Source organism: Neolamprologus brichardi, chromosome 1 (genome assembly GCF_056152115.1).
Source record: "Neolamprologus brichardi isolate AB-2024 chromosome 1, ASM5615211v1, whole genome shotgun sequence".
In the NCBI taxonomy this organism is placed as follows: Eukaryota; Metazoa; Chordata; class Actinopteri; order Cichliformes; family Cichlidae; genus Neolamprologus; species Neolamprologus brichardi.
In genome coordinates, this window is record NC_142104.1 from 45380938 (window position 1) to 45525116 (window position 144179).

Sequence of the window (144179 nt, forward strand, 5' to 3'; positions counted from 1 at the left end):
GAGTAAACATTTACTCACCAAGTCAGTGTATCAGGTAAAGATCCACAGCAATGACAACAATAATACACCAGAATAAACACCCCGAGGCTGCTTTTATTGTTGCTGGCGACTTCAACCACACCAACTTAAAGACAGTCCTCCCCAGATTCCACCAACATGTCTCCTGCCACACCAGAGGAGACAAGACTTTAGACCATGTGTATTCCAACCTGGCTGGAGCCTACAAAGCAACACGCCTCCCCCACATTGGACAATCGGACCACCTCTCCCTGTTCCTCACACCTAGGTATTCACCACTCATCCAATGTGTGAAACCTGCTGTGAGGACAATTAAAGTGTGGCCAGAGGGGACAGACGCAGTTCTCCAGGACAGATTTAAAAACACAGACTGGAATATGTTCACCCACACAGACCTGGACCAGTACACCTCATCTGTACTGGATTACATCTCCCAAACCACAGACAGTGTCACCACCCAGAAACAGATCACCATGTACCCCAACCAGAAGCTTTGGATGAACCGGGATGTTCGTCTCCTCCTGAAGGCCAGCAACATCGCCTTTAGGTCAGGAGATGCACACGCCTACAGTACAGCCAGGGCTAATCTAAAGAAGGGCATCAAAAAAGCCAAACACCATTACAAAAAGAAGGTAGAAGAACACTTCTCCAACTCCAACCCCCGACGCATGTGGCAAGGACTCCAGACCATTACAGACTACAGGACCACCAAACCCTCCCCCGCATCCTCTGATGTCTCCTTCCTCAACGAGCTCAACAACCTTTATGCTCGTTTTGAGCAAGGGAACCCCACAACCACAACCAAAACAGACATGACGCCAGACCACCAACCAAATGTCCACAAGGCTGCAGGTCCTGATGGCATCCCCGGGCGTGTTCTCAGAGCGTGTTCTGGGGAGCTTGCAGGAGTGCTCACAGACATATTCAATCTGTCCTTGGCCCACGCTGTGGTACCGGCCTGCTTCAAATCCACCTCCATCGTCCGGATCCGCCCAGTAGCCGCCCAGTAGCACTCCCACCCCCATCATCACTAAGTGCTTAGAGCAGCTGGTCCTAGCACACTTCAAATCCTGTCTCCCCCCCACCCTGGACCCCCACCAATTCGCATACCGCCAGAACAGGAGCACAGAGGATGCAGTCTCCATCGCACTGCACTCTGTCCTCTCACACCTGGACAACAACAACACATACGCCAGAATGCTGTTTATAGACTTCAGTTAAGCATTCAATACAATCCACCCCTCACAACTCATCAGGAAACTGACAGACCTGGGCATCAGTTCCCTCATCTGCAAATGGTTACTGGACTTCCTGACCAACCGCCCCCAACATGTCCGGCTGGATAACCGCTGCTCATCTACAATCACAATGAACACCGGTGTACCACAAGGCTGTGTGATGAGCCCTTTCCTCTACTCCCTCTTCACCCACGACTGCAGACCTGCTGATGGTTCCAACACCATCATTAAGTTTGCAGATGACACCACGGTGATTGGCCTCATCGGTGACAACGATGAGCCTACAGGGAGGAGGTGGATCATCTGGCTGAGTGGTGCAACACAAACAACCTGCTGCTCAACACCGAGAAGACCAAGGAGCTCATCGTGGACTACAGGAGGAATGCTGACCCACATCCACCCATCCACATTAAGGGGATGGCTGTGGAGCGTGTGAGCAGCTTCAAGTTCCTGGGAGTCCACATCTCCGAGGATCTCATCTGGACGACCAACTGCTCCAAGCTGGTCAAGAAGGCTCAGAAACCATTCAGATCTGGGACGATCAGCTGACTGATGATGTCACACAGACTGGGATGTGATTTTCAGGAACAGTGATTCTGATGTGAGCCTGCTAGCTGACAGCAGACCTGATGAAACCACGTTCACATCTCTGAGGACAGACTGGACTCTTTGACTACACCTTGGTTCTCCTCAGAGGTCTGTACAGGAGCATGTCCACCCCCCACTTAAGATCTCAGTCACTGTGAAACATAGAAACCTGCTTGTGTAGCCACATGTAGATACAGCTACAGGTTTCTCTGTCAGTCAGACTGAAACAGTGTCCTGATGCTGCATCATTCAGCTCTGTGCCCCAGTCAGCATCACTGTGAGCTACCAGTGTCAGTGTTTCTGCCCTTTTCCTGTAACACTACACTCTAGACAGGCTCAGCTGTTATCCAGTGTTGTACTTCAAGCAGGTACTGTGATAGATCATCTAACATAGATCAGGTCTGGTACATGTTGTTAGATAAGTGCAGCTGCTCTGTCTGTGTGAAGTCAGTCAGATGTTTAAGTTAGACTCTGTAATCTTCACTGTGTCCCTGTTACAGAGTTCAGTGAGTCCCGTTATTCACAGTATAAATCAGATCATTGGCCCAGAGAACAGCTGATCAGCAATCAGTGGTGACAACACCTGACCTCCTGTGGTGATAGTATGCAATAATGCAATGTAGGATTTTTAAACTGAATACTTCCAGTCATGGAAATTGTCTGTTGGATCTGTTTGACATTGCTTTCTTGTTTTGGTTTGCTTTCTTGGTTAGAGTTCCTCACAAATGTCCAAATTATTCTTCTCATGAGGCTATCAATCATTTTTTCAGTCAGTTCTTTTGGAAGAAAACATCGCCCTTTGCCATCATTACTTTTCTTTGAATTCTTCAAATGCACCTGAACTCCAGCTGGTATTTTTATTGGATTTTGCAGCTGTTTATGGTCATCAGTTCATTCCTGCAAACCTATGAACCTGTACAACAATGAGAGCTGCATTGCTGGCTAATTCCAAAAGTGTGATTCTGTTCATCTGGATGTTTTCAGTGGGAGAAACATTTGTTCACTGATCCAGGTGACTTCTTCAGTCTCAGCTGACTGCAGGTTTCCAACCTTATAAACAGCACATTTTCACAATGACTGAAACTAGCAGCAGTGGCACCTAATATATATTAAATGAATATAAATACATATACATATATAATACATACTAATGATGAAGGAACTGAGCTCACAGTCCATTGTTCATTCAGTGAACTACTACTTGATTTATTTTGGGCCTCAGAAATGCTCACTCTGTTTGTACATCACTTATTGTCGGCAATAGACTCACTCTGCTTTGTGGACGTAAACCCATGTGACATCACTTCCTCTTTGTTTTTGATGCAGCATTTTATCAAATTAGAGCTGCATGAAAAACAATGAAACAGCTTCTAAAAGTTTGACATCAGAGCTTTGTAATAGTTTTCATGTTTCATTCAAACTAAAGTGATACACAATATATGCAGTGCTATACACACATATTCACATGTTTCAAGCTGTTACCAACATCCTGCACCATGTTCTGGTTCAACATGGGAAAAACATGAGACGAGTTTCAAATGAGGATTGAAGCCTTTGCTGTTTATTAGATAAGCCACATGCATTATGATCCCTCAATACAATCATATTCTGCTAGGAACTGCATTCAAGACTATTGAGCCAATATTTTCAGCTTATATCGCTGAAACATTTTCAAATGATGAGCTTCCAAAAATGAGTGAAACAGTAAGAGGATGTGGAGAGTTTTGAAACATCCCATTAAGAAAGAGAAATCCAACATTTGGATTCATTTTAATGAGCTCAGACTTGTTGAAAATGCAGAGGAGCTGGTTGTGAACTGAGCTTCAGAGAAAAACAACATACTGATATTCACTGTGAAGCTTTGAGTGGAAAAAGACAGAAAAACAACATGTGGATCCTGGAATAATGGGAGCTTCCATCTTTAAAGGACTAAAGATGAAGATGTTTACAAGCAATCATTTAGAACAGTTTAAACATCAACTGATTGAATCCATGAATCTGAAAATGTGTTTCTGAGTGAAAGAGACAGACATGTACAGACTGAACTATCTGTTCAACAGTCAGAGTGTTTCTCTAACAGGAGGAAAGTCTTTACACTCAACTCAGCACAGGGACACTGAGGAACCAAAATCAACTCTAAATCCAGGATAAAGAGGTTCGGTGAATGTGGTTTTGAAGGTGTGGAGGTGGATCAGAGTGTCAGAGGAGACTCTGTAGAAGGACAGAGTGCCAGCAGGACAGTCCACATACACTGCTGCTCTGTTAGAGACACAGGAGGAGGAGGAGGAGATGGGTGTGTATTTGTTATTGTGAAGGATATAAAGAGGACCATGATCAGAGCAGCTCAGTCTCCATGACTGATCATTCCCTCCAAACAAACAGTTGTTACTGCCTCCTTTTCTTCCAATTCTTCCGTAACTCATTGATATAATAACATTTCCTCTCCACTTGACCTCCCAGTAACAGCGACTAGTCATACCATTTCTACACAGAAGCTGATTCCAGTAATCAAATCTGTCTGGATGATCAGGATATGACTGAACCTCCTCCACATGTGTCACCTTCCTGTTGTTGTCCGACAGTTGGAGCTTTGTGTTCACTGTGTTTGTGTCGATTGTGAGTTGACAGGAATCTGATGGAGAGAACAAACACAATCCAGCTGCAGTTATTGATCCATCATCTGTTCATTGATTGACACTTTGATGATGACTCCTGACATTAGAGATGTGAATGATGAAGATGGTTGAATGTGTGCTGCTTTGTTTGCATGAATCACATTAAAACACACTTACACTTCCTCAGACCTGGTCTCAACCATCGGACTCCAGCAGGCTCCACCCTGAAAGGAGGAGGGGGGTCAGAGCAGCACAGTCAGCATGCACACATGGACATTACATGGCTCTCATACACATACTGTTACACACTGATAAAGGAACAGTCCAACATTTTCACAAATACACTTCAATCCATACATGGATCAAACTACTGATGATTTGGACTGATCCTGGATCTGTTCTTTAAAGCAGTTGTTGGATTAATAGTAGCAATAAATAGCAATAAATTCATAAAATTAAAGCATGGCTCCACCAGTCTAATGAATAGGATATTGTTAATATGACAATAAATGTAGTCATCTGTGAATGCCTAAATAGTTTTCTAGCCTGCCCAGAGAAATTGGTCAATGGTAGTATGTCTGTAGATGTAATGAGATACATGCTCTTGCTAGCACAAGAATTGATATTAGGTCTAACAGTGGTGTGGGGAAAAAGGAAAGAAGAGCCTAAATTTAGATCAACATGCACTAGAGAGTGCATCTGTTCACATGAAGTCCATATCAATACAGAATAAAGAGCCCCCTTACTACTGAGTAGTAGTAAGGGGATAAATGAGACAGGGAGAAAGCAAAACTGAATACACTGACATAAGACACGGACCTTCAAAGTAAAACAGGAAATATGACATGCATGCACAGACACGGGCCTAATACTATGACATCACAGACATGGCAACAGAGGGAACACAGCTGGGCCTAATGGGACAGAAAGAGACAAGGGGGAGCAAAACTAGAAATACTGCATGCAGGACTGGAATTATCAGAATAACACATGAATATATTGCCACCAAAAAGGAAGAATACCTCAATACATTAACAAAACCAAGGATGCAATATGATAATTTATGCACCAGCTGAGCGGAAGCAGCCATGGCCAGAACTAGATATCACTACTACGAATTTGGAAACAAAACAAGTAAACTACTGGCCTGGCAAATTAAGAAAGAAATATCTGACAATTTATACGGATATTATTAACGGAAGATGGTAAACTTCTTGACGAATCAGCACCCATAAATGCCGAGTTTAAACGAGCAAGGGGTTGACAGTACTGCTGCAAAAAGATTTATAGATGAATAACCCTTTCCAAATTACATGATGAGGACAAAGAACTGCTTGATCCAGGTATATCTGAGATGGAGGTCCCCCGAGCCCTCAAGTGTTTACAAAATAATAAGACCCCTGGACCAGATGGATTCTCAGTTGATTAGTATAAGGCTTTCTCAAATAAATTACTGACACCACTCACAAATATGATTAAAGAAGAAAATAATAAATTACCAGATTTATTGGAAATCGCAACAATCACATTACTCCCAAAACCGGGCAAGGACAAACAGAGATGTAACTCTTACAGACCCCTCAACCTCTTAAATGCAGATTATAAAATATTATCCAAAATAATTGCACTCAGATTGGAAGACATTATGCCTAAGATAATACATGCTGACCAAACAGGCTTCATTAAAAACAGGCACGCAGCAGATAATGTGCGACGTTTGCTCCACATATTGAATACTCCTCAAAAAAATTAAGACCCCCTACTAATAATCTCTATGGATGCTAATAAAGCATTTGACAGGATTGAGCCAAACTTTCTATTTCGGGCGTTGGAAGCTATGGGCTTTGGAGAGAAGTTCACCTGCTATGTTAGGACACTTTTTATGCCCCCAGAGCCAATATCATAACCAGTGTTGGTCAAGTTACTTGAAAAAAGTAATCAGTAACTAATTACTGATTACTTCCCCCAAAAAGTAATCCCGTTACTTTACTGATTAATTAATTTCAAAAGTAAATAATTAATTACTTAGTTACTTAGTTACTTTTTAAAAACACGATTTACAACCTGAATAGGTGATAAAGTGATAGATCTTTCAGCCCAATTCTACTTTTTCTGCATAATCCATCATACAAAATGTAATCAAATGGAAAAGTCTCCTTTTTTAAAACTTGTTTTATCAGTTTTAATCTTTTAACTTTATGCATCAAGCAAAAATTAAATTATATGCAACATTCTCTGACTTGAAGAAATTAGTTTAACATTTAAACCTATTTTCTGCACATTCCAGCACATAAAATAAAATATTTTTTGTGTTTACACTCAGTCTTTCAAATAGATGCAAGTAAAACAATGCAGAAAATAAATAAAATCAAAGACTAGCGGTCCTATTGCTCTATTTTCACCTGTTAAGCAGGAGTGGGGTAGGCGGAGGTTTGCCCTGGTGCAGGTGTGCCGCAGCGGTCAGTGGAAGAATCCGTGAGTTTCTCTGTGAATTTCCCATTACGTCGTTGCGCACTCGGTGCTTGTTTAGGGTTTTTTTCCACTCTAAAAAGAAGTTTTCTTCCTAATGCTGTGGTTTCGGCAAAGACAAAACAGCCAGGACGCTGGACTCGCCGCTGCTGTGTCAGCTCCACCTCACCCCTCTTGTGTTTAGATGGTGTGCCGCCACGTGACATGGCTTAGACGCTTTGGGGTTGTTAAGTTGTTTACATATTATTTATATTTTCACCAGTTGTTGTTTTTGTTGTTGGGAATTTTAATTGTAATTTTTGTATTATTATTTCTCAACAGTCCTTGTTTGTTTTAATTTGTTTACTGGTTTGCGTTCACTTTTTAATTAACCTGTAAAGCAGGAGTGGGGCAGGCGGAGGTTTACCCTGGTGCAGGTGTGCCGCAGCGGTCAGTGGAAGAATCCGCGAGTTTCTCTGTGAGTTTCCCATTACGTCGTAGCTACTCGGTGCTTGCTTGGAAGTTTAGGGGTATTTTTTCGCTGTAAAGAGAAGTTTTCTTCCCACGCACAACGGACACTAATGTTTTTGTCACTTTTTATGGAATCAAACTCAAAGTAAGGTCAGTACTTCCACGCTTTAAACGCTGCACGCTCATACTCTCTCCTGCACTCGATATATGATCCATTGTTGATCTGCACACAGCTGTTTTCACGAACGTCGCACTCGCTTACGTCATTGTCATGAGACATTCTCGCAAAAAAAATCACGGTTTTAGTAACGCAGTAACGCAGCATTCCTACGGGAAAGTAACGGTAATCTAATTACCATTTTTGCAATAGTAATCCCTTACTTTACTTGTTACAGTAACGTGCCCATCTCTGATCATAACAAATGGTCAAATCAAATCAAATCAAAATTTATTTATATAGTACATTTTAAAGACCGAAGTACACCAAAATCCTTTCCAGTAAAATCATGATACAGATAAAAATCACAATATAAAATATAAATTACAGATATAAATAAAATATAAAACAATTCCATAATCTAAATGCAAAGCCAGATGTAAATTACCCTAATTAGCCTTGAATGCCAGGTTAAACAAATACATTTTTAGAGGTAGAGTCCCAGAGAGCAGCCATTTGGCTTTTCTACGTTTAAAACCCGCCTACCAGCCGTCATGTAGTGATGGAACACTAGTAAACCCCCACGAGATGACAATTGCATCCGCCTCAACACAAAAGGAAGTTCACAGCTTTTAGCAGCTCCCCACCCCCACACATAAACAAAGAGGCAGTTGGCAGTTAGAAATCAGCAATCATTCACACACCCCCACTCCCCCACTTCTCAAGTAACAACCTAATTTACATATGAATTGATGCTAAAAGACTAGCCAATTTAGCTTCCACTTGGCTGACTTGGGTTAGAAAAGCCTGGGACTTCCAGTGACTGAAGACTGAATGGAATCTGATGTGCGAATATGAAGAGGAAGAGTATTCCATATCCTGGGTGCGGCAACGGCAAAGGCTGTACAGAAAATAAGTTAAAACAATAGAATAACAGAAAACAGCAAAATAAATAAGTAAAACACATAAAACATAAAATTAAAACAGCCCTATATTGAAACAAAAACAATATAAAACAGCATTGAATCACCTAAAAACAACTAAAAAAAAAAAAAAAATAAAATAAAAAATAAAAAACCAACATCTCACGTGGTGTCAAAGGCCAGGGTAAAAAGGTGGGTTTTCAAGAGGGACTTAAAAACAGATAAAGAACTGGCCTGTCTAATCTCTAAAGGAAGCTCGTTCCACAGTTTTGGAGCTGCTACAGCAAAAGCACGATCTCCTCTAAGTTTACGCCCAGTCCTGGGTACACGCAGGAGCAGCTGATCAGCTGACCTGAGAGAGCGGGTGGGTGTATAAGGCTGTAGCAGCTCAGAGAGATAAGATGGGGCTAGGCCATGGAGAGCTTTAAAAGTAAATAAAAGAATTTTAAAATGAATCCTAAAGGAAATGGGCAGCCAGTGAAGTGAAGCTAAAACAGGGGAAATGTGCTCAAACTTTCGAGTGCCAGTTAAAAGACGAGCTGCGGCATTTTGCACCCTCTGTAGATGACTAATATATAATGTGCTGACCCCAATATAAAGTGCATTACAGTAATCCAGCCGAGTGCTAACAAAGGCGTGGATCACTGTCTCAAAGTGCTGCCGTGAAAGAATTGGCTTTATTTTTGCCAGCTGCCTGAGGTGAAAGAAGCTTGATTTTACCACTGCTTTTATCTGATTATCAAACTTCAGATCACAGTCCACTTTGACCCCCAGGTTTGTGACAGTTGGCTTAACATACTGTGCCAGGGAATCTACATACACATTGGGGGTCTCAGTGGGGCTACCAAAAACCATCACCTCTGTCTTTTTATCATTGAATTTTAAAAAGTTAACAGACATCCAAGCCTTAATGTCATCGAGACACTGAAGTAATGGCTGTGTAAGGTATCTGCCTTTTTTCTTTAGAGGGACATAGATCTGACAGTCATCAGCATAAAAGTGGAAAGGAATGCCGTGCTTTCTCAGTACAGAACCAAGAGGAAGCAGATATAAAGAGAAGAGGAGGGGGCCTAGAACTGAGCCCTGTGGGACACCACACAAGAGGGGAGCGGAGGACGACACATAGTCACCAAGGCTGACACAAAAAGTTTGCCCCGCCAAGTAGGACCTGAGCCACTCCAGTGCTGTGCCCCTAATGCCCACCCAGTGCTCCAAACGAGAGAATAAAATGGCATAATCCACTGTATCAAACGCAGCTGTCAAATCTAAAAGCACAAGAACAACACAGTCCCCAGCATCAGTCGCTAGAAATATGTCATTAAAAACTTTTAAAAGGGCTGATTCAGTGCTAATGAAAGGGTTTAAAACCAGATTGGAAAACCTCTAAAACATTTTGCTTTTCCAGGAAGGCCATTATTTGGCTGTAAACTACCTTTTCCAGAATTTTGGAAAGAAAAGGTAGTTTGGAGATAGGCCTGTAGTTTGCAAGAACCGTAGGATCAAGAGCAGGTTTTTTAATCAGGGGTTTGACTACTGCATGTTTAAAATCTTTAGGGACAACACCTGACATCAGACTATGGTTTACCAGCTCAAGAACCAAAGGACCAACTGTAGGTAACACCTCTTTTAAAAGTCGAGGAGGGACAGCATCATTTGGAGACCCTGCAGGCTTAAGATGACCAACAGTCTCCTTTAAAAAGGACAGAGTCACAGGCTCAAACCTGTCAAAGACAGCAGAGCAGGAAACAGAGACTGAGAGGTCATAAGCACAAGGAGAGATTTGAGCCCTTGTGGAGGAGACCTTCTCAATAAAAAAGTGTAAAAAATTTTCACAGGCATCTGATGAGGGCTCGATACAGTCAGTATAAGGTGCACTAAGAACAGAGTCAATAGTTTTAAATAAAACACGCGGGTTGTGACAGTTTGACAAAATAATGTCAGATAAGTGTTTTCTTTTGGCATCTTTTACAGTTCTTTGATATTGGCGCCAACAGTCCTTCAGCATCTGGAACGACACTTCTAGTTTGTCCTTTTTCCACTTGCGCTCAGCTCGACGGCAGTCGCGCCTGACAGCTCGGGTCATGTCGTTCAGCCAGGGCTCAGATTTAGTTTTAGGCCGTCTGGTTTTTAATGGAGCCACAGTGTCCAAAGCAGTCCGACAGGTAGAATAAAACCATGAGCTCAGTTCCTCAGTCTGGCTGCATAAAAAATCCGGGATCTTACAGATCTGGTCAAAGACTATTGAAAAGTGTTCAGCAGTGGAGGAGTTAAAAACACGACGGCGTTGAGCAGCAGCGCGAGGTTTAACTGAGGCACAGGCAAGAGGAACTTCAAACATCACAGGACTGTGGTCAGAAAACACAGCATCACAAATATCTATGTTAAAAACAGAAAAACCATGAGATAAAACAAGATCAAGTGTGTGTCCACGTTCATGTGTGGGACCTGTCACACATTGCACCAGATTAAACGAATCAATAAGGTTTAAAAAGCCCTTCGCCATGGGCATATCAGGACAACACACGTGAATATTAAAATCCCCAACAATAAGAACACGATCATATTTTGGCATGAATTCAGCCAAGAAGTCAGCAAAGTCACTCACAAAGTCCTTATTGTATTTTGGAGGCCGATAAACCACCGCACACAACACTGTGTGAGAGCAGCCCAGCTCAAACACAGACAGTTCAAAGCTGGTGAACGACGGGGTTGATAGCTGCTTACATTTAAAATGACTTTTAAAGATCGTAGCTATTCCTCCTCCTTGGCCCAACATACGTGGGGAATTAAAATAGCAGCAATCGCCAGGTAGAAGATCTGAGAAGATGCTGCACTCACCGGCGCTCAGCCACGTCTCGCACAAACAGAGAAAATCCAGTCCTCGGGATGTGAAAAAATCCTTCAGGATAAAAGTTTTGTTCGCTAGGGACCTAGCATTTACCAGGCCAATCCTGGCGGTAAGCGGCGGATCCCCGTCGCTAGCCGTCCTAGAAGCCCGACACAGAGGCCGCAGGTTCCGCAGATTCACACCACGCCGACGGGGGCGAGGAGAGCAGGGTTTTCGGGACTGGAACATCCCATCCAGGCCGATGACAGGTACCAGCCAGGCACAGACAGGTTCCAACGATCGCCGAGAGAAACAGAAGTTTGGCACCGCTCCTTGTTTTCTGGATAAGGGCTTAAGAGAATACCTTAACGAAGCTTTCAGCTTCACCAGGAAGCCAGCCCTTCGACCCCGGCGACGGCACTTTTGCCGGAGTGGTGGATCTGGAACACGGCACAGGTGAGCCGGGATCTCCGAATTTAGCGGGGGCAAAGTTTTATATCCAGCTTGGTTCCACTTTGCCCAGCCTTTGGCAGAAGGTCGGAGATCCAGTAGGGTTTGGCGATTATACACCAAGAGAGAGTTGGCATTTATTACAATAGTCAATAAAATCAAAACAAACAAACATAACACTGGCAGTGACAGACGGCAAGCCACACACACCGGCGCCATCTTGGAATGTGACACACCTACAATAAACAATAAAATTTTAAAATCAATTCGATATTTAATAGGAAGCCAATGTAAGTTGGCCAGAACAGGGGGTGGTAGAATCATACTTTCTAGTGCCGGTCAAGAGACGTGCTGCGGCATTTTGGACCAGCTGCAATCACTGAAGAAGAGAAGATTGTAGGCCCAAGTAGAGAGAATAACAATAATCCAGTCTTGAAGTGATGAAAGCATGAATGAGTTTCTCCAGATCTTTGCGTGGTATATAAGGTTTAGCCTTAGAAATTAGGCGTAGTTGGTGAAAGCTGGTTTTTACCACAGTAGAAACCTGTTTATCTAGTTTGAAGGAACTATCCATGAAAACTCCAAGATTCCTAGCAGCATCAGTGAGGTGGTTAGCAACAGGCCCGAGTGTGCCAGTCAGTTGTCCCAGAGGCATATTTCTATCAAAAACGATAATTTCTGTCTTCTTTTCATTTAAAGTAATAAAGTTACGTGATAACCAGTCTTTGACATCCCTCAGACAATCAAACAGAGGATGTAGTGAAGATGAAACATCCCCAGTCAGGTGGAGGTAGATTTGAATATCATCAGCACAGCAGTGAAAAGAGACATTATGTTTTTCAAAAATGGATCCCAAGGGCAGCATGTACAGAGAAAACAACACAGGACTCAATACCGAGCCTTGGGGCACACCACAGCAAAAAAGGGCAGAAGAGGAATATTTTCCCATCATGACAGAGAACGACCTCTCAGAGAAATATGATTTAAACCATGATAGAACATTTCCTTTAAGGCCTACTACTTGTTCTAACCTTGCCAAAAGGATATCATGGTCAACCGTGTCAAAGGCTGAAGTCAAATCCAATAGAACTAAGACCGCAGAGCCCAGAGTCAGCGATTAGAAGAAGGTCATTGAAAACTCTTAGTAGGGCAGTTTCGGTGCTGTGACGCGGTCTAAATCCAGACTGGAATTTATCACTTATACCATTTCTCTCTAAGTGGGTCTGTAGTTGCTGAAGCACTATTTTCTCTAAAATGTTTGACATGAAAGGGAGTTTAGAAATCGGCCTGTAATTTGCTAGAGTGTTACGATCAAGGCTGCTTTTCTTGATAACAGGTTGCACGACTGCATGTTTAAAGACAGTCGGAACATAGCCATATAACAGTGATGAGTTCATTAAAAATAAGATACAGGACCCGATTGTATTCAATGCATCCTTAATGATACGAGAAGGAATAATGTCATGCAGAGAATTTGAGCTTCTCAGGTTATTAATTATTTCCTTTAAAGTCGAGAATGACACAGGTTAAAACTGTTGAAAAACCATTGAACATTCGGAAACTGGGGCTTGATTTACTACCGGAGAATGTGGGGCCCTTAACACTGAGATTTTATCTACAAAATAATTTAGAAATTTTTCGCAGAGGGCCGGGGAGGCACCCATCGAAACATCAGAGCAGGGATTAACCACTGAGTTAAAGATTTTGAACAGAACTCGAGGATTGTGACTATTAGTTGCAATAATGTTCGACAAAAAATATGTTTTTGCCATTTTGACAGCCTTCTGAAATTTAGACCGGCTCATATGCAGGATGTCAAGGGACACCTGAAGCCTGAAGTTGATCTTTCACTTAGCCAGAGTTGGCAGAGTTGGCGAGGGGTTTTATGGCGTTTAGTCTTTACTGGAGCCACAGTGTCCAAAATAGAAGAACATGTAGAAATACAAGAGTTTTGACTACGCCATCAACCGAGAGAGGTGCATCACTGATGTCATCGTAACAGACAGAGTTAGCAAAGGGCGCAGAGAAAAGGGCAACAGCCTCAGAATTAATCAGACGCAATAGGCTCAGTGGACCCTCAGAGTTCAGTTCCATATTGCATAACTGAACATCAAACATAACTGGGAAATGGTCCGAAATCCCAGCATCATTAATGTCCGTGATGCAAATATCCAGTCCATACGACAATACCAAGTCCAGCATATGCCCTTTAGTGTGGGTTGATTTCCTCACCCACTGAGTGATATTAAAAGAGTCAATAAGGGCAAGAAAGTCCTTAGCCAATAGGTCCGCCTCACAGCATATATGAATGTTAAAATCACCACAAATAAGAACACGATCATAATTTAAAAAGATAAATCCTAAAAGATCAGCAAATTCACGGATAAAATCCTTGTTGCGCTTCGGAGGTCGATACACCACCGCACAGAGGGTCCGGGGGGAACCGGACAGCTCCAGTAGTTGTACTTCGAAGCTGGAATACGAGGCAGGAGGCAGTTGCCGCACTCGGAATTTACTTCTAAAAACCGAGGCTAGCCCTCCACCCCTGCCCGGGGTCCTAGGACACTTAAAGAAAGCACAATCCAGTGGAAGAAGTTCCGAAAAGGAAGAGGACTCACCGGGGCAAATCCAGGTCTCCGTTAGAAACAGGACGTCCAGCCTTGATGCGAGAAAAAAGTCGTTTACAACGAAGGACTTGTTCACCAGTGACCTAGTGTTTAGCAGAGCCATTCGGAGCGTAGCCACATTGAGGCTACTAGGAGCACGTCCCAGCCGGCAAAGATTGCTGTGATCCACACCTCCTCCAGAGACCCGCTTCCAGCTCCATACAGGTGGGCACTCAACTGGTAGGACCGAGTGGGCTTGCTGGCCAGCATAGCGAATCCATCGATGGCGACACAGTCTGAAAGTATACTGGGAGGGCCGCAAGATGTCTATGATGGAGTGGTAATTAATCACTTCATGTGCTTTTAAATAGGCTTTAATATGAATGCAAAAACCACTCCGTTTACCTCGTTTCCTATGTCGTTTCTTGTGTGGTGGAAAAAAAGGCAGGTAGCATGTGCAGGCGGAAGTATCCGTTCGAGACTGGGAAAAATTCCCTAAGTTCCAATATAGATCCAGCTTTTGATGATTCAAGGGTCGAAGATTTAAAAGAGTTTATCGATCATAGGCAATTAGAGCAGTAACATCCGGAAAGCATATAGAAAATAATAAGGCAAAGAGTAAACAACACTCAGGAAGACGGATCCAGAGGCGGCTCGCCATACACACTGGCGCCATCTTGGTCAATCCATGATGTGCTCTCAGGCACTTTCTCTTTAACCAGAGGCTGCAGACAAGGTTGTCCAAGCTCTCCCTTGCTCTTCACGATTGTGATCGAACCACTAGCCGCTGCCATTTGTACTAGTGCCTCCATATCTGGAATCAAATTTGGTACAAGTGAATAATGGCTTCGCGTATTTGGGTATACAAATTGGTAAATCCGAGGATCAAATATTCAAGCTAAATTATATCAAACTGTTGGAGCAAACCAAACTTAATATTCAGAGATTGATGGATTTCCCATTATCCCTCATAGGCAGAATTAATGTTATTAAAATGAACACTTTGCCTAAGTTCATTTACTTATTTCAATGTCTCCCTACAAATGTTCCCAAAAGTTTCTTCAAAGAGCTTAATAAAATTATAACTTCTTTTATATGGCAAAAGAAAAATCCACGAGTCAAACTCACCTCTCTGCAGGCCCCATATTCAAGGGGAGGACTTAATTTACCAAACTTTAGGAACTATTATCTTGCCTCTCCGTACCGATCATTTTGGATCTGGCTACATGCAGAGAGGAGTGAGGTTAGATGGGTTCCAATAGAACAACATGAGGTGATCCCCATATCATTAAAAGATGTTCCATTTTTAGGTACAAAAAAATGTCTATCCAAGCTTACAAACAATTTGATAATATTAAACACCTTCAGCACCTGGCAGGAATCTCACTCACTTCTGAAAATAAATATCTCTTTTCTTAGAAGGACACCCCTATGGGGCAACCCTGACCTCTCTCATCATATTGCCGACCCAATATTGCGGGAATGGAAGGTGTTAGGGTTCAATATTGAGGAGGGGTAGAGGAGGTAATCTACTTCCATAATAACAACACTGGTACGGCCGGGTGGAGTCAAACGATGATTTTAATGCACACGCGTGGGAAGACCGCCCGCTGTACGCAGACAGCGCCGATCCCCAACTTACAGAGCCTAAGCAGGTGTTTTATACCTTTCAGGGCTTAAATTTACTACACCCCTTCCACGTCACTCAGATACAGTTCATACATAGGTTTCAAAACCACAATGACTTAAGACAGTTTAAAAATAACATTGTCTCCGTCTCCACAGCAGATGCTTCCTGTCATCTGACTTTCACTTCCCGTCTGGAAAACCAAACTGTTCCTCTTTTACAGAGACAGCTAGAAACTATTCCTCTTTTACAGAGACAATTTTAGAGTTACAGGCAAACATGATTAACCTCTCACCTAAAAATGAGATAAAGTCTACTGTGTGTTTGTGTCAGCATGAACTGCACTCAGTTTCAACTTGTAACCTTTTCCACCAGACAGAAGGCCAGCACGTACACATTTCAGATTATAACAAGCATTCAAAAGCATTTAAGATCATAGATTCAACTCAACAGTTTAGAGTGGTTATAACTGCACCTGTAGTAAAAGCTAATTGGGTACCAATATGTTTAAACATCTGAATACAATATCAATACTGTAGATTGTATTATTAATGCAATGGTAATGATGATAATTATTAACAATAACAGCAAAATATATTTCTAATCCCCCACATTCCCTCTCTTGGTGACCCTTTTTCCTTAAAAAATAGAGTCACCACACTTATTTGTGTCATTGCTCTGACCCTCTCTAGCAGTCTTCTGGCTCAGCAAATCAGACAACAGCCTCATGTCATCTAAGTGGTCCAGTAATAAACGTCAGCTCCCCCTTAAGAACGCTCCATGCGTGAGATTAGGTTTTTTCTGGGTCCCTCTCTTGTGGTCCTTCAGGTCTCGGGCCTCCAGGATCCTCACCCCCTGTGGTAGCCGAGATCTCCTGCAAAGGAACAAAACACCTTTTCCTATGCCTCCCTAACTTATCATGTTCATCAATTGTTCTCTTTATTCAAACTTGGTTCAACCTACTATGTCTGGGACTCTTTAATCAAAAGCATGATTCTAATTATCTTTTGACTTATTAACTATTATTTATACATATTCTTCAACATTACTCATCTCAGTAATCATCATTTTACCACTCTTAAAGCGTTGCTTTCACGTCGCTGCATATGTTTACTGTTGCTCGCTCTATTTTCCCTTATCTGATCATCAACATCCTATACACAAAACTGTCGCTGCTGCAAGTGCCTCCACTCTGCCCTAAAAGTCACCTTTCACAAAAAATCACAAGAAAATCATTATAAGCGCCTATTCTACTAAAAGATCAAAAAGAAAACAACCATTTTAATCAATTAAGTTTAAACATATAAGCAATTACTCATGCATAAAGTTCATCAGAGCTAAACGCTGCCTAAACACAACTCCTGTGTGTTAACACTAACTTCATTTTAAAACTCACATTTCCTATGTTATAACCTGTTGATATAGCATCTTTATTTCATTTTGCTCCTCTATAAACTAAAGTTAACTTCTACAGTGGCCCCCTTTTGTTAATGGCCCGAATTACAAGTTTCTCCTCTTTCAGCCAGATTCAGTTATAAGCTAAATGAATTTCAGGTTTATGGATTCTATGTGTTTGTAAGCATGTGCGCCCCTTTCTGCTCTAAGCCTCTTTTCACAATATATCAACCAAGACATCGCGCTCGGTGAAGCTTCTAACCTTCAATAGACTGAGCCACAACTCTTTAATTAGCACAATATGCAATGTGTAAAAAATCATTTCTACGTATATAATCTCTCCTCTATCCTAAAAATAAATCTATGTAATATGTGTAAGCCTACATTATAACCACTCCTTCTAGAAATCAAAAAGAAATCAAACATTTTCTACTCCTGCAATCTTCACTAGTTTCCCCAAATCTTCTAATCCCACAGTTTCCATTTAAAGTTAAAGTTTTGTACACAGCTTTTATAAAACACCGGCATTTTATCTTCTAAGCAGGATTCAGTTCACTTTAATCCTCTAACCTTAACATAAAAATAACAATTTCTGCTTCAGTTTTAGCATATCCAAATTATCAAAAAACCCAAAAGTCATAAAATGATCCTAAAGGCTATTTTATACCTTAAATTCACACACACATATAATGTGTCAAACTAAAATGCTTCACCCAAGCTTAGGAAATTAAAAAAGTTAGTCATCCCAACTTTGGTCCAGTCACACAAATTCACTCACACGCATTCACACCAGGTTTTTGCTGATAGTGGAGACTCCCGCGCAAGTAATCAGATTCTCCAATCTCAGCAAAATGAGCTCATTCATTTGTTTTCTTTTGTTTTAGGAAAATAGTTCCTTATGCTTTTGTAGTGGATTGAATCGCTACAATCCTTTTAGACAGGGACTTACGACCTGATTAGGTCCCCACAGGTAGCCTTCTCCTCAGCCAGTTGTAATCTGGAAAGCCCACCTTATATTTGTTCTCCCGAGAATTTGTCAGCGCTGTTATTCACTGTTGCAGGCCTGCTTAAAACGAAAATGAGAAAAAGAGAGCTGATTATTAGCTCATCAAAACACAAAACAAAAAAACAAAACACCTGACAGGTTTTCTCTAAGTGCACTGTTACAAAAATAATGGGCCCCTCTTAGACATGTCCATGTTTACTAAAACTCCCTCTATTAAAAATAAAAAACAAAAACAACCCAAACCTAACTGACCGAATCAAAAACCTTAAACACACCAAAGTTTTGCCACCAGAGTCCTGGCACTTCCAGGTCAACTGACATAATTTCACCTCCTCAATACGCCGAAAATCTTGTTAAAACCACACAATTTGCACACGATAATCACCCCCTTTATGCACTTTAAAATACTTAGATTCTGCATAAGATATAAACCCAATACAACCGTAACCTGTTACTTTACCATTATATTTCACCAAGTATAAAGAGCAGCAGTCACTGCTCTGTTTCCTCAATTTAAAGCCTCAGTTACACACAGACACACAGGAAGCTTCCTCGTCACCACTCACTCCAGCTAATTTGCATACTGAGTCATATCTCCAGAAGTTGCCGTAACAAGAGAAATACATGTTTAAACATTACCACATTATTGAATTACTTTCATTTTCTTTCAATACTAATCACTTGCTTTGATCAATCAGTACAAGAGTACTCCCAAGTCACTCTTATAAAAACTACTTTAATCACTTTTCTTTTCTTTTTTCCATACCTCACTCCCTCTGTCATATAACTTCTTTGAGTTATTCCTCATCTCCAAGCTCTAAGTGTATTTTATTAACCATTCACACCATTTTAACACTCATACAAGTAGCAAGCTGATCTTCATTGCGTATGTTTATGTTTTTAGCCAGGTTTAATCAATGATTATGCATTAATCTTCATGAGCTTGTCCTTGTAAGGTTAATGCATTTTCTGCTTGTGTATGTGATTTTGCATATGTTGCTTTTTGCAGTGTTTCCGACTCCTTCACAATTCTCCACTTAAGCAGTCAGTTTTCTCTTCCCCAAATTTGCTAACCCAAATTTTGATTTCCCACCTGAAATAACAGCATCCCTGGTCCTCCGCCATAGGTCAGAGCTTGCTTGTGAGGTTCATGGACTCAGGTGCTATGAACAATTCAACCAGAAACTTGCCTTAACATGTCCAGTGATGTTAACCTATAACTTTCTTCCGACCGCTGCATGTGGAAAATTGATCCAGGTCTGCTTTGCCCCTGAAAATAACACAACTGAGACATTTTCATTATTATCATGAGTGCTTAAACTACCCGTTTTTCTCTCTCTGGTCAGAAATACCAACTTATGTCATGTATGTAAGCATGTTCTTCATTGCATATGTATTCATGTTAATGTTCAGTGAGTGTAAGCTGTTTCTTCATTGCCTTTCATGTTATATGATCATGTTAATGAAGTGTAAGCTGCTTCTTCATTGCATATGTATGTTATAATCAGGTTTAATTCATGCATTTTCACTGATTTCTGCATTCGAACTATCTCACTTCTGATTCTTTCCAAAAATAATTTCACATGTAACAATTTATGTATGTGTGTGTTTTCTATTTTCTGTTTACCTCTTTGTTGTGATCTGGGGGACATCTCTAAACCATCATGAGTTCAGGCTTCAATTTCAACCCAATTATACCCTGTATCCTCGCAGTCAAACTCGTCTGGGCTTCACCTCTCACTGGTCTCTGTCCTCTTTTCACAGTGTCCTGTGTTGTCTTGAAATCTCCAGCAACTTTAGTCCCAAGTCAACTGCTTGCTTCTTCTCTGTTTCTTCTCCGTTGATCTTTTCAGTATTTTCCTTTTAGGTTAAGTCCCAGCCTGGCAAAATATCACATTTAGTGCCGTCAGACAGTGATGTCACCCTGCTCTTACCAGCCTGCAGTTCACCGTGCATGTTTTCATCACGTGGTTTCGGCTTCTCTGTTGACCCTTTCAGTCGTCTTTTTCAAGATTGCTCCAAGCATGGCAAATCTGAAAATCAGTGTCCAGTGCTTTCCCACAGTTCTTTAGCCCACTGTTCAACTGCCCAGCCTGTAATTCACAGTGCATGTTGCATCACGTGCTTTCTTACATGCTGCTGGTGTCGTCAGTGTGGTTTCAGTCGCACTGTCTTTTGCCTGCTGTTAATTCTTCAAGTCCACGATGTTCTGTCGGTCTTCATCAGGAGATTGACTGTCCTTTGAGCTTCTTCTCAGGATGGGGACAAAGTGAGAGGTCAAGCTATAAAATTTAAAGCCAAAACCTGGCCTGTTTTCCCAATTCTGTTAATCTATGGTTTTGCCGCCGTACTCAAGGTTCCAGGTTGAGAGAAGTCCACACTAAAGCATACAGTTAATATCCTTTTCATTTCTTTTCTTAAAACCTCCATTTGCTTCATCTGCCTAGAGTTTGACTCGTCTGTTTCTCTCTCTGAGTGCTCACTTGTCACAGTCAGTTCCTTTTATGGGCATGCAGTTCCTGTCACACACACCATTTCCTGTCACACACACGCAGCCATATTTTCTGTTCCTCTTTCCTAAGATTCTTTTAGACATGCTTTTCATAATCAGAAAGAGCAAGTCAAAAAAAACAAACAAACAAAAAAACAATTGAAACCTCTATTAATTCTCACAGCACACACAAGAAATTAAAAAAAATAAAACACACCAGCATTTATTGCTGAAGAAAGGTTACTACTGAAAGTAATATGTTAGTCTTAAGCACATACAATGCACTCAATATATATCAAAACTTAGTCACAGATCACACATTCACAGCAATCCATTCAAACTCTATTTATACTCTCGTAATGAGCAAAACCAGCATCTTAGTTACAGGCATTTCGCAATATTTGCAAAGTATAGTTATAAAGCTCAATAACACTCTAAACCAAAAGCAACAATCTCCATGCGCGTCACCGCTCCTCATTTGCATTCACACACACACCGTCTAAGAATAGAAGTCAGCAGGCAGTGCACTGTTGACCCAGAAACTCCTTTCACACTAAGATCCCTTATTTTATATTACACGACGTCTTATATTTACAACCACTGTCAGGCCTCACAGCTTTAGCGCCTCAACAATTTCGACAAATTTAAGTTAACGGTCCAACCGATAAAGTCCAACTTTTTTGTGATCAATTAACCAGTATCTGTCCAACAGTTTCTGGCCTCATCTCTAAAGTCCCTAACTCAATTTAAAAGTGTCCAACACCCAAGGTCCAACCTTTGCTGCCCAAAAAAGCGCAGATACCGTTCCAAACGGTAAAGTGGTCCAACCACTAGTTATTCTGGAGTGCCCCAAGCTCCACAGTGACCAACTGACTATCCCTCAAAGAGGACAAGGCCTAGGCGTCCCTGGCCTTGGCAAGCGTTACCTCTGAGCACTGCGCCTCCTAGTGGTCCAACCACCGTCCTTCAAGTAATTTATAATACTTTGGAACAACAGTAAAACACCCAAAAAAGTGTAAGACTGAAGCAGGTCCAACCTTATAACCAATAAGGGTTTTAACCCACAAATGACCAAATTCCCTACTAAACTAAATTCACTCAGCAGTCCAACTGCTTTAAATCCTTTAGCGGTCCAACCGCATTAAATCCTTTAGCGGTCCAACCGCATTAAATCCTTTTAACAGTCCAACTGCTTTAGCTTCTCATGAGATTTTGACCAAAATCAAAACAGACATTCACCAGTAATTTCAGTGAGTAGACTTAAATTTTTCCATGTCCAATTTGGCACGCTTTGGAAATCATTCAACAGGTAGTGCCTTACCTTTGGATAAGCCGGCTTATGCCCACTCGCTTTGACCACTGATATTCATGCCTGCCCGTCTGACCACCTCGGACCCCGGATTTCTCCATCTACACCTCCAACTCACTCTCCCTCCTCAATAACCGGACGAGATGATAATGATGATAATTATTAACAATAACAGCAAAATATATTTCTAATCCCCCACAAAGGACAGAAATATTTGAACTGCTGCTGATTTATACAATAATGATACATTTATTGACTTTCAACAACTAAAGGAAAAATTCAAACTTCCAGGACAAAGTTTCTTCAAATTTCTACAAATGGGAGAGTGGGTAAAAGAGAAATCCAAAGGGACATTCCCCGAGATACCAAAAGAAACTCCTCTTGAAACCCATCTTTGCACCAAACCATGGAAGTCAATAAAAGGAATAGCATCTTCTATATATGCCATTATCAATGAAAAGTTACCTGATCACAACAAAGCGTCCATAAAAAGAAAATGGGAGACAGACCTGGGCTATGTCTATGAAGAGGTAGAATGGCACCACTTATTAGAACAGGCCCATACCATGTTAATTTCTACAAAACACAGGCAAATGCAATTTAACATACTTCATAGAATATATTACACCCCTTACAGGCTACATAAAATTGATAGTAATTATTCCCCCAGATGCTTGAGATGTAATAATAATAATAATAATAATAATACATTTTATTTGAGGGGCGCCTTTCAGAAACCCAAGGTCACCTTACAAAAAACACAATTAATAAAAGGAACAGTAGTCATAAAATGCATAAAATAAGTTAAAATTACAAAACAGAGCGTGACAACAGATAAAATCAGCATTAAAGCGAATAAGCCAGTTTAAACAGGTGTGTTTTGAGCTGTGTCTTAAATACAGAGAGGGAGTCAATATTTCTTAGTGCAGGAGGAAGAGAGTTCCAGAGCCGGGGAGCAGAGCGACTGAAAGCTCTGTTCCCCATAGTGATAAGGTGTGAGGACGGGACGGTAAGATGAGTAGCAGATGATGATCTGAGAGGGCGGGAAACAGTGGTGATATGGAGCAGGTCACACAAATATGAAGGAGCAGATTTATGGATACATTTGAACGTGAGAAGTAAGATTTTAAAGTTTATCCTGGCTTCTATGGGCAACCAGTGAAGCTGCTGAAGAACTGGGGTAATATGAGCACTTAACGGAGTACAGGTTATGATCCAAGCTGCAGAATTTTGAAGAAGTTGGAGTTTATGAAGGGACCTTTTAGGGAGACCAAATAGGAGGGAATTACAGTAATCAATACGGGATGTAATAAGACTAGGTGTGTAGGTGATGTAAGGTGACAGATGGCGATCTCCTACGCATGCTGTGGAATTGCCCAGTGATAGAAGAATTTTGGAGACGGGCCATTGAAATAATCTCAAGGGTAATGGGGATCCAAATTGAACTGGACCCAAAACTATGGATTCTAGGTGACACAGGTTCTATCAATGTGAATTACCATAAGAAATATTTTATTTTACTTGCGGGTACAGCAGTGAAAAAATGTATTCTGCTACAATGGAAATCTGAAAATTCTCCAACATTGAGACACTGGATTAATGAGCTAGTGTCCTACTGCACACCTGAGAAGATATTGTATAGTGTAAAAGGGAAGTATGGAACCTTTGAAAAAATCTGGGGGCCCTTCCTGGCAGTACTACCATCTCTGGACCTAACAGATCATAGAGGTGATGCAACCCCCCTGGGTCTGCTTTGAGTTGATCCCCGGTTGGGCTTTCCTGACTCAACTTCCTGAATGCTGTGGTTTTGTCGTGGGGGGTGTTGATTCCTGTGCTTGGGAGTTTCTATAGATAGGTGTAAATATGGGCTATCTGGATATACGAATTTGATGAGGTTGAGAGTTGCTGTCAACATCACTAGTAAATAGCAAATTGAAAATAGACACTGAAACAGAAGGGGTGAGCTCCCTTATTATTTTCTGTACCGTTTTTTTCCTGTTTGTTCAGTAGGGAGTTAGTTGTAGCATTTTTCCTTTACTTGGTTTTGTTTCACCTAGGGTTTAGGTAGCACCCTCTTTTCTGAGTAAGCTTGTTTTGTTTGTTATTTTGGGCTTTGTTCACCCCGGAGCTTAGTTTTCAGTTTAGACAATAAACTATCTTTCACTTAACAACTTGGCATTTCTGTGTATGGTTTTGGGGACCAGAGCGGGGTCACTTCCTTTTTAACCCTTATGCTACGTTCCTGTACCCCTAGAGTGGCGTAACAACATGCACAAAAAAATCATTAAGAGAACGCAAAACCACGAATAACAGTATTCAAAGAATATAATAACAAAATCTGAAAAATAACTATTGGGTAGCAGAGCCAGTAACGTGACAGTTTGCGTGTTTGCTGATGTTTGTTGAGCTGATAGAAATTGTGCATTTTAAATTACTTGCCACTTTAAAAAACATTACGCCTTTTATCCTCACTCCTCTTTAGTAGCACCAGCCAGATGCTGAAGTACTGAGACCACAATTTGTGGACATTCACACTTGTGCCAGCTCACTTTAAACCCCAAGTATAAATGCAAAATATGATATTACTAAACTAAGATATTGATTTGAAAATGTAAATAGGAAGTAGACACAAAATATTGATGTACAGATACCTGAAAAGTCTCCTTAAGTACAAAGTATTTGTACTTTGTTACTTCCCACCTCTGCTAGCACTACCCAAAGCCGAAGTTATTATTAAACTAGACTAGTGTTTCTGTAGTGAGGAAATGAAAATATTCCCGCATGTGTGGTTGTTCATGCCACATGTGCATGAAGCAAACAGGAAGTGAGTGAAAGGCACAGGGAATTTTTCCAGCTCTTCCTCCTCTATCAGACATTCTCTCCATACCTGAGAGTGTCCAGTCCCCAGTGTGGATCCTTCAGTCCAGCCGACAACAGCTTTATTCCTGAATCGCCTGGGTGATTAAAGCTCAGGTCTGGCACTCTCAGATGGGAAGGGTTGGAGCTCAGAGCTGAGGCCAGAGAAGTACAGCCTTCTTCTGTGATCAGACAGCCTGACAGACTGCAGACACACAAAAGCAGCAACCTTACAGCTAAACTTGAGAAGATTCATAACATTGAACATATGTTGCCTGGTGCATTTGTTAACTGGAAGCCACAACATGTAAAGGTAGATAGTGCTCTTTTTTTCCTCTGCCACAGAGGTGCATTCTTTCTCCACTTTTATTTGTGATGCATAGAAATGAATGTCAATGTCAATATTCAATATGTCATATTTCTAAGTTTACATATTTGCAATGTTGTTTTATCTTTTGTGAGCAGTGATGATCCTGATCATGGGCCTGTGGTGGGGGATTTCACACAGTGCAAGTTGTCATTTTTGGACATGCGTCAAAACCTAAAGACATGATAACTGATTTTTAGAAGGAACCCTATGATTATCTCTGTCGCGTTAAAGGACCAGACTTATGTTTATGCAGCAGTTTAAATACCTTGGTGCTATAATTGATAAGTTGATCTCACAGTATATGCACTTCTAGCAAGCTCACTGGTTTCCATGCCAATTGTACTTTCAGAATGCTTTAAGCAATAGTTCTGTAGTCTTTCTGAAGTTCTTTCAGTTTCAAGTTCTTCTCTGGCCACTGGAAGGGTGGCTTTCAAGAAGTCATTCCCAAGTATAGGAAACAGGTAGAAAAGGCTGAGGAAACAGGAAACAGGTAGAAAGGCTGAGGTATGCTAAATTACAAATGAACTGGACTGAAAATTAATTGATGAAAATTCCAACACAGCTTGCCTTCTGAGTTGAAGAATGAAGGCGATCACATCAAATACTGACTTTCAAGCTTGCTGAAATTGTATAAACTATGTTTTTGCCTTATACACTTTATTTTATGTGTTCTATGTTTTCAATAAATCACGGAACCTTTTCCCAATTTTCAAATCAAAATATAAATAAATAAAAAGGGTGAGACTTTTCTATAAAGCAGCATAAAAATTAGCTATACACGCAGTGATAAAATTCAGATGTAAAATGATCAGTATGATAGACTAAATCCTGACCTGAGACCTTCCAGTTTACAGTGTAGACTCTCAAGCCCTGGAGAAAGAAGCTTCATTCCTAAATCTCGCAGGTTGTTGTTACTCAGGTCCAACTCTGTCAGAGTAGAGGACTGGGAACTGAGAACTTCAGAAAGAGCTTCACAGCTTCTCTCCGAGAGGTTACAGCTACTAAGGCTGTAAAAGAAAAAAAAGTGATCAAATTAACTTTAAAAAGAAATATTTCTATATGCACTGTATGAAAAGCTAATGTAAAATTGAAATCTAAATCTAAATCGTTTTTACAATTGCTTTGTAAAAAGACAACTAAATCTTTTCCAGTTTTTTATTGAAAATTATGCAGTTTAATGTCTCATTGCACTCTGAAATGAAAGCAGAGCACAAATAAGCAATTGGAAATAAAAGAAATAATGGAATCAATGTATAGACCAAAATGTATTCTAAACTTTTGACTCATCAAAGTAGCCACCTTTGGCAGATATAACAGGCTGAACACACCTGTGGCATTCTTTCTTTCTTTATAGAAATCAAATATTCTTCAGAAAGTTCTTCCCATATCTGTTGCAGAAGTTCCCATAAACATGTGGCACTTGTAGGTTGCTTTGCTTTCACTCTTCTCTCCAGTTCATCCCAAACCAGCTTGATGGGGTTTAAGTCTGGAGACTGTGCTTGCCACTCCATGTTTTCAAGCTTACCATCTTGTTCTTTTTTCCTGAGGTAGGTCTGGCATAGCTTGGACTTGTGTTTTGGGTCATTATCTTCCTGTAGAATGAACCCCTGACCAACTAGGCACATAACAGAGGGCATTACATGGTGCTACAAAATGCTGTGGTAGCTGTTTGGTCCAGGGTACTTCTTACACTGCACAAGTCACCAAGCCTGGATCCAGTAAAACAGCCCCAGACCATCACACTTCCTCCTCCACGTTTGACAGTTGATGCCACACACTGTGGAACCATCCTTTCGCCTACTCTACGATGTACAAAGATCCTGTGTGATGAACCGAAGATTTCAAATTTTGAACAATCAATCCATAATACCTTCTTCCAGTCTTCAGTAGTCCAGTGTTGGTGTTTAATGGCCCAGGCAAGCTTCTTTGTCTTATTCTGACGTCTTCGCAATGGCTTTCTTGCTGCAACTCATCCTGTCAAACCTGCAGCTCGAAGTCTTCTTTTCACAGTTGAAATTGAGACTGGCTTACTATGATCAGTCTACGACCAAGCTGTGCTTGAAGCTGTTGTCCTGTGAGCTGCCAATCATGCAAGCTGTTAACTCTCAGAGAAGCCACAGCTGAATCAGAAGACAACTTTCTGAGTTCCCAGTTTCTGAGTGCCTTTTCTTGGTGAAGGAAACTGCACTCACTGAAACCTTGACTTTGCAATTTGTCTGTAGGGACAACCTAAATTTTTAATTGTTATGATGGTCTGTCTCTCTTCCATTGTTAATTGCCTTTCTTGCCATTTTTGTAGCAACACACTACTTTCTGCAGTATAGTACTGTTAAACTGATGCTCACAAGGGTATGATACCACAGTTTGTTCTAACACTGCTTTATGTAGACAGAGGGGGTTGTAAGTAATCCAGACAATTTGGAACACCTGTAGGAATTAGTAGCACCAGTTTTCAACACTTGATCAACCTCCATTGCTGCAGAACGGCTTTAAATCATCAACCCATTTTGTGTTCCCTGAAAAAGGCCTGTTGGTATAGTTCTGAAATGTACTTTTTTCCAGTTTTCGGTAACCTTACCTTTTTTTTAACCTCTGGCAGTTCACCACTTACCTTTGTACCATTTCAAGCCATTCATTGGACTTCAATGAATTGAATCACAATAAATACCTGGAAAGACTGTGGTGTTCTAAAACTTTTGACCAGTAGTGTATGTTTAAATTGAAACCAGTGATGAGCTGATACATTTACTAATACTAGTTCAGTACCTGCTGGCACATGGATATAATACTGATGGTTAATTTCCTCATCTCAACATCTGTTGTTATTGTGCTTAGATACAGTTCAAAATAATCCTTATTTATCCAAAAAAACAAACAAAAAAACAAACAAAAGAACCTTAATGAAGCCCCTCAATTCATTCTCTGTCTGGAACATGCCATTTCAACTCCTTTTGCTTTAAGCCTCCTGACTATAAAAGGCCACATTCTTTGATTAGCTCAGCCTGGTCCACCCTGGTCCACCTGGTCCTTTTGGGGGCATTATTGAAGGCAGAGTTGGTGGACATTAGTGTGTCCATGGGGACATGCCAGTCATCAGCACCTGTACATCAGATGGGATAGACTCAGGCACTTTTCCCCATTAGAGCCAAGTGCTTATATTACTCCCTTCTTCCATGTCAAAGTTACTTGGCAAGTGACAAGAACAGTTTGTGGTCACGTGGCAAGTGTGGGAGGTTACACAGATATACCACCTCAAACTCCTCAAAGCATGGAGAGAGGCTGAAACTGCTTCTCAGGTGAGCCTGGTGAATGAAAGATGGAAGCCAAATTCCACCATTCCACTCCATTGTGATAACTCAATCTCACAGGTCTGGAGAAAGGATGTTGATGCATAGAAATAGCATTTTGCAGATGTGTTCTCCCCTCTCCCTGGTTGCACAAATCTCATGCAGCATAATTTGTAAATGCACTATCTGGTGTGACAACACATTCATGGCCCTACAGGTTACCTGACCATGAAGGAAAAATTGTTTAGATGAATTTGGCTGAAATGCTGAAAATGGGGGTAACAGAAGAGTAACAGTGCGTGCCGTGGGCCCCAATATTTCTTGTGGTGAAGAAGGATGGGCCTATACAGTCCTGTGTTGACTACCGCAAAGTGAATGAATTTCACAATTTGATGCTTATCCAATACCCTGGGTCAGCAAGCTTGTGGACTATTTAGGCACTGCTCATTTTTTCACAGCACTGGTTTTAACCAAGGCCTACTGGCAGATTCCCTTGTCTTCAGACTCCAGGGGGGGAAAAGGCCTTCTCCATTCCATATAGTTTGAACCAATTTGTCACACTTTTTCAGAGACCCAGCCAGTTTCCAATTCCTTATGGAGAGGGTGCTGCTTCCACATGCTGCATATGCTGCTACCTGCTTGGATGATGTTATCATCCGCAATGACACCCGAACAGAGCATGTGCAGCGAGTGGCCTTGGTCATGGAGTGCCTGAGGCATGCGGAACTCCATTGCATGAAGGATGCCAACCCCTGGATCGACTTGCCTTACAGCCTTTTAAGTTCAAAGTGACCCATAAACTGGAGGCACAGATGGTCAATTGCCACTCCTGCTCGTGCAAGGTTGGCTAGGCTGGATGGCTCCCAAACCTAAGTCGGGCAATAGGGTGTGTGGCGGGGTTTGGTTAATGGCTCAGCTGCAGAGGAGGGGTAGAGTAGTAGATTCAGGGGACACAGGCGATATCCATCACTAACCACACCTTCCCTATTTCAGTAGCTGCCAGGGACCTAGAGAGGAGAGAGAGTAGCAGGAGAGGAGGGTGAAGCTGTGGACGAGGGGCAGAAAAGTATGGGCTCAAATTGTGGTCATAAATATTTTGTACTTGTAAATCAGAATGCCTAGTTGTGAATTGAGCTTTGTAACCTTGTAAACCAAAAAATCTGAAAATGTTATGTTTGTACATCTATAAATGAGAATTTGTGTGTGCGTAAAAAAGATTTGTGTTTGTAAAAAATTTTTGTGTTAAGGTCTGGTTACAGAACTCTGCACTCAAGTTCCCTGGCTGTGTGTGACTTTCAACTTACAATTTTGACCCAATTTTCTTCCCTTCAGCTGATTGGTCAATGTCATGTGAATCATAAATTTAACTATCCAATCAGAGAACAGATGGGTTTGGCTGTTGGAGGGATGCTTTACTGAGCTTCAGCTCCTGGAAGGGTTATACAGTTTGAAGCTGGAGGATCTTCATATAAATATCCCATAAGGCTCATACAAGCTAGTTCCCTTAACTTTTGGTAGCTGTTGAAAGGATAAAGTTGTAGTATACCAATGGTCATAAATACCATTATTACTTTAGTATTACTTTAACAAAAAGTCAGGGCTGACCTGGGACCATTGCTGTGACTCACACTGCGCAGCATAATCGTCCTTTCACATCAGACGCGTCATGTGCTGCGCTCACTGCTAACTAAGAGCAAAGGATCCAAAATTCATGGTGATGAAGGAAAACGCTGGCACGTGAAAGGGCCTTTACCCGTCCAGAACCTGCAGCTCATTAAAGCGTCCTTCCAACAGCCAAACCCATCTGTTCTCTGATTGGATAGCTAAATTTTTAACCAAGCTCATATTCTCAGAGTTTCTAGATGTGAATAATCAGATGAATCAGATCACTGCATTTGGCAACAAATTTCTCACATCTCAAACCGTGCACCTGTACTGATCATACAATGGCATGGAAATAGTAGAAAGATATCATTTTAACCAAGACACACATTTGAAGACCTGTTCGGCCCACTCGGATCTCTGAAATGATTTCTCTGCATCCTTGTTAACTCTGCTAACAAGAATTCAAACTGTCTCACTGATATCCTGAAATATATGTGTAACAGCTTCTGTTAGGTTGAAATTGTTAAATGTTGTCATTGTTGTAATTAAATTTGTAAACCGTGCCTTAAACTGCATGGTTAGATATTCGTCTGTTCCTCCCCTACACATCTATGATGCTGTGGGAGGTAATTAGCTGTAGCTGTTTAACAGCAGGCACATTCCATGTGAGATTCTGGGTTCCTTATCTTCTGAGGGATGTCCACCCCCGACCATTTAGGGGCTTGCCTATGCTTGCATATGGTGAACCATTAAAGTTAAACCGTATACAGGTGTGGGGAGATGACCTTTGGATAACCAGGAAATGTGGTTAAACAGTTGTAAGCATATATTGTGTGGCAGGAAGTCACACACACACACACACACACACACACACACACACACACACACAGTGTTTTAACCTTTTGTGACTATAGAGGGGTTTTAAATTGGGTGGTGCTTGTATTCTCAGAATAAAAGGCTGCAAGGAAGGCTGTTTATTTTACATTTTTCCAGTTTGTTGTTCCCCTTTGTTGCCCGCTGTCTTACTGTTTATATTTTATTTCTGCAAAGCTGATGTTGAGCACGTACAATTTTGCTGTCCATGTACAGTACAATGACAAGAAAGGCCATTCTATTCTAAAAATACAGAAAAATACTGGACTTGGAGACTAGATATTTGAGTAAACATCCTGGGCCTATTTAAAGCTGCCCAAGGAGGCTGATGGATCGGGCATATTCTCTTATTTTGGTAAATTAAATAATTAATGTGGTGGGTTTTGACAACTGAATTGTTCTGGACAAAATGAACCAAGGCAGACCACAAAGACATAATAATTCTCCACCAGGAACACCAATTATGAAATTTCTGGAGCACAGAGACAAACTCTATAGTGAGTGGGAAGACAAAGACATTTTTTTCCAAGAATTAATGAGAGATTTTTCTGAGACCTATCATCAGAAATGCATAAGCAATATAAGAAAAATGCAGTAGCAGAAGAGCCTGGTTAAATGATATGAAGTGACTGTGTGACCAAGACTGATTGTGACATACACAAAGTGAATTCACATCTTGAACTAACTAGTGCACTGATGCAGAAATGTTGGTTAAAGATCTGACAGGGGATTTCTTTAAATCACCCCGTAGTTCTTCAGCTAAGACACCTGAGTTAGAAAACACAAACACTGCAGTTGTCTTTACTCGCGAGGGCAGTCATGGACGCACGACCTGCGTCTCATCACTGTCTGCGTTCTTTATTTATAATTGTCTGTATGTCTGTGTGTGTGTGTGTGTGTGTGTACAAATAGCTTCTTATTCTAAGAACTCTGAGCTGAGGTTCCCCTTTTTCTAAATCTGTATGTTCTTACAGAACGAGGAAGCTATTAGTTGTTTATCACACAAAAGTACATGTCAAAAGTCACGTAGACATTTGCTTAGTGATCAATAAAAGAATACATTTCATGAAGCTGATCACATTATATAAAAACAATATTCCTTTGACAAGATCGGAAGAGAAATGAGGGAGAGTGGAAGAGTGAATTAACAGTAAGACAAAACTGAATCATTCATTGTGCCTTTGATATGAACAAAATATGTTATAGATTTTTTTTTAAGATTTGTTTTTCATGTGTTAATGATTATCACCTATGGGATCACCAATAGGCTAGGTATTGATGGCACTCTGGTAAAGATTACATCCACAAACTCTTCACAAATGACACTTTTACTACTATGAAACAATAAAAATCTCTAAAAATCTTACAATTTTTAAAATTGTGCCACCCTCTGTTTTTTTTTTTTTTTTTGTTAAATACAATCAACAAAAAGAAAATACCTATTTACTCACAGAGCTTTGTTGGAGAGTTTGAGCACTGGCAGCAGCCTCAGAAGAGCCTCCTCTGAAGCAGAGTATTTCTTCAGGTCAAACACATCCAGATCTTTTTTTGATGACAGTAAGATGAAGACCAGAGCTGACCACTGAGCAGGAGACAGTTTATCTGTGGAGAGACGTCCTGAACTCAGGGACTGTTGGATCTCTTCCACTAGAGAACGATCATTCAGTTCATTCAGACAGTGGAATAGATTGATGCTTTTCTCTGCAGACAGATTCTCACTGAGCTTCACCTTGATGTACTGGACTGTTTCCTGATTGGTCTGTGAGCTACTTCCTGTCTGTGTCAGCAGGCCTCGTAGGAGAGTCTGACTGGTCTGCAGTGAAAGACCCAGGAGGAAGTGGAGGAACAAGTCCAGGTGTCCATTTGGACTCTGTAAGGCCTTGTTCACAGCACTCTGGTAGAAGTGTTTCTCTGCAGATTTTCTTGATTCAGACTTCTGGGAGGTTGTTTGTTGTTCTTGCAGCAGATTGAGTCCAGAGTTGATGAAGGTCAGATGGACATGAAGAGCAGCCAGAAACTCCTGAACACTCAGATGGATGAAGCAGAACACCTTGTCCTGGTACAGTCCTCTCTCCTCTTTAAAGATCTGTGTGAACACTCCTGAGTACACTGAGGCTGCTCTGATATCGATGCCACACTCTGTCAGGTCTGATTCATAGAAGATCAGGTTTCCTCTCTGCAGCTGATCAAAGGCCAGTTTTCCCAGAGACTCAATCATCTTCCTGCTCTCTGGACTCCAGTGTGGATCTGTCTCAACTCCCCCATCATACTTGACTTTCTTCACTTTGGCCTGAACCACCAGGAAGTGGATATACATCTCAGTCAGGGTACTGGGCAGCTGTCCTCCCTCTCTGGTTTCCAGCACATCCTCCAGAACTGTAGCAGTGATCCAGCAGAAGACTGGGATGTGGCACATGATGTGGAGGCTTCGTGATGTCTTGATGTGGTAGATTATCCTTCTGGCCTGCTCCTTATCTCTGAATCTCTTCCTAAAGTATTCCTTCTTCTGTGGGTTGGTGAACCCTCTGATCTCTGTTACCATGTCTACACAGTCAGGTGGGATCTGATTGGCTGCTGCAGGTCGTGTAGTTATCCAGAGGCGAGCAGAGGGAAGCAGTTTCCCCCTGATGAGGTTTATCAGCAGCATATCCACTGAGGTGGACTTTCTAGGGTCAGTTAGGATTGTAGTTTTGTTGAAGTCCAGAGGAAGTCGACACTCATCCAGACCATCAAAGATGAACACAACCTGGAAGTCTTCAAAGCTGCAGATTCCTGCTTCTTTGGTTTCAGTAAAGAAGTGATGAACAAGTTCCACCAAGCTGAACTTTTCCTCTTTCAGCACATTCAGCTGTCTGAAAGCGAATGGAAATATGAACTGGATGTCCTGGTTGGCTTTGTCTTCAGCCCAGTCGAGGGTGTATTTCTGTGTTAAGACTGTTTTCCCAATGCCAGCCACTCCCTTTGTCAGCACTGTTCTGATTGGTTCATCTCTTCCAGGTGAGGCTTTAAAGATGTCTTCTTGTCTGATTACTGTTTCTGGTCTGTCTGGTTTCCTGGATGCTGTTTCAATCTGTCTGACCTCATGTTCATCATTGACCTCTGCAGTCCCTCCCTCTGTTATGTAGAGCTCTGTGTAGATCTGACTCAGAAGGGTTGGGTTTCCTGCTTTAGCAATCCCCTCAAACACACAATTGAATTTGTTCTTCAGACCAGATTTTAGCTGACTTTGGCTCCACTGGAAGTTCCTAATGGAAGCTTCTAAAAACAAACAAACAAAATCAGACAATAAATATCAAGAATTTATCAAGTGTACATATTATGAATCCATGTTGGTCTCATTATTTATTAGGGTCTCATTCATTCAACATCTTAAATCTTTAAAGAAATTCTCATACTGCTCTGCAGCTGGTTGGCCAGCACATCCTGCTTCATTATCCTTAGAATGTGCACTGCAATCTTCAGAAATGCCTCTCTGCTGCTCCTTGTCTGTTCTTCATCCTCACCCTCTAATACCTTCTCATCCTCCTGCTGACTCTGTAGGGATTCAGGGTAATCTGGACTCATAGCTTTCTGGATCTTCTTAAGTTCATTCTTCACAAAAGTGATGACATTGTCTTCCAGCAGCTAGAACAGAATACTTGATCAAATATTCAGTCATGGTAAACCCTCAACCAATTTTATGGTGAAGTGGAGCATAGATATCCAACAAACCGAATAAAATAAAAACTATAGGACGGGGTAATAATGTACCATCTATTAATATATACACCTGTGTACCGGCATGGGGTCTGTGGCTCAGTTGCAGGGGAGGGGTGGAGCAGTGAGTTTAGGGAACAGTGACAGAGAAGGCTGGCTGGCACAGTTGATATCCATAATGCTAACCATGCCTTCCCTATTTCAGTAGCTGCAAGGGCCCATAGAAGAGAGAGTTGGAGAACAGGACAGAAGTGTGTGTGTGGGTACTGACTGAAGATATAGCAGCTGGAAAGCTGGTTGAAAGCAAAAACATATGTAAATAAACACTCAGTTATTTTGCAATGTAGGGTCCAATTGGGTCCTTCTATCACAGTGGTGCCAAGGCTGTGGTATGACAGACCAGCTATTGGCGCAGCCCGTCGAGGTGCTGGCACAAATGGTGGCACAGCTGGTCACCATGTACATGGAGCAGGCAGCGGTGAACCAGTAGTGACAGAGCTCCGCCAGATGCGGGAGGGAGTCTGTGTCGTCCCCCCCCCCCCCCCCCCCCCCAAAAAAAAAGAATGGACTCTTTCACTGCTATTCAAAGAGCTCTTAGCTTGCCCACTGCGGCAAAGGGGTCGTTTTGTGGGTGTATACCCTTGATTGCCTGGTCCTCACGATGGAGAAACATCGGGGTAGGCCGGATGGGACCACCCTTCACCAGGTGTCTGTTCGATGAAGCGGCTCGGTGGCTGTAGCCTGGGCCCACAGAAGGTAAGGATTGAGCGATGAAACTGGTCTTCCTGGTGCAGTTGGTGGAGGGTCTTCAGCAGGCACTGATGAGTGGGCCTGCTACCTCCAGCCCACCAGTTTGGATACAGCGGTAATCCTTGCAGAGGACCATCTAATGGCTCAGCCGAGGGATCCACCCTGTATGGTGGTGGGCAGTTTCTGGCGAGAGCAGCATAGACAGGGAAAGAGTGCTGGAGGTGCGGGCTATGCGACTGCCAATTGTGGTAGAAATGTCTTTATTTTATGTATTAATCACATATTTTAACCATATCACTTTAGTAGTAATAATATCACTTTGTCACTTAGTGTTGTATGCATGAATGTTATCACAAGTGGGCCTCATGTTTTATTGCACTCTCACAGAGGGCTTTTTGTAGTCTTGAAGATGTCCAGATACCCTGCTCAGGGAGGTAACACTGAGTGAAAAACAGAGTCATAATTCTTTCTGTAAGGCTGAAGGTATAGCCCCCCCTGTGAAATGGAGCCGGCATGTAAGAGCTGTGGAATGATCTTTGTTTGAGAAAATCTGTGTGTATATATAAAGTGGTCAGGGTGGTGGCTATTTTCAGAGACTGTTTAACCAGAGCATCCCTCCTCATTGCAATGTGTTCTTCTTTTTTTATTAAAACCCACTTTAAAACCATGCTCGCTGGGGGTGTTTGCAGGTTATTTAAAATTTCCACAACACAATCCATCAGGCTGAGGGTTGTCAGTCAATTATTCTACATCTCACCTATCTTGTTCGGACAAGCGTCTACCATCCTCAGACTGATGAGTTGGTGGAGCAGCTGAAGAAGACTTTAAAGTCCATGATTCAAACGTTGGTGGTGGTCCCCATCTTTAAGAAGGGGGACCGGAGGGTGTGTTCCAACTACAGGGGGATCACACTCCTCAGCCTCCCTGGGAAAGTCTATGCCAGGGTGCTGGAAAGGAGAGTTCGTCCGCTAGTCAAACCTCAGATACAGGAGGAACAATGCGGTTTTCGTCCTGGTCGCGGAACACTGGACCAGCTCTTTATCCTCTCGAGGATACTTGAGGGTGCATGGGAGTTTGCCCAACTAGTCTACATGTGTTTTGTGGACTTGGAGAAGGCATTCGACCGTGTCCCTCGGGGTGTCCAGTGGGAGGTGTTGCAGGAGTATGGGGTGTCTGGCCCATTGCTACGGGCCATTTGATCCCTATACAACCGTTGCAAGAGCTTGGTTCGCATTGCCGGCAATAAGTTGGACTCGTTCCCGGTGGGTGAAGGGCTCCGCCTGTCACGGTTCTGGGTCAGTTTCGACCCAGTATTTTGAGTTTTGGATTGTTAGTTTATTTTTGGATAATTGTCGTGGTTTTGGGCACTATGAGGTTTATTATTATTATTATTAGAATTCTGTTTCTGTTTATTCATGTTAAGGATTTGTTCTCGGTTGTATCTCACGTTTAGTTTAGTTCAGGTTCCATGTGTCATTCTCCGTCTGTCTCTCAGTGTCTGGTCTGCGTCTTCCTGTAGTGTTCTCATTTCCTGTTTTATTGTGAAGGTTTGAGTCTCATGTGAGTGTGTTCAGTTTTCCCTCTGTCTCGTCTTGTTGATTATTCCCAGCTGTGTCCACCACCTGTGTGTAATTCCCGTGTTTCTCTGTGTGTATTTAAGTCGTGTCCTCTGTCATTGTAGTTGCTGGTCCGTCTGCGTTCCCACCATGTTTCATCTGTGTGTTCCCTGCTGTCAATCCGTTTCTGCTCGCTCTCGTTCATGTTCAGGTTCGTGTTCTGTATTCAGTTTGTTCCCAGTATAGTTTAGTCTTTGTTCGGTTCGCCTTTTGTCCATTTTTAGTTTGTGTTTAATAAACCACCATCACACCTTTACAAGTGCCTGCATTTGGATCCTCCTTTATTTTCCACACGGCTCATCTCACTCGCCGTGACAGTACGGACCAGCCAGATATGGATCCAGCGGCATTCAGCCCACCCAGGGAGCTTCAGGAGGCCGTTATCGACTCTGTTTCTATATTAATCAACCAGTGGTTAGAGCATGAGGGAGAAACGTCTCTTTACACTGTGGAAGCCGACCTACAACACCTTATTTCCTGCTACCCCTGGTTATTAGACTCACTGCACCCGCTCGTACAGAATTTTGTTCTTCACGAGCTTGAGCTTCACCTTCACCCTCCCGCCGCTACCGCTCGCCCACTCGCTTCAATGGAGGACGTGCCGTCCGACCCGCCGGACGAGGAATTACCCGGTCCGTCGGAGCCGTCTCCAAGAGGAAAGCGACGTTCGCGCCGCCGGCGCGGCACCCCACAGCCGGATGTAAGGACATGTGAGCAGTCGGCTGTGGTGAGTGAAAGGGACACTTTTTCTGCTGCATCAGATTGTGTGACTGTTGTTTCTGGGGCAATTTTTTGTGTTTTTACTGAGGATAACAATGATTTCTCACCCATGGCCATAGCTTCTAAGACTGCCTGTTCTGAACCCTCGTTCCATGTTTATGACAGTGTCCGCTCAATTGCCCCATCCTCACTTCCATCCCAGTCAAACGCCAGGCCTGTAGCGCTGCCCTCAGTTCAGTCAGCAGCCCCGCTGCCCTCAGTTCAGTCAGCAGCCCCGCTGCCCTCAGTTCAGTCAGCAGCCCCGCTGCCCTCAGTTCAGTCAGCAGCCCCGCTGCCCTCAGTTCAGTCAGCAGCCCCGCTGCCCTCAGTTCAGTCAGCAGCCCCGCTGCCCTCAGTTCAGTTGCCACTAGCTCAGCAGCCTACCCACTCATTCACTCAGTCATCATCCTCACAGCCTCATTACAAGCAGGGAACACACTTCATACAAATGTTAGCTGGTTCACTTAAGCTGGCCGTCTCAGAGGCAGTTGCTCCCTCTAGGGCCTCCCCAGAGGCTGGGTGTCAGCCACCAGCCAACTCTGGACCCCTAGAGGTCAAGATGCCAGCACCAGCAGCTTCACTAGAGGACTTTACTGAGCAGTCTCAGCCGTCATCCCCTGCTGAGAGCTCCAGTGAGTTCACCCCTCTGCCCCTGTCCTCTGCTGGGGGACCAGAGGGATCCATTCAGCCGTCTATCTCAGCTGGAGGGCCGGAGGAGCCCGTCCAGCCTCAGGTTTCGTCTGCTGGGGGTTCGGGAGAACCCAGCCAGCCACAAGTGTCGTCAGCTGGGGGTTCGGGAGAACCCAGCCAGCCACAAGTGTCATCTGCTGGTGGGTCTGAGGAGCCCACCCAGCACCACACCTCATCTGCTGGGGGTCCTGGAGGACCCAGCAAGCACATCCTCACGTCTGCTGACGGTCCGGGGAAGTTTGTTCAGCCACCACCTGCTGAATCATCCCCTGTGTCTCCTACACCGTTGCCTGCATCCACATCACCTCCTGCGGCATCACCGCCGTCAGGTTCCGCAGCCGTGCCGCTGCCGTCAGGTTCCGCAGCCGTCCCGCTGCCGTCAGGTTCCGCAGCCGTCCCGCTGCAGTCTTCATCCACGCCTGGTCCAGCCTCTGTGCCTTCATCCTCGTCTGGTCCAGCCTCTGCGGCTTCGCCTTCGTCTGGTCCAGCCTCTGCGGCTTCGCCTTCGTCTGGTCCAGCCTCTGCGGCTTCGCCTTCGTCTGGTCCAGCCTCTGCGGCTTCGCCTTCGTCTGGTCCAGCCTCTGCGGCTTCGCCTTCATCAGAGCCCGCTCGGCCTGTTCTGCCTCGCCTCTGGCGGCCATTTTCCAGGCCTCTGGGTTGGCATCATGGCCATTGTGGACGGCCTCCGGAAAGGGTTCGTTGCCGCCGCTGGCCTCGCGGCCGACCTCCGGACCTGCTCTGTGGCCGCCGTTGCCGTGTGCACGGTCGGCCTCCAGACCTGCCCTGTGGCCGCCGTTGCCGTGTGCACGGTCGGCCCCCGGAACCGTTTGCCCGTCGTTGCCGTGTGCACGGTCGGCCCCCGGAACTGTTTGCCCGTCGCCGCCGTTGCCGTGTGCACGGTCGGCCCCCGGAACTGTTTGCCCGTCGCCGCCGTTGCCGTGTGCACGGTCGGCCCCCGGAACTGTTTGCCCGTCGCCGCCGTTGCCGTGTGCACGGTCGGCCCCCGGAACTGTTTGCTCGTCGCCGCCGTTGCCGTGTGCACGGTCGGCTCCCTGGACTGTTTTGGCTCTTGTGTTGTCGACCCCCGACTTTCCTGTGGACTCGTGAATAGTCTTGTTTTGTGTTGGCCTGGTTTTTTGGTTTGATCTGGACTGTTGTGCTCCTTGTTTTTTGTTTCGGGCCCTCCTTCCTGGACCCCCTCCGCCCGCCCTGGTCTGGTGCTCGGTTTTGTTGTCCTGTTTTCTGTTTAGGGCTGTCGGGAGCCAGCCCTTGGAGGGGGGGTACTGTCACGGTTCTGGGTCAGTTTCGACCCAGTATTTTGAGTTTTGGATTGTTAGTTTATTTTTGGATAATTGTCGTGGTTTTGGGCACTATGAGGTTTATTATTATTATTATTAGAATTCTGTTTCTGTTTATTCATGTTAAGGATTTGTTCTCGGTTGTATCTCACGTTTAGTTTAGTTCAGGTTCCATGTGTCATTCTCCGTCTGTCTCTCAGTGTCTGGTCTGCGTCTTCCTGTAGTGTTCTCATTTCCTGTTTTATTGTGAAGGTTTGAGTCTCATGTGAGTGTGTTCAGTTTTCCCTCTGTCTCGTCTTGTTGATTATTCCCAGCTGTGTCCACCACCTGTGTGTAATTCCCGTGTTTCTCTGTGTGTATTTAAGTCGTGTCCTCTGTCATTGTAGTTGCTGGTCCGTCTGCGTTCCCACCATGTTTCATCTGTGTGTTCCCTGCTGTCAATCCGTTTCTGCTCGCTCTCGTTCATGTTCAGGTTCGTGTTCTGTATTCAGTTTGTTCCCAGTATAGTTTAGTCTTTGTTCGGTTCGCCTTTTGTCCATTTTTAGTTTGTGTTTAATAAACCACCATCACACCTTTACAAGTGCCTGCATTTGGATCCTCCTTTATTTTCCACACGGCTCATCTCACTCGCCGTGACACCGCCAGGGCTGCCCTTTGTCACCGGTTCTGTTCATAATTTTTATGGACAGGATTTCTAGGCGCAGCCAAGTGGCGGAGGGCTTTCGCTTTGGTGGCCTCAGAATCTCATCTCTGATTTTTGCGGATGATGTGGTTCTGTTGGCTTCATCAGGTGAGGGCCTCCAGCTCGCACTGGAGCGGTTCGCAGCCGAGTGTGAAGCAGCGGGAATGAGGATCAGCACCTCCAAATCTGAGGCCATGGTTCTCAGCCGGAAAAGGGTGGAGTGCCCACTCCGGGTCGGGGATGAGTTCCTGCCCCAAGTGGAGGAGTTCAAGTATCTCGGGGTCTTGTTCGCGAGTGATGGGAGAAGGGAGCCAGAGATTGACAGACGGATTGGGGCTGCCGCTGCAGTAATGCAGACGCTGCACCGGTTCGTCGTGGTGAAGAGGCAGCTGAGTGTAAAAGCGAAGCTCTCAATTTACCGGTTGATCTACGTCCCTACCCTCACCTATGGCCACGAGCTGTGGGTAGTGACCGAAAGAACGAGATCGCGGATACAAGCGGCAGAAATGAGCTTCCTCCGAAGGGTGGCTGGCCTCTCCCTTAGAGATAGGGTGAGAAGTTCGGCCATCCGGGAGGGGCTCAGAGTAGAGCCGCTGCTGCTCCACATTGAAAGGAGCCAGCTGAGGTGGTTAGGGCATCTGACAAGGATGCCTCCTGGGCGCCTCCTATGGTGAGGTGTTCCAGGCATGTCCCACCGGGAGGAGGCCCCGCGGCAGACCCAGGACACACTGGAGAGATTATATCTCTCTGCTGGCCTGGGAACGCCTTGGTGTTCCCCCGGATAAGCTGTCTCCCTAGCTCTTTCTATCCCTCTTCTTCTCTATTTTTCTCTCCCTCTCCTGCTGTTAACTTTTTTCCCAACTCATCTTTCTTTCTTCGTTTTCTTTTACGTACCCTGTAATAACTGTAATAACCAATAAAAAATCGTAATAAAATTATAACAAAATATGACTATCAAGTGGACCATTATAGCAAATGCCATAATGTTCCACTTGGGAAAATAAATCTGTTGGGCATTTTTTGGCCATCAGACGATAATTCTGATTGCTACACTGCTTGGCAGGACAGGCAAAAAAAAAATAAAGAAGAAGAAAAAAAGACCTAATTACAGAAAACTGTGAGGAAGTTCCAAGCTCTGCTAAGAATGAAATTCAGTACATTCTTGATCTGGGAGCCAAGCTACACACATTGGGGAGAATTTTTTTCAGGTAGAGGATGTTGACTCGGAAGTGGTGCAGTCAGACAGCGGAGGAGCAAAAACCTCCTAATAGCATGGAGAGGCTGAAAAAACTTCTCTGTTGAGCCTGTTGAAGGAAAAAGTTAGGGTCCATTTGTCAAATTTCACCATTCATGCCTCCCTCCATTGTGATGACTGTGTTACACAGGCCCAGAGGGTGGATGTTGCTGCACTGCCTTGTCTCCAGATTTCAACAAAAATATGGCCTTCTCTACTGTGTATGGTTTGGTCCAATTTGTCACACTTTCTTTCAGCTGGTTTGGACCCCCAGCCAGTTGGACCGGGGATCAGAACAAGTGTTTCATGGACAGGATACTGCATCCACATGCCGCATATGCTGCCGCCTACTTGGATGATGCCATCATCCACAGTGACACCTGGTCAGAGCATGTACAGTGGATAGCTGTGGTTCTGGAGTCCGTAGTGCAAGAAGGGCTCGTGGCCAACCTGAAGAACTGTGCAGTTGGGTGCAGGGATGTACACTATCTGGGGTACCACTTGGGTGGTGGGCAGATGTGCCACCAGTTAAACAAGACAGAAGCCATCACATCCTGTCTGAGTCCCAAGACCAAAGGAAAGCTGAGATGGTTCCTGGTGACTACCACTGGACTACATGCCGAACTTTTTGACCTGGCCAGTCCCTTGCCCAGTCTCACCTGAAAAGATGCTTCAGATATAGTCCAGTGCACAGAGCAGTGCCAGGCAGTGAGGGCAAAGAAGGCTCTGTAAGAAAAGCCCTGCTCCAAACTTTTCCCTCCCTATCCTGCTGACAGAAGCCCCAAACAGGGGGCTGGTGGCCATTTTGTTCCAGCAGGTAATGGGTGTGTGTGTGTGTTTGTGTGTGTGAACTGCCCTATCGTGTACATCAGCCGGTTTCACACTAAGCAGTCCATTTTTATATCATCTTTTTTTGAGCAATTAATAATACACATTATCGAAAGTTCTTATTTTTTAAATCCTTCAATAATGTTCTTCCTTTGTAATAAATAATTTACACATGTTAATTATCGTGTTATTTGTTAGAAACTGTTTATTAGTTTATCCATCCATCCATCCATCCATCATCTTCCACGTATCTGGTGCCGGATCGCGGGGGAAGCAGCATAAGCAGAGAAGCCCAGACCTCCCTCTCCCCAGCCACCTCCTCTAGCTTATCCGGGGTAACACCAAAGCATTCCCAGGCCAACCGAGACATATAATCTCTCCAGCGTGTCCTGGGTCTGCCCTGGGGTCTCCACCTGGTGGGACATGCCCGGAAAACCTCGCCCAGGAGGCATCCTCTTCAGATGCCTGAACCACCTTAACTTGCTCCTTTCGATGTGGATGAGCAGTGGCTCTACTCTGAGCCCCTCCCGGATGGCTGAACTTCTCACCCTATCTCTAAGGGGGAGGCCAGCCACCCTTCAGAGGAAGCTCATTTCTGCCGCTTGTATCTGTGATCTCGTTCTTTCGGTCACTACCTACAGCTCGTGACCATAGATGAGGGTAGGGACATAGATCGACCGGTAAATTGAGAGCTTCACTTTTACACTGAGCTCTCTCTTCACCACAATGGACTGGTACAGCATCCACATCACTGCAGCTGCAGCACCAATCCGTCTTTCAATCTCCGGCTCCCTTTTCCTGTCACTCGTGAATAAGACCCCGAAATACTTAAACTCCTCCACTTGGGGCAGGACGGACTCTCCTTTCCAGTACCCTGGCATAGACTTTCCCAGGGAGGTTGAGGAGTGTGATTTCCCTGTAGTTGGAACACACCCTCCGATCACCTTTCTTAAAAATGGGGACCACCACCCCGGTCTGTCAGTCCAGAGGTACCGCCCCTGATCTCCACGCAACATTGCAGAGGCGTGTCAGCCAGGATAGCCCTACAACATCCAGAGCCTTCAGGAACTCGGGGCGGACCTCATCCACCCCAGGGGCTCTGCCACCAAGGAGTGGTTTAACTGCCTCAGTGACCTCACCCCCAGAGACTGGCGGGTCATCCCCCTCATCCCCAGACTCTGCTTCCCCCCGGAAGACGTGCCAGTGGGATTAAGGAGATCCTCCAAGTACGGTACAGGTAGAGCGCCACTTTCCCCTCTTCAGTCGCCTGAAGTTTGCCAGAATCTCTTCGAGGCAGTCCAAAAGTCTTTTTCTACTGCCTCTTCGAACTCCTTCCACACTTTTGCTTCAGCCACTGCCCAAGCTGCGTTCTGCTTGGCCTGTCGGGTACCTATCAGCTGCCTCCGAAGTCCCACAGGCTAACCAAGCCCGATAGGACTCCTTCTTCAGCCTGGTGGTTCCCTTCATCTCTGGTGTCCACCATTTGGTTCCGGAGTTACCACCACGACAAGCACCAACCACCTTGCAGCCGCAGCTCAGTGCAGCAGCTTCGGCAATGGAGGTGCGAAACATGGTCCATTTGGACTCAGTGTCCCTGGTCTCCCTCGGAATGCTGTTGAAGCTTTGCCCTAGGTGTGCGTTGAAGATCTCGCAAACTGGGGCCTCTGCCAGCGCACCCTCACTATACGTTTAAGGCGCGCCGGGTCTGTCCAGATTCCTCCCCCGCCACCTGATCCAACTCACCACCAGGTGGTGATCAGTTGACAGCTCAGCCCCTCTCTTTACCCGAGTGTCCAGAACATATGGCCGCAGGTTTGGTGATACAATTACAAAATAGATCATCGACCTGCTGCATAGAGCGTCCTGGTGCCACGTGCACTTATGGACACTCTTATGTTGGAACATGGTGTTTGTTATGGCCAAACTGTGGTTTGCACAGAAGTCCAATAACAAAACACCACTCGGGTTCAGATCAAGGAGGCCGTTCCTCCCAATCACACTCCTCCAGGTCTCACTGTCGTTGCCCACATGAGCATTGAATTCTCCCAGTAGGACAACAGAGTCTCCAGGTGGAGAACCCTCAAGCACCCCACCCAGGGACTATAAAAAGGCTGGGTACTCTGAGCTTCCACTCGGCGCATAAGCACAGATAACCGTCAGGACCCGTTCCCCGACCTGAAGGCGCAGGGAACAAACCCTCTCATCCACCAGGAAGAACCCCAATGTACAGGCAGCAAGCCGAGGGGATACTAGAATACCCAGCCCGCCACCTCTCACCAGGGGCAACTCCAGACTGAGACAGAGTCTAGCCCCTCTCCAGGAGACTGGTTCAGGAGCCCAAGACATGCATTGAGGTGAGCATGACTATATCTAGCCGGCACCTCTCAACCTTGCAACTAGCTCAGGCTCCTTCCACACCAGAGAGGTGAAATTCCATGGCCCAATTGCCAGTCTTGGTAGCCGGGGATCAGTCCCCGAAGGGCCTCCACTCCTGGCCCCGCCCGGCACAAAATGCGCCCAACCCCTACGGCGCCTCCTGCGGGTGGCGAGCCTGCAGGAGGATGGGCCCACTTCCCCTTTTCGGGCTGTGCCCGGCCGGGCCCCATGAACTAAGGCGCGGCCACCAGACGCTTGCCCTCGGGTATCCTCTCTGGGCCTGGCTCCAGGGCGGGACCCCGGTAACCCTATCCCAGGCAGGGTAACGTGTTCCCTCGATGGTTTTCTTATAAGGGTTTTCTGAATCGCTCTTTGTCTGGTCCCTCACCCAGGACCAATTTGCCATGGGAGAGCCTACCAGGGGGCAAAAGTCCCCGGACAACATAGCCCCTGGGATCCCTGGGACACACAAATCCCTCCACCATGACAAGGTAGCGATTCACGGAGGGGTATTAGTTTATTTTACTGTATTTTTGCCTACCATCTATTATGTACTTGTCAAATCTTGATTCAAATTTAAAAAAAGAAAAAAGAAAGATGAAAATTAACAGAGTAATTTCTCTCAGATATCACTTGTCATGACTGCTGGGGTTAAAATTACCCCTCTTAGCATTTCTAGTGTTAAAAAGTGCTCAGCTGTGTTTCCACTTCACTGAGGCTTATGTACAATGCTACAAAACTAGTATTTGTTTTATGTACCAATACACTAAAACATGCAAACTAGAGGAGGCAGAGATCTTACCACCATTTTTGTTTTGTTTTGTTTAGATTTTTTAATGGCAATCAACTTTCCATCCTAACTTAAACACCCAGTGTGTACATGTCTGAACAGAATAAATATAAAAGATATATACACACCTTAAATATGGACAGAAGGTGTGTTTGATGCTGCTGGTCAGACTGACCACCAGGAATTTCTGTGCTCTCCTGGTCCACTCTGTGGAGAAATAATGAACAGTAGTAAACATTTTATGCCACTGATCCTCCAAGTCAGACAAAAAGACAGCTTCCACTTTCTAATGCCTGGACCTCTATTTCAGACACCACAGGCATAGGCACAGACAATCCTGAAGATTACCAGCTCTTTGTAATCTTTCTAACTGTCTAGTTATGTTAATACTAATAAAAAGAAAATCTAAATCATAAGTTGTTGGGTTTTTATTTTTTTTTACTGGCCAGAGAAAAATTCTAATATTCTTATAGAAACCAGATGAGTTCGACATCCCTTTTAAAATCTTCTGTCTGCCAACTCCTTGCATGTGCCAATATTTAGTTTTGTTTCATCTCAACACCAATCATGTTCTCTCTTTCCTTGGTGTTTTGGCTCTGAGATGATAAAACATAGATATGATCCTTCATATCTTGAGAGTCGAGGTAAAGGCAAAAATTAAAATCTCTCTATATAAAATATGATTAGGTGGCTACTGGCCATGGCAGATTTCACAAGATGGTGTTTAGTCTATGAGAATGCATCAATTTGTTAGATGTAATTACACACTAATCAGCATATTTATTATTAGTGTGTTGGCGTCATAGTGGCTTATTAGCAGCGATTAGCGGCTTGGATATAAATAAGACAAAAAATATATCTCAAACTAAGCTAGAGACAAAAGACAGACAGAGACAAGACTGGAGGAACAGAAGGGAACACAAAAGGGGACTAAAATCTATCATCAATAGAACTGAAGCAAGGGACTAAAAGTCATGAAACAAACAAACACAAAAAAGTCCTAAAATCAGACTACTAACAGGATACTATGAGCCGCGAACATAAATCCCATCTCTAAAAACAAATCACAAACTCGCTAAACTCAGAATACTGGGTCAATGACTCAGGGACCCTGTCACCATCTGCATCTGTCAATGGTGGGTCCTGGCCAAAGCCAGCTCTTTCACCTGGATCTATTCTCAATTTGACCTAGCCTCCACTGTGAGGAAATTTGATTCTAACTTGAGTGTTTTGTCTTAGCTTGCTAACCCAAATCTTGAAATGAAACTTCCATTTTTTTGTGTGTTGGTCAATAATAAAACCATATGTGGTTCTGAGCCTTGAGCATTATAGGTCTGGGTTTTTGGTTCTCTGTTAATGAATGCTGACATTATGTTTTCCGAGACTACAATCTTTAATTCTGAGCATCTATTCCTATTGATGTTGAGGCTAGGTCATCTCTGAATGTCTACCATTGTTGTTACAACTCTTGGTTTCAAGAATCACTTGTATTTAAGTTTGGCTCTTTCTGTATATTAGCATGTTTGATTTTTTTTTTCTTCCCAGTGGCAGTGAACCCCAGGAGGTCCGCCGGTCCAGATGGGGTGAACGGGAGGGTCCAAAAAGAATGTGCAGATCAGCTGGCCGGGGTCTTCACTAAGATCTTCAATGCTTTACACTCCCAGTCCTGGTAACTGGTCCAATGCCACATCATGTCCTGCCTGCCACCCACACTTGATCCACTTCATACAGAGATAGCAGTTCAGCTGAGGACACCATTGTTACAACGCTTCACACCGCCATCTCCCACCTGGAACACCATGGGTGTTATGCCAGGCTTCTCTTTATTGACTTTTGGTCTGCTTTTAATACGATACTCGCAGATAGATTAATAGTAAAACTGCTGGATATTCAATTCAATTCAATTCAATTTTATTTATATAGCGCCAAATCACAACAAAAGTTGCCTCAAGGCGCTTCATAGATACAGAGAAAAACCCAACAATCATATGACCCCCTATGAGCAAGCAGTTTGGCGACAGTGGGAAGGAAAAACTCCCTTTTAACAGGAAGAAACCTCCGGCAGAACCAGGCTCAGGGAGGGGCGGCCATCTGCTGCGACCGGTTGGGGTGAGAGAAGGAAGACAGGATAAAAGACATGCTGTGGAAGAGAGACAGAGGTTAATAACAGATATGATACAATGCAGAGAGGTCTGTTAATACATAGTGAGCGAGAAAGGTGACTGGAAAGGAAAATCTCAATGCATCATGGGAATCCCCCGGCAGCCTACATCTATTGCAGCATAACTAAGGGAGGATTCAGGGTCACCTGGTACAGCCCTAACTATATGCTTTAGCAAAAAGGAAAGTTTTAAGCCTAATCTTAAAAGTAGAGATAGTGTCTGTCTCCCGAATCCAAACTGGAAGCTGGTTCCACAGAAGAGGGGCCTGAAAACTGAAGGCTCTCCCTCCCATTCTACTTTTAAATACTCTAGGAACAACAAGTAGGCCTGCAGAGCAGGAGCGAAGTGATCTAATAGGGTGATATGGTACCACAAGGTCATTAAGATAAGATGGGGCCTGATTATTTAAGACCTTGTATGTGAGGAGCAGGATTTTGAATTCAATTCTGGATTTAACAGGAAGCCAATGAAGGGAAGCCAAAACAGAAGAAATATGCTCTCTCTTTCTAGTCCCTGTCAGTACTCTTGCTGCAGAATTTTGGATTAGCTGAAGGCTTTTCAGTGAGGTTTTGGACATCCTGATAATAATGAATTGCAGTAGTCCAGCCTGGAAGTAATAAATGCATGAACTAGTCTTTCAGCGTCACTCTGAGACAGGATATTTCTAATTTTAGAGATGTTGCGCAAATGGAAGAATGCAGTCTTACATATTTGTTTAATATGTGCGTTGAAGGACATGTCCTGGTCAAAAATGACTCCAAGGTTCCTCACAGTGTTACTGGAGGCCAAGGTAATGCCATCCAGAGTAAGAATCTGGTTAGATACCATATTTCTAAGCTTTTCAGCGCCGAGTACAATGACCTCAGTTTTATCTGAATTAAGAAGCAGAAAGTTAGTGGCCATCCAGGTCTTTATGTCTTTAAGACATTCCTGCAGTTTAACTAATTGGTGTGTGTTATCTGGCTTCATGGACAGATAGAGCTGGGTGTCATCTGCATAGCAATGAAAATGTATGCTATGTCTTCTAATGATGCTGCCTAGGGGAAGCATGTATAATGTAAACAGAATTGGTCCTAGCACTGAACCCTGTGGAACTCCATAATTAACCTCAGTGTGTGAAGAGGACTCTCCATTTACATGCACAAATTGGAGTCTATTAGATAGATATGATACAAACCACTGCAGTGCAGTACCTGTAATACCTACAGCATGTTCTAATCGCTCTAATAGGATATTATGGTCAACAGTATCGAATGCTGCACTAAGGTCTAGAAGGACAAGCACAGAGATGAGTCCACTGTCAGAGGCCACAAGAAGATCATTTGTAACCTTCACTAAAGCTGTTTCTGTGCTGTGATGAACTCTGAAACCTGACTGAAACTCTTCAAATAAACCATTCCTCTGCAGATGATCTGTTAGCTGTTTGACAACTACTCTTTCAAGGATTTTTGATATGAAAGGAAGGTTGGAGATTGGCCTATAATTAGCTAAGACTGCTGGGTCTAGAGATGGCTATAGGACTTCCTTTTACCACCTGCCGCTGGATCAGAAACTTTCTCTTGGACCGTGTACAGAGAGTTAGAGTGGATCCCCATCTTTCCTCAGCCTTAACACCAAGTCCCCTACTGTAAACTCTGTACACACATGACTGTGTCAGTACCCACCCAGATAATGCAGTCATTAAGTTTGCAGTTGGCATTTAAGCCGCTGCTGTGTGGCTGGAGATATAGGTTGCTGAAGTCATGAGCAAACAGACTCAAGGGCAGCTTTTACAACAAGACAATAGCCTTAATAAATGCTAACACCTGACCTGATTAGCTACCTCCTTGGATTTTTTTTTTTATTTTTTATTTTTTATGGGTGGGGTGGGGGGGGGGGGGAGCAATATGAGTAATAAATATACTCATTAATTCTTTAATTCTTTTTTAATACTATTTACACCTTTTTTGCACTTTTGTGTTTAGTTGTGTTTAGTGCTGAAATGGGGCAGTTTTCCAATTTTTTTGTGCTATTCTACTAAGTATGACTCTGCAATGACAATAAAGTTATCATATCTTACTTATGTATCTTCTCCTCTATTTTGTGCCTTGTGTGTCTGCTTTGATTACTAGGCTTGTTAATCCCCCTCTATATTCCCATTTTTGCCTTCCAGTTTATCTCCATGTTTGTTTATCTTCTGTCTCTATGTCAAAGCGGCATGTCTTATTCGGGGTCTTGGGGTGTGTTAGTTCTTGTTTTATTTTGATGTTTTTGCGTCTCATCTCCTTCGTATTAAGTTTTACTCCCTGTCTCATTAATCCAGATTTGTTGCAGTTGTGTTCTCTGGTTTTTCCTATTTCCCTAAGTAACCAGTGTGTATATATGGTCTCAGTCTTCTCTATTCCTTTGTTGTGTCCTCCCTAGATGGTAGTCTGTCTCCTTGTATAGCATTCCCTGTGTTTTTCTGCCATGTCAATTGATAGTTCAGTCTATGTTTTGGGTTTGGTTTTACTTTGATCCACTAGCATTAAAGCTGTAATTATGAGTTAACTCCAGGTTTCCTGAGTCCCGCATTTGGGTCCTAATCTTGTCTTCAACACTACACACCTGTGACACGTGGAATTTCAAAGTTTGAGCTGGTAAACTTAAAGACTATCTTTTCTGTGACAAAGCTTATCATCTCTGTGTTTGCAAGCCTTTCAGTTCAAGTGATATATTTTTTTAAGGTTTCGGAGTCTCTTGCAGTCTTGGGCAACTGCTCTGTCTACCAGTAGCTGGTGTTTCGCTTCTCTGGTATTCCTGCCAATTCCTTTCTGTGCCCCGCTCATGTATTGAGCCATTTGCCTGTGTGACTGCAGAAGAAGGTGACTAAAGAAGAAACACTCAATACTAAATGCACCACCAGCCTAGACCTATTGCAGCATAACTACGGGAGGATTAGGTGTCACCTGATCCAGCCCTAACTATATGCTTTTTAGAAAAGGAAAGTTTTAAGGCTAATCTTAGAAGTAGAGAGAGTGTCTGTCTCCTTAATCCAAACTAGAAGCTGGTTCCATAGAAGAGAGGCTTGAAAACTGAAGGCTCTGCTTTCCATTCTACTTTTAAATACAACAAGGAAGCCTGCAGTCTGAGAGTGAAGTGTCCTATTGTGATACAAAACTATGAGGTGTTTAAGATAAGATGGGACCTGATTATTCAAGATGTTTAGTGGGTAAAATAAACATTGAATCTGTAACCAATTTTCTAAGTAAATATATTTCGAAAGGTGCTATTGACATGAAATTTCTTTGTTGGTAATAATTGCTTCAAGAAGCCTCTGGCATGGAGAAACAAGTTGAATGCATTGCTTTGGTGTGATTTTAGCCCATTCTTCCAAACAAACAGTCTTCAAATCCTGAAGATTCTGTGGGCCCCTTCTATAAATGGAGCGCCTGGTGGTGCCAGTGTCCGGCAGCCTCGCCTCTGTCAGTGCGCCCCAGGGTGGCTGTGGCTACAATGTAGCTTGCCATCACCAGTGTGTGAATGTGTCCATGAATGGGTGAATGACTGGATGTGTAAAGCACTTTGGGGTCCTTAGGGACTAAGTAAAGCGCTATACAAATACAGGCCATTTACCATTTAGTTCTCCACAGATTTTCAGCTGAATTCAACTGAGATTATTGGCTGGGTTATTTTATCAGCTTTATTTTCTTTCTCTGAAACCAGCTGAGAGTTTCCTTGAGAGCTGTGTGTTTGAGATCATTATCTTGCTAAAACGTCCACACTTATTTCATCATCATCTTGGTTTTTATCACAAATTCCTCAGTACATTTTTCCATTCATCTGTCCTTCAATTATATGAAGCTTGCTAGTGCCGTATGATAAAAAAAAAAAAAAACAGCCCCACACCATGATGTTCCCCCTCCAAACCTCACCTCACAACACTCTTCTGATTATTTTTTTATATTTGTAAACTATTAAAAGTCTAAGGCCTTAACCTGAGAAAAACCACTCAATGAGAATAGCCATAAGACTGGAAGAAGTGTATTTAAGGAGAACTGACCTTCTTCCTTTCATTGGTACTAAGCCTGTTGCATTTCCTTTTTCTAATGGGTGCTCCATGGACTGATCACTCTTCAAAGAGCCACAGCTGGGGTAATGTTCAGTAGTATCCATTTTCTTTATTTTACTGATAGAGACCAAAGACCAAAAAGAAGAAAATTCAGTTTCTTTATAATATAAATTTTAAGATAACTGAGTTTAAACATTAATCATCACAGTCCTATCTGCTTTTCTGCTGGGCTGAACTAAAATATTGTAGATGGACAATTGAAAGTTCTCAAATGACTTTGAAGATGATAAGAGAGAAAGGACAAAAAGTGAGAAATCACAAAAACCATCCATTATTTGTTTTACAGCAGCAAATCTAATTATAAAATAAACTGATGTTCACTCACTTTGTCTTTGAAATCCACTGTTTTTTAAAGTTCCGTGGTGGTTCCATGGACCCATCACTTTCGAAGGACACACAGCTTGGATCAAGTTCAGGAGATTCTGATCTTTCCCAGATTCTATGGATAAAGACCAAGATCAGCAGTTATATAAAATCAATTGTTAGCCTTCGGAAGATAATGGAAAGATCAGCAGCTGTGAAAAAAAAGAAGAGGCAAGTTTGGTTGATTTTTTTTAAAATGATGGTTGAACTTTGAACATGCAGTTTGCCTCAGAGATAGACTGAGCTGCAGAGGACTGTCTTTATATTATATTCATGCGCTGTAAAAGAAAAAGAAAATCTGTAAAAACACAGTACTGTCATGATTCGGCTGTGTGGCAGGCAGGAAGTGGACCCAAACACAAGCTCACAGAGGCAGGAATGAACTCAAAATACGGCTTTTATTGCTGGAGGGAAACGGCGAAACAAACTGATAGGAAACTACACTGGGAAGCAATACACTAGCACACAGAGAAACACACGGCCATGAATGAGGGAGAATCCGACACCGAACCGAGGGAGACGCGGACATAAATACACCGAGGTTTAACGAGGGAAGTGGGAGCACACGGGGAACACAGCTGACACAGATAATCGTAATGAGACAGGGCAGGAGTGAACGCAACATGACGCATACTGACGAGAGACTGTCAAAGTAAAACAGGAAGTACACAGAGGTTCAGACAAGAGGAGAGAGAGAGCACAGACATAACGGGCTGGGGAAAACATTCAATGAAACACAAGGAGTGGAGACGAGGGCTCACAGATACACAGAGGGGCACACAGGGGGTAAAAGTCACAAGGGGAAATCAAATAAGGAACAACTTAACAGAGCAACCCAGGAACCATGGCCTAAATGAAGAACAAAATACAAGAATAGGGTTAGGGGGTAGAGTAGGGTTAGTACCTGGGAATCCCACAGGCAAATGGGAACCATGAAGAAGCCGCTAGGAAAGCTGCAACCATTAAGTACCTGCAGAGGTTAGGGAAGTCCTGAGGAGTCAGCTAAATGGCAAGAACAAGATCCGGGCTATCAACACCTATGCCCTGCCCGTGATCAGGTACCCTGCTGGGATAATGAGCTGGCCAAAGGAGGAGATTGACGCCACTGACATCAAGACAAGGAAGTTCCTTACCATGCATGGAGGATTCCACCCCAAGTCCAGCACCCTGAGGCTGTATGCTAAGTGAAAAGAAGGATGCCAGGGACTGGTGAGTGTCAGTACCACAATCCAAGATAACACAACAAACATCCATGAATAAATCAGGAAGATGGCCCCAACCGACCACATGCTCAGTAATTACCTTAGGCAGCAGAAACCCAAGAAGGAGGAGCAAGTGGAGGAACCATCATGGAAGGATAGGCCCCTGCAAGGTATGTACCATTGGCAGATAGAGGAAGTGGCTGACATCCAGAAGTCTCACCAGTGGCTGGACAAAGCCGGACTGAAAACAGCACAGAGTCTCAATCATGGCAGCACAGGAACAAGCTCTGGACACAAGATCCATAGAGGCTGGGGTCTATCACCAGGCAAGACCCCAGGTGCAGGCTGTGTAAAGATGCCCCTGAGACAATCCAGCACATAACAGCAGGCTGCAAGATGCTAGCGGGCAGGGCATAACCAAGTGGCCGGCATAGTATACAGAAACATCTGTTGGGCCTGGAAGTCCCGTGGTCAAAATGGGAGATGCCCCTAGGGGGGTCGAGAATGACCCAGCTAAGATTCCGTGGGACTTCCAGATACAGACGGACAAAATGATGGTGGCTAACCAACCAGACAAAATGGAGGTAGACAAATAGAAAAAGACGGTGGTAGTGATAGACGTAGCGATACTGAATGACAGCAACATCAGGAAGAAGGAACACGAGAAGCCGGAGAAGTATCCAAGGCTCAGAGAAGAGCTCAAGAAGATGTGATTGATTGATTGATAGATCATACTTTATTCATCCCGAGGGAAATTGGATTAAGGGTGCCAGCACCATGGAGGATGAAGGTGACGGTGGTCCCAGTGGTAATCGGAGCACTGGGTGCAGTGACTCCCAAGCTAGGCGAGTGCCTCCAGCAGATCCCGGGAACGACATCGGAGATATCCACCCACAGTGGTGAGCGGGTAATTTTATTTTTTTTGTGTATATATATATATATATATATATATATATATATATATAAATAAAAATTCCCCACTCGCTCCTGCGGGCGGTCAATCCTTCAAGCTCGGGTCCTCTACCAGAGGCCTGGGAGCTTGAGGGTCCTGCACAGTATCTTAGCTGTTCCTAGGACTGCGCTCTTCTGGACAGAGATCTCCGATGTTTTAATTTGTCATTTATTAAAATTACAAATATATATTTTAACTAGAAAGTACAGTTTTTAAATTTAATGTTGCTGAAACAACAAAATAATAATAAAAAAAGTAAATCTATCTGATCGAGAAATCACTCATCTTTGGAAAAGAGAGTTTCAATTTTTTTCAATTCAATTTTATTTATATAGCGCCAAATCACAACAAAAGTCGCCTCAAGGCGCTTCATAGATACAGAGAAAAACCCAACAATCATATGACCCCCTATGAGCAAGCACTTTGGCGACAGTGGGAAGGAAAAACTCCCTTTTAACAGGAAGAAACCTCCGGCAGAACCAGGCTCAGGGAGGGGCGGCCATCTGCTGCGACCGGTTGGGGTGAGAGAAGGAAGACAGGATAAAAGACATGCTGTGGAAGAGAGACAGAGGTTAATAACAGATATGATACAATGCGGAGAGGTCTGTTAATACATAGTGAGCGAGAAAGGTGACTGGAAAGGAAAAACTCAATGCATCATGGGAATCCCCCGGCAGCCTACATCTATTGCAGCATAACTAAGGGAGGATTCAGGGTCACCTGGTCCAGCCCAAACTATATGCTTTAGCAAAAAGGAAAGTTTTAAGCCTAATCTTAAAAGTAGAGATAGTGTCTGTCTCCCGAATCCAAACTGGAAGCTGGTTCCACAGAAGAGGGGCCTGAAAACTGAAGGCTCTCCCTCCCATTCTACTTTTAAATACTCAACAACAAGTAGGCCTGCAGAGCGGGAGCGAAGTGCTCTAATAGGGTGATATGGTACCACAAGGTCATTAAGATAAGATGGGGCCTGATTATTTAAGACCTTGTATGTGAGGAGCAGGATTTTGAATTCAATTCTGGATTTAACAGGAAGCCAATGAAGGGAAGCCAAAACAGGAGAAATATGCTCTCTCTTTCTAGTCCCTGTCAGTACTCTTGCTGCAGCATTTTGGATTAGCTGAAGGCTTTTCAGTGAGTTTTTTGGACATCCTGATAATAATGAATTGCAGTAGTCCAGCCTGGAAGTAATAAATGCATGAACTAGTTTTTCAGCGTCACTCTGAGACAGGATATTTCTAATTTTAGAGATGTTGCGCAAATGGAAGAACGCAGTCTTACATATTTGTTTAATATGTGCGTTGAAGGACATGTCCTGGTCAAAAATGACTCCAAGGTTCCTCACAGTGTTACTGGAGGCCAAGGTAATGCCATCCAGAGTAAGAATCTGGTTAGATACCATATTTCTAAGCTTTTCAGCGCCGAGTACAATGACCTCAGTTTTATCTGAATTAAGAAGCAGAAAGTTAGTGGCCAGCCAGGTCTTTATGTCTTTAAGACATTCCTGCAGTTTAATTAATTGGTGTGTGTTATCTGGCTTCATGGACAGATAGAGCTGGGTGTCATCTGCATAGCAGTGAAAATGTATGCTATGTCTTCTAATGATGCTGCCTAGGGGAAGCATGTATAATGTAAACAGAATTGGTCCTAGCACTGAACCCTGTGGAACTCCATAATTAACCTCAGTGTGTGAAGAGGACTCTCCATTTACATGCACAAATTGGAGTCTGTTAGATAGATATGATACAAACCACTGCAGTGCAGTACCTGTAATACCTACAGCATGTTCTAATCGCTCTAATAGGATATTATGGTCAACAGTATCGAATGCTGCACTAAGGTCTAGAAGGACAAGCACAGAGATGAGTCCACTGTCAGAGGCCATAAGAAGATCATTTGTAACCTTCACTAAAGCTGTTTCTGTGCTGTGATGAACTCTGAAACCTGACTGAAACTCTTCAAATAAACCATTCCTCTGCAGATGATCTGTTAGCTGTTTGACAACTACTCTTTCAAGGATTTTTGATATGAAAGGAAGGTTGGAGATTGGCCTATAATTAGCTAAGACTGCTGGGTCTAGAGATGGCTTTTTGAGTAAAGGTTTAACTGCAGCCACCTTGAAGGCCTGTGGTACATAGCCGATTATTAGAGATAGGTTGATCATATTTAAGATCGAAGAATTAATTAATGGCAGGACTTCTTTGAGCAGTTTTGTAGGAATGGGGTCTAAAAGACACGTTGATGGTTTGGAGGAAGTAATTATTGAAGTTAACTCAGAAAGATCAATTGGAGAAAAAGAGTCTAACTTAACATCAATGGTACTAAGAGTAGCTGTAGATAGTATTACATCTGTGGGATGATTATTGGTAATTTTTTCTCTAATGATAAAAATTTTATTTGTGAAGAAGTTCATGAAGTCATTACTAGTTAACGTTAAAGGGATGGTTGGCTCAAAAGAGCTCTGACTTTTTGTCAGCCTGGCTACAGTGCTGAAGAGAAACCTGGGGTTGTTCTTATTTTCTTCAATCAGTGATGAGTAGTAAGCTGTTCTGGCTTTGCGGAGGGCTTTCTTATAAAGCAACAAACTATTTCTCCAGGCTAAATGATGATCCTCTAAATTTGTGACACGCCATTTCCTCTCCAGATTACGAGTCATCTGCTTTAGGGTACGTGTTTGAGAATTATACCACGGAGTCAGGTACTTCTGATTAGAGACCTTAGTTTTCACTGGAGCTACAGTATCCAGAGTCGTACGTAGTGAGGAGGTGAAATTATTAACAAGATAATCGACCTCTGTTGGGGTAGCGTTCAGATAGCTGCTCTGCTCTGTGTTGGTACAGGGCATTGACGATGATAACAGTGGCTGGATTATATTCTTAAACTTAGTTACAGCGCTTTCAGAAAGACATCTACTTTGATAAAGTCCACTCTCCACTGCTGTGTAATCAATTATTGTAAATGTAAATGTTATCAGGAAATGATCAGACAGGAGAGGGTTTTCAGGAGACACTGTTAAATGTTCAGTTTCTATGCCATATGTTAAAACAAGATCTAGAGTGTGATTAAAGTGGTGGGTGGGTTCTTTTACATTTTGAGAGAAACCAATTGAGTCTAATAACAGATTAAATGCCATGTTGAGGCTGTCATTTTTAGCATCTACATGGATGTTAAAATCACCCACAATAATTATTTTATCTGAGCTCAGAACTAAATTAGATATAAAGTCTGAGAAATCAGACAGAAACTCTGTGTAAGGCCCAGGTGGACGATAGATGATAACAAGTAAGACTGGTTTCTGAGTTTCACAGCTGGAGTGGACAATGTTAAGCATCAGGCTTTCAAATGAATTAAAAGTCTGTCTTGGTCTTTCATTAATTGATAGACTTGTGTGAAAAAATTGCTGCCACACCGCCCCCTCGACCTGTGCTTCGAGATTTCTGGTAGTTAGAATGACTCGGGGGTGTTGATTCATTTAAACTAACATAATCATCCTACTGCAACCAGGTTTCTGTAAGGCAGAGTAAATCAATTTGTTGATCAATTATTAAGTCATGTACTAACAGAGACTTGGACGAGAGAGACCTAATATTTAATAATCCACATTTTACTGTTTTACTCTTTGGTTCAGATGTGGATACTGTATTGTTCTTTCTTTGTAAGTGTTTATGTTTAAGTTGTTTGTTGCTGGTTTTTAGTTTGTTTTTTGTCTTTTTGGAAGCTGACACAGTCTCTATGGAGATGGGTTTTTGGGGGGGTAGCAGGAGGAGAGAAGCTGCAGAGAGGCGTGTAAGACTGCAACTCTGCTTCCTGGTCCCAACTCTGGATAGTCATATTTTGAGGGGTTTAATAAATTTGTCAATATTTCTAGAAATGAGAGCTGCTCCATCCAAAGTGGGATGGATGCCATCTCTCCTAACAAGACCAGGTTTCCTCCAGAAGGTTTGCCAATTATCTATGAAGCCCACATCGTTTCTGGGACACCACTCAGACAGCCAGCAATTTAAGGAGAACATGCGGCTAAACATGTCACTCCTGGTCTGATTGGGGAGGGGACCAGAGAAAACTACAGAGTCCGACATTGTTTTGGCAAAGTTGCACACCGATTCAATATTGATTTTAGTGACCTCCGATTGGCGTAACCGGGTGTCATTACTGCCGACGTGAATTATGATTTTACTGAATTTACTTTTACCCTTAGCCAGCAATTTTAAATTTCCTTCAATGTCGCCTGCTCTGGCCCCTGGAAGACAATTGACTATGGTTGCCGGTGTCTCTAGCTTCACATGTCTGAGAACAGAATCACCAATTACCAGAGTTTGACCCCCAGCGGGTGTGTCACCGAGTGGGGAAAAACGGTTAGACACATGAACGGGTTGGTGGTGTACCTGGGGCTTCTGTTTAGGACTATGCTTCCTCCTCACCGTTACCCAGCCGCCCTCTTTCCGCAGCTGCTTGGAATCTGCCGGGGAACAGCTAGCGGGGCCTACGCTATCTTCGGCTGCACCAGCTACAGGGGCCTGGCTAGCTAAGGGTGAGTGAAGGGTGCGAAGCCGAGTCTCCAATTCAGTAATCCTGGCCTCCAGAGCTGCAAATATGCTACATTTGTTACAGATATCATTACTGCTAAAGGAGGCCGAGGAGTAACTAAACATCTGACACAATGAGCAAGAAAGTGCAGGAGGGACAGGTGAAGTAGCCATGGTGCTAACGAGTCGGCTACGAGCTAAGCTAGCGAAACAGTACAGAGACAGTGAGTGAATACTTTGGCTATAAATTAGGTAGTGAGTACACAGAAAGTGTGCTTCGGATGAAGCACGTGAAGATTATAATCTGAAAAAAGAATGTATTTAAAAGTTGTTAATTAAACTGCTAAGCAAATAAGCTACTCAGAAACACCACTGTGTTTGAGCAGGAACAGGAAGTGATACTCTACCACAGAGCGAGCGAACACCAAGTGACAGCGAATATATATATATATATATATATATATTATAAATGGATACTGAAATAGGATGTGGAAGGTGTTAAATCCTTCCACTGAAGTTCAGTTAGAGGAAATTTATCTGTCCTCCACAACAGACCTGGTTCTGATGTGTCTTAAAGTTAAATTTGAGATCTTCCTTCCCTATCCACCAAGTGGTCATAGTGGATCATCTGAATTATTTTAGTTTGCATGTATTTACTAGAGTTTTGAGCGTGAACAAATGAGTCTCAGGGGAATTTTTCTGTATTGTTGGGTTAAGACATTTTGCAAACTTTATAGCATATCTTCATGTATGGCCTCTAGCTGCTTGCTTTCCAACAAAGATGCAGTTTAGAGACCAGAAAACAACGTCAAGCAGTTAAATCAGACACCAAACTGAAATCAAAAAGTTCATGTTACTAACAGCTCACCTCTCTACAGCAGGCGATTGCTGGCCTTTAAAATTAAAAGGGCGAACTTTAGACGCATCACTCTGTAAGGACACAGAGCTGGGTGGAGGTCCAGGTTGGTTCCTGTGAATAATGATGCAACAGTGATGTGAGTGCTGAGCTGTGAAATGGAGAAGAGTCATGGACAGTTAGAGATGGTCATCTCACCTCTGAGCTTTGGTCTGGGTCTCATGTTCCCCACACAGAGTGGTTTTAGAGGGAGGGACTCCCTCCTCTCTGTCCTCACACTGATCCATGCTGCTGAATTCACATCAGTTCACACACACTTTCTACCTTCACCTGCAGAGGAAACACAAATCATTCATGTGCGCATCAACTGAGATCTGCAGAGGTCATGTCTGATGTGTTGGACTAACATCCATCTGAGACACAGCTTTCATCAATTCACTAGAAAAAGTGTCACAGAGTCGAGTTCAGCCTCCAAATCCCTCCATTACTGTATTCCTACAAAGCAGCAGGTCAAACATGGCTGTAGAAATGGCAGAGAGCAGCTTTATTTCAGTAACAATGCCCAGGACCAAGATGACTGCTTACAGAGAGTTCATACTCTAACTGATAGCTGCTTTGCTAGCTAAGCTAACTCAGGAACAGTTAATCTAACAGCAGTTACTGTGGAACAGCGGCCGAGCTCAGGACACATTCAGTTTGTTTAGTCTGATTCCTGGACTCTGATTACACACTAACCAAAAATGGGACACATTCGGCCTTATTGATCCAGCTGTGAGTCGGATGCTGTGAAATACAGAGCTGCAGATTTTAACATGAAGAGGTGTGACTGTGTAACTTTGTGAGAAACCATCAGTAAATTCGTCTCATTTCACCATGTTTTTATTTCTGTCTCTTGCAACATTGAAATTCAGTAAAGTATAACATTAAGTATAAAACAAAAGAAGAAACAAAAGGAAGTTTAGAAGTTTGCAAGCACATAAAACATAAATAACAGAGAGACAAAAAGGAGAACAGAATCATTTCTACATGAAGCAGCAGTCGGGTACACCTTCATGTGCTGACTCTAAAAATGTTGAGTCTAAGTCAGAGTTCACATGCTGACATGTGAAGGCATGAAACCTTGTTGTACTGGTTAGTATAAGATTGATTGATCACAACTGATTGTTGTGACAGAGCTGAGTCACATTTACAGAATCCTGTTCTTAGAAGACCTCAGTGAACTTACTCATAACAGCAAGTATACAAGTTCAAATTTGCTGTAACTGGTAGTTAGAATAAAGGTAGGATAAACCTTGAATGACTCCACCTCTGATATAAAAAAGCAGAGAGAGGAGGATGTATTTTGACCCACAGAAAGATGAGATGGACTGATGTTACCTGACAAGTTTAAGTCTAACAGTATTTTGTGAAACAATGTTTTGTGTTTATGGACACAAAGTGACTGTTTTTTATGCCAGTGAACATGTATTTATAACTAATGATCTTTAAGAGGAGGGTGTTACCATGGCTACCAACAGTGTTGGGAAGGTTACTTTTAAAATGTATTCCATTACAGAATACAGAATACATGCCCCAAAATGTATTATGTAACGTATTCCGTTACGTTACTCAATGAGAGTAACGTATTCTGAATACTTTGGATTACTTAATATATTAACATGCTGTTTACAACTACATGAATGTACTATTGCTGTGATTTATTACTGTTACTGAAGGTCTGCGGCTCCGAACCGTAGTAAAGGGACCTCTGGCTAATACGGTGGGTTCCTGTCGAGCTCGTAGCCGAAAACTAGCTTTACTTTGTTGTCTGGGTCAACTTTGCTAGCGAGAGATTCGTGTTCGTGTTTTTGGAGGAAAACACGAACACTGTGTATAGTCGAGTCTTAATAGCTTACTTACAACTGGGCTCGTCAGGCACTCTTCTTGGCTGCAGTGGTTATTATTATATTTGCATGCTTCCAGCTCGTACTTTTCCTTTTTCTCCCTCCCTCGCTCACAGACACATAACGGGTATGGCAGTCCATTCTCCCTGCAGCACAGACTACACTGCCTATGATGCTACATTCTTTAGAGCTATGCCTGTAGCATTCTGCCTATTAGCCTAGCACAACAACAACAGGCGCTCTCTCACCCAGGAAACACGCAGAGAGAGAGAGCGTCACCCTGTAACCATGGCAACCGTAACGCTGCCACCTGGAACAACAGAACGTAGCTGTCAAACAAAACCCAAACAGTCCTGACCCACCACAATATGAAACAGGGAAGTACCGCAGTGTAATCCATTTATTTCAACAAAGTAGCTGTATTCTAAATACCACCTTTTTAAACGGTAACTGTAACGGAATACAGTTACTCGTATTTTGTATTTTAAATACGTAACGGCGGTACATGTATTCCGTTACTCCCCAACACTGGCTACCAACAAAACAAAGCTTACCTGCTGTAACCTTGAAAATACAGGTTACCGCTGTATTCTCTCTCTCTAAATCTAACCCAGTGGCTTCAATGTGGCTTATCTGATCAACATGTTTTAATTACAGATAATGTATCTGAGTTTCAGGAAACCACACCTCATACACCTCTTCTGTATCTGCCTTCCTCCTGTTTCCTTTAATATCCATGCAGTCTCAGGTAAATATTGCCCAATCTAATTAAGAATGTGTTCCCTACAGTAAAAATAATCATGGACCTCAAATTTGTATAATGGTATATGAATCAATAGATTATAGGTTGTAACTAATTCACGGGTTATGACAAAGTCTCTCGATCTGCAGCACCCTTGAAGAAAACAAGCAGATGGAACAAAATACAGCTCATTATTATTTTAAAAGGCAGACAGGATTTATTTCAGCTCCAAATTTAAATTCAGTGATCTCCACGAAACTAAGTATCTTCATCTGTTAAAAGCTGCATTAAAGTCAGCTTCACTTTCTGTTGATGGAAAAATAAAATAATTCTTTATTACAGCTACAACTTTATTTTCTATTAGTACGGAAAAACTCTAAAACAAAGATTTGTGAACTATAGCTTCAGAAGACAAATTTTGCCCTGAGGAATCCTGCAAATAACGGCGGCATGCATGTGAGTGCCAGGAAACACGCCCATAACAATAGTATCAGAGAGTCGATGGTTATTATGAACTGTGGGAATCAGCATCCAGTGGGCCTGCTGTCTCAGCTGAAAAAAGATGAAGCACGTATACTTATTTTGTACAAAATAATGGAACAATGTTTTGTTGTATTGACTAGCAGCTGTCTGTGTTAAACTGTGACCATTCTGCAAGTTCTTTAACTTGTCAATCGTGTGATTTAATCACAGAAAGTGACGAATCTGCGGATGCAACATCTGGAAAATGGAGAGTGGAATACTTGAACAAATCTATCTAGTTAACATTGAAAAAATAGTTTACCTGGAACACCTGGACTGGACTCCGATCACACATACCTGAAGGCTATTTCTGGATTGTGTTCATATACAATCATATACAGTATCTATTTACCTATTCCAGCTGTGAGTCCGTTAACTCGAACTGTGAACACATAGCTAATGTTAGCCAGGAAAACATTACACAATGACTTTAATGGAGAAAACACACACAGTTTGTTGTGTGAAGAAATCAAACATGAGCTGAACAAACAGTAAATTTCCTAAAGACAAACTGTTAAAGGAGGAAACAAAGCAAACTTACAGTTTCTTTAAACACAACAACAAGCTCCACTTCACACCTGGACACTAAACACAGACACACAGGTGAGCTGCTTCCTGGAAGTTGGTGGGACTCAACCTGAAGCAGGACAGGTGGGAGGGGCTCAACAGGAGCAGCCAGTTTCATTTAACAAGTCCCTGAACAACAGACTTTAATGTGGGTTTTTGATTAATTGAATAGCTGCAGCAGGAGTGATTATTTAAGTTTTCCTTTCCTTTTCTTGTTATTTTTCTTTGGTTTCAGTTAAATACATGGTAACTGCAAAAGCATTTTGTGTTGTGTGTATTTATTAATTACTGCCCATCAGCTCCAGTAGCATTCCTAAATCTTCTGATTAATAATAACCTAATATTTCACTCAATACCTAGCCTGTATTAATTCATTAGCGCTTCATCAGTGTTACATAAAGCGTCCCTCTTGTCTCCTTTACCCATTTCTTCTGTAAATTCCACTCTCACAGTCACACTGGAACACAGAAACATTAAACACACAGGAAAGAGAAATGTTCCAGTGTGACTGACTTCTGTATGATAAATTTTGGCTCTCTTGTTGAATTTTCATGTCTACTACTGACTACAGTTTACCATCCATATGTCATCTTCACCTATTTAAATTTTAGACAACTATGTTAAAATAGTAATTCTTTAAGCTATAATTCGTAACTAGAAGTCCTTCAAGCACAACAAGTAATTTCTCCAAGGATTGTAGAAAGAAGAAAAATGTTCCTTTAATGAAGACAAATAAAATTAGTTCCACATTTTCAGAGATGCTGATTATTGTATAGACTATGTAATAACAGATCTTTGTTTGTTTTTTTTGTTTTTTTATATTCAGTATCGCCTTAAAACTGGTTGGACTGGTTAGTATTAAAGTTCACTTTTTCACATGAAACAAGAAGCTGTAACTGCCAATGTGCACATACTGATCCCAGCTCAGCTCTGACACACCCACACTGTTTGGTTTATTTGAAACATGAACAATGAACTTCATTCAAATCTGGTGACAGGGTGTAGTTTTTGGCACAGCGATCATTTAAATGTGTGTTTCCTACTTCACAGTAACGCGCTAGAACTGAGTGTCAAGGATCGGGTATTTGGCAGGATGGATTGGGCCCAAATGCAGGACTCAGAGACTGACTGATTAACTTAAAGTGCAGCTTTATTGCTGGGAAATCCACTGTAAATTAAACTCACAAAAAAACAAACGAAAACCCTGATCATAGAAACGAGGACTGAAACACTGGAACTGAGCCGCTAGGAAACTAACGGGAGCACAAGACAAACCTAAAGCATATTGAGGGTACAATGTGACAACAAGCAAGGGATGACAGAACTAAAATTCCATGATGGAGTAATCAGGGAATGGAAGACTGGAGGGAAACACAGCTGGAACTAATTAGGCAGACGAGACGGGGGACAGAAGCTGAACACAGAGAAGGAATATCAAAATAAAACAGACTTGACACTGAACAGAGGGAACACGGAACCAAAACCTAAGAACTAGAACTCAGAAAATACTAAAGAACTAAGGAGCTAGTAATACTTGAGACAGAAATCAAAAACCAAGAGACAAGCAATGACACATCCTGAAATCAAGGATTAATAATACAAAATAGAAAACACTGGGTCACCGACACAGGACCATGACACTTAGAGTATGTGGTATCAAAGAAGCTGATACCTCAGACAGAAGCTTTTTGTATTATGTCATTTTTATTATATTTTATTATTTAATTAACAAACATAGTGAAAAATGGTAAAATGTGTAACTATAGTGACATATTTGGAAATACCTACCTTGACTGGGTCCAGGTACATTCTTATCATCATTTTCATGCACAACATGAGAATACCTGAACATAGAGGAGGTGATATTGGTAGACAACAAATACATCACCTTAGAATAAATATTTGAAAATCACAGTACATTAAATTACAACTATAAAACAGGACTAATTAAATTACTGACAGTGTTCTTAGTTTGTTGGAATAGGGTCAATGCTGCATGAATGAAGCAACAGGTCACCAAAGCTCACATCACCAACACTAACCTGTGAGCTGTGAGGGGATCCATTGTGGTTCATGTGTGACATTGTGCCCATCAATAGATTCAAAATCCCACATTTGTTAGCCAGTGTGAGAAAATCCACTAACGACACAAACTGAGAATCCAGGCCGTGCACAAAAACATTCACACAATGACACATTTAAGGACCAGCGGACTTTCCAGCATCACATCTGTTAGCTGGGTGTCTTAAATGAAATGATGGACATGGATCCGTCTCAGCGTCCAATCGCTGATCGGTATGGCCGCCTGAAGGAGGCTACAAAGAGCAGAGCTCATTGGCTGTGATCTGTTTGTGACACTTCAGCATCTTTTGCAGTTTCCCTGCTCGTTTCAAATGTCTCACTGGCACTGATTTTGATCTGACGTCTGTGTAGGATTTTACCTTCAATATGGACGCAAGGGAATGCAAATCACTGCTTTGTCTGCTTTTTATGGACACTTTATAAACATCAGAGGAAGCCATGAAAGATTGGGGAACAGCCGCTCTGCTGGATGAGGACATCAGTTGACTCGGAGCAATGGGAAACACACTGAGACCACCTACAGGACAAGTGGGGAACAGCAGGGAACTTTGAAAAAAGTGACCGGAGATGGCTGTAAGTGCTAAACAGAAGAAACATCCATGATGTGTAAAGTTCAGCTTCATATGATGAAGGTTTTTATTATTATTGGATGCTTTAAGTACGGCTTCTTCTCTATCAGTCTCCAATAGGGATGGGTATTGATAAGATTTTCACGATTCAATTCTTTATCGATTCTCTTATTGATTCTTTTTAAAAAAGGAGAACACTAAGGTCGATTAGCTTAGAACTTTGTTTTATATCTTCTCTTTGAACAAGATAGAAATTTAGGAGTAGCATGGCCTTACAAACCCAACAGTGAGATCTTAAGAGATGACATTCATTTAAGGTTATTGCGTGTTTTGTGAGCAAATGCTTTTGCATATTCGTAGTGTTTCCTCCCTTAAATGAAATATTTACTTTGCAGGTATTGCAAGTTGCCCTGTTTTCATCCGTTCTCGTAAAGTATGGTAAATGGTAAATGGCGTGTATTTGTATAGCGCTTTTACTAGTGCCGCCTAGGGAACCCAAAGCGCTTTACACACCCAGTCATCCACCCAAGAATAATACAAAGGATACGTTCAAAACTGAATTATTTGCAGAGGGGCTATCATGGGGAGTATTAATACATCCAGGGTACCCACGTATTTCATCAGTGTTTAAAGTCTTTCAAGACAAGGAAGTTCCATATTAAAGGAAAAACATTTGTTTAGCATAGCTTGATCAGCTTTTCTGCTACAAGTTACGCCCTAGAGCAGGGGTGGGGAACTCCAGGCCTCGAGAGCCGGTGTCCCGCAGGTCTAGGTTCCCTACCCCTGCCCTAGAGAGTAACTGTTTGGGCACTTCCACATCTTTGTGTTCCCTGGGCTCTGTCCTTTAGGACTGTCATGTACTGTCTAATTGGACTAGGTATATATTATATTACTGAGTTCTGAAATGAAAGGCTAAGACTTGGCATTTTAAAGTCATGCCTATTATTTGTAAATAATAAGGCAGAGAGCCTTAGGGACATGAGTATGTGTTATTGTCAAGATACAAATCTATAATAAAAGTACATTGATTCAATTCAATTCAATTCAATTTTATTTATATAGCGCCAAATCACAACAAAAGTCGCCTCAAGGCGCTTCATAGATACAGAGAAAAACCCAACAATCATATGACCCTTTTTTTTGCTCCTCCCCCTTTTGTGAGTGTGGACGCTTCATCTCTTTGCTCTTTAAATGCTTTGCTTCTTTTATTGATTTTTATTGATTTTTATGCTGATTTTTCCCTTTTTTCCGTATGAGCTTACCTGCGATAGCTTCTGGACACTTATAGATCATTAGGACTAAAGTGTTCTTAACAGAAACAGCAACATTTTTACAGTTACCTTATCCTCAGCGCTCCGTGTGTCTGTGGCCTAGACACAGCTGAAGCCTGATTACAGCGTCTGGGCACCGAACAGCCTCAATAGCCTGGAAAGGTGCTAACCGCTAGGCTAACTAGCAACAAGATGCCTTCCCTCTCCACAGATGACTACCACAGCCTCCTGCAGAAGATTGCAGCACTGGAGGCAAAAATTCATCGCTTAGAAGTAAACGTGGAGGTAAATGGACTGTGTGGAAATGAAACAACCTTGCCTTTGATTCAAAACAATGGCAATGAGCAAGCTAGTACACAGCTAAGGAGCACAGATAACATGACCAAGAAAGTAGACTTTGTGCACTATTATAAATCCTCAAGCGATAATCCCCCCTTGGACTGTCTTGGTGCAATACCAAGACATAAATCATGTCTCCTGGAAGGGGGAGGACATATCACAGCCAGAGCACAGCGAGCTGAAATCTCTGAAACCGACTGGCCTTCACTTCCTACGAGACAGAGAAGCTCTTCTACCCCTGTATACGAGAGGAAACAGGACTGGACAACCGTGAATAGGAAGGTTAACAACAAACCTCCAAAACAACTGAATGTGAAACTGCAGAACAGATTTGCTCCACTATCAAAGGACCCTGGATCTATATCGGACAACCATCCATCTAAAAGTAGCGAAGTAAGGTCTGAAAATCTACTGAAAAGTAAAAGGCCACAGGGAAAGCTAAAGGCTAGGCCTGAAACTCTGATTGTGGGTGACTCTGCCGTAAAGGATGTACAAAGAATGTGCGGTAAGAACACTAAAGTCCTCTGCTTTCCTAAGGATATGGTCAACAACCTGAAGGAGAGAATTCTTCAAATTGCAGATGAATATCCAACTGTGACAAACATTGTTCTGCATACAGGGTCAAACGATGTGTCCAAACAACAGTCGGAGGTTCTGAAGCGGGACTTTACTGGATTATTAAATACTGTAAACTCTCTGAATGCAGCTGTATTCATCAGTGGACCTGTACCGCCCGTCAGAGGAGGAGACGAGAGATTCAGCAGGTTGTTTACACTGAATAAATGGCTCATATCAGCATGTACTGACCACTCAGTGCATTTTATCAACAACTTTAATATTTTTTAGGAACGCAGGCATCTGTTTAAAGCAAATGGATTTAATTTTAACAAGTCAGGGGTGAAACTGTTCACCTCCAACTTGTTTTATTCCATACGTCATCCATCTGTGCTTGGTGCCAAGGCTGAGATAAACGAGGAGTTATCTCATAAAGAGGAACAAACAGTACTCCAAGAACAGACAAAGCTCAGCAGAAACCTTGAGGAGGAGCTCCATCTGCCCCCACCCGGGAAGAGCCTCAGAAAGGAGAGACATCAGAGGCAAGAAGAGGGGTCCCTATTTGCCTCCAACTCTCTTAACAACACCAACGACCAGGACCAGGGACCACAATCTTCCCCAGTCCCCCAAATCCCTGACAGGCCACCACCCTCCTCCCCTCCCTTTCTCCCTCCTCCCCACACCTGAAATTCACTGAGGAGATGATGGAGCGGGTCAATGCTGGGCTCAGATCTACCCCCCGGCCCAATCCCTTTTTGCCCAATCCCTCCACCAGAGCAGCCAAAGGTTCGCCATCGAGCCCCACCCTCAACAGAGCAATCGAAGTCACATTGCCCAGCCTCACCCCCCTTAGTTCCTCCTTACCACCTTCATGCCCTGTCTCCGCAGTCTGATGTCTGATGTGTGGAGGGTCCGGGCTGCGAGGATTATGGCAGTGGTGACTTTTCCCAGGAGAAGCTGGGACCCTGTTTACTAGAAGGTTTTAAAATTTCTGTACTTTTAGGTGACAGAAGGAGACATGTGGCCTGGTCAAAACACAGAGAGCTGCACTCTAAAAGATCTTTAAATATAGTAAACATACCTTGTGTGCCACAGATTGCTCCCAAACATGAGGGGACAAGTAATGCCTCTAAAACACTTAAGTTGGCTTTATTAAATGTTAGATCTTTAGCTGGGAAAACATTTTTAATTAATGATTTAATCACTGAGCACAGCTTTGATTTTATGTTTTTAACTGAAACTTGGTTGGACCAAAGTAACAGTGGAGCTGTTCTCATCGAGACGACCCCTCCTAACTACAGTTTTATCAGTGAGGCCAGGGTGAGCAGGAGAGGAGGAGGGGTTGCTGTCTTATTTAATGAATCATTTCAATGTAAGCAGCTATCTCCTGGAAGTTTTCAGTCTTTTGAATATGTGGCTTTACAGCTGAAGGCCCCATCCAAAGTTCTGTTTCTTAATGTTTACAGGCCTCCCAAATACTGCACAGACTTTTTTAATGATCTCAGTGAACTGCTGTCTGTGATCTGTGTTGATTTCGACTGTGTAATTATTGTTGGGGATTTTAACATCCATGTGGACAACCCTCAGGATAAAGTGACTAAAGACCTGAGTAACACTCTGGGCAACTTTGGGCTGACTCAGCATGTAACAGAGCCCACACATAATAGAGGACACACTCTTGACCTACTGATCTCCAAGGGCCTGAGCATTTCAAAGGTTACTGTGTCTGATGTGGGCCTGTCTGTTCATTACTGTGTTTTCTTTGAAAGTAAAATCTCAGCCCACACAAATATATCAACAGCAGTGATCACAAAACGGTGTATAACTGAATACAGTAGTGAGATATTTAACCAGGTCTTCCCATTAACACCTGACCTGTCCAGAGGTTCAGTCAATGAGCTCGTCAATAGCTTCAATGCTAAAATGTTAAATGTAATGGATACAATTGCTCCCATTAAGGTGAAGGTTATCTCTGGAAGGAAAAAGTCTCCATGGAGAAACTCCACACTAGTGAAAAATGAAAAAAGAGAGTGTAGGAAAGCTGAGCGCAGATGGAGAAAAACAAACCTCCAGGTTCATAATGACATCTATAAAGAGAAACTTCACAATTATAATTTACAACTGAGGAGTGCAAGGAGGTCCTACTTCTCTGACATCATCACCAAAAACAGTCATAATGCTCGGGTCTTATTTTCTACAGTTGACAGGCTAACAAACCCTCCTGTGTCAGTGGCAGCTGAACTTCATTCGACCATGGCCTGCAATGACTTTGCCAAATTCTTCACAGAAAAAATCCAAAAGATTAGACAAGCAATTGGTACATCAACAGCAGATCCAGAATATGTACTGTGTCCACCGAAAAACTGTTTAAACACCATGAAACAGTTTCACCCGATTAACAGTAAAGACCTGGAGGACATCTTAGGTCAACTGAACTCCTCCTCTTGCTGTTTAGATGTCCTGCCAACAAGTTTTTTCAAAAAGGTCTCAAAGACTTTAGAGTCAGACCTGTTACAGATCGTCAATTTTTCTTTATTATCAGGTGTGTTTCCAGAATCACTAAAAACGGCTGTAATAAAACCTATACTAAAAAAGGACAATCTTGACAAGACACAAATGAACAACTACAGGCCGATCTCAAATCTCCCATTTTTAAGTAAGATCATTGAAAAAGCAGTTTCTCAACAGCTCAATTACTTCTTAAAACAGAATAACTGCTATGATGCCTTCCAGTCAGGTTTTAGACAGAACCACAGCACTGAAACCGCTCTGACCAAAGTGTTTAATGACATATGTCTGAATACAGACAGTGGAAAAATGTCAGTCTTAGTTTTACTGGATCTCAGTGCAGCATTTGATACAGTTGACCACAACATATTACTCAAACGACTGGAGAACTGGACAGGTCTTTCAGGAACTGTACTAAACTGGTTCAAAACATACTTAGAAAACAGGAAATACTTTGTATCAATAGGTAACTTCACATCTGAGCAGACAAGTATCACATGTGGAGTTCCCCAAGGTTCCATCTTGGGACCTCTTCTGTTTAACATTTACATGCTCCCACTGGCACAGATTATAAAGAACAACAAAATAAACTACCATAGCTATGCAGATGACACACAAATATATATCACAATGTCACCAGGAGACCGAGGCCCTGTACAGGCTCTTGGTAAATGCATTGAGGAAATTAATGACTGGTTGTGCCACAATTTTCTCCAGCTAAACAAAAACAAAACTGAGGTAATAGTCTTTGGCACCAAAGAAAACGATTACAGGTCACCAGAGAACTTCAGTCTATACACCTAAAAACCACAAACCAGGCGAGAAATTTGGGTGTAGTGATGGATGCAGACCTAAACTTAGAAAAACACATTAAGACAATAACAAAATCAGCTTACTATCACCTCAAGAATATATCAAGGATAAAAGATCTGATGTCCCAACAGGACCTGGAAAAACTAGTCCATGCATTCATCTTTAGTACGCTTGAATACTGTAACAGCATCTTTACAGGTCTACCTAAAAAATCAGTCAGACAACTACAGCTCATTCAGAACTCTGCTGCTCGAGTCCTCACTAAGACCAAAAAAGTGGACCACATCAGTCCAGCTCTGAGGTCTTTACACTGGCTGCCTGTCCGTCAGAGGATAGACTTTAAAGTTCTGATGCTGGTCTATAAAGCTCTGAATGGTTTAGGACCAAAATACATCAGTGACCTCCTGACCCAGTATGAACCTTCCAGATCCCTCAGGTCATCTGGATCCGGTCTTTTATCAGTTCCCAGAGTCAGAACCAGACACGGAGAAGCCGCATTCAGCTTTTATGCTCCTTATATCTGGAACAAACTCCCAGAAAGCCTCCGATCAGCTGAAACACTCAGTTTATTTAAATCCAGGTTGAAGACTCACCTGTTCTCAGCTGCATTTGAATAAAGCACCAAATCCGCACTCAAAACGTACATTTTAACTACTGATTTTATCTACTGTTCTGATTTTATCTGTTTTGATTTTATATACTGTTTTGTTTGTTTGTTTGTTTGTTAATTAGTTAGTTTGTTTGCTTGTTTTAATCAATTTTAAATCATGCTTTTTATTTGTTTTTGTTTCTAATGTCTCTGTAAAGCACTTTGAATCACCTTGTTGTTGAATTGTGCTATACAAATAAACTTGCCTTGCCTTGCCTTGCCTATGAGCAAGCACTTTGGCGACAGTGGGAAGGAAAAACTCCCTTTTAACAGGAAGAAACCTCCGGCAGAACCAGGCTCAGGGAGGGGTGGCCATCTGCTGCGACCGGTTGGGGTGAGAGAAGGAAGACAGGATAAAAGACATGCTGTGGAAGAGAGACAGAGGTTAATAACAGATATGATTCAACACAGAGAGGTCTGTTAATACATAGAGAGCGAGAAAGGTGACTGGAAAGGAAAAACTCAATGCATCATGGGAATCCCCCGGCAGCCTACATCTATTGCAGCATAACTAAGGGAGGATTCAAGGTCACCTGGCCCAGCCCTAACTATATGCTTTAGCAAAAAGGAAAGTTTTAAGCCTAATCTTAAAAGTAGAGATAGTGTCTGTCTCCCGAATCCAAACTGGAAGCTGGTTCCACAGAAGAGAGGCCTGAAAACTGAAGGCTCTCCCTCCCATTCTACTTTTAAATACTCTAGGAACAACAAGTAGGCCTGCAGAGCGGGAGCGAAGTGCTCTAATAGGGTGATATGGTACCACAAGGTCATTAAGATAAGATGGGGCCTGATTATTTAAGACCTTGTATGTGAGGAGCAGGATTTTGAATTCAATTCTGGATTTAACAGGAAGCCAATGAAGGGAAGCCAAAACAGGAGAAATATGCTCTCTCTTTCTAGTCCCTGTCAGTACTCTTGCTGCAGCATTTTGGATTAGCTGAAGGCTTTTCAGTGAGTTTTTTGGACATCCTGATAATAATGAATTGCAGTAGTCCAGCCTGGAAGTAATAAATGCATGAACTAGTTTTTCAGCGTCACTCTGAGACAGGATATTTCTAATTTTAGAGATGTTGCGCAAATGGAAGAACGCAGTCTTACATATTTGTTTAATATGTGCGTTGAAGGACATATCCTGGTCAAAAATGACTCCAAGGTTCCTCACAGTGTTACTGGAGGCCAAGGTAATGCCATCCAGAGTAAGAATCTGGTTAGATACCATATTTCTAAGCTTTTCAGCGCCGAATACAATGACCTCAGTTTTATCTGAATTCAATTCAATTCAATTCAATTTTATTTATATAGCGCCAAATCACAACAAATGTCGCCTCAAGGCGCTTCATAGATACAGAGAAAAGCCCAACAATCATATGACCCCCTATGAGCAAGCACTTTGGCGACAGTGGGAAGGAAAAACTCCCTTTTAACAGGAAGAAACCTCCGGCAGAACCAGGCTCAGGGAGGGGCGGCCATCTGCTGCGACCGGTTGGGGTGAGAGAAGGAAGACAGGATAAAAGACATGCTGTGGAAGAGAGACAGAGATTAATAACAGATATGATTCAATACAGAGAGGTCTATTAACACATAGTGAGTGAGAAAGGTGACTGGAAAGGAAAAACTCAATGCATCATGGGAATCCCCCGGCAGCCTACATCTATTGCAGCATAACTAAGGGAGGATTCAGGGTCACCTGGTCCAGCCCTTACTATGTGCTTTAGCAAAAAGGAAAGTTTTAAGCCTAATCTTAAAAGTAGAGATAGTGTCTGTCTCCCGAATCCAAACTGGAAGCTGGTTCCACAGAAGAGGGGCCTGAAAACTGAAGGCTCTCCCTCCCATTCTACTTTTAAATACTCTAGGAACAACAAGTAGGCCTGCAGAGTGGGAGCGAAGTGCTCTAATAGGGTGATATGGTACTACAAGGTCATTAAGATAGGATGGGGCCTGATTATTTAAGACCTTGTATGTGAGGAGCAGGATTTTGAATTCAATTCTGGATTTAACAGGAAGCCAATGAAGGGAAGCCAAAACAGGAGAAATATGCTCTCTCTTTCTAGTCCCTGTCAGTACTCTTGCTGCAGCATTTTGGATTAACTGAAGGCTTTTCAGTGAGTTTTTTGGACATCCTCATAATAATGAATTGCAGTAGTCCAGCCTGGAAGTAATAAATGCATGAACTAGTTTTTCAGCGTCACTCTGAGACAGGATATTTCTAATTTTAGAGATGTTGCGCAAATGGAAGAATGCAGTCTTACATATTTGTTTAATATGTGCGTTGAAGGACATATCCTGGTCAAAAATGACTCCAAGGTTCCTCACAGTGTTACTGGAGGCCAAGGTAATGCCATCCAGAGTAAGAATCTGGTTAGATACCATATTTCTAAGCTTTTCAGCGCCGAGAACAATGACCTCAGTTTTATCTGAGTTAAGAAGCAGAAAGTTAGTGGCCATCCAAGTCTTTATGTCTTTAAGACATTCCTGCAGTTTAACTAATTGGTGTGTGTTATCTGGCTTTATGGACAGATAGAGCTGGGTGTCATCTGCATAGCAGTGAAAATGTATGCTATGTCTTCTAATGATGCTGCCTAGGGGAAGCATGTATAATGTAAACAGAATTGGTCCTAGCACTGAACCCTGTGGAACTCCATAATTAACCTCAGTGTGTGAAGAGGACTCTCCATTTACATGCACAAATTGGAGTCTATTAGATAGATATGATACAAACCACTGCAGTGCAATACCTGTAATACCTACAGCATGTTCTAATCGCTCTAACAGGATATTATGGTCAACAGTATCGAATGCTGCACTAAGGTCAAGAAGGACAAGCACAGAGATGAGTCCACTGTCAGAGGCCATAAGAAGATCATTTGTAACCTTCACTAAAGCTGTTTCTGTGCTGTGATGAACTCTGAAACCTGACTGAAACTCTTCAAATAAACCATTCCTCTGCAGATGATCTGTTAGCTGTTTGACAACTACTCTTTCAAGGATTTTTGATATGAAAGGAAGGTTGGAGATTGGCCTATAATTAGCTAAGACTGCTGGGTCTAGAGATGGCTTTTTGAGTAAAGGTTTAACTGCAGCCACCTTGAAGGCCTGTGGTACATAGCCGATTATTAGAGATAGGTTGATCATATATAAGATCGAAGAATTAATCAATGGCAGGACCTCTTTGAGCAGTTTTGTAGGAATGGGGTCTAAAAGACACGTTGATGGTTTGGAGGAAGTAATTATTGAAGTTAACTCAGAAAGATCGATTGGAGAAAAAGAGTCTAACTTAACATCAAAGGAACTAAGAGTAGCTGTAGATAATATTACATCTGTGGGATGATTATTGGTAATTTTTTCTCTAATGATAAAAATTTTATTTGTGAAGAAGTTCATGAAGTCATCACTAGTTAACGTTAAAGGGATGGTTGGCTCAAAAGAGCTCTGACTTTTTGTCAGCCTGGCTACAGTGCTGAAGAGAAACTTGGGGTTGTTCTTATTTTCTTCAATCAGTGATGAGTAGTAAGCTGTTCTGGCTTTGCGGAGGGCTTTCTTATAAAGCAACAAACTATTTCTCCAGGCTAAATGATGATCCTCTAAATTTGTGACACGCCATTTCCTCTCCAGATTACGAGTCATCTGCTTTAGGGTACGTGTTTGAGAATTATACCACGGGGTCAGGTACTTCTGATTAGAGACCTTAGTTTTCACTGGAGCTACAGTATCCAGAGTCGTACGTAGTGAGGAGGTGAAATTATTAACAAGATAATCGACCTCTGTTGGGGTAGCGTTCAGATAGCTGCTCTGCTCTGTGTTGGTACAGGGCATTGACGATCATAACAGTGGCTGGATTATATTCTTAAACTTAGTTACAGCGCTTTCAGAAAGACATCTACTTTGATAAAGTCCACTCTCCACTGCTGCGTAATCAATTATTGTAAATGTAAATGTTATCAAGAAATGATCAGACAGGAGAGGGTTTTCAGGAAACACTGTTAAATGTTCAGTTTCTATGCCATATGTTAAAACAAGATCTAGAGCGTGATTAAAGTGGTGGGTGGGTTCTTTTACATTTTGAGAGAAACCAATTGAGTCTAACAACAGATTAAATGCCATGTTGAGGCTGTCATTTTTAGCATCAACATGGATGTTAAAATCACCCACAATAATTATTTTATCTGAGCTCAGAACTAAATTAGATATAAAGTCTGAGAAATCAGACAGAAACTCTGTGTAAGGCCCAGGTGGACGATAGATGATAACAAGTAAGACTGGTTTCTGAGTTTCACAGCTGGGGTGGACAATGTTAAGCATCAGGCTTTCAAATGAATTAAAAGTCTGTCTTGGTCTTTCATTAATTAATAGACTGGTGTGAAAAATTGTTGCCACACCGCCCCCTAGACCTGTGCTTCGCGATTTCTGGTAGTTAGAATGACTCGGGGGTGTTGATTCATTTAAACTAACATAATCATCCTGCTGCAACCAGGTTTCTGTAAGGCAGAGTAAATCAATTTGTTGATCAATTATTAAGTCATGTACTAACAGAGACTTGGAGGAGAGAGACCTAAGATTTAATAATCCACATTTCACTGTTTTACTCTTTGGTTCAGATGTGGATACTGTATTGTTCTTTCTTTGTAAATGTTTAAGTTGTTTGTTTCTGGTTTTTAGTTTGTTTTTTGTCTTTTTGGAAGCTGACACAGTCTCTATGGATATGGGTTTTTTTTTGGGGGGGGGGGGGGGGGGGGGGTAGCAGGAGGAGGGAAGCTGCAGAGAGGCATGTAAGACTGCAACTCTGCTTCCTGGTCCCAACTCTGGATAGTCATATTTTGAGGGGTTTAATAAATTTGTCCATATTTGTAGAAATGAGAGCTGCTCCATCCAAAGTGGGATGGATGCCATCTCTCCTAACAAGACCAGGTTTCCTCCAGAAGGTTTGCCAATTATCTATGAAACCCACATCATTTCTGGGACACCACTCAGACAGCCAGCAATTTAAGGAGAACATGCGGCTAAACATGTCACTCCTGGTCTGATTGGGGAGGGGACCAGAGAAAACTACAGAGTCCGACATTGTTTTGGTAAAGTTGCACACCGATTCAATATTGACTTTAGTGACCTCCGATTGGCGTAACCGGGTGTCATTACTGCCGACGTGAATTATGATTTTACTGAATTTACGTTTACCCTTAGCCAGCAGTTTTAAATTTCCTTCAATGTCGCCTGCTCTGGCCCCTGGAAGACAATTGACTATGGTTGCCGGTGTCTCTAGCTTCATATGTCTGAGAACAGAATCACCAATTACCAGAGTTTGACCCCCAGCGGGTGTGTCACCGAGTGGGGAAAAACGGTTAGACAAATGAACGGGTTGGTGGTGTACCTGGGGCTTCTGTTTAGGACTATGCTTCCTCCTCACCGTTACCCAGCCGCCCTCTTTCCGCAGCTGCTTGGGATCTGCCGGGGAACAGCTAGCGGGGCCTACGCTATCTTCGGCTGCACCAGCTACAGGAGCCTGGCTAGCTAAGGGTGAGTGAAGGGTGCGAAGCCGAGTCTCCAGATCAGTAATCCTGGCCTCCAGAGCTGCAAATATGCTACATTTGTTACAACCCCCCCACCCTCACCCTCACCTTTACTACAGAGCCCTCCCCCCACTCTCCTTCCTCCCTCGCTTCCCCCCCTTCCTGACACCATGATGACACCCCTCTCCTCCAATCCCTCTCTCAGCAGCAGGACATCTTCCCCCCCCTCCTTCCAATCATCTCCCAGTGTCACAGTGGATCAGGTCAGGAGACAACTGAGGAAGCTTCGCCCCAGAAAGGCAGCAGGTCCGGACAAGGTGTGTCCGAGGATGCTAAAGGCGTGTGCTGCTGAACTTGGGGAGCCGCTACAACGAGTCTTCAATCTCAGTCTGCGACTGGGGAGAGTGCCCGCCTATGGAAGACATCCTGCATCGTCCCGGTCCCCAAAAGGAACCGGCCCAATGAGCTGAATGACTTCCGACCGGTGGCACTGACATCACATCTTATGAAGACTCTAGAGCGGCTCTTCCTCAACCTCCTCCGACCACAGGTACAACATGCCCAGGACCCACTACAGTTCGCCTACAAGGCGGGTGTCGGAGTGGAGGATGCCATCCTGTACCTCCTGTATAGAGCCCACTCACACCTCGATGGGGGAAAAGGCACGGTCAGGATCCTGTTTCTTGACTTTTCCAGTGCCTTTAATACCATCTGGCCCTGTCTGCTCCAGGAGAAACTGAACAGGATGGAGGTGGACCCCTGCCTGGTGGCTTGGATCTCCGACTACCTCACCGACAGGCCACAGTACGTCAGGCTGAAGGACATCACGTCTGACACTGTGGTCAGCAGCACAGGAGCACCACAGGGAACTGTGCTGTCCCCTCTTCTCTTCACCCTGTACACCTCTGACTTCTGCTACAACTCTGAATTATGCCACATTCAGAAGTTTGCAGACGACACAGCCATCATGGGGTGTATCTGGGATGACCAGGAAGAGGAGTACAGAAGTCTGGTGAGGAACTTTGTCGCATGGAGTCACACAAACCACCTGCAACTCAACACCTCAAAGACTAAGGAACTGGTTGTGGACTTTGGGAGGTCCAGAGCAGGTCCACTGCCGGTTCAGATAGAGGGGGAGGAGGTGGAGGTGGTCAACAAGTACAAGTACCTCGGGCTGTGGGTGGACAATAAACTGGACTGGTCATGCAACACAGAGCACCTGTACAAAAAAGCCCAAAGCCGACTGTACTTCCTCAGGAGGCTGAGGTCTTTTAACATCTGCAGGAAGCTCCTGAGGATGTTTTACCAGTCGGTGGTTGCTGGAGTACTGTTCTATGCTGTGGTGTGCTGGGGGAGCAGCACAGCAAAGAAGGACTCATCCAGGCTGGAAAAACTGATCAGGAAGGCTGGCTCTGTGGTCGGCATGAAGCTGGACACTCTGGTGACAGTGGCAGAGAAAAGGACACTAAAGAAACTGCTGGACATTATGGACAATGCTGGGCATCCTCTGCACACGGCCATAAACAACCAGAGGAGTCTGTTCAGTGACAGGTTGCTTCTCCCAAAGACAAGAACCAACAGACTTAAAAACTCCTTTATCCCACACGCCATCAAACTGTTTAACTCCTCTCTGGAGGGGAGAGGGAGGGGAAACAGGAGGACAAAGGAGGGGGGAACAACTAAGCTGTAGTGCCTCTCCACTTCACTGTGCAATTACCTTTTGTGCAATACTTTTTGTTAATAATCAGCGGTGCAATAGACTCCATATTTGAAATGTGCAATTCACTTGTATTTTTATTTTTATTCCTATTTATTCTATTTATCCCCTTTGTATATTACTGCTAAAGGAGGCCGAGGAGTAACTAAACATCTGACACAATGAGCAAGAAAGTGCAGGAGGGACAGGTGAAGTAGCCATGGTGCTAACGAGTCGGCTACGAGCTAAGCTAGCGAAACAGTACAGAGACAGTGAGTGAATACTTTGGCTATAAATTAGGTAGTGAGTACACAGAAAGTGTGCTTCGGATGAAGCACGTGAAGATTATACTATGAAAAAAGAATGTATTTAAAAGTTGTTAATTAAACTGCTAAGCAAATAAGCTACTCAGAAACACCACTGTGTTTGAGCAGGAACAGGAAGTGATACTATACCACAGAGCGAGCGAACACCAAGTGACAGCGCCACCGACAATCAAAAATGTTTTTGTCAGGTGAATAAGACAGAACAGCTTCTATTTATCTTTATACAAGTTGATGATAATTTTCAGGAAAAAACTAAATATAGAAAATAAACCTTTTTAAAATCAAAACAACTGGCAGTTTATTTCAGTTCATAGCAAGGACTTGAAAGTGCATTAAAATAATTGCCTAAAAGAGTTGTTTTGGCTTTTAAAAAGTTAATTTTTCTATGAACGATCTGATGTATTGTATGCATTTACATGGTGGCAGTTAACTATGTATTGAGAATGTAACCTTATAAAAGAACATGAGTTAGTGTAGTAGTATTTACCGTTTCACTGGACGTGCCTCATTTCACTCCATTTCTCGTCCCCATTTGTTTAGCTCTTTCGTCTTAAAAGCATCTATCTGAATGTGTCCTTTGAGGAGATGGCCCTTAACGTATGAGAGATCAGACCTCACACAATGTGATAATACTCTGGGCTCTCAGTCATTAATTGAATTTTTTTTTATTTAAAAAATTAAAATCACCTGCCAAACATTGTCTAGGTTGCCCTTGTGCTGCTAAAACAGCTCTGGTGCATTTGAGGATACAGGACCTCTACAGGTTTTAGCCTGTTTGTCATGTTCCTTGAGATATTTGTTATAATACTACTTCTCTTTCGAACATTATCGAAAGCTGCCTAAAATGCAGTAATGCGTTACTGCATTACTAAAACTGTGATTTTTTTTGCGAGAATGTCTCATGACAGTGACGTAAGCGAGTGCGACGTTTGTGACAACAGCTGTGTGCAGAGCAACAATGGATAATATATCGAGTGTGGGAGAGAGTATGAGCGTGCAGTGTTTAAAGCATGGAAGTACTGACCTTACTTTGAGTTTGATTCCATAAAAAGTGACAAAAACATTAGTGTCCGTTGTGCGTGGGAAGAAAACTTTTTTTTTACAGCGAAAAAAACCCCTAAACTTCGAAGCAACCACCGAGTAGCTACGACGTAATGGGAAACTCACACAGAAACTCGCGGATTCTTCCACTGACCGCTGCGGCACACCTGCACCAGGGTAAACCTCCGCCTGCCCCACTCCTGCTTTTCAGGTGAAAATAGAGCAACAGGACCGCTAGTCTTTGATTTTATTTATTTTCTGCTGTGTTTCACTTGCATCTATTTGAAAGAGTGAGTGTAAACACACACAAAAAAATATTTTATGTGCTGGAATGTGCAGAAAATAGGTTTAAATATTAAACAAATTTCTTCCAGTCAGAGAATGTTGCATATAATTAAATTTTTGCTTGATGCATAAAGTTAAAAGATTAAAACTAATAAAACAAGTTTTAAAAAGAGACTTTTCCATTTGATTACATTTTGTATGATGGATTATGCAGAAAAAGTAGAATTGGGCTGAAAGATCTATCGCTTTATCACCTATTCAGGTTGTAAATCGTGTTTTTAAAAAGTAACTAAGTAACTAAGTAATTAATTACTTTTGAAAATAAGTAACGGGATTACTTTTTTGGGGAAGTAATCAGTAATTAGTTACTGATTACTTTTTTCAAGTAACTTGACCAACACTGGTGAGCACACATTAATGATTCTTTATTTTTGTACCTGATTTGTTCACACTCTGTGGACAAATGGCAAAGATCTCTGAGAAGCACCTTTTGCTTTTCCATCAATCTGGGAAAGGTTATAAGCCCATTTTCAAACAATCTGAAGTCCATCATTGATTGGCTCATGTGATAAGTCACATGATTATTGGTGATTACAACAACCCTCTTAACTAGGGTTTAGCACCATTTGCTTTTAGAACTGAAGACGCTTCTCAGGTAAGAGGTGAAACGTCTTCAAGAGGTCCAGTTGCTTTCTTTCCAAGCTCCTCAGAATACCATGACCTGGATGACTAAGAACCTACACAGACATATGGCTCACTGGTTTGATTAGAATGGTTTTTGAACAGCTATTTGAATCTATAGCAGTTAGGAGTATGGGCTTCTACAATCAGTTCATCCAGTGTTAGTTTAGCACTATGCAAATACCAGACTTTATAACGCTGAGTAAATTAGAAACTGAACTATCAGAAACAAGGTAGAACTGTAAGATAGAATGCAAGATAACTAGTTTATTCCAATAAAGGCATGGAAATCATGCCTAACTTGATCCAGAGGTATAATTAATGTGAATGTCACATCCATCTTAATAATTTTTACTAAAATGTTTCAAGAAGGCCTTATTCAATCAGTCTGGATTAAAACTGTGCTCATGGCTAGGATAATTAAGAACTGTGACAGAAAGATAGGCCTGAGCACTCACAGGACAGATGCAGTTATGGTAAATGGTAAATGGACTGATTCTTATATAGCGCTTTTCTACTCTCTCGGAGCACTCAAAGCGCTCTATACAACATGCCACATTCACCCAATCACACCCATTCTCACAAGCACTTTATCTATACTTAGTGCTATTTAACTACATTCACACACATTCATACTCCGATGGATGCATCGGAGAGCAACTTGGGGTTAGTATCTTGCCCAAGGATACTTGACATGCAGACTGGAGGAGCCAAGGATCGAACCACCAACCTTCCGATCAGTAGGTGACCTGCTCTACCTCCTGAGCTACAGCCACCCACATTTTCATATTTTACGGAAATTAATGTTCAACGTTCTTGAATCTTCAAATTAATAAATAGAGATAGGAATTGACAGGACACACATGATTGTTCTCTTAGTATTTAGGTATAAACACCAAAGCCAGCAACACAAAACAAAGATGAAAACCAGCACAAAGAGACTTCAAAGCGACCACCACAGTGATTCTACTTTAGAAACAGTTTGGTACCTGTTGAAGTTCAGCAGCGGCTGGCTTTGCCACAAATGACAGCTCACCTTATCACTGTGCTGGGCTGTGGTCGGCATTTTACTCAGCTTTAACATAACCCAACTTAGTTTTAGATGCTGTCTATGCAGATGCTTGTGAAGAGCCTAAGTTGTGTTCAAAGTTGTTTCTGTCCTGGAGCAGTCTCCACTTTACCACTACGCTCTCGTACTTTTGTGCAATAAAAATAAAAGAAATGTCCATGTCCACGCTGGAGCTGTGCCACTATATTCCTCCTCCGACGCATGAACTGAAATCAGCTGATTTCAGTTTCAAAATTGCAAGAGTTGACAAGCGGGATCGATAGTCAGGCAGACTAACGAAGGAATTGGGCTACATCCCTATGAATAAAACCACTAACTGTTAGTGGTGTGCGATACTGCATATTTTGGTATCGATCCCATACCAAGGAAATACGGGCCAGTATCGCTCTTACCGATACTTTTCAATAAATAAGGTGGATGCGTCATTGAATTGCTAAATCTCAATTAATTTTCTTGACTTTAAGTGTTTTTTGTGATTATCATTTTTTATTATTAAAATAGCTAAAACCCAGAACATAATTTGGACAAAGTTTATAATTAAATAGAAAATGCTAATAGAAAATTAATATTATCACTTTTTTTTTTTTTTTTTTTTTTTTTTTTAGAAAAATCTTTAATTAAAAAGTGAACGCAAACCAGTAAACAAATTAAAACAAACAAGTACTGTTGAGAAATAATAATACAAAAATTACAATTAAAATTCCCAACAACAAAAACAACAACTGGTGAAAATATAAATAATATGTAAACAACTTAACAACCCCCAAAGCGTCTAAGCCATGTCACGTGGCGGCGCACCATCTAAACACAAGAGGAGTGAGGTGGAGCTGACACAGCAGCGGCGAGTCCAGCGACCTGGCTGTTTTGTCTTTGCCGAAACCACAGCATTGCAAACAAGCAGAACTTAAAGTAAAGAATCGATCTCACCAGGCCAGTATCGATCCGATACGGATGCCGACTTGGCATCAATACAATCGATATTTGGATCGATTCGCCCACCACTACTAACTGTCTCAACAAACATTTGTTCTAAGTTTTTAAAGTGATGCAGATTTTCAGATGCACTTAAATAAATGTTGAAAATCATCAGTTCCACTTTCCAGTTAGCTGATTTTAAGAGAAGATGTGTGCAGCATGTTACATCAGGTACTAAAATGTTAAAGATGAGGCTTAAAAAGGTACTACCTCCGTAACACCCTCTGGTCTCCTTACATGATTAGCTGTGTTTGTTTGCATGTTGTCACTGATTTTGTGCTGGCACCACATTTATAGCTGTTCTATATGTGTGAATCTGCTGTTGTCATCTACCTCAGTTTCTAGTAGCATGCTCTGAAAATAGCTACTGAGTTTTTAGACTTTAGTAAAGCACCATGATAAATGTGATTATTGTCAGTTTCTTTTCTCTCTCCTGTCTGTGTTCCATTACTGTGTAACCAAGGTTTGTCTCCCTGTTGTGTATTATTTTCTTTGTTTTTCTAGATCTCTTCCTGTTTGCCCTAGCATGTTGGTGTGGCGTCACAGCTCATTGTCCAGTCCTTGTCTACTGCGCTTCACTGGTGCTTCCAATTTCACATTTGACCTTGTAGTTGACGTTGATTGCCCAAAAGGTTTTGTTGTTTCCTATGTCCTATGTGCTGCCAAAATAGGCACTAGAAAGGTTGCCTCTGAGCATTTTTGAATGTTAAAATTTATTACAAGCAAAAGAAAATCTATTTTTCTAGAATAAGTAAAATAACCACTCAATTAAAAAACAATTCAGTTTAATAAGACTCTCTAGTTTGTTTTTATTGACTGTATGACGGAGCAATTTTTCCAGTGCCTTTCTTTTTTGGTTTTGTTATGTTTTTTGTGGAAAAGCAGCTAATCTCTTTAGATTATGTTGTATGTGAGTGCTAGTGTGTGCCTTATTTAAAAAAAAAAAAAGAAAAAGAAAAGAAAAAAGTCAAAGAAATTGGTGATGACATGTTGTTGTACTTGTGTAATTCCTTCTCCTCTGGAGTTCCCTTTTGAGTGATATGAGGAGGAAACATTCATAATTGTAAAAATGTTTTTTTTCTTTTGACTTATTGTCTCAAAGCACATGATGCTGTTTTACTCTTGTTTCTGCAGATAATCGGATATAGAGGAGAATATTTTGTCAGGCATGTTTTAGTTTTATTAACTACACTGAAATTTTTGAAAAATAAAATCAAGAAAAAATGAATATATTTGTTAAGTTTGCTAAGTTAAAAAAATAAACTTGTGCCAAATGTTTTGCGCAATCAGTATTCCTCCTTTTTAGGACTTTTGATTTGAGTTGTTTTTACCAAATGCAGTTGGTAGACCCTACAGACCCACATTTATATGGGCTGCAGTTCGTTTTCTTGACTAATGGATCAGTATTGCTCCAGGTAGGCCTGGGCCATATTATACGTTTCATGATAATACCGGTACAATGTTAGGCAATGATAAGAAAATGAAATATTGCAATAGATTATGAGTAAAACACGTATGCACAATGCTTTTGTTTTCATACACACATGACGGAAAAAGCATGGCAGTGACGGAGAATGAGAAGGGCAAAAGCGGATCATTGAATGAAACAGATGAACCAGAATTGGTTTGTAGAAATGCAACTTCAGTGATGTGGAATTGGTTTGGTTTTTGTCCATCAGAAAGCCACCAAAGCACTTTTTTTCCCTTTGTAGAGCGGGCTGTCGTTATTACCATATTTTTCAGACTATAAGGCTCTCTTCGACAGTGCACCTTATGGTACGCCTTATGTATGAATTCTGGTTCTGCTTACTGACCTCCAACCGATTTTATGTGGCGCACGGCGCTCAAAAATCTATCAAAGAATGTTTTTGTATGACTTTGGTAAGCTACAAAGCCCCACCGCTTGTCAGAGCATTACAGCTACTGTAGTCAGGAACCTCACAGTAATACATACTGTGCTTCAGCATAATATTACTGTATAATGTGTGTGTGTAAGGACTCCAAAATGGCACCTGTTAAGAGACATGCTTATGAAGCGGATTTTAAACTCAAGGCTATCAGTCACGCAGTAGAACATGGGAATAGAGCAGCTGCGAGAGAATTCAGTATTAATGAATCAATGGTACAGAAGTGGAGGAAGCAAGAAGAATGAGTTGAGTAAAGTTAGACTTATCTGACTGTTTTAAATTCTCTCGCAGCTGCTCAATTCCCATGTTCTACTGCGTGACTGATAGCCTTGAGTTTAAAATTTCGCTTAATGCGCCTTATAATCCTGCGTGCCAGTTTCATGTTGCAAAGCACCTCTTTTTAACTTTTGTGGATATTATACATGGTTAGGCTCAGGATATGTCAGCCCATTTCCACTGGAAATGTCTTTTGGTTAAACTGTCAGCAAGGAATTAGCATTTGCACTCTTAAATTTTTATATAGCTTTAATGCACATAAAAAACAGCTGCTTGTTTAAATGAAAATAAATTGATGGGTTTTTTTGGACTAATAAATTTGTGGAGTAAAGTATTTTGTCTTGCATTAATAATATCGTCAGTTATATCGTTATCGCAAATTTTTAAATTATATTGTGATAAATATTTTTGGCCATATTGCCCTGCCCTAGTTCCAGGTGTTCTCAAGTATTACATTCAGCATTGCATTTCTCACAATACACCAGTCGGCCACAACATTAAAAACCAATTAGAGTTTTTTTTGTTAAAGTAATACAATGTGTCGGTGTTGTTCCCACATCATCATAATAAATGTTGTTCCAGGTTCAACATTGCAAGTGACTAATCACATTGTTGTGATGTCATACTTTTGCGACTTCGGAAAAAAGTGCCTTAAAAAATAAAATCTACTTAACTTGCAAGAAACCGCCTTTGTCCGCCGATCCATCAGTTTGAACTCTTTGCATTTCAGGATACTGTTCTTTAATAAACGGTAAGCATTATACATATTGTCCTTGCAACATTGGAATTTCATGAATGAATGAATTGCTTGGCTTGCTAAAGTATGACGTCACAACAATGTGATTGATCACTTGCAATGTTGAACCTGGAACAACATTTATTATGATGATGTGGGAACAACACCGACACAAGGATATCAGATCGTACTGGGATTAATAGAGTATTTCTTCTTCATCACCATCTATTTTTCTTTCCTTTCTTTTTTTTATCCAGCAAGTGAGGTGTTGAAAGCAGGAAATATTGACCATGTAGGGGCATTGATAAAGGTAGGCCTTTTGTATCCCATGAAGCTTTCTAGACAAAGTGGTTGGAAAAACATTAATCTCAAAGAGCATCTGTGGGATGTTGGAAAAAACAAGTCTTTCTACGCAAACCCAATCGTCCAAATTCCAATACTTAAAAGTGCTTAAATCTGCTACCAATGTCTTGGTGTCTGATGCCACAGGACACCTTCAGTCTGTACAGTATATAAATAAGAATGGGGAAAATGGTTTAGTCAGTAGTGATGGCAGAGTTTTGATTTGACACTAATTCTACCACTCTTCTGACTGGATTTGCCATTTTTATAACTGATAGTAACAAAGACAATAATTGATGGTGTATCAGCGATGACTGATACATGACTAACTGTTACATGAATAGGGTGAGGGACCTATGGAATCTTTAATACCCAACATCCACATTGACAGCGAAACAACTAGTAGCTCAGAGGAGGAACCATCATGGAACCACCAAGGGTGGTGGAGAATGAAAGATCCTGTGGGACTTCCAGATACAGACAGACAAAATGGTGGTGGCTAACCAACATAGTGGTGGTAGACAAACAGAAGTAGACGGCTGTAGTGATAGATGTAGCGGTTCCAAATGACAGCAACATCAGAAAGAATGAACACTGGAAAATTGAGAAATACCAAGGGCTCAGAGAAGAGCTGGAGAAGATGTGGAGGGTGAAGGTAACAGTAGCACTAGGTATGGTGATTCCCAAGCTCGGCAAGTGGCTCCAGCAGATTCGAGGAACAAAATCGGAGATCTATGTCCAGAAGAGTGCAGGATACTACACAGGACCCTCAAGCTCCCAGACCTATGGTAGAGGACCTGAGCTTGAGGGATAGACTGCCTGGAGAGAGGGGAATGTATTATGTCCAGGGAAGGCTGTAGTTGTGTCACGATCCTGGGTCATTTAACCCAGCATTTTGAGTTTTAATATATTTTGATGTTTATGGTTTATGTTTAAGTTTATTATCTAAGTTAATTTCTATTTTGCCTATGTTGCCCTGTTATAGTTCCACTGTGTTTAAGTCTCCCTCGCCCTTCAAGTGTTTTATGTCTGCGTGTGCTATGTTGTCAAGCTCATGTTGTTTCTGTGTCTCAATATGTTTCCTGTTTATTTTGAAGCGGTCTGGTGTCCCATATTTATTGTGTTTAGTTTTACTTTTCTCTGCGACGTCGTTATGTTCATTTTAATCAGCTGTTTCCCCTTCCTCTGATCACCTCCTGTATTTAGTCTGTGTGTTTTCATTCAGTCTTTGTCAGGTTGTCTGTTGTTTCTAGTCATGTTTCTGGTTTTTCATGTCAACATGTTTCATGTTCTTTTAATGTTCAACCTTCAGATCTACCATTTATCAGCTCAAACATCAAACGACATGAATGCTTCAAAAGCATCAGCATCAGCTTTTCTCTGACAGCATGGTGGGAGTTTCTAAAATTGACGGAGTCTTCATTAATCCCATGCAAACATACACCTATCTGGAACAACCCTGACATATTACAAAACAATAATATGATAAACTTTTCAGATTGGAGTGGTAAAGAAATCAAATATTTAGAACATATACTAGAAGGAACAGAATTTATTTCATTTGACAGACTAGTTACACAATATGGGATCAACAAGAAAAGATTTTTAGAATATAAACAAATTAAATCCATAGTAAAAAAGAAATTTAAACCGGGTCAAGTTGAACTACAAACACCACCAAGTGTGGTTCATTTTCTTACTCTTAAAACCCCCTAATTACTATCCAAAATATACAGAATGCTTTCTAAAACAGATGAATCAATATCACTTCCTATTGCAAAATGGGAAGCGGATTTATCAGTTAACTTAGACCAAAACTTCTGGTCTCAGATGTGCTTAAAAACCTTTCATCTAATTAGAAATCCCAGTCTTCAATTAATTCAATACAAAATACTACATAGAGTGCACTATACAGGTCATCGGATGTTCAAGATGGGCTTTACGTCTACCAACAACTGCTCACACTGTCAAACCGAAACACTGGACAATTATATCCACGCTCTTTGGTTCTGTCCAGCAGTTCAGATGTTTTGGCGCGAGATATGTGAAGACTTATCAAAGTGTCTGAAATGTAACAGTCCAACTTCCTCTTTAATGTGTTTGTTGGGCAGCTTAGATAATGTCACTACAGATAAGAATATAGCCCATATGGTTTTCTATGCCCTATGCATAGCCAAGAGAACAGTCCTGATGAACTGAAAAAATAAAAATAATCTTAATTCTAACCAATATAGAAATTATCTATTAGATTACATTAGTCTCGATACAGCCTCTGCCACCACATCAGATCAATTGCTCTGGGCTCCTTTGATTAGCTCCATCACCCAGTGGGGGTGGGGGGTCATAGTTTGGTCCCACCTTCGCTGTTGTGATTGATGTGGGGGTAGGGACAGGCTTAGGGCGTCGGGAGGTTCCCCAGGAGCATCTTCCTTGGGGAGCTCAACCCGGGGTAGCGGTCATGGCTTATTAGGGGCTCTGTTGGCTCTTAGGTGACGGTTTCCTTGTGGCTGCGTGCAGCGGGGCTAGGGGAGGGTCTGTGCTGATGGACAAGGGTTACTGACCTGGTAGCCTGGCTGCCCCTGGGTGGGTCCGGGATGGGCGTGAGGTTCTGGGGGCACTCCGTCTCTGGGCTGGGGCCCTGGCTGGGCCTAGGGGGCTTGGGTCCTGGTTGGTATGTTGCTGGGGTTTTGGGCCGGTGGGTGTATGGGGGCCCGGCACTGGCGCAGGGTGCCGCCAGTGCATCGAGCCACCTGGGGGGCTCTTCAACTGGTGAGGGAGGTTGTTACACCTTGCAGGAGCTCTCCTCTCTTCAGGAACTCACTTTGCAGGAGGGGGAGATACAGGAGAGGTGGAGGAGGATCTCAGCCTGGGCGTCTATTGTCTTGTGTAGTCTGGAAGATGAGTGGATGACGGGGTGGGTGCAGTTTTCTCTGTGGTGGGGTCAGGTGGGCTGTCCTGGGCTCTGTGGGGCCGGGCGGCGCTGTTGTTCTGGGCCCCGGTCCGGATGGGCTTTGGCCCCCTTTCCCTGGTGGGTTGCGGAGTATGGGGGTGCCTACTGGGGTCAGCGGGGGAGCTGGCCCCAGGGAGGGGTCACTTGCCCCTCCCTTCCTTCCCTCCCCATCTCCAGCTGCCTCCCTCTTCCCGCTCCACCACAATCACCCACACATGCAGGGCCTTGGAGTAAAGGTGTGTCACCAGGGTGCAGGGGAGGCATCCCCCCCTCTGTCCCCTTCTGGCTTCTTGTGCCTCAATTTTATCTCACAACTTAGACATTCACATTACTCACACTCTCATAACACATACATATAGGATCTTGGGGGTGGGCACGCTACACGGACTCCAAAAGACCATCAGGGTGTACACCTCACCCCTGGCGTCGTTGCCCACCTCTCAATTTTAATTACACGTAGACACTGAGGGCTATCAGGAGGGGCTATGCGCTTACCTGCTGCTCTCTGGCAGGTAGCTCCATGGCCTCCTGGGTTTTAAATGCACCTTGGAACACACATGCATCAACACTACATATGAGTGGGCGGAGGGAGGTTTGGAGTCTTCTCACACCCCTGTTCTCTGCGACCTGCTGGAGCGGGGGGCCAGGAGGAGAAGTTGGCTGTCCGACTGGGGTCTGGAGTGTGGGGCCTCTCTGCTGCTGCGGAGTCGGGGCGGTCTGCTTCTCCCCACCGCAGGGAAAAGGGTAACACCACCTGGGTCTGGGTGCAGTTTCCCCCTCCAGGGGCAAAGGTACCTAGACCCGGGGCTTAGAGTACGCTTGGGGAGTGTGATTGTCTGTACAGTGTCTCTCTATGTCTGTGAGTGTTGAGTAATTGCAAATGAGAGCATGAGGGTGGGAATGGATGTTTGTATCTGTGTGTGCCTGTATGTCTGTGTCTATATGTCAGGTTGGGTATCAGACGCCACCTCTCTGGGCACATCTCAGGCCCTCTAAGGTATGGAGGCCTATCTCTCCCCACCACTTCCCCTGCCAGTGGCAGACATCCTCAGACATCGGAGCGTTGGTGTTTCCTTGTGTCCTTGGCCCAGGTACACACCGGGTCACTCCTTGGTGGCTACTTATCTTGAATGATTTCCTCTGCGGGGAAGCAGGAGTCTATTTGGGCTCAGCTGGCCCAGATAGCCACGGCCAACCCAAGGTTCCTGGACTGTTTACCAAAGAGTCAAAGAACTTTGTTACAACCACGATCTCCTCTACTTTGCAATCATTGCCACAGCAGCAGCTGCCCAGCATGTGGGTGGAATCACCCCAGCCCTGCTGGCTACATTCAGTCTCTCATCTGTCTCCCCGCTCATGTCGCTGCAGCAGCAGACAAGCGCTTTATTTCCTCTACCTCGACCAGTTCCCTCTTTCAATGCCATGCCAGCCTTAGCTTTAGCAGGACCTACTTCCATTGTACCTTTTCCTAGGAGGAGGCGGTGTTCATGTCGACAACTTTTAAGTCTAATTGTTGAATTTTGCCATTGTGTTTCTTAAATTTGTACAGTCTTAGTTTAAGTAGTAGGATCAAAGCCATTTCTTTGATCCTGACCACGTCTCCAACCACTCTGTGCTGGGGGAGGTTTTATTGTAGATACATCCTATCTGAAAGATCTGTTTGTTGTGTTGTAAGCTTACTGCTTTTATGACCCTTTTGGTCAGCAGGAGGTCACACAAACGCACCCCCATGACACACACGCACACACTGTCAATGGAAATTTGTACTGAGTAGTCAGTATAAGCTTTTAGTGATATAAGTTTATTGATGATAGAATACTGCATGATGACCTTTTCCTTGTTTAGAACTGATTGTTCTTTTGATTGCTCAGAACTGATTGTTCTTTATGAAATGTGTTCTGATATTTGTATCTGAATCTTTCCACAGCGATAGTAAGAAGTTGAACAAGCAGTTCTGACCTCACACACACACACACACACACAATCACATACGCACATGCTCATGTCACTGAACGAATGTATTCATTCCTGTTGTATAAATAAAGAAAGCAGACGGTGACAGAGCACAAGTCCGTGAGTGTCTCTTACGTGTAGGAGCGCTCTGTCACTTGTCCTCGCGAGTAAAGACAACTGCAGTGTTTGTGTTTTCTAACTCAAGTGTCTCAGCTGAAGAACTGCGGGGTGATTTTAAGAAATCCCCCGTCACACACACACACGCATTCTTACAGAAGTTCACACATATACATACAATGCCTTGTCTTAGAACCACGTGGGCATTAGACCCAACATTTATTTGGTCTTTCGGAGCCCGAACCTAACACATTGCATGACGCCACCGCAGTCTGCTAGCAGCCAGCGTCTGGGACGCTTGCGTCTGAACTCCCCTCGGGATGGTTGGCGATTGACGGGATCCAGAGATTCTTCCCATGAACAGAAACAACACGAACAGTGAGTAGAAAAGGCCTTATGCGTCACTGAGACTGCGTGTGCAGACGCGGGTCCAGGGGAGCGCTGGTTGCGCGGTTTCACGCGAACCTAAAACAATAGAGAGCAGCTATGTGACCGTGCGGTTTCTCGCAGGTACGGGAGTGCGCCAGCCGTGCCGGAAGGTCGCAGGCTACTAAAGAAACGGCTCCATAGCTGCGTGGTTTCACGTGAGCATGGGAGTGCGTTGGACTGTGCATTTAGGACGCAGGTCCATGAGAGCTGTGCGTGCAGACGCAAGCGATAGGCCTATGTTGTGTGTGTGCGGGCCAGACGTGGTCTGTGTGAGTGAGTCTGATTGTTGTCTTGTAATGGAGAATAAACTGAGTAAGTCTGCCTTGAAAGTGGATGAAATACACTGCAAAGTATTTATTGGGCAGCACGTGGTGTGTGGATCATTGACGAATGAAGTGAAATTGTACGGTAAGCAGAAGCGAATGTGAGTGTGTCTGACGTCACGTGTGTGTGAAAAGGTATCCAGCTGGGGCAGATGTGATTCTGCAGGTCACCTTCCCAGTGGACAAAAAGAAATAAAATAGTTGTGTGGATGAATGATAGCATGAAGAGTGTTTGGTGTTTCTCAGTCTGAAACAGCTGTAATGCTACTTTCTGCTTTGGAGAGAAGGACAGTTAAAAAAAACTGAGAGAGATGTGTGTTGTTTAAAGCAGTGATGAGAATAATGAAAATGTGATGAGAGAGGAACACAAAAACATACAGAAAATGCATTAACTACACTAACCCTACATGCATACACAATAAATGATACTCATGAAGACCAGACAGCATCTTAAGCATGAGATTCTGTTTGTCATCTTGTCCAAGTCACTAGTAAGATGAAAGTGATACATAGACTAGTGGACTGAATATTATAGGAGGACAGATGGTTGCATCATAGAGGAAAACAGAATGCTGATGAGGGGTCTTAAATGAGTGAGCTGAGTGAGCTGATTGTGAGTTTCTGGTGTGTGAAGAAGTTTTAACATGGCACACATTTGGTTACATGAGAAGAAACTTATTATGTGATGAGACAACAGGGTTATGCTGTGTGTTGTGTGTGATTGGATGAATGTTTGAGATTAAACTGGCTGGTCATTTGTCTTTTGTTACTAAGTTGAGCCTGCCAATTGGGTTGGTACGATTCATTGCCCTGGCATGAAGAACACGTGTCATGACTTAAACAAGGCCTTTCTTTCCTTTGCTTTCCTTTATTTTCTTTCTTTCCTTTTATTTTGTTACTTTCATGGTGCACTGAAAGTTTCGTTTGATGATCTCTGTTTGAGCAGATCTGCACGATTAGAACAGAAGCGCTATGCAACTCGTCGTCGAGAAAACTGTTGCAAAGTGAGCTCCTCCAAAATTAAAATGGGCTCAGGAGAAAGCCACTTATTTGGAACAATTAGAAAACAAGTTCCTGTCCAAAAGGATTCAACGAGGAAATTCTTCTTTTTCCTTTTGAAGTGTTGTTGTTTTGCTGAGGGTAGAAACAAAATGCAACAATATTTTCCACAATCAGCAAAAGAAAGACTCGCTGAGTGAATGAGTGAGAATTTTAAAATAAATGGGGAACTGACTGACTGACTTAACACTAGGGATGGGTATTGATAAGATTTTCACAATTCCGATTCCATTTTCGATTCTGTTTAACGATTCGATTCTTTATCGATTCTCTTATCGATTCTTTTTTAAAAAAAAGGAGACCATTAAGTTCGATTAGCTTAGAACTTTGTTTTATGTCTTCTCTTTGAACAAGATAGAAATTTAGGAGTAACATGGCCTTACAAACCCAACAGTGAGATCTTAAGAGATCCACAGCCTACAGCTCTTCAATGGGGTGTCACTGGGTCCCCAGGAAAAAAAATTGTAAATGTAAAATAATAAAATAAATATTCTTCTGTAGCAATAACAAAGTATAACATAAATTATTCAGTAGCAATTACACAAGAATATTCAGTAATGTCCCTGCCTACAATTAAACACATTCACTTACTGAAAATCATCTGCTGTGGCAAATGGGTGCAAGCCTTTGACCACAAACTTAGTCACTGCTCGGTGACATTCGTCTATCCTGGCCTGAAAGGAGACGCTACCGGTAGACTGCAGCGAGAACTGCCAGCATCTGAGCCAGACTCTGTCTGTCTCTCTCATCATGGTCACCTAAACGCACAGTAATGGCAGGTTTTGTAATAAGGCAGATCGCGCTAACATAATATGCACTGTTAGTTGATTATTTACCTGCCGCATTAACGGGAGAGGACGTGCAAACGTTACCGCTGCTGCTGGGTTGAGATTCACGAGTCCGGAGCGGAATTAAAAACACGACATTCATTTAAGGTTATCGCGTGTTTTGTGAGCAAATGCTTTTGCATATTCGTAGTGTTTCCTCCCTTAAATGAAATATCTACTTTGCAAGTATTGCAAGTTGCCCTGTTGTCATCCGTTCTCGTAAAGTATAACCAAAGTTTTGAGCGTTTGAGCCGCTTACGCGCCATGTTTCCTGCCAGGTAAATGACGCTCCGCAACGTGGTGACGTCATTCGGGGCGACTGGAATCGATAAGGGAATCGTTTGCAAAAATGGCAAACAATTCCAAGGAATTGAAACAGTGGGAACCGGTTCTCAACAAGAACCGGTTTTCGATACCCATCCCTACTTAACACCATTATGTGAAGTTAACCCCCACCTGACAGAGGTGTGGATGTATCTCTGTGTGTGTCTCTGTTGAAGGAGCAGAAGGAGACCACAGGAGGAAACTTGGGTCACATGACTGTGTGAACTTTGCAAATTTAACCTTTTTAGTTTAAAATTTCTTGTGTCTGTGAATTTACCATGGATGTGTTATTCACTACATTGCGTTGCTCACAGAGATCACTGTGAGAAAGAGTGTATACACCTGCGCAGCGCTAACATTTACATTTCTTTTTACAGCAGATGGTTAATCATGTGATTTGATCATGTGATTTATAGCAGGACACAACTTAATGATGTTTTTCTACCACAGGATTACTGAGATTTTGTATGAAGAAAACTGTAGTTACAGGCTATATGTTCGCACATATTAAACAAATATGTAAGACTGCGTTCTTCCATTTGCGCAACATCTCTAAAATTAGAAATATCCTGTCTCAGAGTGACGCTGAAAAACTAGTTCATGCATTTATTACTTCCAGGCTGGACTACTGCAATTTATTATTATTAGGATGTCCAAAAAACTCACTGAAAAGCCTTCAGTTAATCCAAAATGCTGCAGCAAGAGTACTGACGGGGACTAGAAAGAGAGAGCATATTTCTTCTGTTTTGGCTTCCCTTCATTGGCTTCCTGTCAAATCCAGAATTGAATTCAAAATCCTGCTCCTCACATACAAGGTCTTAAATAATCAGGCCCCATCTTATCTTAATGACCTTGTAGTACCATATCACCCTATTAGAGCACTTCGCTCTCGCTCTGCAGGCCTACTTGTTGTTCCTAGAGTATTTAAAAGTAGAATGGGAGGCAGAGCCTTCAGTTTTCAGGCCCCTCTTCTGTGGAACCAGCTTCCAGTTTGGATTCGGGAGACAGACACTATCTCTACTTTTAAGATTAGGCTTAAAACTTTCCTTTTTGCTAAAGCATATAGTTAGGGCTGGACCAGGTGACCCTGAATCCTCCCTTAGTTATGCTGCAATAGATGTAGGCTGCCGGGGGATTCCCATGATGCATTGAGTTTTTCCTTTCCAGTCACTTTTCTCACTCACTATGTGTTAATAGACCTCTCTGTATTGAATCATATCTGTTATTAATCTCTGTCTCTCTTCCACAGCATGTCTTTTATCCTGTCTTCCTTCTCTCACCCCAACCGGTCGCAGCAGATGGCCGCCCCTCCCTGAGCCTGGTTCTGCCGGAGGTTTCTTCCTGTTAAAAGGGAGTTTTTCCTTCCCACTGTCGCCAAAGTGCTTGCTCATAGGGGGTCATATGATTGTTGGGCTTTTCTCTGTATCTATGAAGCGCCTTGAGGCGACATTTGTTGTGATTTGGCGCTATATAAATAAAATTGAATTGAATTGAATTGAATGTTGATGATGAAATTACACTGTGTTGTTAAGAAAATATTGAAGAAAATGTGAATGTTACAGGGGAGAAGTGAATACACTGTGATGAGAACGTTGTTACTTGTTTTACAGCAGAGTGTTAACTTTACGACTTTTCACAGCACCTCTGGAATCTGGATGGCCGACACCTGACAACCAGGATGAACCGTGTGTTTGGCTAATGTTTGTTTTTCTTTAAGTGTGCTTGTAGAGGATTCAGCACAGACAGACAAGTGACAATTGAACAGATGTGCAGTGGTTACAAAATAGTTACAGGGGGTTCATTATCTGACCACTATTGGGCTCATGGTGAGTGACAAACTTAAGGGAAGTCACTGATTACAATGTGGAATGACGTTGAGATGTTCAATGATTTGGAACAAATTATGGGAAAAAGTAGGAGTTTAATGAGTTTAGAATAATCCTTGTCTCTGTGATGCTGAATACTTTATTACACTTATGAGCTGCAGTTGGTTGCAAATGTGAAGTTGTTTTAACTTTAAGACTTTGTCTTCTAGGATACAGGCTGAAGCTGGGAGTTAAACAAGCTAAACATTTAATTGCTGACTAATGTTTTTACACAGGGTTACAGGTTGGAGTGAAGCTGCTCCAAGTGGGAAACCCTGGAGATTGTTTTAGGGAGACTGTGCAACATTCTTGTACATGTCTCATTGGGGAGTTGACACATGGCGAAAGCCATGTGGCAAGAGGAGTGTCATTTCTTAAATTTGTAGATGTCGTGAGGTGCCATGATGAGGAGCCCACAAGATGGAAGCTGAGGCCTGGAGAGAGTCTTCAGGAGGATCACAGATCACCTTCAGCACAGCAGACATCGCACAGAGAGCTGTGCTACTGGGCTTCCAGGAGGTCGTCATGAGGAAACTTTGCACAGCAAAATCTTAAATAAAATGAAAGAGTTTAGTTTTATTGTTATTAAGTTTGACATTGAGGAAGACACCTAAGGTGTACGACGTGCTCTGCCTTTAAATCTTCAGCAGCATTGGAACATGAGAACCTGAGGGAGCGTGCCAAGCTCCAAAAAGTGACAGCGCAGAGGAGGTCCAGCGATGGACTTGTGGTTCTGTGAACAGCACAAATGCCAGGTGACTGTGAAATAACTAACAGCACTTTTTTCCACAAGTGAAGCCAGTAACTTACTATCCTAAAAGATCAGCTCTAGTTGCTCGTGCTTTACCTCCATGCGTGAGATCAGTATGTGCAGCAGCTTAAGCTGTACAATGTTTCAGGAAATAGTTTATTTCACCTTTTGACATTGTTAGTTCCACACAAGGTAGATGTCTACTACTGCAGACTAAAATTAAATTTCTGTCACCTACAAGACACTTGTCTTTAATGCTACTGTTACTCTCAAAACCACACATAACCATAAAGTGGTGCACAATTCTGAATTTGTCAACCCTTTTGCCAACGAAAGAAGAGGGAACTTCTCAATGCAATGGCGCAGAGCCATTGCAGGGGGGGCGCGGCATGAAAGAGGGGGGGGAAACAAAACGCTTGGACACTGCTAGCACGGGGCGGCCACAGAAACGCAAAGCAGGAGATGAAGCATCGCTGAATATGTTTCTAAACCAACTTCATTCTGAGCCAAAGACTAGAAAATATGGTGAAGCATAGCTTCCCTTTGGGTTCACCTGCACAAGTGCCGAGGTAGCTCTCCCCTGCAGAATTGGTTTGTCGGGAGCAGTGCTGGGCTGTTCAAATCACGGACAAACAGGATCCAACAGCTGTTTATGTTTTTGAACCCATTTTGAAAAATTTATTGATAGCGATGTTGAATATTATTACAAATGAAAAAAAACAACTACACGTAAAATAATCAAACCGTGACGCCTCTGCCTTTGTAAATGGAGGGACAGTAACTGCCTGTGTATGTAAGCGTGTAAAACCTGCAGATAGTCAGATTAAAAGTATTATGTCTCTATCTGCCATTCTGCAATTCATCTCATGTAAACAATAACGTGGCACACAGCGTGATGTGAAAAAAGGCACATACCTTTGACGTCGCGCAACGAACTCTGTATTCCTCGTCCACACGTAAACGCAAAAAAGGAGTTTTAAAAAATCTCCGTTTTCGGTGATTCGAGACGCCGTTTATGTGTGGACGAAACAGCTGCGTTTCCAAAAATCCCCTTGTAGGTGTGGATGTAGAGTAAAAGAGTTAGTAGTTTATTTCCTTACTACCTGTAATTTATTGCAGATTACTTGTATTTGCTTAATTTTTTACTAAATATTTGAGGTGTGAAATAAACCGCAATGGAGCAAAATATGGACGTGTGCTGCAGAGAGACAATATACACTGATAGCCAGTGTGCATTTGCTACATTACATTTCTTTGTAGTGCAGTGGATGAGGTGTGATAACCTCTACAGGGAAACCTGTAGAACACACCAAACTCTTACAAAATCTGCTGGAGGCAGTGTTATTACCCAGTAGAATTGTCGTTTGTAAATGTGCAGCACACATGTGAGGGAAAGATCCAGTTGCATTAGGGAATGCTTTTGCAGATAAGATCGCATGAGAGGCAGCTTTAAGAGAACATGGTGTTAACATTTTAGCAGGGCAACATCAGCAGACATTGCCTATTATGCAGGATGTACTGGTAGACATGCAGGCCCACTCACCTACTGCAGGAAAACAGTTGTGACTTATAGAAGGAGCGAGCTTGCAGGATGGTGTTTATTATCTGTGTGATGAACCAATACTTCCTTAGACTTTGTATAAGACTGCTGCTATTTTGAGCCATGGGCCATGCCATGTCTCAACAGGAGGGAGATGATGAGATGAAGTCAACTGATGCGCCAACCACTCTGTGCTGGGGGAGGTTTTATTGTAGATACATCCTATCTGAAAGATCTGTTTCTTGTGTTGTAAGCTTCCTGCTTTTATGACCCTTTTGGTCAGCAGGAGGTCACACAAACGCACCCCATGACACACACACACACACACACACACACACACACACACACACACACACACACATTCTTACAGAAGTTCACACATATACATACAATGCCTTGTCTTACAGTGGGGCAAAAAAGTATTTAGTCAGCCACCGATTGTGCAAGTTCCCCCACTTAAAATGATGACGGAGGTCAGTAATTTGCACCAGAGGTACACTTCAACTGTGAGAGACAGAATGTGAAAAAAAAATCCATGAATTCACATGGTAGGATTTGTAAAGAATTTATTCGTAAATCAGGGTGGAAAATAAGTATTTGGTCACCTCAAACAAGGAAAATCCCTGGCTCTCACAGACCTGTAACGTCTTCTGTAAGAAGCTTTTCTGTCCCCCACTCGTTACCTGTATGAATGGCACCTGTTTGACCTCATCAAACCTCATTTGGCGCTATATAAATGAAATTGAATTGAATTGAATTGTATTATTTGCTTCGAGCCCTGTGTACAGGAGCTGCATGCTAAAAGATCTTTTGTTAAAAGGGTTGGCGTAATAAGCAAATGCTTCAGCCAATACCTTTTGATTAGCCTTGTCTCATGCTTTCTTGCTTTGTGGTAAATCTTTGTTCTGTCTTCACTGAGATATTTGAATGCTAATCAATAAACAATAAACACACAAAAAAATCATCTGTATAAAAGACACCTGTCCACAGCCTCAACCAGTCAGACTCCAAACTCCGCCATGGCCAAGACCAAAGAGCTTTCGAAGGACACCAGGAAAAGAATTGTAGACCTGCACCAGACTGGGAAGAGTGAATCTACAATAGGCAAGCAGCTTGGTGTGAAAAAATCAACTGTGGGAGCAATCATCAGAAAATGGAAGACATACAAGACCACTGATAATCTCCCTCGATCTGGGGCTCCACGCAAGATCTCATCCCGTGGGGTCAAAATGATCATGAGAACGGTGAGCAAAGATCCCAGAACCACACGGGGGGACCTGGTGAATGACCTGCAGAGAGCTGGGACCAAAGTAACAAAGGTCACCATCAGTAACACACTACAACGGCAGGGAATCAAATCCCGCAGTGCCAGACGTGTTCCGCTGCTGAAGCCAGTGCATGTCCAGGCCCGTCTGAAGTTTGCCAGAGAGCACATGGATGATACAGCAGAGGATTGGGAGAATGTCATTGTGGCGTGGGTGTGGTCTCTGGCCAGCTGCAGAGGAGGGGTGACACAGTGAGCTCCCGGGGCGGCGCAGGGGCGGGGTCGACAGGTGTGCTGGGTTCCGACATTGATTGTGTGTCTTTTTATGTTGACAGTGACAGTCGGAGGGAGAGCGGACGTGACAGTTGCAGAGAGCGGGAGTGGCTGTGAATAAACCCACATCACTAAATAAAAAGTTTTTGCTGTCAAAAGAATCGCCCCAGCGTATGTCTATCGGGTCAAACGCTACAGTCATGTGGTCAGATGAAACCAAAGTAGAACTTTTTGGTATAAACTCAACTCGTCATGTTTGGAGGAAGAAGAATACTGAGTTGCATCCCAAGAACACCATACCTACTGTGAAGCATGGGGGTGGAAACATCATCCTATGGGGCTGTTTTTCTGCCAAGGGGACAGGACGACTGATCCGTGTTAAGGACAGAATGAATGGGGCCAAGTATCGTGAGATTTTGAGACAAAACCTCCTTCCATCAGTGAGAACTTTGAAGATGAAAAGAGGCTGGGTCTTCCAACATGACAATGATCCAAAACACACCGCCCGGGCAACAAAGGAGTGGCTCCGTAAGAAGCATTTGAAAGTCCTGGAGTGGCCTAGCCAGTCTCCAGACCTCAACCCCATAGAAAATCTGTGGCGGGAGTTGAAAGTCCGTGTTGCTCGGCGACAGCCCCAAAACATCACTGCTCTTGAGAAGATCTGCATGGAGGAATGGGCCAAAATACCAGCTACTGTGTGTGCAAACCTGGTAAAGACCTATAGTAAATGTTTGACCTCTGTTATTGCCAACAAAGGTTATGTTACAAAGTATTGAGTTGTATTTTTGTTATTGACCAAATACTTATTTTCCACCCTGATTTACGAATAAATTCTTTACAAATCCTACCATGTGAATTCATGGATTTTTTTTTCACATTCTGTCTCTCACAGTTGAAGTGTACCTCTGGTGCAAATTACTGACCTCTGTCATCATTTTAAGTGGGGGAACTTGCACAATCGGTGGCTGACTAAATACTTTTTTACCCCACTGTAGAACCATGTGGGCGTTGCTTTGCTGTGATGTGTTTTGTGTGAACTGTTTCTCAATAAAAGGCAGCGAGAGGAGGCACTGCATCTACAATGATGCCTCACCGGCTTAAAACCTGTGCGCTGCTTCTGCTGTTGTTGTTTTTGGTGTTGATGTGTACAGCTGGCAGCAGGAAGGCTGCAGCTGTTGAATGTAGGCTACTGTTACAGCAACCGGGTGATCAATGTAAGGGTGGACAGTGCGCGGTTCGGGGTGAGCCGGAGAGTGGCGCGCCAGCGGGACCTGCCAAGCTGGATATGGAGGTTGAGGTGCGCGAGGTGCGCGGGGGTCCTGCCTGAGGGCAGCATGCTGTCCGCTTCGGCACGCAGGACCATGCAGCCTGCGTGCCGGCCGTCTGCTCAGCTGCCTCTGAGCCCTGGCTCACTTCCACTCCTGCTGCACCGCCGCTGCTTGCCATATGGGTGGCCATCAGGCCGCTGGAGGCGCGGGTGACCGCTGGAGGCGCGGGCGACCGCCAGAGTGAGCCGGGGCATGGGGCCCCGATGGTCTGGTCCGATTCCCTTGCCTGCTCGCGGGTTGGGGTGAAGCGGGCGATGGGTGTATGTGGCAGGGCGTGTTCTGCGATGCCGCTTCAGGTTTGGTGGTGGTGATGTGTACGGCTGCCAGCGCGAGAGCTGCAGCCGTTGAATGTACTGTTACAGCTACCGTGTGATTATTGTAAGAATCAATGATCCTGCGAAGCATGAAAATGCCATCGGGTCTGCCGTGGTGGCGATCTTTTTTTTTTTTTTTTTAATCTTAAGTGCACGCAAACCAGTAAACAAATTAAAACAAATACTGTTGATAAATTATAATACAAAAATGACAATTAAAATTCTCAACAACAAAAACAATTGGTAAAAATATAATTAATATGTAAACAACTTAATAACCCCCAAAGTGTCTAAGTCACGTGACGTGTCAGCACAACACCGAAACATTGGGGGGGGGGGGGGAGCAAAGTGTGCCTGCTCTCCGCTGACACAGAGCGACGAGTCCAGCGACCTGGCTGTTTTGTTTTTGCCGAAAGCACAGCATAGCAAACAAGCAGAACTCAAAATAAAGAATCGATCTAACCAGGCTAGTATCGATCCGATACCGATCCCGACTTGGGATCGATACTATCGATATTTGGATCGATCCGCCCACCACTATCCTCCACCTCTCCTATATCTCCCCCACCTGCAGAGTGAGTTCCTGGAGAGAGGAGACCTCCTGCAAGCTGTAACAACCTCCCCCACCAGTTGAAGAGCCCTCCAGGTAGCTAAGATACAATTCCTTATGAAAGCATGATTAAAATACAACAAACAATTCAGAGTAAAAAGACCGTAAAACAAGGAGCCAGTCAAGGCCAGTCCATAAATAATTGTAAAATAACAACAAGGCTACAACAAGACAGCAGCAGTGTGGCATGATCCTATAACAAAACAGAGGGAAGCAGTCGTCAAGGTCCACCCTACTATATGCCATGTTATAGCAAACGCATCCCACTTACCACAGGGCAATACTAAAATGAGCAACTCTCTTGCAGAAATCAAACCGCTCTGCTGCTTAGCCACCTAACGCTCTCGGCCACCTTGGTCAGGGAAAGAATACCAAATGCTTCTGTGTGGTAGTGAAACGCAGTTGTTTCTTATAAGGCCTCTAATTGACTTCCCTGACTCTTGGTGGCGCTGTTACTTGGTGTTCGCTCTCTCTGCGGTAGATTATCACTTCCTGTTCCTGCTCAAACACAGTGGTGTTTTTGAGTAGCTTATCAGCTTAGCAGTGTAATTAAAAACTTTTAGATACATTCTTTTTTCGTAGTATAATCTTCACTAGCTTTGCTTAGCTCATAGCCGACGTGCTGGCACCATGGCCTCTTCACCTGTCCCTCCTGCACTTTCCTGCTCATTGTGTCAGATGTTTAGTTACTCCTCAGCCTCCTTTAGCAGTAGTGGTACTTGTAACAAATGTAGCATATTTGTGTAACCCATATCAACTACTCCCTGTCACATGACCCACGTCAGCTGATTTGAGGTCCCTCTCCTGATTGGCTCCTTCCACGTCGCGGCAACTCTGAAAACCGGCTGTGGAGGGATACTTCCGGGTTCGACTCCTGCTGTGGCTGTAAGCTTATGGCGTTTAGAACGGCATTGGAAAACAAGGCGTTTTCTCCCCTCAATTCATCTATAAACTCATTTCACCTCAGCGGTAAGTGTCCTTAATATCTACCAAAAACAACCTTTTGGTTGTCAGTAAGCAGTCGATCGTTTTCGCGATTAAAAAATGACTTTGTTCGGCGGCGTTCCCACCGCGAGCAGAACTCCAGTTCTAAAACCGCTGTTTTTGAACACTTTTATTTACTTAAGCACTTTAATGGGCTTATTTTGGAACAAAGTGAGATTGAATGATTATTGTTATGTGTTGCCTTGAATCCGGCTATGCTGTCTGTTAGACAGTTGTTTTTCTTTATTGTTGATTTTGTATGTGGTTGTAGCGAACGCTACTGGAATGTATAGATTAAGCTACATAGCCAAGATGATTAATAATGATTAATAATAATTAATAATTTAACTGTTGTACATTGGTGGATGATGATTATGATGATGATTCATGATTCATGATTTGCATTGTTACATAGAACTGCAGAAAAATGTATTTGATTACCGGTAACCTGAATCGAACTAGATGTGTTAATGGACATTCTTCTGACCTACAGGTCAGGTTTTTTTTCCCCCCTTTGAACTGATCTTCTTCATATTGAAGTGGCGAGCCGGTAGGACCATTCTTTGTTTTTCCCCCCACGTTGCCGTCTTTGGATTACGGACATATTTCCCCATTGTATGAAGCTGCACCCTAAGGAGGAATACCTTAAAAGTGAACTTTAAAAAGAAAAGGACCAAAAAGGACTCTTAACAAAAGGACTCTTGCACAGAAAATCACAGCAATTAATTTTTTAATTAATTGTGGGCATTTGTTTATGTTGTGTGTTGCATTAATTATTTTGTTCCACTTCCCCTTTCCCCCATTTATTCAATATATTTTTGGTACAAGATATTGCAGTTTTTGGTCTCATTATTCACACCATCTAGGCTCCATAAAGAACTACTTCTTCTGCGCGTCAGTCAGTAAACTCATCCATTGCAATAAAACTAGTCCTTAAATAACTTTGCATTACATTTGCAGCTCTAAAGAGGAAGCATAGTCTTAAAAAGAAGCCACCACAACCTGTTCATGTGTCTAACCGTTTTTCCCCACTCAGTGACACACCTGCCGGGGGTCAAACTCTGGTAATTGGTGATTCTGTTCTCAGACATGTGAAGCTAGAGACACCGGCAACCATAGTCAATTGTCTTCCAGGGGCCAGAGCAGGCGACATTGAAGGAAATTTAAAACTGCTGGCTAAGGGTAAACGTAAATTCAGTAAAATCATAATTCACATCGGCAGTAATGACACCCGGTTACACCAATTGGAGGTCACTAAAATCAATATTGAATCAGTGTGTAACTTTGCCAAAACGATGTCGGACTCTGTAGTTTTCTCTGGTCCCCTCCCGAATCAGACCAGGAGTGACATGTTTAGCCGCATGTTCTCCTTAAATTGCTGGCTGTCTGAGTGGTGTCCAAAAAACGATGTGGGCTTCATAGATAATTGGCAAACCTTCTGGAGGAAACCTGGTCTTGTTAGGAGAGACGGCATCCATCCCACTTTGGATGGAGCAGCTCTCATTTCTATAAATATGGACAAATTTATTAAAAATATGACTATCCAGAGTTGGGACCAGGAAGCAGAGTTGCAGTCTTACACGCCTCTCTGCAGCTTCTCTCCACCTGTTATCCCCCCAAAATCCCATCTCCATAGAGACTGTGTCAGTTCCCAAACAGACAAAAACAAACTAAAAACCAGCAACAAACAACTTAAACATAAACAATTACAAAGAAAGAACGATACAGTATCCACATCTGAACCGAAGAGTAAAACAGTGAAATGTGGATTATTAAATATTAGGTCTCTCTCGTCCAAGTCTCTGTTAGTACATGACTTAATAATTGATCAACAAATCGATTTACTCTGCCTTACAGAAACCTGGTTAAAGTATGATGATTATGTTAGTTTAAATGAATTGTGCTTGTGTAGTTTTTCTTCCCACCAGCAAGAGTCACTACAGTTCTTTCATGCCAAGATTTGTTTGTTATTAGCTGTAGAGTTAGTAATGCAGCACACTTTGAGAAAAGACTGACTCAGCATGTTGCTCGGATAAACATCTGCATCCATCCTCTTCGTTGTTTTAGAGAAAGCATCGCTTGTGAGTATTTAAGTTGAACAAGAGTTAATGCAACTATATTTGCTATTATTTATGCACATTTATGGTTAAAGGTGTACTGTATTCAGATTTACTTTCTTTCCAATGTTAGCTAGTTTAGTCAACTGATTTGCATTATCGTGTGAATATATAGACTGAATATTGCTTATTTTCTTCTGTTTGGAGTTTATCTATCTGCATAACTGTATCCAGTGTAGCAGTGAGGGCAGAATAGTGAAAAAGCGTCCTTCTACAAGACAACCTTTGAATGTTACGTCATCTCAGCTACATCAACCATGTCTGAAGCAAGACAAGATAAAGCATCATCTCTCCATTCAGAGAAATCATATGGGTCAAAAGCTACAAGTAGGTCATCTGCCAGTATGGCCGCCCTAAACGCTCGAGCCAAAGCTGAAGCAGCACGCAAACGAGCTGAATATGCTAAAAAGGAAATCGAAATGCAAGTTAAGAAAGCAGAGCTTAAAGTAGAGGAAACACGTCTAGAGGTCACATTACAAGCCCTCCAACAAGAACGTGATGCGGAAGCGGCACACGCCGAAGCAATAGTTTTTGAAACAGCAGTCAATGATCTTGAAGAAGAACACGTGCGAGTACCTCAAAGGGTTGACTCTTTGGAACGCACCTTTAACTATGTGAAAGACCAGCTCATCATCAAAGACAGCACAAGCCCAATTGGCCATACCGAGTATAATTCAATGCCTGCACCAAACGTCACATTGCTCACGCCAAAACAAGAGCCAACCAGGTCGGACACCTTAAAGGAATATGTCTTTCAACCTCTGAGTACTGACAAAGGAGAAAACATTTCCCAGTCTCCGAAATTAATGCAGAAAACGTCACCAGGTACTTCACCGAGATTTGAACATAAGGTGAGCATGCAACAAGGAAACATTTCTGACATAGCCAGGTTTCTTGCAAGACGCGACTTACTCACCGGTGGCCTCCGAAGGTTCAGTGACAAGGCAGGAGATTACTGGGGATGGAAATCTTCGTTTGAGAACGCGATTTGTGACTTAAGCCTAACGGCCAGTGAGGAACTGGATTTGCTGATTAAATGGCTCGGCACAGAATCAGTGCAATATGCATATCGTTTAAGAGCTGTGCATATTAACAATCCCTCTGAAGGACTTGCTAAGGTGTGGGAAAGATTAAATGAGTGCTACGGCTCCCCCGAAGCTATAGAGAATGCACTGCTCGACAGATTGGACCGTTTCCCAAAAATCTCATACAAAGATCCACAACTGTTGAGAGAACTACAGGACCTGCTCCTAGAAATAGATGCCGCAAAGAGTGAAGGTTACATTCCAGGTCTACTCTACCTCGATACAGCGAGAGGCATTAATCCAGCGGTGGAAAAACGCCCCTATGCTATGCAAGAAAAATGGATGAACTATGGTTCTAAATACAAAGAGGACCATTGTGTGTCATTTCCACCATTCTCTGCATTTGTGGCCTTCATCAGTAGAGAAGCAAAAATGCGCAACGACCCTAGCTTTAGGCAGTCTGTGCCGCCTCCTCCTGCCCTTTCAAAGACAAATAAACTTTACGAAAAACACGCTAAAAGAGAACCTATCTCCGTCATCAGAACCGAAGTTGTCAGTACGGAGCCGAAATCAACTCCTACAAACATTGAGGACCCAAATAAGGAATGTCCTATCCACAAAAGACCTCATGCTCTCAAAAAATGCAGAGCATTCAGGGAAATGCCACTGGAGGAGCGAAAGGCCTATCTCAAGAAAAACATGATATGCTTCAAATGCTGTGCTTCTACAAACCACCAGGCAAAGACATGTAAGTCAGAAATACATTGTACAGAATGTGATTCAAAATTACACATTACAGCTCTTCATCCGGGACTGGCACCAACGACTACTGCGACAACTACTATTGCAGAGCCCGTAACAGTTGACGGCGGGGCGCGCAATGCAGCACGGCCCACAGCTATCTTGACATGCACACAAGTCTGTGGAAGTGAATTTGAAAGTCACTCATGTGCCAAGATCTGCCTCGTTCATATACGCAAAGAACTCACCTGAAAAGAAACTTAAGGCCTATGCCATCCTAGACGACCAAAGCAACAGGTCACTCGCAAAATCATTGGTTTTTGACACATTTGGCGTCACCAGGAACTCCTTTCCATATAAATTGAGAACCTGTGCTGGATTGGAGGAAGTGACAGGGAGGAGAGCTTTTAACTTCATTGTGGAATCGGCAGATTGCACGTCACGTCTTGAGCTCCAGACACTTATTGAGTGTGATATGCTACCCGACAATCGCAGTGAGATTCCCACAGCTGAAGCTACTCGAAACCACACCCACCTTCAGGAAATCGCAACTGAAATCCCGGCTCTCGACCAGAGCGCTCAGATCCTGCTGCTCATTGGAAGGGACGTTATTCAAGCACACAAAGTTCTCGACCAGCGCAATGGGCCTCCAAACGCGCCATTTGCACAGAAGCTAGCTATTGGATGGGTGATCATTGGCAACGTTTGCCTGGGTGGAGCTCACAAACCTGTGCGTGCTAACATTTTCAAAACAAACATCTTAGACAATGGTCGTCCAAGTCACTTCCTTCCATGCAAAAATGCCATTCAGGTAAAGGAAAGTTTCAACTCGCAAGGCTACAACAAGGTCAACTCCCCAATGCGAACAAAGCACTCTTCAATTGGAGAAACAGTTTTCAAACAAACAAGTTTGGACGAGAGCCTCGGCTACTCACAGGAGGAAAGGGCCTTCCTACAGATAATGGATAAGGAAGTCTACCAGGACAGTGCTAACAGTTGGGTCGCGCCACTACCTTTTCGTTCACCCAGGCCACGGCTGCCGAACAATAAGCGGCAGGCTATGCAATGCCTTACATCGGCACGCCACATGCTGAACAAACGCCCTCAGGTAAAAGGTCAGTTTACAGACTTTATGCAAACTTTGTTTGACAATGGCCACGCTGAGATAGCGCCACCACTCACTAAAGAAGAAGAGTGCTGGTACCTCCCCTTCTTCGGAGTGTACCACCCGTGCAAACCGGAACAAATACGCATTGTCTTCGACTCAAGTGCACAACACAATGGAGTATCCCTCAACGATGTTCTTCTTACTGGGCCCAACCTCAACAATAGCTTGTTGGGTGTGTTGATGCGACTCCGTGAAGAAAAGGTGGCAGTCACAGCCGATATCAAACAAATGTTCCATTGCTTCGTGGTCAGGGAGGACCACCGGAACTTTTTGAGATTCCTCTGGCACCAAAACAATGACATGGATCAACCGATCGTGGAATACAGAATGACCGTACATGTCTTTGTCAACAGCCCGTCGCCTGTGGTTGCAACTTACGGACTCAGAAGGGCATCAGAGGACCGAGACAAGCAAGGCATCACCACGCAACATCTGGTGGAACGACATTTTTACGTAGATGATTGTCTCGCCTCCTTCCAATCAAGTACTGATGCCATTGCTGTTATGCAAAATGCTCAAGACACTCTGGCTTCATCTAATCTGAGGCTAAACAAGATTGCATCCAATGAGGTGAATGTAATGAAGGCATTCCACAAAAACGATCTAGCCAAGGGTCTAAAAGACCTCGACCTAGGAGCTGACATTCCACCTATGCAAAGAAGCCTTGGAATAAGCTGGGACATTGCAACAGACAAATTCACGTTTCAAGTGTCCACTGCTGAGAAGCCCTATACCCGCAGAGGGGTACTTTCAGTCGTCAACAGTCTGTTTGACCCTCTCGGGTTTGCAGCTCCGGTCAGCATCAAAGGCAGAGCTCTCCTTAGAGAACTTTCCACAGACATATGTCAATGGGATGATCCACTCCCAGAAAAGTTGCTCCAAGAGTGGAGTGCATGGAAAGAGTCCCTGAAACTTCTCGAAGAAGTCAGAATACCGAGAATGTACACCTCTATATCCTTCAGTGGTGCAGAAAAAAGGGAGCTCTGTATATTCTGTGACGCGTCTACGAAAGCTATCGCTGCAGTAGCCTATGTCAAGCTAACAGACTCAGAAGGCAACAATGAACTGGGATTCATGTTTGGCAAAGCAAAACTCGCACCGCGGCAAGAAATAACAATCCCCAGGCTCGAGCTATGTGCAGCTGTTCTTGCTGTCGAGATTGCTGACATTATCACAGAGGAAATTGATGTTCCCTTCCATTCTACAAGATTTTTCACAGACAGCAGAGTGGTACTTGGATACATACAGAATGAATCCAGACGATTCTACGTCTACGTATGCAATCGTGTACAGAGGATTCGAAAATCGTCCAACCCAGAGCAGTGGAACTACGTTCCAACAGAGCTTAACCCGGCCGACATAGCTTCAAGATCAATCCCAGCTAGTGCACTCTCATCAAGCACATGGCTCAAAGGACCAGATTACCTACTGAGATCAACCCCTGAAGTGACTAAACATACCTTTGAACTAGTCAATCCTGAATCAGATCCTGAGATCCGTCCAACAGTGACATCACTTTCAACCAATGTCGCAGCTTCTTTCCTCGAAACGAGACAATTTGCGTCTTTCTCTACTTGGGGGTCACTGTTGAGAGCAATAGCAAGGCTCATTCATATTGCAAGGTGTTACAGGAACAGCACGTCCCCAAAAAAGTGTCATGGCTGGCATATCTGCAAAAGTCTTAGTCCAGAAGATTACAGTAAGGCAAAGAGCGTTGTTCTGAGTGGTCTTCAACACGAGGTTTATCCTGACATCATCACGTGTCTTCAACCCAAAAAGACATTCCAAAACAGAGCCTTCTCAGAAAACTCTCTCCTTTCAAAGACAATGCAGACTGTCTCAGGGTTGGTGGTCGCCTTTCACAAGCCAGCATGGAAAGCGATGAAGCACACCCCATTATCATCCCAGGCAACCACCGTTTAACTACTCTACTAATCTGACACTACCACCAACAGGTGCAGCACCAGGGGCGCCATTTCACAGAGGGAGCCATGAGATCCGCTGGCTTCTGGATTGTTGGTGGGAAACGGAGCATCAGTTCAGTCATCCACCACTGTGTAATTTGCCGCAAGCTCAGGTGGAACACAGAAACGCAAAAAATGTCAGACTTACCCATCGATCGTGTGACAGTCTGCCCCCCATTTACTTATGTCAGAGTTGACGTCTTTGGACCGTGGACAATAAACTCTCGGAGAACAAGAGGAGGCCTTGCTAGCAGCAAACGCTGGGCCATCATCTTCACCTGCTTGGGCATCAGGGCCATTCATGTTGAGGTCATCGAGACGATGGAGTCGTCTAGTTTTATCAATGCTCTGAGACGATTCATCTCTATCCGAGGACCAGTAAAGCAGCTGAGGTCTGACTGTGGGACCAACTTTCTGGGAGCGTGCAAGGAGCTCGGAATAACTCCAAAACACTGTGACAACCAGGAAATTCAAGACTTTTTATCCAAGAATGAATGCACATGGATCTTCATCCCTCCTCATAGTTCTCATATGAGGAAGTTGGGAGCGCATGATCGGCATCGTGAAGCGCATACTGGACTCTATGCTAACTGTCAACCCAGTTCGTCTGTTGACCCATGAGGTTCTCGTTACTCTTCTAGCAGAGGTAACCGCTATTGTAAACTCTCGACCGCTACTACCAGTCTCGTCAGATCCAGATTGCTCCTTTCTTCTTATGCCTGCTACCCTCCTTACGCAGAAAACTGGATTACCACCTACACCACCCGGACACTTTGACAATAAAGATTTGTTCGGACGCCAATGGAGACAAGTGCAACATCTTTCAAATGTCTTCTGTTACCGTTGGAAAACACAGTACCTGCCGACACTCCAAGAGCAAAGAAAATGGCAATCTGTGAGTCAAATTCTTCAAAGGGGAGATCTAGTTCTTCTAAAGGACAGTCGAGCTAAAAGAAACCACTGGCCCATGGGGGTGGTTGTTGAGACCTTTCCTAGCCAAGACGGACATGTCAGAAAGATTGAGGTAAAGGTCACTTCTGGAGGAACATCTAAAACCTTCTTAAGGCCAGTGACAGAGACTGTACTCCTGCTGCGAAATACTAATAGAGACATTGATCCTTAAAGATGGTGATGACATCCAATAGATGTCAGAAGGGGAGTGTGCTGGTGTAGTTCTTCTTCCCACCAGCAAGAGTCACTACAGTTCTTTCATGCCAAGATTTGTTTGTTAGCTGTAGAGTTAGTAATGCAGCACACTTTGAGAAAAGACTGACTCAGCATGTTGTTCGGATAAACATCTGCATCCATCCTCTTCGTTGTTTTACAGAGAACATCGCTTGTGAGTATTTAAGTTGAACAAGAGTTAATGCAACTATATTTGCTATTATTTATGCACTTTTATGGTTAAAGGTGTACTGTATTCAGATTTACTTTCTTTCCAATGTTAGCTAGTTTAGTCAACTGATTTGCATTATCGTGTGAATATATAGACTGAATATTGCTTATTTTCTTCTGTTTGTAGTTTCACTCTGTTGATAATTGAAGGCAGCGTCAATAAAAGGGACGATACACCTGTCAGTTGTCGAGGAGTTTATCTATCTGCATAACTGTATCCAGTGTAGCAGTGAGGGCAGAATATGAATCAACACCCCCAAGTCATTCTAATTACCAGAAACCTCGAAGCACAGGCCGAGGGGGCGGTGTGGCAGCAATTTCTGGTCATTTGTTAAATTTGCAGCATTAGTAGATCAATTTCACTGGCATCAAAAACTATTTCAATCAAAAACATCTTAACAGGTCAAGTTACATAGTAACATAGGACCCCTTATTTGATAGCAGCTTTACAATTTTTTCATCCATGGAACTTTTTGGAAAGTTTCTACTTGAATGTCTTTGCAGGATGTCAGAATAACCTCCCAGAACTGCTGTTTGGATGTGAACTGCCTCCCACCCTCATATTCTTTTGCTTGAGCATGCTCCAAAGGTTCTCAATAGGATTGAAGGCAGGGAAGAATGGGGACCACACCATGAGTTCCTCTCCTTTTATGCCGATAGCAGCCAATGATGCAGAGGTATTCCTTGTAGCATGAGATGGCCCATTGTCTTGCATGAAGATGATTGTGTTGCAGAAGGCACAGTTCTTCTCTTTCTAACATGGAAGAAAATGGTCAGTCAGAAACTCCACATACTTTGCAGAGGTCATTTTCACACCTTCAGGGACCCTAAAGGGGCTGACCAGCTCTCTCCACGTGATTCCGGCTCAAAACATGACTCCACCGCCTCCTTGCTGATGACAAAACCTTGATGGGACATGGTGGCTGTCCACCAACCTTCCACCACTGCATCCATCTGGACCATCCAGGGTTGCACTGCACTCATCAGCAGTGTTGGGTAAGTTACTTTAAATTAGTAACTTAGTTACGTTACTAGTTACTTCTATCAAAAGTAACTCAGTTACTTCAAGTTACTCGTTACTGTCAAAGTAACTAGTTACTAGGGAAAGTAACTTTGGTTTTACTCAGAATTCTCTTGTTAATGTCTTGCTTCCGTAACTGGATACCCAGCAAGATTGCCAGTCTACTAGCTTGCTTACTTGCCACAAGTGCACTGTGCCACCTACCAATAGAAGGGAACAAATAATGTGCATATTTCCACGAAAGAAATCCCACGCCTGGACCGTCGTTGTCCGCGGCCATGATTCTAGCCTACGTGCGGTGTGGCAGACGTGTGGGGTTGAAGATAGGATCCAAAATGCGGCAGCTCTGGTGCAGGTGAGTATTTATTTAACAAAAGAAAATACAAACAGCAATGGCGCGGGAACATGAAATTGGAACCTAAACTGGGCAAAGCTAACAAAACAAACCAGAAACGTAGACGTAGACACAGACTAAGAAACGCGGACTTGATACAGGAACACACGGGCAGAACAGAGTAAACACTAAACAGAGGAAGAACAGAACCAACAATCACACTAATAGAAAACACAAAACGCTGGGTCAAAAGGACCCAGGACCATGACATTTCTTTGTGCCCCCCTTTCCCTGTTAATGCCCTACCTGGCCCCCCTGGCAAAATTTTGCTAGACCCGCCCCTGCACAGTTACCAGCTGTCAGCTACGTAAAAAAAGGATCCTGGTGTTATTTGTCTCTCTGAAACAGTTCATAACTTCCCTTCAATTCATTCATGTCACCTAAAAGGTAAACCTGTTTCTCCATCATCTGCTCAGCTCTGATGATTCAGTAAGGACATCTCCTGGTTTCATCTTCATGTTTCCCTCTCACCAGATAACCGAACCGATATCATAACCAGCAGCTTTTACAGCTGTGGCTCCAGCAAACATCAGCTGATACTAGAAATTAATATTAAATAAATTCTAACAACAGCTTATCAAGCTTAAACGTGCTGCTGTTGTTTAACGCGACATCCGCTGGTTTCTTCTTTCTGGCGCGAAGTGGGCGATAAACAAACAAGAGAGTAAAGCCGATCAGCTGATCATTGATCAGTTTCATGATTGAAGTAGAAACGGGAGAGGCAGGGGGAGAGAATGAGAGAAGAAGAGGCAGCTGAAAGCATAAAGACAGAATAACTCCAGCTTTGTGTCTTTTTCATTGTAGCTGAAGTCTGGGACAAACTGTGTTCCTTTTCACCTCAATAAAAAACGCGCAATATTTTCTCTGAATACGGAACGATTCCGTTTTTTACGGGACAGTTGGCAACTCTAATAATTCATACATCATAAAAAAACATCATAGCACCCACCCAGCTGTATAGAAACCCCGTCATGCTAGCTAGTACGCAGTACGAAAAAGTCAGCATAACGAAAATAAACTCCACCTAAACTTGGTTTATATCTGACCCAGATAGACTGCAGGTCATAACTTGTTACCTGAAGTTCAGTTCACCTGACGCTCGGACTGGCGGCCGCTTCGGGTCTCTCCTCTTGCCTCCCCTTTCCCTCATCCACCTGCTGGCCTCCACCACATGCTAATGTTACTGAATCTGTGGAAGCTCCGTGATAGCCATCACACGAAGTAACGAATAACGAGCCTATCTAAATCCCAGTAACGATTAACGCGTTCCTGATTTTGGCATAATAACTAGTTACCATGCTTGTTACCACAATAATAATGTTACTGTAACGCGCTAGTCCCAACACTGCTCATCAGTGACCAAGACTGTGTGAAAATTAGTCTTCATGTAGTTCTGGGCCCACTGCAGCCGTTTCTGCTTGTGAGCGTTGGTTAGGGGTGGCCAAATAGAAGGTTTATGCACAACAGCAAGTCTCTGGAGGATCCTACAGCTTCATGTTCGCAGGGCTCCAGAGGCACCAGCAGCTTCAAATATGTGTTTGCTGCTTTGTAATGGCCTTTTAGCAGCTGCTCTCTTAATCTGATGTATTTGTCTGGCAGAAACCTTCATCATTGTGCCTTTATCTGCATGAACCCATGTGTGCTCTGACTCAGCCACAAATCTCTTAACAGTATGGTCATAACATTTTCGTGAAATATCTAAGGTTTTCATTACATGTCCAAGGCATTCAACTATTTCACACTTTTCAGCAGTAGAGAGATGATTTTTCCTTCCTATATTGCTTAATAATGTGGAACATCCTTCTTCAGTAGTTTTTCCTTTAATTGGGCTCACCTGACAAACAAATGATCAAAGGTGTCTGAGATTGATTTTAGTCATCCAAAGAGCCCTGAGACACAATTCCATCCATGGGTTTAATTGGAAAAACAACTTATTTAATCTTTATGACACTTAAACAGAACTTGCTTAATAATTTGGAACGTGGTGTATTAATCAACGAAAAACCAAGACAGACTTTTAATTCATTTGAAAGTCTGATGCTTAGCCTTGTCCACGGCAGCTGTAAAACTCAGAAACCAGTCTTACTTGTTATGATCTATCGTCCACCTGGGCCTTACACAGAGTTTCTGTCTGATTTCTCAGATTTTTTTTATCTGATTTAGTTCTCAGCTCAGATAAAATAATTATTGTGGGTGATTTTAACATTAATGTAGATGCTAAAAATGACAGCCTCAACATGGCATTTAATCTGTTATTAGACTCAACTGGCTTCTTTCAACATGTAAAAGAACCCACCCACCACTTTAATCACACTCTAGATCTTGTTTTAACATAAGGGATAGAAACTGAACATTTAACAGTGTTTCCTGAAAACCCTCTGCTGTCTGATCATTTCCTGATAACATTTACATTTACAATAATTGATTACACAGCAGTGGGGAGTAGACATTATCAAAGTAGATGTCTTTCTGAAAGCACTGTAACTAAGTTTAAGAATATAATCCACCCACTGTTATCATCTTCAATGCCCTGTACCAACACAGAGCAGAGCAGCTATCTGAACACTACTCCAACAGAGGTTGATTATCTTGTTAATAATTTCACCTCCTCACTACGTACGACTCTGTATACTGTTGCTATGGTGAAAACTAAGGCCTCAAATCAGAAGTACCTGACTCCGTGGTATAATTCTCAAACATGTAGCCTAAAGCAGATTTCTCGTAAGCTGGAGAGGAAATGGCGTGTCACAAACTTAGAAGATGATCAGTTAGCCTGCAGAAATAGTTTGTTGCTTTATAAGAAAGCCCTCTGCAAAGCCAGAACATCTTACTATTCATCACTGATTGAAGAAAATAAGAAAGACCCCAGGTTTCTCTTCAGCACTGTAGCAAGGCTGACAAACAGTCAGAGCTCTGTTGAGCCAACCATCCCTTTAACGTTAACTAGTAATGACCAGTGTTGGGCAAGTTACTTTGAGCACACATCGCCCTGCTGTACACCCTGTTCACCCACGACTGTACAGCAACACACAGCTCAAACACCATCATCAAATTTGCAGACGACACCACCATCATCGGCTGCATTTCTGATGGAGATGAGACAGCATACAGGGCAGAGGTGAGAGCCCTGACATCATGGAGCCGCGACAACAACCTGCTGCTTAACGTCAGCAAAACCCAGGAGCTCATCGTGGATTACAGGAGACTGCAGAGAGGAGGCCACACCTCCATCCACATCGAAGGAGCAGAGGTGGAGAGAGTCAGCTGGTCACACCATGTTGGTGTGATCACAAAAGCAGCAAGACAGCAGCTCTTCTTCCTGTGGCTCCTGAGAAGTTTCGGCATGAACCCCAGAAACAAACTTTTATCGATGCACCATTGAAAGTATTCTGACTAGCTGCATCACCACTTGGTACGGCAGTCTTAATGCTCTGGACCGCAAAGCTCTGCAGAGGGTGGTGAGATAAGCACGGCACCAGGACTGAACTGCCAGCCATGCCAGGTCTTAATTCAGATCAAACTGAGGTTATTGTACTCGGCCCTGAAAATCTTAGAAATATGGTATCTAACCAGATTCTTACTCTGGATGGCATTACCTTGGCCTCTAGTAATGCTGTGAGGAACCTTGGAGTCATTTTTGACCAGGACATGTCCTTCAACGCACATATTAAACAAATATGTAAGACTGCTTTCTTCCATTTGCGCAAGATCTCTAAGGTTAGAAATATCCTGTCTCAGAGTGACGCTGAAACACTAGTTCATGCATTTATTACTTCAAGGCTGGACTACTGCAATTCATTATTATCAGGATGTCCAAAAAACTCACTGAAAAGCCTTCAGCTGATCCAAAATGCTGCAGCAAGAGTCCTGACAGGGACTAGAAAGACAGAGCAGATTTCTCCCGTTTTGGCTTCCCTTCATTGGCTTCCTGTTAAATCCAGAATTGAATTCAAAATCCTGCTCCTCACAAACAAGGTCTTAAATAATCAGGCCCCATCTTATCTTAATGACCTTGTAGTAAGATATCACCCTATTAGAGCACGTCGCTTTCGCACTGCAGGCCTACAGGGCTCAAGAGTTGGGAGTTCGCCTTGTAATCGGAAGGTTGCTGGTTCAAGCCCCGGCTTGGACAGTCTCGGTCGTTGTGTCCTTGGGCAAGACACTTCACCCGTTGCCTACTGGTGGTGGTCAGAGGGCCCGGTGGCGCCAGTGTCCGGCAGCCTCACCTCTGTCAGTGCGCCCCAGGGTGGCTGTGGCTACAATGTAGCTTGCCATCACCAGTGTGTGAATGGGTGGATGACTGGATATGTAAAGCGCTTTGGGGTCCTTAGGGACTAGTAAAGCGCTATATAAATACAGGATATTTACCATTTACTTGTTGTTCCTAGAGTATTTAAAAGTAGAACGGGAGGCAGAGTCTTCAGTTTTCAGGCCCCTCTTCTGTGGAACCAGCTTCCAGTTTGGATTCAGGAGACAGACACTATCTCTACTTTTAAGATTAGGCTTCAAACTTTCCTTTTTGCTAAAGCATATAGTTAGGGCTGGACCAGGTGACCCTGAATCCTCCCTTAGTTATGCTGCAATAGACGTAGGCTGCCGGGGATTCCCATGATGCATTTAGTTTTTCCTTTCCAGTCACCTTTCTCACTCACTATGTGTTAATAGACCTCTCTGCATTGAGTCATACCTGTTATTACCTCTGTCTCTCTTTCACAGCATGTCTTTATCCTTTCTTCCTCTCTCACCCCAACCAATCACAGCAGATGGCCCTGCCCCTCCCTTAGCCTGGTTCTGCCGGAGGTTTCTTCCTGTTAAAAGGGAGTTTTTCCTTGCCACTGACGCCAAAGTGCTTGCTCATAGGGGGTCATATGATTGTTGGGTTTTTCTCTGTATCTATGAAGCGCCTTGAGGTGACTTTTGTTGTGATTTGGTGCTATATAAATAAATTGAATTGAATTGATCAGTGGGCTTTGTTCAGTAGTTGTTGATCAATGGTCATGACAATTTTTATATTAATGATCAAGGAACTGACCTCACAGTCCATTATTCATTCAGTGGGTTGGTTTCAGTTATTGTGCAAATGTACTGTTTATAAGATTGGGGAAACCTGTAGTCAGCTGAGACTGAAGAAGTCACTTTGGATGAGTGAAAAAACGCTTCTACTACTGAAAATGTTATGTCTAGATGAACAGAATCAACCTTTTGGGATCTATTTACCTGGATGATTGAGCATTCATCAAGACATATTTCATTCAATGGAGTGGTGTGCTGACAGATCCAGGATCAGTCATGAGCAGTTTGATCCACATACGGATTCAAGTTAAATTGTGAGAATATTGGACTGTTCCTTTATCAGTGTGTAACAGTGTGTGTATGAGAGCCATGTAATGTCCATGTGTGCATGCTGACTGTGCTGCTCTGACCCCCCTCCTCCTCTCAGGTTGGAGTCTGCTGGAGTCCAATGGTTGAGACCAGGTCTGAGGAAGTGTAAGTGTGTTTTTAATGTGATTCATGAAAACAAAGCAGCACACATTCAACCATCTTCATCATTCTGATGTCAGGAGTCATCATCAAAGTGTCAATCAATGAACAGATGATGGATCAATAACTGCAGCTGGATTGTGTTTGTTCTCTCCATCAGATTCCTGTCAACTCACAATCGACACAAACACAGTGAACACAAACCTCCAACTGTCTGACAACAACACAAAGGTGACACATGTGGAGGAGGTTCAGTCATATCCTGATCATCCATACAGATTTGGTTTTCATCCTCAGCTGCTGTGTAGAAATGGTCTGACTGGTCGCTGTTACTGGGAGGTCGAGTGGAGAGGAGACATTTGTATATCAGTGAGTTACAGAAGAATCAGAAGGAAAGGAGACAGTAACGATTTTGTTTTTGGACTCAATGATCAGTCCTGGAATCTTGAGTTCTCTGATGATGGTCCTTGCTATGTCTGGCATAATAAAAGACAAATATCCATCTCCTCCTCCTCCTCTGTCACTTACAGAGTAGCAGTGTATGTGGACTTTCCTGCTGGCACTCTGTCCTTCTACAGAGTCTCCTCTGACACTCTGATCCACCTCCACATCTTCAACACCAGATTCACTCAAACTCTTTATCCTGGGTTTACAGTCTACCGAGGTTCCTCAGTGTCCCTGTGCTGAGTGGTGTGTAAAGAGTGTCCTCCTGTTAGATAAACACTCTGACTCTTGAACAGATAGTTCAGTCTGTACATGTCTGTCTCTCTTTTTTTTTTTTTTTGTCTCTTGGCTCTCAGTGAAGGTGGTCGCACTTTTCTCCTCTCCTGCCCTTATCTTCCCTGCTTAGCTTCGTATGTCCTTGTCTTGTCTTGTGTTTTTACTTACTTTTCCCTGGAACACTCTCTCACAGTCTGTTCTCTAAAACCTAAAAGAGGAATTATGGATTTGATCAACTGGTCTCTGAATGCAATTGACACCCCTTGTCAACGAGAAGTCTGGGCTTGGGTGAGCCTGACTGCTGAAGATATCTACCTATTCGGAATCATGATAACAGGGTTCTTGCTGATCGGAGCTGGCTTGGCCCTGGCTTATCGAAGAATTAAGAAAGCGGAACCGGCTGTTCAAACCCCCACAAGGCTGCCCGCTGGGATTGAAATGATGGGACGAGGCGTGAGTTTCTTAAAATGGGCTCATTGAGTGCAGCACGGAGAAGATCTTGGAGAGGCTACAGCTGCTGTAAATACTCAGAACAAGACCTCTGAGTGAAAAACTGGATTACATCTGGAGGGGCTAGCTCGAATAACACCTTTGAGCGCAAATTCGACCACATCTTGGGGAAGTGCACTGCAGACGTGAGTTCTCAGAATCGGCTCTTTGAGCAAAAAGAATGACAACGTCACGGAACGTAAGTTTGGATAACATCATAGAAAGCTCACGGCTCTCCAACAGGAGATTGAGAGACCAGTGTTGGACTGTTAGAACAGCTTTGAAATTCATATGAGTTGTTCGCACTAAAGTAAAAACCACCATCACTTCATGCGGATACCCCTTTGGCGCCAGCTGCGGCCTCAAGGCTGGAGCTGAACAAAACACCCTGATAATGACTGTGTTTAGACTGTTCTTCCCATTCCATGCAAGGCCACCTGGGTTGGCTGGAAGACTGTTTACTCAGCCTGGCGGGGCGAAGGACACTGTCTCAGCTGAACTCTGGACACACACACACACACACACATACACTGATATGCACACACTGATCCCCCCTCCCTTTCCAAACGCCTTCGATGCTTGTGCCCTACCGGGGAAGATGGCAGTCGACTGGACCAGCGCAGACATGCTGCAGGACCGGATGCGCTGTCCACACCGGCTCTGTGTAGACAGTGCCGGTGTACCCTTTACCCGCCCCTGTTGCTTGTCTTGTGTTTCTATGGTGTATTGATAGTCATGTGCTTTTTGTGCTGAGGTGTTTTTTTTCTGTTAACAAACTGTTCTCCCACTAGGAGCTCAGTCTGAGTGGAGTTTTTTTTCTCCTCCTCTTACCTCGTGTTATGTATTTTCGTTGTTTTTTTCCTATCAACCGACCTCTCTGACATGTCTCCCTAATGTGATGTTTCTGTAAAGTTGGTCAGAAGGTTCCTTTGTAAGTGTGCATGCGCCATTAGCGTGCTGCCTGCTGTAACCCTAGTTTCCTTCGGGATTAATAAAGTATTCTGATTCTGATTCTGATTTCACTCACAAACACGTTTTCAGATTCATGGATTCAATCAGTTGATATTTGAAACTCTTCTAAATGATTCCTTGTAAACTTCTTCCTCTTTAGTCACAAACAAACAGGAAGTGATGTCACATGTGTTCCTGTCCACACAGCAGAATGAGTCTATTGCTGACAATCAGTGATGTACAAACAGAGTGAGCAGTTCTGAGGCCCAAAATAAACTGAGTAGTTCACTGAATGAACAATGGACTGTGAGCTCAGTTCCTTCATCATTAGTATGGATTATATATGTATATGTATTATATTAGTATCATATATATCAGGTGCCACTGCTGCTGGTTTCAGTCATTGTGCAAATGTGCTGTTTGTAAGGTTGTAAAGCTGCAGTCAGCTGAGACTGAAGAAGTCATCTGGATCAGTGAGCAAACGTTTCTGAAAACGTCCAGATGAACAGAATCAACCTTTTGGGATCAGCCAGCAATGCAGCATCATTGTTGTTCAGGTTCAGAGGTTTGCAGGAATGAACTGATGACCATAAACAGCTGCAAAGTCCAATAAAATACCAGCTGGAGTTCAGCTGCATTTGAAAAAGTCAAAGAAAAGTAACGATGGCAAAGGGCGATGTTTTCTTCCAAAGAACTAAAAAAACATGGTCGATGCCTCATTAGAAGAATAATCTGGACATTTGTAAGGAACTCTAACCAAGAAAGAAAACTAGAAAGCAAGTGTTTGGACTGTGGGAGGAAGCCGGAGTACGCACACAAACACGGGAGAATATGAAACTCAGCACTGAAACAAAGATGGTGGATTTGACCTCAGGACCAGGTGTGTAATTTCCAGGGGGGTTGCAGTCCAGTTTATAAGATGATGAATTATCTTCCATAAGTAGCTTGTTGATTTTCTTTAATCATTTCATTTATTGCCAGCAAAATAGTTTCATGTTTAATCATCTAGTAATGTAACCCCCCCTCCTTCACCGCATACTTGGTATTACCCAACCAGCTTTCTCTACCAAACCTTCACTATTTGCTGTATGTTTGTTAGCGCAGTCGCTGGTGCTAACTAAATGCTTGCTAACTGAACTGTGGAGACATCGGACATGAAAAGAGGTGGACAGGCGACACTATTTAATTGTTGGTCCAGACCAACCGCTTGTAAAAAAAGAAAAAAAATCTGACCCAAAGGAGGTAAATACTTGTGTTGTTAAGTTAGCTGATGATCTGTTGACTGGAGTTGGTTAATTAGTTGTTTGATTGCCAGCCGAGCCTCCTGTGAGGAAAAGCCAGAGGCTGCCAGTGTGTCAGTGGATCTCCAACTTCCTAACTGGCAGACCACAGGCAGTAAGGATAGGCGGACATGTCTCAGCCTCCACCACTCTCAGCACTGGAGCCCCCCAGGGGTGTGTTCTGAGTCCCCTGCTGTACTCTTTGTACACATATGACTGTGTGGCCACTACCAGCTCCACCACCATCATCAAGTTTGCTGACGACACCGTCGTGGTGGGCCTGATCTCTGACAACAACGAAGCGGCCTACCTGAAGGAGATTAGGAATCTGGAGAACTGGTGCCAGAGGAACAGCCTCCTTCTAAACGTCAGTAAGACAAAGGAGTTGACAGTGGACTTCAGCACTAAGCAGAAGAGGAACTACCAGACCCCCGTCATCAACAAGTGCCCAGTGGAGAGAGTGGACAGCTTCAAATACCTCGGAGTTCACATTACACAGGACCTGTCATGGTCCTGTCACATCAACACCGTGGTGACAGCGTCTCTACCACCTCAGATGCTTGAGAGACTTCCGACTGCCCTCCAAGGTGCTCAGGAACTTTTACTCGTGCACCATAGAGACCATCCTGACGGGAAACATCTCAACCTGGTTCGGGAACAGCACCATGCAGGACAGACGAGCTCTACAGAGGGTTGTGCGTTCAGCTGAGCGCACCATCCGCTCCGAGCTCCCTGACCTGCACTCAATCTACAGCAGGCGGTGCTGGACCAAGGCCAGGAAGATCGTGAAGCACCTCAGCCATCCTAACAACGGACTGTTCTCTCTGTTGAGGTCAGGAAAGCAATTCCGCTCCCTGAAGACCAAAACAGAGAGAGTGAGGAGGAGCTTCTTCCCGCAGGCGATACGGTCTCTCAATCACACCCCCACACAGTACTGACCCACACATATGGTTCTTACACACACACTGGACATTCTGGACATTGTTTTCTCTTCATTACTTAAATCACTTTAAGCATATTTGCACTGCACAAGACACTTTCAAATGTGGATTGCACAACACTGGACATTATATTCTTCATTTCCATTTAATACTTGTACAGCTGCTGTTATTGTGTATATATATTTATATTTCTTCATACATTCTTATATATTTCTATACTGTGTATTGTGTATTTTGTTGTACAGTTATTTAATTTTTAACTTTAATTTTTATATTTTGTTTTATTTTATTTTATTCCTTCCTAGTTAAATGTACCCTTTTTAATTTTCATATTTATTTCCTATCTTATTCATAGCCTTTTCTTTTTTCTTTAGGTCACGAGCAGTTATGTAAGCATTTCCCTGCATATCGTACTGTGTATGACTGTGTATGTGACAAGTAAAATTTGAATTTGCTTTGAATTTGTAGCCGACTGTCTGGGATCAATGTCAGTTTCACTGAATTGTAACTTAAGTAGCTGTTTGCTACAATACGTGTTAGCATCGTTTAGCTATCTGCCATCCCTCCTGCTTAACTCTGTCATTGACAGCTAGCTGCTGATGGTTAGTTCAGAGCATAGACAGTAAGGCCCAGAGACGACTAATTTCCAGCACACACGCCTGCACACACAGACCTACGGTGAATGACGCTGCATGTTTGTAGGCTTGTTAGTTACACAAAGATGGAGTCTATGACTGAAACGCTGAGTTGAGGATTAACAGAAACATCTGGTTAGCTGTTCTTTAGCTTATCTGCAAAAAATCTGAAATACTGAATGTAAAATAATTGCAATGTAAGAAAAGGCAGATATTTGATCTGTTTGTTGATGTCTGCCACCATAAATCACTGCAAACTTTGATGTTAACTAGGATGTCCTACATTTAGCTTGTTGATTAGCTACAATCACAGCATTATAGTGGCCACTGAGAAAACTCCTTTCTTGACACAATACAATCATGAAATAATAAATGTTTTCCTCAGAGGTAGAAACATTTCAAGGTGTTAGAACAAGGAAATTGATGATTATACGCAGGAAAGGCAAAAGGTGTTTCAAATGCTCTCCAGCTTCTTGGTAAGGGAACATGCATTCTCCAAAACCATGTGAATCAGCTATGATTACAGGGCTTGGTGCATATTTTTCTTCATTTTTGTATCTTTGACAGGTTAAACACAATAAACAACAACAGCAGACATGTGGTGTGTGTGCGGGTGTCTGCCTCTTATAACCACAGATATTCTCCTGTGTTTTGAAATCTCAGGTGACCTTGTGACGTGATCACGCGTCCAAACACTAACAGGTCACCTCAACAAGAACAGATTCAATCCTAATGATTTAGTTACAATAGAAACATGAAATGATTTTTGTATTATATGATTTATTTATTAAATTTTATGTGGAGTGAATAAATAAAAGTATATTTACGGTGGCCCCTAGAGACAAAGCACGTACAAACTCCAAAGCACGTACAAACTCCAAAACACGTACAAACTCCAAAACATGTAAAAACACCCCACACCAGTGTTGTGGATGACTGTAGTCATAGAAGAGTAGAGCTGTAGCAGGTGGTGTGAGAAGGAGGAGGAGGTGGTGTATTCTAGTTAACGCAGTACTGACACACTCCACCAGAGGGCGCTGTTAAGTCCTTATTGTAATACAGTTACTGTGTGCAGTTATACTTCATATATAATCTGCACTTATTTCAATCATACATGCTGTCATTAAATGATTGGTTTCTATTTATTCTACTTCCTGTTGACTAGTTTGATGACAGTGAAACAATCACAGCTGACTGTGTGATGATGTAAACTGTCACTGTTACATTCAGTGTGTGACATAATGTTAGTGCAGGGCTGATAACAGCCTGGTTCTGTTAGAAACACATAAACGTGTCCATAGATCAGTGTGTGTTTAACATGAGAGCTTCAGCCCTGCTGATGTGTTAAATAAAGACATGTAGGAAAACTGATGAGACTCTGAAATAACTCTTTATATTTATAATGTAACTCTGCATCAAAAGAACAACAAAGAATCCCAGACAGGTTTATGTGAACAAAGACAATTCGGATGTTTCTGTGTTTCTAACAGTTTGACATTATTAGTAAACAGACTGCAGTGAACAGGATTTATAAAAAGCTTATATATAAAGATATGACAGCTGTTTGACAAGTTTATCACTCTGTGTTTGGACCTGATCAGTCCAGCTGTTTACTTGAAATATGTTCATTTACCTGTTCTGTTATATTTATGTTCTTGTCTCTGTTGAAAAACACATTTTAAATGTCCCTCAGATTTTTCTCCCAGATGAATAAATATAAAAATGACACAAACTGACTGCAGCTACCTTTTGTCCTTTCTGTCAAAAACCTTCATCTGACTCATGAGAGACACGTTTCACCTGTTTGTGACAGATCAGAGGCCAACAAGTCATTTATAACACTTTCAATCATTGTTTAGCACAAACACATGTTGACACAGCAGCGGGGCCGCAGTGAGAGTCAGAGCGAGGAGATAAAAACTCCTTTTTGACCACAGCCTCAGTTTGTTCCTGCAGTTCAAACACTTCCTGTTGTTGACTGGGTGGAGTCAGGAAGCCAGCGAGGCCCTGCAGGACTGAGACTGCAGACTGGGACGTGCTCTGTGATGGAGATCAACAGCATCACTGACTGTTTCTGTGAGGACACCATCACCCCAGCAGGGCTGTTTCCCAACAACAAGCCCTGGACCATCAGAGACCTGAAGCTGCTGCTGAATGAAAGAAGAGGATCTTCAGGTCTGGAACAAGGACGAGCTGAGAGTGTTAATAATGTTACTAATGTTCAGTTAGTAATATATCTATATCACTAAAGCACTTCTGGATGGATGCAAACTGCATTTCGTTGCCCTGTACCTGTGCATGTGCAATAACAGTTAAGTTGAATTCTATTCTATTCTATTCTATTACACTTTACTAGGTCACATCTGTGACACACGTCACTTAAATAAAGAAGGAAATATTGGCTCTGTTTTATCTGCTGGGCCCAAAAGTGACTCCCTGTATTTAAACTGCTATGAATAACTTGTTGGTCTATAATATGTGAAACATGTCAAATGTATCCATCATCAAAGATATCAGGTCATCTAGAGCCACAAAAACATTCCTATCATGAGGTAGAAGCTGGAATCAGGTTGTTGCAGACATTTCAATCAATCAATCAATCAATCAATCTTTATTTATAAAGCACTTTTCATACAAAAAATGTAGTACAAAGTGCTTTACATGGTTAAAAGCAGCCCACCCCACTCCGCCCTCCAAATCACTCCCCACACTCTCATTAACATAAACGATCATGAATACACACATCTCCCCCCCCCCCACAAACACACACACACATGCACACTTAAAGAGTAAAATTGGGCTGGGTACGCATGAGCCAAGTGAGGAAACACTATCACAGGGAGCCGTCTGCACCGGGAGCCGGTCACAGACTGCAGCCTCCAGGCTGGGCACCAGCCACGGTCGATCACAGCCCCGGTGAAGAGAGCCCCCTCCGAGGAAACACTGGAGATATGACCCAATAGGATATATACAGGGTAAAAAGATAAAATAAATAAGAACGGGATACAATATAAATATAAATATAAATATAAATAGAGTAATAACATAAAAAATGAATAAGAATAAAATCAATAAATATTAGGTAAAACCTAAATGAATAAATAGAATAACAGGTTAGAATAAATAAGCATAAAATAAATAAACGTTAAGTAAAAGCTAAATTAAAAAGGTGGGTCTTGAGCCTGTTCTTAAAAACATGTACGTTCTCTGCGGCCCTGAGCTCCTCCGGCAGGCTGTTCCACAGACGAGGACCATACCACTGAAAAGCTGCCTCTCCATGAGTATGTGTCCTGACTTTAGGGACGATCAAAAGGCCAGTACCAGAGGACCTCAGGGTCCGCTAGGGTTCATATGGTAAAAGCAGATGTGAGAGATAAAAAGGCCTGAGACCATTAAGACATTTAAAAACCAATAAAAGAACTTTAAAATCGATCCTGAAACACACAGGGAGCCAATGCAGTGATTCTAAAACCGGTGTAATGTGGGCCCGCCCTCTTGTCTTCATCAGCACACGAGCTGCAGAGTTTTGTAAAAGTTGTAAGAGTGATATATTCTTTTTGGGGAGACCAGAGAGCAGGGCATTACAGTAATCAATGCGACTGGTAATAAAAGCATGCATCAACATCTCCGTGTTGGCCCGAGAGAGAATAGGGCGGACTCTGGCTATATTTTTTAGGTGATAAAATCCAATATTGTTTACATGTTTAATATGTGGGTAAAACCAAGCTCAGAGTCAAAAATAACACCCAGGTTTTTCACTTGTAGCAAAGGACATAGTGAAAATGCATGTAATTTAGACAAGAGTTTCTCTCTCTGAGCCTCAGGACCGATGATTAAAACTTCAGTCTTGTCCTGGTTAAGCTGTAAAAAGTTTTCTGCCATCCAAGATCTTATATCTGAAATACAGTTAAAAAGGGCATCCATTGGTCTGGTGTCATCAGCAGACATGGAGATGTACAGCTGAGTGTCATCAGTGTAACTGTGGAAGTTCACTCCATGCCTCCTGATGACACCGCCGAGAGGGAGCATATACAAATTAAAAAGTACAGGGCCTAAAACCGACCCTTGAGGCACACCACGTCATTCTATGGATCTTAGAGGAGCATGTATCCATACTCAGCATAAAAGTTCTGTCTGAGAGACAGGAAGTGAACCAGTTGTGTACAGCACCAGAGAGGCCCACCATGTGTACAAGGGTATTAGAAAACGCCTTGTTTTTGATGATTTTGCGATTTGTCCGAAGGTTTGCATGCCTTCTAACCTGTGCAAACCTAAAATCATAAGGCCGTCTGACAACTAAATTAACCAAATGGTAGGTTAAATATATGTGTGTGTGTGTGTGTATGTGTGTCTATTGTTAGGTTCAATATTGAGGAGGGGTAGAGGAGGTAATCAACTTCCATAATAACAACACTGGTCCGGCCGGGTGGAGTCAAACGATGATTTTAATGACACCCGTGGGAAGACCGCCCGCTGTACACAGACAGCGCCGATCCCCGACTTACAGAGCATAAGCAGGTGTTTTATACCTTTCAGGGCTTAAATTTACTACGCCCCTTGACGTCACTCAGATACAGTTCATACATAGGTTTCAAAACCACAATGACTTAATACAGTTTAAAATAACATTGTCTCCGTCTCCACAGCAGATGCTTGCTGTCAGCCTTCTGACTTTCACTTCCCGTCTGGAAAACCAAACCCACACCCTGCAAGAAACTGTTCCTCTTTTTGCAGAGACAGCAAGAAACTATTCCTCTTTTACAGAGACAATTTTAGAGTTACAAGCAAACATAATTAACCTCGCACCTATACATGAGATAAAGTCTACTGTGTGTTTGTGTCAGCATGAACTGCACTCAGTTTCAACTTGTAACCTTTTCCACCAGACAGAAGGCCAGCACGTACACATTTAAGATTATAACAAGCATTCAAAAGCATTTAAGATTATAGATTCAACTCAACAGTTTAAAGTGGTTATAACTGCACCTGTAGTAAAGGCTAATTGGGTACCAATATGTTTAAACATCTAAATACAATATCAATACTGTAGATTATGTTATTAATGCAATGGTAATGATGATGATTATTAACAATAGCAGTAAAATATATTTCTAATTGCTCACACTATGCAACAAAATATAACATGTTTTTATTGTTCTCATTTTCAGAGCGAGACATGCAAGCGTGGGACCTCTCAGACTCGCCAGACACCCCACCTCCACCAGCGTTGCTAATCCACACTCCACCACCTCCTCCCCCCTCTCCACAGTTGCTGCAGGATCCTACAGGATCAGGTCTATGTGAGGAAACCGTTATCGACATCAAGCTCGCAACCCATCACCTGGTGATGTTGGCGCTAAACGCCTTTCTACAGGAAACATGCTACGGATGTCGAACAGCTCATCCCAGTCAGGTGCAACACAGCTGTTTGCTCGAACTGGCCGAGTATTACTTTGACACCTACTACGACGATGTGATGCTGAGGCTCAAGACATTCCGATTCATCCCCGCCATACGCCTGTTTGTACATGCATACACAAACGATGGGACTAAAACACAATTCAGCAGGATTGCAGAACACACCATGACTGAACTGAGATCATCACAACATATAGTATGCACAATTAAAAAACAATATTGCACAGCTGATAGAAGCAAGTCGTTATGCCCGTCGTGTTAAACCAGCCATGCTTTGCATGATTGGTAACTACTGGGTTGGGAGACACCTGGTTTAATGTATGCTGTTCAGTATTCATTGTCTGGGTGAATGGAATAAAAAGACATGTTAACACCAACATCTTAGTCATTTGCGGTTGACTTTGCTTACACAATAGAGAAAAGCAACAATACAGTGTGTTTCTCTGCTCCAAGACATCCGCGGGCCTTTCACGCGTTAAGAATGTCAGTTATACCCAGCGCATAAATGTCTGTATGTCAGTGCTGATTATTCAAACCCTGTTTAAAATGTTGTCTGAAAACAATTCCCCTAAATTTGCAAAGTTACTGATTTAAAAATATATTTTCAAATTTTTAGTTGCATGACAAACATATGAGAGACTCTTGAGCATATTTATATAGCTACATTCACAATGGTATAAACGTGCTAAATAAAAGAGGCCCAAGCACCAATGCACTCTAATGCAAGCCTCTGAAATGTATGTTGATAAGTACATGAAGTATACCTCTACCTCTATAGCTGAAAAAAGTTTGTATCCAAACTTTGAGGAGCTGCTGAATTGTTTTAATGCCACTTTTTACGAAGTGCAGATGATGAATTCCTTTTTATTGGAGAAACTGTCCCTAAGCTATTGTTGCTCATACTTACTGAGTTCCCTAGCTACTTCCTTACTATGTCTTTTTTTTTTTTTTGCCTGTCCCGTTTGGCTCTTTTGCCATCAGAATTATTGTCTAAAGGCGAAGAAAGATGCCCAACGGATTTACTTTACCAAATTGACCATCCCAGCCTTGCCGTAATGGTCCATTTGATTCACCTTTTATTGTTTCTTTTATTTTCACTTGCTGAATATGGGACAGACTTGACTGGGGGAAAGAAGGGAGAAAGAAAGAGCGAAAGAAAAACAGCTGAGAAGAGGGACAGGGCAGAAGGGCAAAAAACAAAAACCAACAGAATAAACAGAAAAAAAAATACATATATCGATCACCTGGATCACCTGTTGAGAAAGAAAAAAGAAAACAAGCAGAAGAAAACGAGAGTGTTGTGGCCATTTTTTGTTGGATGTTTATAAAATACAATTTGTATTAATTTTTGTTTTTTCTTTAAAGTTGTAAGAATATGTAGACCTAGTTTTGTTTATGTAAATTTGTAATTCATTTATTGGAAAAGGTTTTGGAAAGTAATTGGTGTAATGGCTTATGGACCCTCCCATTAATCACGGGATTAAGAGCACCCTGGAAGGGTGTGGTATATACTTTTTGTTTGCCAAATGTCTGGTGGGGACTCGGGAGGGGAGGAAATGATTTTTTGACCACTTTTGAAGTAGTTGAAGCAAATTAAGTTAACATTCGTTTAATTGTAAGTTGTAAGAAGTTATTTGGTTGATTTTGTTCATAACTTTGCACGAAAAAAACGACATATGATTTAAGACAATGGAATCAAAGTGCGTTCAAAAACAAACCTCCCGTTGCCACCCACGGCCTTTTCTTGAACCTTTCTTTTTTGGTGTTTGGAACGTAAAAGGCCTTGACATTTAAGTCAAAAAATCATTTGATTCGCTTGGATATCAACTTGGAATCTGGGAGAAACTTGCAAGACTGGACTTGGAAGATTGCATCTTCGCAGAATGGACTGAAAAAATGACGCAAAGTTCGTGAGTAAATATGAAACTTTGTTTGGAAGAGCCGAGATGCTGAGCTGCAACATGAAGCATTTGTATTGAACAATTATCTTTTGGACCGTGTGAAATGACTTTTGTGGTTAAAATGGAGGAACAAGAAAGAGAGCTTTTTAATTTGATTAAAAAACGCAGAGCGAAACTTGGCGTTCTGACAAAAAAACGAAATGACATTAATGCTCTCATTGATGCTGGAGAATCAAAAGCTTCCATAGATGAACACATGAAAACATTTAATGATTATTTGGGAGAGTTTATGGACTTACAGACTTCAGTTCAAAAATTGCTGAATGATGATGAAAAGGAAACAGACCACAGCGATTGAACCTAAGCTGATCGGTTTTAAAGACTTTCTGCATGAAATCGACACTTGGATAAATGCAGACCCTGATCCACAAAAGGATGAAGTTGCAGCCTCTAATGTTGAATCAAAGGTAGCATCTCATGACAGTGACATTGCGCCGCATGATAGTGTCTCACAAGTAGCGCAAGAAACGAGCGACATGATTTCTGAACGAGTTGCTAAACCTGTCAGCAAGGGCTCTAGTAAAGCGCCCAGTAATGTTACTGTAGCCTTAAGTTTAAGGAGTAAAAGCTCACGTGCAGCTTCAATGGTGCTGATGGAAGCTGAGTTGGAAAGAGCCGCTTTGAAAGCAGAGGCGGACGCACTGCAAGAAAAACATGCGCTCGAACTGGAAGAAGTTCAATTAAAAGCAAGAAAAGAAGCATTGGCTCTAAGGACTAAGTTGGTTATGGCAGATGCAAAAATGCAAATTTTCACCTCTGCTCAGGACCAGCGGAGCTTTGATTCCAGGGCTGAGGTTGAATCAGAAGCTCCTTCTGGAACATCTACTGAGTTCATACCTGCTGCTACCGCTCAAAAGGCTCCAAGAACAAAGAAAGCCCCTTTAGTTCATTCACCTTTGCCAATGCCTCTAGAGACACATGCACCTGCTAAGGTTAAACCAGAAGGGGAAAGCCCAAGGCCAATCTCTTCTCAGGTTGACGTCCGCAGCAGTGCCCTAACAGAGATCATGAGAAAGCAAAATGAGATTACTGAGATGCTTGTAAAACAACAGAGGTTGTCACTGCTTCCAGCAATAGAAATTCCTGTTTTTGGTGGTGATCCTTTGCATTTTAGATCCTTTCTTAAGGCGTTTGAGCAAGGAATAGAAACTAAGACTGATAACATGCAGGATAGGCTTTATTATTTAGAACAGTTTACCACAGGACAGCCCAAAGTTTTAGTGAGAAGTTGCATGCACATGAGTCCACAGACAGCTTATGTTGAGGCAAAAAAACAGCTTGAGTGGAATTTTGGTAATAGAGCAAAGATAACATCTGCATTTATAGACAAGGCTCTTAACTGGTCAGTTTTAAAGTCTGATGATGCTTCAGCATTACGAGCTTACACATTCTTTCTAAGAAGCTGCTTCAACACAATGGATGAAGCTGGGTTTCTTGATGAGCTGGAAAATTCAACCAATATGAGGATTCTTGTTTCGAAGTTGCCTTTTAGACTTCGCGATAAATGGCGAATAATAGTTGTTGATATAACAGAAAAGTGCAATCGCAGAGCAAGATTTAAAGATCTTCTTGATTTTCTTGAAAAGCAAACAAGAGCTGCATTAGATCCTGTTTTTGGAGAGAGTCAAAACACAAAAGAAAAGATGGCTTCAAAACCATCAAAGGCACCGTTTAAAACCAAAAGCAGTAGCTTTGCTACTTCTGTTGCTGTAGTTTCAGAACAGAACAATGACAAACACAAAGTAGAACGTATTCAAATAAGCCATGAAGATAAAGGTTTGGATAAAACTCGGTGCTTGTTTTGTGACCAAAATCATTTTTTGGACGTATGTGACTCATTCAAACTAAAAGCCAACAAAGAAAAGGTGACATTCCTTAAGAGTAAAGGTTTATGCTTTGGTTGCTTACAGAGAGGCCACATGAGTAAAGCTTGTCCACATCGTTTGACGTGCCACACCTGTAATAAAAATCACCCTACTGTTCTCCACATACACTCAAAAGAACAGCAGTGGCAAGCAGCTAAAGCTGTCTGTAAAGAATCAACAGTCTCAAATGCTCTTGTTTCTTTGAACTTTGGTAGTCATACTGGGGCCGGGGCTAATGAATGTGCCTTGTCAGTTGTTCCAGTAAAAGTGAAGTTGGAAAATGGAACGAAGGTTGTTGAGACATATGCCTTTCTTGATCCCGGCAGCTCTGCAACTTTTTGCACCGAGGCGTTGATGATGCAGTTAAATGCATCTGGAAAGAAAGTGGAAATCATGTTAAAGACTATGGGTCAAGAAAGGCCAGTAAGTAGCTATAAACTTTTTGGTATGGAAGTAGCTGCTTTAAAACAGAATGAGTATGTGAGGTTGCCTGACGTGTACACTCAAAAGGCTATTCCTGTCACTAAAGAAAATATCCCTAAAGAACAAGACTTAAGGAAATGGCCTTACTTAAAAGATGTTGAGTTGACACCGATAAATGCTGGCATTGGGCTGCTTATTGGTGTGAATTCTCCCAAAGCGCTGGAACCTTGGAGAATCATTAACAGTGAGGGTAGTGGACCCTATGCTGTGCTAACTCGTCTTGGTTGGGTTGTCAATGGGCCACTCAATCAGGGTAGTCAAAAGGATGAGCATGATGCTAGTTTTGTCCAGGTAAACCGCATTTCTATAAGTAGTTTAGAAGAAATGCTGGTTAAACAGTATAATCAAGATTTTGCGGAGAACCAGTGTAATGAGCGTGCAGAAATGTCTGTAGAGGATAAACAGTTCATGAACATAATGTCAGAGTCAGCTGTGCTTAAAGACGGTCATTATTACTTGAAATTACCTTTTCGTAAACCTGAAGTAAGAATGCCAAACAACAAGCAGGTGGCTCAGCAGAGGGCGCAATATCTGCTAAAACGGTTTCAGAAGGATCAGTTATTCTTTGAAGAATACAAAGAATTCATGCACAATGTTAGTATGGAGGGACATTCAGAAATTATACCACAAGAACAGTTGAAGCATGAGGAAGGAAAGGTGTGGTATATACCTCATCATGGGGTCTACCACCCCCGCAAGAAAACACTGCGTGTTGTGTATGACTGTGCTTCAACATTTGCTGGAGCATCACTGAACAAAGAGCTATTACAAGGCCCAGATCTGGCTAGCACTTTATTAGGTGTGCTGATTCGCTTTCGGCAGGGTCCAATAGCGCTTATGACAGACATTAAAGGGATGTTTCATCAGGTCAGAGTAGCTGAGGAACACGTAAACTTTTTACGTTTTCTCTGGTGGCCCGATGGTGACATCACAAAACAGCTGGTGGAACATAGGATGTTAGTCCACATTTTTGGTGCAGTATCCTCCCCCAGCTGTGCCACCTATGCACTACTAAAGACTGCTGATGACAACCAACATCTGTACCCAGAGGAGGTTATACATACAATCAGGCACAGTTTTTATGTAGATGACTGTCTTAAATCTACCCAGTCTGTTGAGCAGGCCGTCTCACTTTATCAGCAGCTTACTGAGGTGTGTGCCAAGGGGGGATTTAAGCTCAATAAGTGGGTATGTAGTGATCGCTCTGTCCTCTGTCAGATCCCGGAGGAAAATAGAGCCACAGGTGTAAAGATGCTGGACCTTAGTCGGGACCAGCTCCCCACAGAAAGAGCCCTCGGTGTGCAGTGGGATATTGAACATGATGTTTTCACATTCAGTATTGTGAACAAGGACAAACCACTTACAAGACGTGGTATTCTGTCCAATGTCAGCTCCATTTACGACCCTTTGGGTTTCTTAGCTCCAGTCATTCTGCCTGCAAAACAAATTCTGCAACATCTATGTAAACTGAGGTTTGGCTGGGATGAGACAATACCAGCAGAAATGACACAAACTTGGCAAAAACGGGTTGAGGATTTAGTTCTTCTTAACAAGTTTAGTATCAGTAGATGTGTCACACCCAAAGGATTTGGGGAGATAAAAGGTGCACAGCTGCATCACTTTTGTGATGCCAGTGAAACTGGGTATGGTGCTGTATCATATCTTAGGCTATCTAATAGCAAGCAGGAAGTGTGTGTTTCCTTTATTATTGGTAAAGCAAGGGTGGCACCGTTAAAACAAGTCACCATCCCACGTCTTGAGCTGGCTGCTGCAGTTTTAGCTGTGCGCTTGGACAAAATGCTGTCAGTTGAACTTAAGCTTAATCTGAGTGAATCAGTCTTTTGGTCTGACAGCACAACTGTGCTACAGTACATTGCAAACACAACCACACGGTTCAAAACATATGTAGCTAACAGAGTTTCCATCATTCATGCTTTGACAAAAGTTGAGCAGTGGAGGTACATTAGTTCAAAACTGAATCCAGCTGATGCAGCCTCTCGAGGAATGACGGTTGGCTGTTTCCTGAAATCTTCCACCTGGATCAGTGGTCCAGAATTTCTCAGTAAACCTGTTGTTCGCTGGCCAGTAGGCAAGAATTATGTATCTGTCCATTTGGAAGTTGACCCAGAAATAAAAGGGGAGGGCCTAATGTGTGCAGCTGTGCTGAAAGAAGATGTGTGTCCCACCACTAAGCTGCTGATGTACTTCTCCAGCTGGACAAAATTAAAAAGGTGTGTGGCATGGATCCTGAAAGTAAAAGAAAGACTTAGACTTAAACTGCAAACAACGTTGGACACGCACTGTGAAAAGCAAATATGTGCTAAAGATGATGGGAACACTCTGCTCAAAGCTGATGATTTGTCCATGGCTGAGGAGGCTATAGTGAGTTTTGTGCAGAGAAAGACTGAGCAAAGCAGATTTACCCGAGGAAACAAAACATCCTGCAATTTTGCCAAAAGAAAGCCACGTTTCAAAGCTTATTCTTCAACATATTCATGAAAAGGTTGGTCACAGAGGAAGAAACCACATGCTTTCAACCCTTCGCCGTCAATACTGGATCCCTCATGCTAATTCAGCAGCTAGAAAAATAATCAAAGACTGTATAGTGTGTCAAAGACAACGGCAAAAGCCAGGTGAGCAGAAAATGTCTGATCTTCCTATTGACAGAATCTCAGCTGATCTTCCACCATTTACTTATGTTGGTGTTGATTATTTTGGACCAATAGAAGTAAAGAGAGGCAGGAGTCTTGTTAAGAGGTATGGAGTTCTTTTCACATGCCTAACCTGTCGTGCAGTTCACCTGGAGGTGGCACATTCTCTTGATACAGGTTCCTGCATTAATGCCATCAGGAGATTCATCTGCCGCAGAGGACAAGTCAAGGAAATGCGGTCAGACAATGGAACCAACTTTGTCAGCTCAAATCGTGAGTTAAAACAAGCTATGTTAGAGCTAAACCAAAGTAAAATCCAAAAAGATTTAGCACAGGATGGCATAAAGTGGACCTTTAACCCGCCTTATGGGGCCCATCATGGTGGAGTATGGGAGCGCCTGGTGCAAGAAATAAAGAGAATATTATGCTCTATCACAAACCAGCAAGTACTAGATGATGAAACCTTACATACAGTTTTGTGTGAAGTGGAGGCTGTACTGAATGACCGCCCAATCACACCTTCTTCTGATGATCCCAATGATGTAGAAGCTCTCACTCCAAATCACTTACTCCAGTTAAAAGGCAAACCTGTGCTGCCACCAGGTTTATTCAAAAAAGAGGATCTGTATCTGCGAAGACGATGGAAACAAGCCCAGTATATTGTGGATCTGTTCTGGAAAAGGTGGGTGAAAGAATACCTTCCTATGTTGCAGGAACGACAGAAATGGGACAAGATTCGTAGGAACTTTTGCATTGGTGATGTTGTGCTTATTGTTGATGGAGCTGCACCAAGAAATTCTTGGCCCGTTGGCCGCATCACTGAAACCATGGCCGATGCACACGGAGTTGTTCGCCGTGTTCGAGTTAAGACACGAACAAATGAGCTGGAGAGGCCAATCAACAAAATATGTCTCCTGGTGGAGGCCATCTAGAGGAAACAATGAATGTTTGCCTCCAACTGAGCCAAGTTCTGGAACCTCTGGCTCTAGGTTCACACTGACACTCACTTTGCTCTACACTCCACACAAAGCAAACACATGAACAACAAAGACTTGAAATCATAGAACAATGACTTTTTTTGTTTTTGTTTGTTTTTATGAAGACATGGACTACTGAAGAAAATTATCGGTATTGCACTTTGTGATGGCCACTCAGACAGATATAATTCATGTTACACAGGAATTAGGGGCCGGAATGTTGTGGCCATTTTTTGTTGGATGTTTATAAAATACAATTTGTATTAATTTTTGTTTTTTCTTTAAAGTTGTAAGAATATGTAGACCTAGTTTTGTTTATGTAAATTTGTAATTCATTTATTGGAAAAGGTTTTGGAAAGTAATTGGTGTAATGGCTTATGGACCCTCCCATTAATCACGGGATTAAGAGCACCCTGGAAGGGTGTGGTATATACTTTTTGTTTGCCAAATGTCTGGTGGGGACTCGGGAGGGGAGGAAATGATTTTTTGACCACTTTTGAAGTAGTTGAAGCAAATTAAGTTAACATTCGTTTAATTTTAAGTTTTAAGAAGTTATTTGGTTGATTTTGTAGGAGCCAAAAAGGGTGTAGTTTGTGTGTGTGAGCACCCGTGTGTACACCTGTGAGCATGGACGCGCTTGTTTTTTAAAAGGTTCCTTCATGTAATGATCTGCTAGAAGGTGTGGGGAGCCACAGCCCCGTCCTCCAGGGCATGAAGCAGGTATGGAGGAGATCAAAACTCCAGACATCCAGAGGCCCCCAAAACACAAGAGACCAAGGAAGACCAACAGAGGGGGGGCCGCGCCACTATCCCAGAAAGATCTGAGGAGAGTCCCAGATGAGGGGTCACTCAGCAGCTGCGGAGCAGAAGCCAGGGGGGGTTGCAGTGACGTGCCCGTGAGCTCCGCCGGCAGGCAGCTGTGCCTGAGTGACCGAGCCCCAGGCTGAGATGCCGAGGGCACCCCACCTCCGAAGTGGCCCGAGCGAGCCCCAGGCTCCAGGCCCCGATAAGCAGCCGCCAAGGAGTGAGCCGGTGTGTACCTGGACGCCCATCCCCGGACACAAAGAACCACCAATGCACCGATGTCTGAGGGAGTCCGCCACTGGCAGGGGAAGTGGTGGGGGAGATAGGCCTCCAAACCTTGGAGGGCCTGAGATGTCCCCAGAGAGGTGGTGTCTGATACCCAACCTGACATATAGACACAGACATACAGGCACACACAGATAAAAAACATTCATTCCCACCCTCATGCTCTCATATGAGAGAGAGATGAGAGATAGCCTTTATTTGTCAGTTGCAGGTCTTTTGCACTTACTCCACACTCAACCAACGTGGAGACAGACATAAAGAGACGCTGTACACACAATCACACTCCCCAAGCGTACTCTACAAACCGGGTCTAGGTACCTTGCCCCTGGAGGGGGGAACTGCACCCAGACCCAGGTGGTGTTACCCTTTTCCCTGCGGTGGGGAGATGCAGACCGCCCCGACTCCGCACCAGCAGGGAGGACCCACGTTCCAGACCCCAGTCAGACGGCCAACTCCTCCTAGCCCCCCTGCTCCAGCAGGCCGCAGAGAACGGGGGTGAGAGAAGACTCCAAACCTCCCTCCACCCGCTCATTGTAGTGTTGAAGTATGTGTGTTCTAAGGTGCATTTAAAACCCAGGAGGGCATGGAGCTACCTGCCAGAGAGCAGCAGGTAAGGGCATAGCCCCTCCTGCTAGCCCTCAATGTCTACGTGTATTTAAAATTGAGAGGTGGGCAACGATGCCAGGGGTGAGGTGTACACCCTGATGATAATTTGGATTCCGTGTAGCGTGCCCAACCCCAAGATCCTATATGTATGTGTAATGAGAGTGTGAGTAATGTGAATGTCTAAGTTGTGGGATAAAATTGAGGCAGAGGCAGCCAGAAGGGGACAGGGGGGGGATGCTTCCTCTGCACCCTGGTGACACACCCCTATTCCAAGGCCCTGCATGTGTGGGTGGTTGTGGTGGAGTGGGAAGAGGGAGGCAGCTGAAGACGGGGAGGGAAGGAAGGGAGGGTCAAGTGACCCCTCCCTGGGGCCAGCTCCCCCGCTGACCCCAGTAGGCACCCCCATACTCCGCGACCCGCCAGGGAAAGGGGACCCAGGCCCATCCGGACAAGGGCCCAGTGCAGCAGCGCCGCCCGGCCCCACAGAGCCTGGGACAGTCCACCCAACCCCACCACAGAGAAAACTGGACCCACCCTATCATCCACTCATCTTCCAGACTACACAAGACAATAGACGCTCAGGCTGAGATCTTCCTCCACCTCTCCTGTATCTCCCCCTCCTGCAGAGAGAGTTCCTGAAGAGAAGAAAAGCTCCTGCAAGATGTGACAACCTCCCCCACCAGTTGAAGAGCCCCCCAGGTGGCTCGACGCACCGGTGGCACCCTGCACTAGGGCTGGGCTCCCATACACCCACCCGCCCACAACCCCGGCAACACACCCACCAGAACCCAAGCCCCCAAGGCCCCAGCCCAGAGCCGGAGCGCCCCCAGAACCTCACGCCCATCCCGGACCTATCCAGGGGCAGCCAGGCTACCAGGTCAGTAACCCACGTCCGTCAGCATAGACCCACCCTGAGCCCCCCAAGGAAGATGATCCTGGGAACCCCTCGACGGCCTAAGCCTGTCCCTACCCCCACACCAATCACAACAGTGAAGGCGGGACCAAACTATCACCCCCCACCCCCACTAGGTGATGGAGCTGATCAAAGGAGCCCAGAGCAATTGATCTGATGTGGTGGCAGAGGCTGTATCAAGACTAATGTAATCTAATAGATAACGTCTATATTGGTTAGAATTATGATTATTTTTATTTTTTCAGTTCATGAGAACTGTTCTCTTGGCTATGCATAGGGCAGTGAAAACCATATGGGCTATATTCTTTTCTGAAGTGACATTATCTAAGCTGCCCAACAAACACACTAAGGGGGAAGTTGGAATGTTACATTTCAGACAATTTGACAAGTCTTCACATATCTCGCGCCAAATCTTCGGAACTGGTGGACAGAACCAAAGAGCGTGGATATAATTGTCTGGTGAATTGGTTTGGCAGTGTGAGCAGTTGTTGGTAGACGTAAAGCCCATCTTGAACATCCGATGACCTGTACAGTGCACTCTATGTAGTATTTTGTATTGAATTAATTGAAGACTGGGATTTCTAATTAGATGAAAGGTTTTTAAGCAAATCTGAGACCAGAAGTTTTGGTCTAAATTAACTGATAAATCCGCTTCCAATTTTTGCAATAGGAAGTGATATTGATTCATCTGTTTTAGAAAGCATTCTGTATATTTTGGATAGTAATTTGGGGATTTTAAGAGTAAGAAATTGAACCACACTTGGTGGTGTTTGTAGTTCAACTTGACCCGGTTTAAATTTCTTTTTTATTATGGATTTAATTTGTTGATATTCTAAAAATCTTTTCTTGTTGATCCCATATTGTGTAACTAGTCTGTCAAATGAAATAAATTCTGTTCCTTCTAGTATATGTTCTACATATTTGATTCCTTTACCACTCCAATCAGAAAAGTTTATCATATTATTGTTGTGTAATATTTCAGGGTTGTTCCAGATAGGTGTACGTTTGCATGGGATTAATGAAGACTCTGTCAACTTCAGAAACTCCCACCATGCTGTCAGAGAAGAGCTGATGTTGACGCTTTTGAAGCATTCATGTCGTTGGATGTTTGAGCTGATAAATGGTAGATCTGAAATCTCTAGATTATTGCAAAGTGCTTGTTCTACATCTAGCCAAGGTTCATCTAAGAGGGTATGTTTTAGCCATCCTGAGATAAACTGAAGCCTGTTGGCTAAGAAGTAGTGCTGAAAGTTAGGTACTTCTAATCCTCCTTTATCCTTGGTCTTTTGTAGTGTTTTTAAGCTTATACATGGGGGCTTATTTTTCCAAAGGAATTTGGACATATATGAATCTAGAGATCTGAACCAATCTTGCGGCAGTTTAGTTGGGATCATTGAGAATAAATAATTTATTTTTGGTAATACCATCATTTTTATAGCGGAAACCCTTCCCATGAGTGATATGGGTAGACATTTCCATCTAGCCAGATCACCTTCTACTTTCTTTAAAAGTGGAATATAGTTTAATTTAGTTAGATCTGCAAGCTTGAGAGAAATATTAATACCTAAATATTTTAAATTTCCTGATTGCAGTGGAGTAGAAGAGGAATTATGGAAGGAGCAATTAATCAGAAGGACTGTAGATTTTGACCAGTTAATTGAGTAATCTGATATTCTTGCAAAAGAGTTTATCAATTCAATCACCCCAGAGATATCAGTTTGTGAATTTTGGAGAAAGAGTAACACATCATCAGCATAAAGGCTGATTTTATGTTCCACGTTCTTGCATTTTATGCCCTTAATTGCTGAATTTTGTCTAATTGCTGCTGCTAGTGGTTCGATAAAAATTGCAAACAGTAAAGGGGAGAGTGGGCATCCCTGCCTGGTGCCCCTCAGGAGACAGAAGCTGGAGGATGTCTGGTCATTTGTTCTGAGACAAGCTGTTGGGGAATTATATAATACTTGTAACCAGTTGATGAAAGAAGATCCAAAACCAAATTTGTGTAAATTTGCAAATAGAAATTTCCAGTTAACTCTGTCAAATGCTTTTTCTGCATCTAAAGAAAATATTGTAGTTTCAAGGTTTTTACTGTATGAGTAGTCTATCAAATTAAGTAATCTACGTGTATTTGTTGATGAGTGCCTACCTTTTATGAAACCAGTTTGGTCAGGATGAATTAAGAGGGGGGTTATTTTCTCTAGTCTCTTCGAGAGAGCTTTGCAGATTATTTTAAGGTCTACATTTATAAGGGATATTGGACGATAGCTTGAGGGATATACAGGGTCTTTGCCTGGTTTTAGCAGGAGATTAATGTTTGCAGAATTCATATTTGATGGAAGTCTGCTCTTTTCTTTGATTTCTAACAACGTTCTGTAAAAAACTGGTGCTAGAATTGTCCAGAATTCTTTGTAGAATTCTGCAGGAAAGCCGTCTGGACCTGGAGCCTTATTATTGGGCATACTTATCAGGGCTTCCTGGAGTTCACCTGATGTCAGTGTCGAATCTAGTGCCATTGCTTGAGAGTCTAATAATTTTGGGAGCGTTATGTTGTCTAAAAACTGATCAATTTCCTTTTTAGATGGTTTTATTTGTGGTGAATACAACGTTTTATAGAAATCCCTGAAAATGTTGTTTATTTGTTTTGGTTCATATATTGTGTTCCCAGATGAATCTTGAACAGCACATATAATTGTCTTTTCTTTATTTATTTTTAGCTGGTTTGCTAGAAATTGACTGGATTTATTACTATGTTCATAATTTTGTTAGCGTAGTCTTTGTACTAAGAATTTTGCTTTTTTTATCAATTATCTCATTTAATTTTAGGGTTTTTTTTGCGTATTTTGTTCAATGTTTCCTGATTTTGGTGGGACGCGTAAGCTTCTTCTAGTGATTTGATGGTTTTTTCTAATTGCTGAATATTTTTGTTTTCTTTTTTCTTTTTATGTGATGAGAAAGAAATTATTTTACCTCTCATCACAGCTTTCCCTGCTTCCCATAGAACAGAAGCTGATGTTCCGGGAGTGTCATTATAGTCTAAATATGAAGTCCACTCTTTTTTAAAATATTTAATAAAGTATTCGTCTTTAAGCAGTGATGTATTAAATCTCCAGTTTTTACTTGGTGTAGTGTTATTCTTGTGCATTAGTGTTAAAGATACAGGAGCATGATCGCTGACAACTATAGGGTGAATCTCAGTGTCTGAAATGTCACTCAGCAGTGAGCTGCTGACCAAAAATTAATCCAGACGAGAGTAGGAGTGATGAACATGTGAGAAAAAAGTATATTCCTTACTGGTGGGGTGAAGGGAGCGCCATGCATTGCAAATACCAAAGCCGCTCATATACTGTTTGATTATATTTGTGGACTTCCAATTACGCTGAGTTCCTGCTGTATTGAGCCTTTCCATTTCTTCATTTAGTCCAAGGTTGAGGTCGCCTCCAAGAACAAGTGTGCCATCTAAGTGTTCAGAGAGTGCACTGAAAAAACCGTGAAAGAATGAGGGATCCTCAACATTTGGACCATATACACTTACAATACATAGCTTTTTATCAAGTATAGATAGTTTAATGATTAAGAATCTACCCTCTGGATCTATAACTGTATCGAGTACTGTGAAATTAA

General features: G+C 42.8%; 1 protein-coding gene and 2 pseudogenes across 2 annotated transcripts; 2 read left to right on the plus strand and 1 right to left on the minus strand.

The window, feature by feature from the left end:
- Positions 1-3564: 3564 nt before the first annotated feature.
- On the minus strand, positions 3565-63769 carry LOC148106535 (protein NLRC3-like). Of its 2 annotated transcripts, XM_087843156.1 has the most exons (12): positions 63716-63769; positions 60226-60357; positions 60040-60141; positions 52457-52570; positions 52063-52188; positions 46008-46086; positions 34556-34784; positions 32612-34418; positions 26229-26402; positions 25057-25230; positions 4637-4683; positions 3565-4476 (listed from the first exon to the last, which is right to left on the minus strand). In XM_087843156.1, the coding sequence occupies exons 2-12, from the start codon at positions 60312-60314 to the stop codon at positions 3947-3949; spliced, it is 3471 nt and encodes a 1156-aa protein (XP_087699282.1). In that variant the 5' UTR covers positions 60315-60357; positions 63716-63769; the 3' UTR covers positions 3565-3946. The 2 variants fall into 2 exon arrangements, with proteins under 2 accessions (XP_087699282.1, XP_087699283.1); XM_087843157.1 differs by lacking the exons at positions 46008-46086; positions 52063-52188; positions 52457-52570; ... (1 more) ...; positions 60226-60357; positions 63716-63769 and having other exon boundaries at positions 32612-34415; positions 34556-34607.
- A 3781-nt stretch (positions 63770-67550) lies between these two features.
- LOC148106536 (uncharacterized) lies at positions 67551-69643 on the plus strand (annotated as a pseudogene).
- A 44339-nt stretch (positions 69644-113982) lies between these two features.
- LOC148106537 (uncharacterized) lies at positions 113983-130330 on the plus strand (annotated as a pseudogene).
- Positions 130331-144179: the final 13849 nt, after the last annotated feature.

Excerpts from the sequence above, each read along its gene's own strand:
- LOC148106535 (XM_087843156.1), bottom strand. The coding sequence starts at position 60,314 with ATGGATCAGTGTGAGGACAGAGAGGAGGGAGTCCCTCCCTCTAAAACC. Across the intron at positions 46,087-52,062 it reads GTACCAATGAAAGGAAGAAG|AGTGGACCAGGAGAGCACAG; the intron begins GTCAGTTCTCCT and ends ATTTCTCCACAG. Across the intron at positions 4,684-25,056 it reads TGGGGACTGGACACTCTCAG|GGTGGAGCCTGCTGGAGTCC; the intron begins GTATGGAGAGAA and ends TCCTCCTTTCAG.